We start from the raw sequence: 144179 nt of genomic DNA on the forward strand, positions 1-144179 counted from the left end.
GGTAGTTTGATAGGAATAGCTTGAATCTGTGAATTGCTTTGGTCAGTATGGCCATTTTAACAATATTGATTCTTGGTATCCATGAGCATAGAATATTTTTCCATTTGCTTGTGTCATCTGTAGTTTCTTTGAGCAGTGTTTTGTCATTTTCATTGTAGAGCTCTTTTACCTCCCTGGTTAGCTGTATTCCTAGGTATTTTATTGTTTTTGTGGCTATTGTGAATGGGATTGCATTCTTTATTTGGCTCTCAGCTTGGATGTTGTTGATGTACAGGAATACTACTGATTTTTCTACACTGATTTTGCATCCTGAAACATTGCTGAATTTGTTTATCTGATCTAGGAGCTTTTGGGCAGAGACTATGGGGTTTTCTAGCTATAGAATCATATCATCTACAAACAGAGATAGTTAGACTTCCTCTATTCCTAGTTGGCTGCATTTTATTTCTTTCTCTTGCCTCATCACTCTGGCTAGGATTTCCAGCACTATGCTGAATAGGAATGGTGAGAGTGGGCATCCTTGTCTTATTTCAGTTCTCAAGGGGAATGTTTCCAGCTTTTGCCCACTTAGTAAGGTGTTGGCTATGGGTTTGTCATAGATGGCTCTTATTATTTTGAGGTATGTTTTTTTCAATGCCTAGTTCTCCCTTTTTTACATGAAGGGATGTTGAATTTTATTGAAATTTTTTCTGCATCTATTGAGATGATCATATGGTTTTTGTTTTTTGGTTCTGTTAATGGGATGAATCACATGTATTGATTTGTATATGTTGAACCAACCTTGTATCCCAGGAGTAAAGCCTACTTAATCATGGTTGATTAGCTTTTTGATGTGCTGCTAGATTTGATTTGCTAGTATTTTGCTGGAGATTTTTGCATCTATGCTTATCAAGGATATTGGCCTGAAGTTTTCTTTTCTTTTTTTTGTTGTGTCCCTACCAGGTTTTGGTATCAGAATGATGATGGCTTCATAGAATAAGTTACGGGGGAGTCTGTCCTCCTCAATTTTTTGAAATAGTTTCTATGGAAATTGTACAAGCTCTTCTTTATATACCTGGAAGAATTTTGTTGTAAATCCATCTGGTCCTGGGCTTTTCATGGTTAGTAGGCTTTTTATTACTGATTCAATTTCAGAACTTGTTATTGGTCTGTTTAGAGTTTTAATTTCTTCCTGGTTCAATCTGAGAAGATTGTATATTTCTAGGAATTTATCCATTTCCTTTAGTTTTTCTAGTTTGTGTGCATAGAGGTGTTCATAATAGTCTCTGAAGGTTTTTGTGTTGCTGTGTTTCATTTGTAATTTATGATTGTGTTTATTTGAATCTTTTCCTTTTTTTTCATTAGCTAGCAGTCTATCAATCTTATTTACTTTTCCAAAGAGCCAATTCCTGCATTTGTTGATATGGTTTTTCATGTCTCAACTTCATTCAGTTCAGCTCTGATTTTGGTTATTTCTTGTCTTTTGCTAGCTTTGGGGTTTTTCATTTTCTAGTTCCTGGAGGTATAATGTTAGGTTGTTAATTTGAGATCTTTCTAAATTTTTGATGTGGGCTTTAGCACTATAAACTTTTCTCTTAACACTGCTTTAGCTATGTCCCAGAGATTCTGGTATGTTGTATCTTTGTTCTTACTAGTTTCAAATAATTTCTTGCTTTCTGCCTTAATTTCATCATTTACTCAAAAGCCATTTAGGAGGAGGTTGTTTAATTGCCATGTGCTGTGGTCCAAGAATGTGGTTGGTATGATTTTGGTTTTTTTGAATTTGCTGAGAATTGTCTTATGGCCAACTGTGTGGTCAGTTTTAGAGTATGTGATGTGCCATGTGCAGGTAAAAAGAATGTATATTCTGTTGTTTTGAGGTGGAGAGTTCTGCAGATGTCTGTTAGGTCAATTTGCTCAAGCGTTCAGTTCAGGTCCTGACTACCTTTGTTAGTATTCTGCCTCAGTTATCTGTCTAATAGTGCCAGAGGGGTGCTGAATCCTCCCACTATTATTGTGGGGCTATCTAAGTCTCTCTGTAGGTCTCTAAGAATAATTTTATCAATCTGAGTGCTCCTGTGTTGGGTGTGTATATATTTAAAAAATAATTAGGTTTTCTTGTTGAACTGAACGCTTTACTATTATATAATGCCCTTCCTTGTCTTTTAAAAATCATTGTTGGCTTAAGGTCTGTTTTTTTTTTTTTTTCCTGAAATTAGAATAGTAACCCTTGCTATTTTCTGTTTTTTTATTTGTTTAGTAGATTTTTTTCCATCTATTTACTTTGAGCCTATGGGTGTCAATGCATGTGAGATGGGTCTCTTGAAGACAGCACACAATTGTGTCTTGCTTCTTTACCCAACTTGCCACTCTGTGCCTTTTAATTGGGGCATTTAGCCCATTAGCATTCAAGGTTAATATTGACATGTGCAGACTTGACCCTGCCATTGTGATGTTAGCTGGTTATTATGCAGACTTGATAGTGCTGCTTTATAGTTTCAATGGTCATTGTACATAAGTGCGTTTTTGTGGTGGCTAGTAATGGTCTTTTCTTTCCATATTTAGCATGCCCTTAAGGACCTTTTGTAAGGCAAGTCTGGTGGCAACAAATTCCCTTAGCATTGACTTTTCTGAAAAGGATCTGATGTCTCCTTTGTTTATGAAGATTAGTTTAGCTGGATATGAAATTCTTGGTTGGAATTTCTTTTCTTTAAGAATGTTGAATATAGGCCCTCAATCTTTTCTGGCTTGCAGGGTTTTTTTCCAAAAGTTCACTGTTAGCCTGATGGTGTTCCCTTTGTAGGTGAACTACTCCTTCTCCCTAGCTGCCTTTAACATTTTTTTTCCCTTCCATCTTGACCTTGGAGAATCTGATAAATATGTGTCTTGGGGATGGTCATCTTGTGTAGTATCTCACAGGGATTCTCTGCATTTCTTGCTTGAATGTGAATGTTGGCCTTTCTAAAATTTGGAGAAATTTTCATGGATGATATCCTTAAACATGTTTTCCAAGTTGCTTGATTTCTCTCCCTCTCTTTCAAAGACACCAATGTATCATAAATTTGGTCTCTTTACATAAATCCATATTTATCAGAGGTTTTGTTCATTCTTTTTTGTTCTTTTTTCTTTACTTTTGTCTGACTGAGTTATTTTGGAGAACTGGTCTTTGAGCTCTGAGATTCTTTGCTCAGCTTGGTCTGTTCTGCTGTAAATACTTGTGATAGTATTACAAAATTCTTAAAGTGAGTTTTTGAACTCTATCAGATCAGTTTGGTTCTTTCTTAAAATGGCCATTTCATCTTTTAACTCTTGAATCATTTTATGGTATTCTGTAGATTCCCTGTACTGGGTTTTGATTTTCTCTTGAATCTTGATGATCTTTGTTCCTATCCATATTCTGAATTCTGTGTCTGTTATTTCAGCCATTTCCCACTTCTGCATGGTTAAGAACCATTGCTGAGGAACTAGTGAAATCATTTGAAGGTAAGAAGACAGTCTGGCTTTGTGAGTTGCCAGCATTCTTGCACTGATTCTTTCTCATCTGTGTGGGTTGATATCCTTCAATCTTTGAGGTTACTGTTTTTTTGTTTTTGTTTTGTTTTGTTTCTTTTATTTTCTATGATTCTCTTGGGGATTTGACTGTGGATTCAGTGGACTGGCTTCATTTCTGAAAGATTTCAGGAGGCCAAGGCTCAGTTCAGCACTCGTGGGCTGTATGATCTAACTCTTGGGGGCTAGTGCTGGGACCCTGGCTTTGTTCTCTGGCCCCTTGACATAAAGAGCCTGCTGCACTGGAGGACAGAGGAGTTCTCAGTCCACTGGCCATAACCCTCCAATAGAGGGTGTCTGCCAAAGCACTTCCTTGGGGTGGTAGCAGCAGGATCCATGCTTACTTGCACATTCCAGCAGCTCCAGCAGTGAGGTGGGGTGCATGCCTGTTGGCTGGGGAGGGGCACAGGCTGGAGCAGGGCGGCAGTGTTCCTTCATGTGCTTGCGTGGAGGCAGCGGTCTATTTTCTTTTTGTAGTAATTACTTTTTTAAAAAGTTAAAGTTTGAAATTACACCTTTAACTCACACCCTATATAAAAATCAACTCAAAATTAAAGGCTTAAATGTAAGACTTGAAAATATAAAACCACTAGAAGAAAACTTAAGGGAAAAACTTTACAACACTGGTCTGAGCAATGATTTTTTTTGGATATAAACCCCCCAAAATAGACAAATGAGACTACATAAAACTAAAAAGCTTTTTCCCAGCTAAAGAAACAACCAACAGAGTGAAGAAACAACCTATGCAATGAAATAAATTTTCAAACTGTACATCTGGTAAGGGGTCGATATCCAAAATATGTAAGAAATTCATGCAGCTCAATAGTAAGAAAACACATAATCTTATGGAAAAAGAAGCAAAGGATCAGAATAAACATTTCTCGAAAGAAGGCATACTAATGACCACTAGAAACATATGAAAAAATGCTCAATATTGATGGTCTTTAGAGAAATGCAAATTAAAACCACAGTGAGGTATCATTTTGCACCTGTTAGAATGGCTATTATCAAAAAGATGAAAGATAGCCAGAATTGGTGAGGATGTGGAGAAAAGGAAATCCTTTCACTCTGTTCCTGGGAATTAATATAGCCATTATGGAAAACAGTATGGAGACACCTCAAAAACTTAAAAATGAGCTGGGCGCAGTGGCTTACACCTGTATTCCCAGCACTCTGGAAGGCTGAGGCAGGTAGATCACCTGAGGTCAGGAGTTTGAGACCAGCCTGGCCAACACGGTGAAACCCTGTTTCCACTAAAAATACAAAAATTATCTGGTGCAGTGGTGGGCACCTGTAATCCTAGCTACTCGGGAGGCTAAGGCAAGAGAATCGCTTGAACCCAGGAGGCGGAGGTTGCAGTAAGCCAAGATCGTGCCATTGCACTCCAGCCTGGGCGACAAGAGTGAAACTCTGCCTCAAAAAAAAAAAAAAACCTTAAAAATGGGAGTACCATATGATCCAGCAATCTCACTACTTGGTATATATCCAAGGAAATGAATCAGTATGTCAAAGAGATGTCTGCACGCCTATGTTCATTGCAGCATTATCCATGATAGCCAAGATATGGAATCAACCTCAGTGTCCATTAATGAATGACTGGATAAAGGAAATGTGATATATATACACAATGGAATACTATTAAACCCTAAAAAGAAGGAAATTCTGCTATTTGCAACAACATGGATGAACCTGGAAATGTTATGCTAAATGTAATAAGCCAGGCACAGAAAGACAAATGCTGCGCTTATATGTGGAATTTAAAAAAGTCAAACTCACAGAAGTAGAGAGTAGAATGGTGGTTACCAGAAACTGGAGGTGGGAGGCTTGGGGAGATGATGGTCAAAAGATACAAAATTTTGGACTGGGCACAGTGGCTCACACCTGTAATTCCAACACTTTGGGAGGCCAAGGTGGGTGGATCACGAGGTCAAGAGATCAAGACCATCCTGGCTAACACGGTGAAATCCTGTCTCTACTAAAAATACAAAAAATTAGTGGGACGTGGTGGCGGACGCCTGTAGTCCCAGCTACTTGGGAGGCTGAGGCAGGAGAATGGAGTGAGCCTGGGAGGCGGAGCTTGCAGTGAGCCAAGATTGTGCCATTGCACTCCAACCTGGGCAACACAGCGAGACTCCGTCTCAAAAAAAAACTGAAAACCAAAAATTAGCCGACCATGGTGGTGGGCACCTGTAGTCCCAGCTACTTGGGAGGCTGAGGCAGGAGAATTACCTGAACCTGGGAGGCGGAGGTTGCAGTGAGCCGAGATTGCCCCACTGCACTCCAGCCTGGTGACAGAGCAAGACTTCGTCTCAAAAAAAAAAAAAGATACAAAATTTCATTTAGGTAGGAGAAATAAGTTCAAGATATGTACTGTATAATATGATGACTATAGTTAATGTAGTCTTGAAAATTGCAAGGAGAGTATATTTTAAGTGTTTTCACCATAAAAATGATAAGTATGTGAGATAGTTCTTATTTTGAGCTGTATTTAGCCATTCCACAATTTATACATATTTCAAAACATGTTGCACATAATAAATATATAATTTTAAATTGTCAATTAAAAATAATGAATGAATAATTTAAAAATTGTGACTGTATCACAAATTTCTAACAGAAGTTGACTTTCAAATAAATTGGTGAGCAACTCTTAATAAAAGATTTTCCAAGACAATTCCACACACATTTGTCTGATTTATTTATTTATTTGTTTTGTTTTTAAGGTTACTGGTCAGCATCTCTTGAATATCTTTTCTATTTTAGGGAAAATCCCACATTATGAGTCCCAGCTCTCCAAAGACAAAGTCAGGACTTAACATCCTGGCCTCCTTTGCAGCTGGTGAGCAGGCCTGGGGCCCATGACAGGCAGAGGCAGGAGTGCCAGGAAAGAGGAGAGTGCCTTTCTGGGTAGCTGCTGGCACCAGGACCAAGCTCCAGCAGCCCAGGCTGTGGCATTGGAGCCGATTGAGGGGTGAGAGCTTCCAGAGGAAAGCGGGGAGGTTCCGCTGGAGCAGCCCTTCCAGGTGGTCAGGCCCACTCCTGGCTGCAGACTGCCTGTAAACCCCTTACGTCTGTTGATACATCCCTTTGTTTTCATTAAGACTCGGTGAATATTGCAGCTACAAATTCTGACATATGGTGGCAGATGATCTTCGAATGGTGATAATAGCTGTTGCCTTCCTTTCCCTTTTATTCCAATTGAAAAGATTATAATATGTGCTTAAAAAACACTTGTTGAATGAAAGAATAGATGAATGAATGAACGAATGAGTTTGTGTTCACCTCAGCAGCATATATACTGACAGTGGAATGGGTAGGCCTCTGAGACAGGGCCCAAGACAACAGTGGGTTTGACAATTATGTATGAGGAAGATACATCCTCACAGAACTTATCCCTGAGTTGCAGATTGAAAAATTTCTACCACTAGGCTCAGGGTTGTTGGATGACTTGGCCAGGACCTAGAAGCCGGTCAGGAGTGCAATTGGAAGTAGGTCCCCAGCCTCCAGCTTCTTAAACCCAGTCTCTTTCCACCCATTTACTCTGTGTAGTGTCATCAAATAATTCTTCCAGGCTTTAGCCCCAGGGCCAGGAGCCAGATGAAGAGGAGTGAGAAGTAAGGGGTGTCAGTGAATTGCAAAACTGAGTATTTTTGTGCTTATTTCCCAGCTTATTAAACAGTAGAATTTTCTCTAAAATTTTTTTCTGAGAGGTTGATTAATGGTTACAAATATACACTTTGATGGAAGAACTAAGACACTGTTTGATAGATCAGTAGGGTGATTACAGTTTATAATAATCTATTGTATTTATATTTATATATTGCATTTTTATGTATATGTTGTATATGTATATTTTATTTATATTTAGAACTATAAATAGAAGAGAATAATTTGAGTGTGGTACAAAGCAAAGACAAATATTTAAGGTGATAGATATCCTAATTATACTGATTTGATCTTTACAAATTATGTGAATGTGTTAAATTATCACAAGTAGTCTGAAAATATGTACATCTATGATGTATCAATAAATTAAAAAATAAAGACATGCTTCAGTGCAAAAAAACCAATTTTTTTTTCTGTACAAAAGGCAGTGACAACATCATCATTTTTGACCCAATAACACCAAGTACAACGCCTAAAACAATTTCTCTGAAAATCAGTGTTAGGAAACCTGAGAAGAACATTTCCCCCAAGCTCTGTAAGTCTGACAACTTCCATAGAAGGAGGAAGTGTTGACATCTAGAACCTATGTTTCCTCTTTAGCATCCTGCTTGTATTCTTCTGACCTGGAATTCACCGTAGATGTTCTACGAAACAGAGAAGCCACTTAGTGTCTTGGACATCCACTCCAGGAGAGGCAGAATCGTAACAAGAACAGCAGTGGGGACTGCGTCTCCCAAGGCAGCACAGACTTTTTCAGAGACAGGAAGAAATGAGCTGAATCTAGCCCAAGCCAGGGAAAGAAGACCTTGCCCCCTGCCTTCTCCAGGCTTTGCGGCACAGGCTGTGGTTACTGAGAGTAACATGGCTCACTCAGGAAAATTTATCTAGCATGGCAGGTTTTTTTAAGATCCTGGTTTAACAGTATGATGATAGTATTGTTTAAATTCCAAAGTACCTGGAATACTCCAGAAAAATATTCTAGAACAACCTAGAAAAGAGTATTTTAAATAATCTAGAGATGTGAAGTACCTGGAACATCTTGGGTGAAAGGTCTAACAAAAGTTACCGTTTTGACAGGCTTACTTCATGCTTTAGTTCTGTAAGTTTTAAAATTTCATCTTGGCCCATTGGGAAGTTCAGTAGAATGCCTTTGCACCAGTTTTTTGGAGGTCAACGCTTTGTGGATTTCTTAAAACATTCCTCTTCAAATCCCTTCATGGTCTCAGGAAAAGTATGTGTGTGGGGCCTCCCCCTCCTCTTTCCTGGGAAAGACCCTGGCCCCCAGGGTCTTTCAATCGATGGAGGCCTATCGATTGAATCGAAAGCTACTGAATAATAAAAACTCACGAAAAATAAATGTGCTCAGAGAAATAAGCTTTTCCATAGCAGCCAGTTCCATCATATTTTCCTGATGGCCTATCTAATTTATGATGGCAACTCCATAGCAATTCCTCTTAATTTCCTATTATGAATAACTGATTTTTTTGCCTTCTGAACGTGCAGTGTGAAAGTTTTTATTGCACACATGCGGGTAAGAAGACAGCCTCAGACACTGAGTCGATGCCAACACAGCATCTTGAATTGCCCCTTGGATCCAAGTTTTTGTAAAAGTTAATCCGTTGGAAGGTTGACAGTATGGCAGGAACAGTTTTGATTAGAGCCCCTGTTTAAACCTCAAGTGCAAAGAAAGGTTTTAGCTGTCATAAGGTGAAACATACTGGGATAAAACAGGGCATCCTCCACCATAGGTTTGGAAAGTGGGTTCACACTATTTTCAGCCAGACCCAAATGAATCAGCCAGCCTCCCCACCTATTCCCATTCCACCGCTGAGCGTGCGACACTTGCCATTTGTAATCTAAACATCATTTGGTAGATGAGAACAAAACACCAATCAGAACTGAGAGACAGACCAGAAATATGGTCACTGGCTCAGTGGGACACGCAAGATGGAGGCCGGACTGCTAGTGGGACACACAAGATGGAGGCCAGACTGCTTGACTCATGGAAATTTCCTCTGAAGAGAAGAGAATTTCAGAAGAGGCTAAAATGGCAGAGGGGCTTCCTCTTCAGGACAGATCCCAAGGCTGAAGGTGAGTGAAATGACGCTTCAGGGACTGTGCAGTTTCCACCGTGGACAAAGACCTTGGCTCACGGGAGGTGACAAATCCAGTTTTGCCCACTCGTTGTGGTCAATAAGTGTGGATTCTGTAAACTATCCTGTTAAGAAATGCTGAAACTTTTTTTTCCCCCCAAACAGAATGAGAAGCAATGGTTTAAATTCATGAATCATAAAGCGTAGTAGAAAGCCCAGGGATCTTAGAGCTGGCAGACCTGAATTTGAATCCTGACCGTATGATCTTTTGTTCAGTACTGAACTTCAGTTTTTCCATTTGCCAAAGAGATGCTGGTTGGAATTGTATCTTTCCCACTAAGAACGGGGAAATGGGGGCTTGCCTTCCGTATCTTTCCATGAAGCACCATTTTTCATCTGTCTCATCTTTGACTACATTTATTGTCATTATTACGTATTGTTGCGTGTGTATTTGTCTCTTGAGGTAGTCTATATGATCTTTTAGAGAAAGGCCCACATGTTAGGACTCCCTATTCTGTACTGTGCTGGATACATACATAGTAGGTGAGGAGACATTTGGTGATTAGGGAAAAGACCCTTATTTTCCTCAAATGCAACACTCAGTATTGACCTAAAATGTCTGGTAACTACTAATATGGACCCTGGCAAGGCAGACTCTTGGTTGTCCACAGGCATTGCTGAGAAAGCATGAACTTGGGCCCCCTGCACAAAAGTTAACTGCGTGGCAAGACTCCTCAGCTCACCAGATTGTCTTTTTAATTAGTTGAAGTTATAGGCTTTAAGTCATTACAAGACGATGCAAGTAAGTTATAGCACGGTAATTTAAATGTCGGCACAACTGTGATGTTTGAATTACAAAAGGTACGATTGCTTTATAGCAGGCGCTGCAGTTTCCCAGCGGATGGGAGTGGCCTAGCTTGAGGCTGCCTGGCTGCCGTTGATAAGAGCCAGCCATACCCAGATAGCAGGGAGAGGAGGCCTCTCTCCAGACAAGATATAGACCGCGCCACTGTGCTGACAGAAGCTGGATCCGCTATTGGAGATGCTGACCCTCTCCTGACAAGATGGGGAGACCCTGCCAAGTGCCAGATCCCCACCAACCCCTGGTGCGGGCTGCCACCTGCAGAGGCTGTGCCCTACCTGGAGTGGCCCAATCTGTAACCTTTCATCACCTCTGGCTAGAAATCGACTCTTTCCTCCCCACTGTGTCTAAGATGGCAGCAAAGGACACTAAATTTGCTTTTATTTACTGGTGGGTCCATGGTCTGTCTACAAGGGCTCTCTCAACGAGAGGAAAATAACTCACTCTTAGTTTCACTTTCAGAACACAGAAATTTTTGTCTTTGTCCTGACTGAGATGCTCATTATGTCTTCAGTACAAAGGGGAAGAGGAGCAGATATGATAGAGAAACAGAGCCACCATAAAGCTGGGCATTTATTGAATGGCAACATGGTGCCAAGCACTGCAGTCAACATGTGAATTCAGAAAGGAATGAGACAGTTCCCTGAAGATTCTTATCATCCCATGGTTTAGGTCAGTTGAGAGATTAGGTGGATGTTTGTTCATGTCACACACACACACAGATACACACACACACACACACACACCCCCAATCAATCATCACAGTAGAAGATATATAATAGTAGCACTGACCCTCGAGGTTGGAATGGGGAGATGCCAAGAGTTTCAGGAACAGTAGGATCCACAGAGACTGCTCTTACCTCACCAATTCTGCCATGGGCCGACAAACAGCAAAGATCTACCTTGAAGAGGGACAGTGACCTTGTGACCGGGAGGCAGCATTCTGGATTTTGCCAAAGCGAATCATCAGTGACCCTTTGGCTTCTATTAATTGCATGATCTAGACTAGCTTTGTGGAGACCTGCACCCCACCTGCTAGGCTGGAGTTCTAAGGCCAGAATCTCAGGGTTAGGGGGTCATTAGGTTCATCTACTTCTGACACTGGCATCCTCATTGTCACTTCTTGGCTAAATTGTTGACCAGTTCTGGTCACTCAGGGCACAATGACAAGGCTTTGATTGTCAGCCACTGTAGCTGGCTCCAGCTTTGCTTGGCTTTGACAGATGAAAAGCCATTTTCCACATTGTATGTCTGCTTCCTGTGGTTTCATCCAGTCCAGTGAGTATTCAGCCCTATGATTGACACAACCTCAGAATGTATATGTACCCCCAGAAGACTGTTATCTGAAAGGAGGGGAATGTGAAATAGCAACAGTTATAGAAACCAACAGGATGTAGACAGGCGTCTAAATAATTCTAATTTCTCATTTTTTGGAAGATGAGGTATTTCCCAGTGAGCAAACATCAGTAGGGAAAGGCGAACTCTCAGGGGCCTGAGAGGTAAGTTTCCCTCATACCACCACTTGAGAGGACCTTGGAGGAAGTGTCCATATTTAGATTCAAGCAAAGAAAGTGATATTAAAGGTGGTCTTAGGAGCCAAAAAGTCATTACTAGTTAGTGAGTGATAGGAAAATAGAGTCATGGGGCTGGGAAAAAATTTAGCAGCTGTGCAACCCCGGGATCCTGACATTTCTGAACATCAGGGCTGCTACACATTATGTAGAAGTGTTGCTGACTGCTCAGGATGGTAGGAATGGCCCTTGTCATGCTCCTGCTGATGCAAATTCTGGGTAGATAAGACCCCAGTCTGATTTGCTCTCCACTGTATTTCCAGAGCCAGGCCCGGTGCCTATCTCAGTGCCTGGCTGTCTTAGATGAGGCTGCTATAACAAAATACCATGGGTGGAGTGGCTTATCAACAACAGAAATTTATTCTTCACAATTCTGGAGGCTGGAAGTTCAAGGTCAAGGTGCCGGCAGAGTCACGTTCTTGGGAGAGTCCTCTTCCAGGAGCAGACTGGCAACTTCTCATTCTATCCTTGAACAGCAGAAACAGAGCCAGTTATAAGGGCACTCATCCGATTCATGATAGCTCCACCCTCATGACCTAACCACCTCCCGAAGCCCCCACCTCCTAATACTATCACGTTGGGGATTAGATTTTACATGTGAATTTGGGAGGAACATAGATATTCAATCCATAACACTGGCATAGAATGAGTCCCCAGCAAATATCTGTTGAATTAGTGAATGAATATTGGTTGAGGAAATAATATGATGCCAAGTGATCATAAATTCACTTAAAATTTTTAAAGGACTTGCATTGTAGTATATTACAATAGCATACATATTTATATGAAATATTATTACATATATGTGCTAAATAGATTACAGAGACTACTCTATTTACAAAAGGTTGGGTTCAGAAAAGCTATTTGCAGGACTCTTGTCCAAAAGGAGATTGTATAAACAAGGTTAATGCCATCTAATAGTGGCAGTGGGGATGATGTGTCTTCTGCTGTCCTTAAAGTGTATAAAGTCTTTAAAGCAACAACCTGCTGAGTAAGATACTAATATAACTTTCATTTTATAGATGAGGAAACTGAAGGTCAGAGAAGTTAAGTGATGGGCCCTAGGTTACCTCAGTGCTGGTAAGTTGCAGGGTCAGAATTTGAATGGAGGCACGTTTACGTCAGTGTTTGGAGACACAACCACTACGTTATGCTTTGATCGGAGGTATAAAGTTTCTAAATTGAAGTTGTAAGTAGAGTTTCTGTATTTATTTGGCTTATTAACCGTGTTGGTACTCATGTGATTAGCTGATCCTAGTTGAGAGCCCTGCCTGTAGGTATAGGTTAATTCTAGCTTAACCCCCAAATAAAGTTGAATTTCCCGGCCTCAGCTCCCTGAGGCTCTCTCAGCTTTCAATATTGGGCTCTGCCAAGTCTCTTGGTCACTGCTGACCAAGCAGCACCTGCATCAGAGGGCTCAGACGCATCAGCAAATGTGGTCTGGAGTTAATTTTGCTGTTCAGTGAACATGGAGTGACTCATTGGACTGTAATCCCCCAGCCTGGGTGAATGTCATGTCTGCGGGACAGGTTTTTGGGTCGAATTTCTTCCCCTGCTGGGATAGAACTCAGAACTGAAGTTACCATGACTGAGACCCAACATACCCTATCTTGTGCTTCTTAGTTTTTTCCCTTTAGGTCTATGATAGTTAGGGTAGACTAGATTTTTTAATAAATAGACTCCAAATGTGTAATTGTTCAAGCACATTAGAAGTTTACTTCTCCTTCATGTAAGTATAGACCAGTGGCTGTCTCTGGTTGATAGGGAATTCTGCTCCATGCAGTGATTCAGGGATTCTGGCTCCTTTTAGCTTGTGGTTCCACTGTCACCTAGGCCTTCATTGGTTTCTTTATCCAGCTGGAAGAAGGAGACAAGGAGAAAGGAGGAGTCATTGTCACACCCGAAAAGCCACTCACATTCCATGGCTAGAATTTTGTCACCCACGGCCATCTCAACTGCAAGAGAGGTAGGAAATGTAGGCTGGCTATGTGTTCAGATAAACAGGAAAAGCTTGGATTCTAGCGAACAGCTAGAATTCCAGGCAACTGGGACTGTATAAGCTAGGATTAGGCCAGGCTTCTTGTGGAAGAAGAACCCAGCTAATAGTAACTTGAGTAAGCTGGAGCTTCACTTTTCTTTCATATAAAAGAGGTCTGGATTTCAGCAGTCCAGGTCTGGTAAAGTGACTCCACAGCCTCCAGGGACCCAGACCCGTACTGTATGTGTCCTCTACTGTCTTTTCATCAATCTAGCATCTGTCCTCATGAGCCAAAGTGGCTGCTTGAACATCAGATGCCACCCTCCTATTCCAGTAGCTGGAAGAAGAAAAAGAGGAATCTGAAGGGCACATCTCCTGTACCTTTTCTGGAGATTTTCTTGAAGCCCCTCACAGCACTTCTGTTCACATGTCATTGGCAAAGCTTAGTCAGAGAGCCATACTCCTTTATTCGGGGACCAGTATGCTACACCAGCATTGGGATTTTACTATGAAAATGGCATGGGAGATTGGGTATAGGAGGGCACCTGGTGCCTTTGGCGAACTGACTGCCTGCGGACCCTCCTTCCCCTCTGCTGTGTGCATGGGTTTCCTGGAGGAGCACTGTCCAATGGATGCATCCAGCACCTCACTCTGAGGCTCGAATTGCTGCTCACTCGGGATATTGCCCACAAAAAAAGATGAGTGTATGCCTTTGTCAAACCAGTAATAGTGATTTGACTGTTTCCCTGGTGGTTTCCTGTTTCCTAACAGGAGAAACAAACATCAAACGTGTAGTCAGCAGCGGGGAGAGTGGGAAACACACAGTGGTCTCAGCAGCTATCTTGCACTTGAGGTTCGTTGGCATTGTGCGGCCCTGCTGGATAGGATCCAGGGTCTCCTTTGTCGGCCTCTCCCACAGCCCACCTTCTGTTCTTAGGCACTGAATTTTGCCTTTTTGGGAGGTCTTCCTAGTCCTCTCTCTTCTGTGGCCCAAGGCTCTGCTTTGGGGTTTTAAACTGCACAGGCTGTTTCCAGTCAGGTTGGAATTTTTTTTTAGAATGACATTTCTCTGAAAAGTCTCGTAACCTTTTAGTTTATCTTCTTCCAGTCAGTTTCACATGCGAGAAAGCAACCAAAGATCTTGTCTATGTAGTTTTCAGCCTTGCCTTTTACTTTTTGCTCTGCCCTCCAACTTAATGTCTCTGTTTTGAGGCTGTCTGAAACAGAAGGCTTTGGCATGATGGTTAATGTTCTTGCCAACAGGCTTATTACCTTTAAGTGGAATACACCACCACATCTCCTCGAAAGGGCAGTTTTCCAGCTACCACCTATCATGCTTCCGTTGGGGGCACAGAAGCAGGGCTGCAGACGGACACCCCTTCCTCAACATTGCTGTCTTCTTCCTCTCTCTGCTCCAGGCAGGATGGCTGTGGGCTGAGCTCAATCTCTCTCTCTCTCTCTCTCTCTTCCTCATAGGATTTTGTTAAAAGGTTAAAAGGGAAAGAAGAACACTGTATCAGAGTTTAATCAGAGACACAGAAGCACTGGGCAGGACGAGCTACGTAATATGCTGGACCCAGTGCAAAGCGAAAATGCAGAGCTCTCTGTTCCTATGCAACTGCATGGGTGGCATGCCTGGCAGAAGGAGGATCCAGTGGCAAGTGGAGCCATTTCCAACCCAGCTGCTGCTTCACTCTGAGGAGATGAGTCAGCTGATCCGTGACGGTGATGAAGATGATGATGATGATGATGATGGTGGTGTGTGTGTGTGTGAGCCACAAGCCAACTGCTGCTCTTGCTGCCTTGCAAATCTCCCGAGAATCTCTCTTGTGGCCCACTCCAATGGAAGCCTATTAGAAAGGACATTCTGGGGATAGAGCTCAGGGTGGGCCAGTTGGTATATTATGAAGCCACCACAGTCACCACCTGCCAACATTCTGACTTCTTACCACCAATCCTTCTATGCCCAGATCTCAGCTTATGGTCTGTCTTCGAAGGAACAACAGGCAACAGTGTTGTCAATCTGTAATGGAGTTTGCTGCTGCATTACGAGGCCCTTATCCCCTTATCACCTGCCATCTGATCTCCTCCAATAATAGGTTCCGTGTCTTGCAGCATGACACTTCTGGGTACAAATTATTTATTTACTGGGTTGGATCAATAAACTTGTGACCTTCAACCACAGAATAACAGTGGTTTAAACAAGACTCAAGTTTTCTCTCACACTGAGAATCTAGAAATATGCAGTCTGGAGCTGAGAGGGGGGCTCAAAGGTCTTCAGGGGACCCCTGGTTCCTGCTATGTTGCTGTCTCCTGCTATCTTGGGTCTTCATGGTTAAGAATGACCGATGAGCATTAGACCTTGTCCCCTTTATGAAAGAAGTTTCCCAGAGTCCCAGACAGCACTTCTGCTCACATCTCTTTATCTAGAATTTGGTCACTTGGCTACACTTGGCTGCAAGGGGGCTGTGATAGATATTCCATCCTGTGCTGAGCTACATATGGAATTCTATTACTGAAGAACAGACTAGATATTGAGAGGCAACTAGTGCTTAGTCTAGGGAGTAAGACCAGCCCCATATTCGATTCAACCCCTCTTCCCACAAGCACAGGTGGGGCCTCACCCTCAGCAGAAGGACCACCTAGGGCACAGGCTACTATGGACCTGGACCTGCATCTTGCCTGGGTCTGGAAACCCCTTCCACGGATCTCCACTTCCTGGATGAAATCCCCCCGGAAATCAACTTTGACTGAAGTCATATGAGGCTGAAACAGTTGCTCTTAGAATAACGAATTGTTTGCTATAGACAAATAGATGCTGCTGATGTGGACTGCAGCAAAGAGGTAGGCCAATGGTTTTCAAGCATTTTTAGCAGTGGGAGCATTTCCTTAATTGCATTCTGAACATGAAACCCAGTACAATGAAGGGTTGACATTGAACTGCCTCTGTGAAACATGGGGGTCAGGTGGGCCTGGAGCTCAGCCCTGCTCCCTCTCGTCTTCTGTGCAGGCTTCCACCTACCTCTGCAGAACTCCTTGGACTCTCTGGTGTCTCTTTTGAATGAGCGATTCTAGCCCAATTCCCTTGTTTTGCTGATAAGAATACGGAGGCCCAGGGAGGCATCATCTGGCCAGAGGCTGGAGGTGGGCCTGTTTCATCCTTGGCGGTGTGTACGGTGTTGAAGTTAATGGGGCTCACAGGGGCAGAGATCTGAGACAAGCGAGGCTCTAATGATCTGCTGACACAGCCTGTCAGTACATGGCCACACGCGATGGAGACCTTTCTGTGTATCACAGAAGGCCATCATTCTTTATTGACGGGGGCTGGGAGAGCTGAGATCATGCTGAATTGGCCCTGACTATTTATTTAATTTTTTTTTAAATGAGAGGAGCAGATTTCTACTCCCTTCGAGAGTCTTGGGGATACAGGGAAGGCTGTGCTTTAATTTGTAATAGGGTAGGAAAGAGGCATGTTAGCAGCAGGCCTCAGAATCTGTCTTAGGGAGAGAACCATGTTTAGGAAAAGGTGATGATAAGCCACTAGGGTGGAAGGTGAGCCAGAAGCTGGGGGTTAGCAACTGGGCTGCTCCCGGCTTCTCCAGAGCTTACCTGTGTCCCCTCTTCTTGGGGATCCAGGCACCCTCTTGGTACCTCTGCCTCTCTCTGCCATCTGCTCCACTCTCCCCTCTCTGCATGCCTGCTTCCTCTGCTCAGTCTGAGTTTTATTCTTCTGTAACTCTGGCTCACTCGTGGCCCACTGTGACTGCCCACCCAGGCCTCTTTTGTGATTGTGACCTTCTGGTTTCTGTTCCCTCTGCCCTTTACTTCTCATCCTAAGCATTTCTTAATTCAGATTTGATGGAATCAGTTTATCCTTTTTTTTTTTTTTTCTTATAGAATCTTGCTCTGTTACCCAGGCTGGAGTAGAGTGGTGTCATCATGGCCCATTGCAGCCTTGAACTCCTGGGCTCAAGTGATTCTCCCACCTCAGCCCTCTGAGTAGCTGGGACTATAGGCACACACCACCATGCCTGGCTCGCTTTGAAAAAACAAAACAAAACAGAACAAAACCCTTTTCTTTTGTAGAAATGAAGTCTCCCTATGTTGCCCAGGCTGGTCTTGAACTCTTGGCCTCAAACAATCTTCCTGCCTCAGCCACCTGAAGTGCTGGGATTACAAGCATGAGCCTTCGTGCATGGCCCCAGCTTATTTTAAAAATCAGATCATGAGTAGATGGTTGGCCTAAAGAACTGCTGTCATTGGGGGGGTGCCCACTTGGTCTTTTCAGCAATGGTCCACAGAGTGAGAGGAAGCCGTGTAGGAAAACATAGTGACAGGCAGGACAAACCTCCTGAAAGAGGATGAACGGTCCCCATGACTACTGTTTTTTATATACGACCAAGCTGAAACTAGTCTCCTATTGCCTTGGATTCAATTGTTTAAGAAATTGCTAGTTTGGCTGGGTGCAGTGGCTCATGCCTATAAATCCCAGTACTTTGGGAGGCCGAGGTGGGAGGATCACTTGAGCTCAGGACTTCAAGACCAGCCTGGGCAACATGGCAAAACTCTGTCTCTGCAAAAAAATACAAAAATTAGCCAGGCGTGGTAGCGTATGCCTGTGGTCCCAGCTACTCGGGAGGCTCAGGAGGATCACCTGGGCCCGGGGAGGTGGAGTCTGCAGTGAGCAGTGATCACGCCACTGCATTTCAGCCTGGGCGATGGGATGAGTCTCTGTCAAAAAAAAAAAAAAAAAAAATTTGAGAAAAAGAAGGAAATTGCTAGTTTTCTTGTGTATAGCCGTATAGCAAGATCCTCCACGGCATTTTTTTCTGATATTGACTTCATCAGAAAATGCTTTCCAAGCAACTGCAAGTGGTGCTGGATAGTTGTTTTACACAAAGAATTGAGGTCTTTCACGGTGTTTGAGTCCAGGCTGTTCTAAAAAATGCTGATTGGAGGAGACTCCCTTCTCTTTGCCAGGCCCTAATTTCTTAGTCATTTTAAAAACAGGGAGCCCAAAATTTAGAAATATATGAGAAGCATTAGGCAAACAAATTTTCCCAAGGTTCCTTTTATTTTCTGCTCAAGACAAGTTTGAGTAATAATCATATATTAGCTATACTAGTTCCTTAGCTCTTTGCATGTAAGCGTTCTTTCTTTTTGACTGAAATGGCCAAATGGTGGAGACTCTCTTGTATGAAGGTGAGCACTCAGTGACGTGGTCCAGGTTTCAGTTCTGTGTGCCTGCCATGACGGCTGCGTCGAGACCCGCTTCCTCCTTTACAACTGGGGTGGTTGTGCACCGTGACACATGGTGAACTGTATTTCTGATGCCAACATTTCTGTGCCCCTTCCTGCAAGAGGTGCCTACATCCCTGTTTAGCAAACGAATTGTGAGCAGAGGCAACATGTGCCACTTTTGGGCACCACAGGGTTTGCCAAATTCTCATTGTCTTGCCTTAGTGACCAGAAAGCACGTGTTGACACAGAACCTCTATCAGCCTCTGTTGCTGGGTTACTTCCAACAACATGACCTATTCTGCTGTTTAAGCCACTGACATTTTTGTGTGGTTTGTTACTGCAGCATAACCCGGCCTACCTTGACTAACACAATATCCAATTGCAATTTATCCTTTCTTACTGGGACGTTGAGAAGCGTCAAAACTATTTTCCCCTAGGTGCCGCATTTTGCATTCCCACTAGGAAAGCATGAGTGATCCCAGCTTCTCCACATCCTCATCAGCATTTGATGTTATCACCATTTTAAAAAGCCATTCTAACAGGTATGGAGTGATAGTACACTGTGATTTAATTTGTATTTGCCATAGATGCTTATTTGCCATCTATCTGTCCTCTTTGGCGAAATATTTCTAGCTTTTATTTTTTGCCCATTTTCTTATTGATTTGTTTTTTCACTATTGAGTTTGAGAGTTTTAAAAAATATGGTCTAGACTCTAGTTATTCATCAGATGTGTGGTTGGCAAATTTTTCTTCCCCAGCCTATGGCTTGTCTTTTCATCCTCTTGACAGGGTCTTTCATAGAGCAAAAGTTTTTTATTTTGATCAAGCCCAATTTTTCCTTTTATGGATCATGCTTTTGGTGTCAAACTTAAGAACACTTTGCCTAGCCCTAGATCCTAAAGGTTTTCTCCTATTTTTCTAAAAGTTTTATGTTCTGTGATTTATTTTGAGTTAACGTTGTATAAGATATGAGATTGAGATGGAGGTTCATGTTTTTAATTATGGATATCCATATGCTCCAGCACCATTTGCTGAAAAGGCTATCTTTCCTCGCTGAATTGCGTTTGCACCTTTGTCAAAATCATTGGACATATTTGTACAGGTCTATTTCTGGGTTCTGTGCTCTGCTCTGTTGATCTATAAGTCTACGCTTCTGCCAATACCACACAGTCTTGGTTACTGTAACTATAAGTGTGGAAATTGGGTAGGCTGATTCCTTCGCCTTTATTCTTCTTTTGCAAAATTGGGTTAGCTCTCCAAGTTTGTTTGCCTTTCTTATAAAGTTTAGAATACTGTTATCCATATTTACAAAAAGTCTTGCAGAAATTTTAAAAGGAATTTTGACAAATCTGTATATTTGAGGAGAACCGATGTCTTTACTACATTGATTCCTCCAATCTATGAACACAACCAATCTCTCCATTTTCTTAGATTTTAAAAATTTCTTTCCTCAGTCTTCTGTAGTTTTTAGCATATAAGTCCTATAATATTTTGTTAGATATGACCTGTTTCATTTAAAAATTTTTTTGGAAATTGTGATAAAATATACAAAACATAAAACATATTGTTTTAACCATTTTAAGTATACAATTCATTGGCATAAAGTGCATTCACAATGTCGTGTAACTATTATCTTTACAAATTGCAAGAAATTTTTCATCTTCCCAAACTGAAAATCTGTGCCAATTAAACAAGAGTGCCCCATTTCCTCCTCTCTCCAGCCCTGGCAACCACCATTGCACTTTCTGTCTTTCTGTCTTTATGAATTCTGTCTCTAGGTACCTCATATAAATGCAATCATATAATACTTGTACTTTTGTGACTGGCTCATTTAACTTAGCATAATGCCCTCTAAGTTTATCCATGTTGTGGTATGTGTCAACATTTCTTTCCTTCCTGGCCTGAATAATATTCCATTGTGTGTATATGTCACATTCGTTTACCTGTTTATACATTGGTGAACACCTGGATTGCTTCCACCCTTTGGCTCTTTTGTATAATGCTATTATGAACATAGGTGTGCAAATAACTGTCTGAGTCCCTGCTTTTACTTCTTTTGGGTATACACCCAGAGTGGAATTGCTGGATCAAACGGTAATTCTATGTTTAACTTTTTGAGAATCACCAAATTGTTGTCCATGGTGGCTGGACCATTTTACATTCCTATCAACAATGCACAAAGGTTCCAGTTTCTCCAGATCCTTGTCAACGCTTGTTATTTTATGATTTTTTTTCTTAAATATTAGTAATTCTAATGGAAATGAAGTAGTATCTAATTGTGGTTTTGATTTTCATTTCCTTAATGATTAGCAGCATTGGGCATCTTCATGTGCCCAGTGCTGCTTCATATGCAATTATTTGCATATATTCTTTGAGGAAATGTCTATTCAAGACCTTTGCCCTTTTAAAAATCAGGTTGGTTGTTCTTTCGTTGTTGAGTTACAAGAATTCTTTATATATTCTGGATATTTACTCCTTATGAAATATATAATTTGAAAATATTTTGTCTCATTTATTGGATTGCCTTTTCACTCTTTTGTGTCTTTTGAAGCACAAAAAAATTTTAATTTTGATGTAGTGCAATTTGTCTCCTTTTTCTTTTGTTGACTTTTGGTATCATAACCAAGAAAAACCATTGCCAAAGCCAATGTCATAAAGCTTTTCCTCTATGTTTTCTTCTAAGAGTTTTATAGTTTTAGCCCTTGAGTTCAGACCTTTGGTTCATTTCATGTTAATTTTTGTATATAGTGTAAGTATGAGTATGACTTCATTCATTTGGACATGAATATTCAGTTTTCCCGATACCACTTGTTGGAAAGGCTGCCCTTTCCCCATTCAGTGGTCACAGATTATTTGACTATGGATGCAAGAATTTATTTCTGAGATCTCTGTTTCATTCCATTGTTCTATAAGTCAGTCTTTATGACATTACCACATTATTTTGATTACTGTAGCTTTGCTATAAGTCTTGAAATTAGGAAATGTGAAACTTCCAACTCTGCTCTTCTTTTTCAACATTACTTTGGCTATTTGGGGTCCCTTAAGATTCCATATGAGTTTTAGGATGGATTTTTCTGTTTCTGCCAAAAAAGCTATTGGAATTTTGATAGGGATTGCATTTCATCTGTAGATTGCTTTGAGTAATATTGTCTTTCAATCCATGAACATTGAATATTTCCATTTATTTGTATTTTCTTCAATTTATTGTAGCAATTTTTTGTAGTTTCTAGTGTACAAGTCTTTTGCCTCCTTGGTTGAATTTCTATCTAAGTATTTTATTCTTTTTGACGCTATTGTAAATGGAATTGGTTTTTTGCTACCCTGCTCAAATTGTTCATTATTAATGTATAGAAACAACGAATTTTGAGTGCTGATTTTGCATCTTGCTACTTTGTTTATTAGTTCTAACAGTTTTTTTTTTCTTTTGGAATCTTTAGAAACAGAAATAATTTTACTTCTTCATTGCAAATTTAGATGCTTTTTATTTTTCTTGTCTAATTGCTCTGGAAGAAAATGATTTCCAGCGTATATAATATGTGGAGTGTCTTTCATGCACTGTGGAAGTCCGTGGCTCCAAGATGCAACCTCCTGGGTTTTCACTGCCTCCCTCTTTCGTGCCCAAGTACGGGCTACATGCGCTCCTGCCGAATAGTGCTGTTGCTTTCAGAGTGATTCTCCTGAGACTTCCATCTCAGCCAGACATTAGGACCACAGTATGGGACTGACCCACTGGACAGTACACAGCAAACTTTGCCTATCAAAGGCATTCGTGTTGTAAAGAGGCATTCTGGTTGTATAATAGAAGTTCCTTTAACAGCTTTCCCTCATGCGTGAGGACAGTGTGTTACATTGCAGGCAGCATGGAAGCTTCCTGGTTCTCTGCCAGGCTGTTTGGTTTTAGTGTTCTCAGAAAATTATTTTTCCTCAGCTTCTTGTCTCTTTAATCAGTTGGTTCCCAGGAATATTTCCTCAGGTGTATCTCCTGCAGATCCCCAAGGCTGAAACTCACTTTACTCTTGCTTTGTTCTTTAATCTGGTCTTGGGATTGGGTGGAGAAATTCTCCCAGGGACCATCTTTCTCCATATTTGTTTCCTATCCCAAGGTCCCGTCAGGGGAAAGCCTTCCTCATCTCTGGCCCCAGGTTCATCATGCGTGAGTCTCACTGAGGCTGGAGATTGGGGAGAGGGGTCCCCTTGAATGAAAACTTGGGACTCCAGTAGGAGGATGGACCTTACTAGGCAGCTTCAACTGACCCCTTCCCCACCTTTAACTAAACTCCATGCATATGTTTGACCTCTAGAATTTCTTGCTTAATTAACTCGGCTATTTGTTTACAATTTCAAAAAACTGAAGAAACCATTCATTATTATTAACTAATATAAATATTAATATTGACCATTTATTAAATAGCTATTTGGACCAGACCCTGTGCTAAACACCTGATTTCTTTTTCATATTCACATGTGTACTTCAGTTATTATTTCTACTATACTAATGAGAAAACAGGCTTATTCAAAGTTAAGTTTCTTACCTAAGGTGACAGTGCTGAGTGTAGATAAGATCCTCGTTTGGCTGACTCCAAATTCCCAAGGATTCCCTTCAGTGCCTCTCCTCTATCTATTGCTCTGGTTTAACTTGGGGAGCAGGAAGCAAGAGATACAACCAAGAGAATCCTGACTTGAGTAAGTCACTCTTCCTCAGAACTCTAACGAAGTTCCCAATATTCCATTTTGGGGTGTGATGCAAAGCATGCCTTTTTCATCCAGTCTGGTTGGCTGATTATAAGTTACCCAAATATATTTTAAAACTTTTCCTCCTTATTGAAAGAAACACTTTTATGTCTTACTTCACAGCATCGTTGTAATGATGAATTAAATTATGCTTGCTAAGAGCTTTGGATTTTTCAGTAGGAAAATCACTTTACAAATGCAAATTATTACGATTGCCATTCCCTCCTCTGCTTCTGACTATGACCTTGGCCAAGTCATGTCATATCTATTTGCTTCCAGTTCTTTATCTGTAAAGTGGAGATAATAGAGACTGTTCATCCAGGTCAGGACTTCAAAATGAGAAGTAATAAATGGCTGTATGCACCTCAGAAGACCTAAATGTTGTGATTTGACTACATCAGGATTAAAGGATTAGTATCAGTTATACACAATTGTAAGTTCCCTGGACACAAACCATGAACTTTATATCTTGGACAACTCTGGTTGTGTTATTAGTACTTAGAAATACTGATAAGGCTAAAAAAAATACAGTTAAACCTTGTATACAGAGATCAAGAACAATATATTTATTTATTTATTCATTTTATTTTATTCTTTTTTAAAAATTTTACTTTAAGTTTGGGGATATATGTGCAGAACGTGCGGGTTTGTTACGTAGGTATACACGTGCCATGGAGGTTTGCTGCACCTATCAACCTGTCATCTAGTTTTTAAGCCCTACATGCATTAGGTATTTGTCCTAATGCTCTCCCTCCCTTTGCCCCTCACCATCCCCACCCCGACAGGCCCCAGTGTGGGATAGAACAATATATTTACAGGGTTAAGTTTAATTGTTTGAACTTTAGTGAAGGCAAATACTAACAACAGATAGTATCTCTTATAATTACAGTCCACAGGGAAACACTTTAACCGTGCCCATTTTGTAGAATAAAACTCAGCCCCAGGGGACAGCAGCTACAGGAATCTTCCCAAGGCCATGAAACCTCTTTGGAAACATCTGCTGTTAATACTGCACGAGTGCTAGGAATATTATGTAAGGCAGAAAAAAAAGAGGATGTGATTTCTGTCTTCAAGGAGTTCACAGTCTAGTAGGAAGAGGGACATTCATTAAAAATGTAGAACTACAACCAAGAATGGTTAACAATGGCAATTCAAGAAACTGGGAGAGCATACAATGGGATAGTTGACCTTGAGCAAGAGATGAACAGTTGCCTTCCCCGAGGCAGTGGGGATTGACCTGAGCTCAGAGAAGAGTCACCTAGGCCAAAGGAAGGCAGTTGGGGAGAGCCCTGCTCTAGGCAAGTGGGAAGGGCTGGGCCTGGTTAGAGACCAAAAGAAGCCCAGTTTGCTTGGAGTGCAGAGTGAGGGAGCATTGTGTGAAATGAGGACAGGTGGCAGGGCTGGGAGGTGGGGTGCTGTTCCCCCTGAGGTCTGCGATCCCCAGGCCCAGTTAGGAATTTTCCTCTTTATCCTAGGAGTATTAGGAAGCTATTGTTATTAGAATAAAGAAGGCTCTTAAGGGTGTGTGTGTGGAATATGATCAGACTTATGTTTTTAAAAGATTACTCTGGCTATGCGATCCACTGCAGAGAAGAGGGAAGCCCTGCTGGGTGCAGAAAGGCAAGTGAAGGACTCATTTACAACAGTCCAGGCAAGAAACCATTGCCACTTGGACCAGGGTACTGACTGTGTGAGTGGAGAGAAGATGATTAAGTCAAGAGCTATTTATGTAACAAGCTCAACAGGACTTGGTTATGGATTGAGCATGCTTTGCATGGAAAGAAAGGAAGGAGTCCAGGCCAAGTGTGGTGGCTCACACCTGTAATCTCAGCACTTTGGGAAGCCGAGGTGGGTGGATCACTTGAGGTCAGGAGTTCGAGACCAGCCTGGCCAACATGGTGAAACCCTATCTCTATCAAAAATACAAAAATTAGCCAGGCGTGGTGGTGGGTGCCTGTAATCCCAGCTGCTTGGGATGCTGAGGCAGGAGAATCACTTGAACCTGGGAGGCGGAGGTTGCAGTGAGCCAAGACTGAGCCAATGTACTCCAGCCTGGGTGACAGAGTGAGAAAAAAGAAAAGGAAGGAAGGAAGCAAGGAAGCAAGGAGGAAAGAAGGAAAGAAAGAAGGAAAGGAAGGAAGGAAGGAAGAAAGAAAGGAAGGAAGGAAGGAAAGAAAGAAAGAAAAAGAAAGAAAGAAAGGAAGGAAGGAAGGAAGGAAGGAAAGGAAGGAAGGAAGGAAAGAAAGAAAGAAAGAAAGACAGACAGACAGACAGAAAGAAAGAAAGAAAAAATGCGGAGTCCAAAAGTACTTTGAGGTTCCTGGTCTGTACAGCAGGATGAATTGGGAATGGACACTGAGAAGGAGGATTGGGTTTTGGGTGAAAGAACAGAATCATAACTCAAAGTACATTCACGTAGAGATCATGGCGGTGCCAGGCAGCAGCTGGAGAGACAGCTGTGAACTTAGAGGAGGGACCCGAGAGATAAACTCATAGAACTCCTGGTCAGTGGTGATAACTGAAACCCGTAGCTGTGATATGACTTTCAGCTAATTCTAGTCCTAGCTCCTGACTTTTGTGCATCCTTTATGTTTATTTTTATTTTTAAAATAAAAAAATTATTTACTTATTTAAAAATTTTTGTTCAGGGGTACATGTGCAGGTTTGTTACATGGATGTATTGCATAATCCTGGGGTTTGGGCTTCTATTGAACCTATCACCAAAGCAATGAATACGGTACCCAATAGGTAGTTTCTCAACCCTTGCCTCCCTCCCTCCATCTCCCCTTTGGAGACCCCAGTGCCTATTGTTGCACATAACCATGTGTACCCATTATTTAGCTCTCACTTATAAGTGAGAACTTGCAGTATTTGATTTTCTGTTTCTGTGTTAATTGGCTTAGGATGATGGCCTCCAGCTGCACCCATGCTGCTGCAAAGGATGCGATTTCACTCTTTTTATGGATGCATAGTATTTCATGGTGCATATGGATTCTGTGGATTTTTTTTTTTTTTTTTTTTTTTTTTGAAGCAGGGTCTCACTCTGTCACCCAGGCTGGAGTGCAGTGGTACAATCACGGCTCAATGAAGACTTGAACTCCTGGGCTTAAGTGATGCTCCTACCTCAGCCTCCTGAGTAGCTGGGACTAGAGGTGCATGCCACCATGCCCAGCTAATTTTTGTATTTTTTTGTAGAGACGGGTTTCGCCATGTTGCCTAGGCTGCTGTTGAACTCTTGAGCTTAAGTGACCTGCCTGCCTTGGTTGCCCTAAGTGCTCAGATTATAGGCGTGAGCCACTGGCCCCAGCTGGATGATGATTTTTTTTTTAAGAGATAGGGTCTCCCTCTGTCACCCAGGCTGAAGTGCAGTGGAGCGATCACAGCTCACTGCAGCCTCAAACTCCTAGGCTCAAACAATCCTTCCACCTCAGCCTCCCTAGTAGTTAGAACTACAGGTGTGAGCCACCATGCCCGCTGTTCTGTGAGTACTTTTATTTAAAAAGTCCATTTTTGTCTTATCACTTCTGCTCTCTGTGTGTGTCTGTGCGTGTGTGAGCATGTGCAGGACAGTCTCCAAAACTTCCATTCAGACTTGCAGATGGTTTGCAGTGAATTAATTACTCTTGCCATTGCTTAGACTTTGGAGGGGAAAAGGCAGGATGGGTTAAAGAGAGGGAGGGGAAGGAACAGGTAGGAGAAAATGACTGAGGGAGGACCAAAGAAAGGGAATCTGATTCTCTTAAGGAAGGGACTGCATCACGCTTGTTCTTGAACTCCAGTCACGCATAAAATTGCCTCTGCATCTTCTAACTTCCTTCCAAACGAAATGCTCAATACTCCTTAGTGTGTTTTCTGACAGTCCTAAGAAAGGTCTGCTCTCTGATCAGGTCCATAGGTGTTTTGAGTGCCTGGGATGGCTTGGCCCATGTTGGGGTCAGGATATGCCTGGTGGGGCAGGTCTAAGTCCCAGGCTGAGTCGGACAGGCAGGTATCTGGAGGGACAAGGTGGCCCAAGGACTAACCTGGGGTTTAGTGTGGAAGGCAGGAGAAGCCTGGAGGGCAGGGGAGCTTCACTGGAGCTGGACAAATGAAGTAAAATACAGAGAAGGAGAAGAAATAGCCTGCAGAGTGGAGCAGGAAGAGCATATCATCAGAGGGAGGCAGGCCCCACTGGGGGCAAGGCTGTGGGCAGGGACCAGGACCCACTGGAAAAGGACTGGTTTCGAGTGATGCTTGCCATTGAGCCCAGCTGTTTAACAGGCACTCCCTGATCTTAGATGGGCAGGGTTGTTCTTGGGACTTGGGGAGGGGTGTCCCTAGTTCCATGGGACAGTGATGGCTTCTCCTTTGGTTCATGGTTAAAGGGAAATACATCAAAATGCTAACCTTGTTATCTCTGAAACTGTGTAGTTTTTTAAAAGTCTCTCATTCAACAAATCTATGAGGGAGTATTAAAATCAGAAGCCCAGATAGTCTGAAAGATTAGGAGGCTGTTGGTCACGTTATTGCATTTTAATGTTTCAGCACAAGTTCATCCATTATCAACCTCCTTTTCTAGCTGTATTCCTCACATAGGCGATTTTAAAGAATTGGCTGCTTGCTATGTTTTTCTATTCTAAAATATTTATGTTTAAAACCAGAAAAAGCATTGAGATGATTATAGTCTTTAGCAGCAGAATGCAGTTGCGGAGAGTAGTTCGAAATGATCTAAAACAGTCCTCCTGGTAGATCATCATGTTTTAAATTTCATTTTAAGTTTTTCACATCAATCCGGCCGAGGAGCAGCCACAGGTGGTTAAGATGACAAAAGCTCTCTGACCCCACTTAGAGCCCGGAGCGGGGATGCTAAGTTTGCATGTGTGTGTGATCTCCAGGGCTACTCATGAGGCTGTGAGAGACATGTCATTACCCTCATTTTACAGATGAGAAAACCAAAGCTCTGAGAAGCTCAGTGATCCAAGGCATGGAAAGATCTAGTTATCAGGATTTGAACTTGAACACAGATTGTTTGACTTGGTATCCTGTGCCCTTTTCTTTCTATTTATTTTCTCTCTCTCTCTTTTTTTTTTTTGGAAAGATGGGGTCTCGATCTGTTGTCCAGGCTGGTCTCAAACTCCTGAGCTCAAACAATCCTCCTACCTTGGCCTCCCAAAGTGCTGGGATTACAGGTGTGAGCCACCGTGCCCTGCCTGTGCCCTTTTCATTCTATCGCCTTTTTTTTTCTTGCTTATTAATATTTATCCCTGACCTTTTTCTTTTAAAAGGATTTTAAAAGGCTCAAAGGTAAATATGGCTATCATGAATTCAGTGAGATAGAGCTTCTTATTATTTTCTTCCCCTCAAATCAGGAAAAGGAAGAATGGGGTTCCTGTGAGCAGTGCCCCCCAGCAGCATGACCCTTCTCTCCTCTGTCTGCCTACGCATTCTCCATGCGCTTGTACCTCCTGATGGCTTCCTGCTTCTCCCCACCCCAGATTCAGATGCATGATGCATTTGTTAGTAACCCACTGCCAGGCACTTGTGAGTGCCTTTACAATATCCTTCATCCAATCTGATGAAACTGGATTTTGTGGGGGGAAATGTTTACTGAGATAATAGGAGTAGCATCCAGCATTAACTTCAGCCTCTCTCTCTCTTTTCAAAGGCATTACAACTCATGTGCATTTAACTTGAATTGTAGGGCAGGAGCAAATGAGCAATACAGTGGATATCTAGCTGTCCACCATACAGCGTGGTACACACACACTATACAGTGTGGAAGCAGTGCATCCACATTGGCCAAAGCCTTTGACCAGGATTCTTCCAGCTCTCCCTTCCATCCTCTGCTTGGTCACTTCTTTTTAAATTTCAATCCTTTTAGTTTCCTTTTTTCTTTCCCTTTACTCTCATCACACATTTAATTTCCATAGTTACATAATTTACATAACTTAAGATCAAATCTTTACAGGTTTTAACATTCTACATTTCAATGGAAGCCCAAGCCAGAATGCAGAATTAAGTGGAGTAAGACCCGTCCCTACCAAGGTGCTACATGACCTTTTGATTAATTACCAGCATTTTCTTCTTAAAATACAGGTAATTTTCACATGTTCTTATAAGGTAAGTATTGCTGTCCTCACTTTGCAGATGGGGGAAAATAAGAGATAGCTAATCCATCCAAGGAAAAAGTGAGCAGAATATAATTTCTTACATTGTAGAGAAGGCTAGGCTTTGTGGAAGCGCACATAATGTGTACACTATGGTTTAATGTCCACTAACATCCAGCCGGTTGCTGTTCTAGCTCCCAAAGTGTTGTTCTCCTAAAATGACCGGGTGAAACCCATTCCTTCTGTGGTTAACAGGTGAGCAAACGCAAAAAAGAGTTCTGAGACTTTTTCCAAAGAAGACATTCAAGTGGCCAAGAAACATGAAAAAATACTCAACATCACTAATCCTCAGAGAAATGCAAATTAAAACCACAGTGAAATACCATCTTACATTAGTTAGAATGGCTATTATTAAAAAGTCTAAAAAATAACAGATGTTGGTGAGGATGTGGAGAAAAGGGAAGGCTTATAACACTGTTGGTGGGAATGCAAATTAATACGACCTTCATGCAAAACAGTATGGAGATTTCTCAAACGACTGAAAACCATAACTATCATTAGATCCAGAAATTTCACTACTGGGTATCTCCCCAGAGGGAAAAAAATCATGACATCAAAAGGACACCTGCACTCATATGTTTATCATAGCACTATTCACAATAGCAAGGATGCGGAATCAATCTAAGTGTCCATCAATGGAGAACTGAATAATAAAATGTGGTACCTACACACTGTGGAATACTACGCAGCCAATAAAATAGGAAATCATGTATTTTTTTCAGTGACATGGATGGAACTGAAGGCCATTATCTTAAGTGAAATAACTCAGAAAGTCAAATATTGCATGTGCTCACTTACGAGTAGGACTAAACGATGAGCATGTGTGGGCACAGAGAGTGGAATAGTAGACATGAGACCATGAAAGTTGGGAGGGTGGAAGGGGGTGAGGGTTGAAAAATTACCTATTGGGTACAACATACACTATTTGGGTGATGTGTGCACTAAAAGGCCAGACTTCACCGCTACACAATATGTGCGTGTAAGAAATCTGCACTTGTATCTTTTAAATTTATAAAAAAATTTTAAAAGTGGGCCAGGTGCGATGGCTCACGCCTGTAATCCCAGCACTTTGGGAGGCCGAGGAAGGCAGATCACAAGGTCAGGAGATCGAGACCATCCTGGCTAACACAGTGAAACCCTGTCTCTACTAAAAATACAAAAAATTAGCGGGTTGTGGTGGTGGGCGCCTATAGTGCCAGCTACTCGGGAGGCTGAGGCAGGAGAATACAGTGGATCTGGGAGGAGGAGCTTGCAGTAAGCCAAGATTGTGCCACCACACTCCAGCCAGGGCAACAGAGTGAGACTCTGTCTCAAAACAAAAGAAACAAAAACAAACAAACAAACAAAAAAATTAAAAAGTGAACAAAAGGAAAAAAGAGTTCTGCATTCACATGCTTTTAGGAAATTCTGGACTTCATGGAGCTAAATGTCATCTCCTTGCTACAGGACTTCTCAGAGCCTTAACATGCACAAATGCATTGCAAATCTGCATGGGGAGTTCTACCGATGCTATATCTCTCCGTGAGCTACCTCTCACCCCACCACCCTACTGCCCTTTTCTGCCATCTGCAGAGTGTTCTGTGTAAGGTGTTTCAACATGCTTGGGGCATGTGCATCTATCAACACTTCTCCAAATCAAAAGTTTCTTATCGGCCGGGCGCGGTGGCTCAACCCTGTAATCCCAGCACTTTGGGAGGCCGAGGCGGGCGGATCACGAGGTCAGGAGATCGAGACCACCCTGGCTAACATGGTGAAACCCCGTCTCTACTAAAAATACAAAAAACTAGCCGGGCGTGGTGGCGGGCGCCTGTAGTCCCAGCTACTCGGAGGCTGAGGCAGGAGAATGGCGTAAACCCGGGAGGCGGAGCTTGCAGTGAGCCGAGATCGCGCCACTGCACTCCAGCCTGGGTGACACAGCGAGACTCCGTCTCAAAAAAAAAAAAAAAAAAAAAAAAAAAAAGTTTCTTATCATCATTAGTGCACCAAAGGAGGATTCTAAAAATTCTTAGCCTTGAAGAGAGATGGTTCCTGATCCTAGGGATATGGTTTGGTGTAGCCATGCCCTATGACTCTGCCTGATGTGCCATCAGGTAAGGGAGGAACACAGTGGGGAGGGGCACTCCTCTGTTCTGAGATGGCTCTGAGCCCTTGCTTGCCAGCACTCTTCTTCCTAGATACGTGGAGAAAAACGAAGGAACTAAGGACAGTGAGCCAAGGAGGAGCTGCTGCTTCAGGCTTATCTGACGCTGGTCAAGGACACCAAGCAAGTCTCTTTCTCAGGTATTGCCTGTGGAGCTTGGGAAGGAACTTGTGACTCTGGGCTCTCCTACATCATCCTGTGAACAGGGCCACCAGTGTTTGCAATATTCAATCATGAAGTCCCCAGCCTACAGAGCAATCGCCAAAATGGTGAGTGGTTATAAGGCAGAAATCTGAGTTCTATGATGCAGGAGACAGCTGCAGTGTATCTGGCACGTCCATAGACACCAACTGGTCTATTTTTGAAAAGGAAGCCCTAGTCTAGCCCTCAGCAGGACCAGCCAATGGTCCTCTCCCATCTCGCACTGACCTCCCAAGTGACCTCAAGGCAAGTTCTTCTGCATGGAGACTGGAAAATCCTGTGGTGCCCTAGCATTGCTTTAAGAATGTAAGAGTTTCTCAGATTGAAGTGCATGTGCTCTGAGGAGGGTGTGCATGCAGTTACATGACAAATGTTGCAATTTTAACTTGCAGATTAAAATATACACATTTTTATATGAAACCAAACATACTATGACCTAGAATGGAAAATGAATGAGTTTTCAAGATTAAATATGAGACTTTAGTGAAATTTTGTGGGGCTCTGTTGGTTTTATCCTAGAATAAGGAAAGGAGTTGGCTTATTGTCTACTATTAAGACTCTTGGATGAAAAATTTTAGAATTTTTATGTATAATCCACACTTATTTTATAACTGAAGACACTGAGGCTCAAACAGATGAATTATCTTGTCCTAATCCCCCAGATTGGTACATAATGTTAGCGTCCCACCCAATAGCCATTCCCATTCTGCCCCACCCCCTTTATGAAACTACAGAACCCTAGTTATGTTCAGGGCACCAACGTGTCTAGCTGAAAATACTGGTTTCCTCAGAATCCCTTGTGGTTAGGAAGAACCATGCAGTACAGTTCCATCCAATAGCACACAAGTTGAGGTTTCTGGGAACATTTTGCTTCCCTGACTCAGATGTCCTCTCCTTTTTTTTTCTCTTCTTCTTTCATCTTTCTGTCGGAAACACGGAAGTGAGATCTGGAGGTGTAGCAGCCATTTTGTACTAGAAGGCAACAAATGTTCAGGCTGAGGGCCATTGTGCTGGAAATGGTGAGGCAGGAATGACTTTTGGTTCCCAACAGCATTGTTGAGCAGCTCTCCAACTCTGGACTGTCTAGACACAGACTCCACGATATGTGAGAACAATCAACACCTGTTTTGAAGCCCCTTTAATTGTTTCTGTTATAAGAAAATGATTTCCTGACTGATATGCCCAGTCATCTCATTTAGGCAGACAGGATTTTGTTGTCTTATAAAAAATGTATAGGTATAGAAATATACCTACAGAGAAATTGTTTATGGACCTGTCTAATTTATAAAAGTATTCAAATGATTAATAATATTGATGACAAGATTTCTAATTAATAAACCCTTTTATTTCTATGTGTTGTAATTGCAATTCAATATCATTTCAAAGAAAACTATTAATAATTGTATAGAGTACAATATTTCCAAAATGCTTTGTGATGTATACACGGTTTCCTTCACCACACTCATTCCACCATCTAGACTGAACTACAAGGAATTCTCTAAGGAATGAGGGGGTTGGTACCACTTGCACCACTGAGGTCCCTAAGGTGGAGAAGAAGGAAGCCATGATGGAGAGTAAATCCCCAGTCCCACCAGAGAGTAAGGGGAAGGGGAAGTCCTTTTGGTTTGGAAAGAAGGGATAGTAATCAGTCAAGTGTGAGGATCCTGACTGTTTTTATTGAGGTAAGCAGCCAAGGGAGCCTGCGGTATGGTATAGTTTGGATATTTGTCTCCTCCAAATCTCATGTCAAAATGTGATCCTCAATGTTGGGGATGGAGCCTAGAGGGAGGTGTTTGGGTCGTGGGGCAGATCCCTGGATAAATGGCTTGGTGCTGTCCCTGCAGTAATGAGTGAGTTCTTGCTCTATCAGTTCACACAAGTCCTGGTTGTTAAAAAGAGCCTGGCATGTCCTCCTCTTTTTTCTTCTCTCTCGCCATGTGATGCCGACTCCCCTTCCTCTTCTGTCATGATTGGAAGCTCCTTGAAGCTCTCCCCAGAAGCAGATGCCAGAACCATGCTTCTTGTACAGCCTACAGAATCAGAAACCACATAAACCTCTTTTCTTTATAAATGACTCAGTCTCAGGTATTCCTTTATAGCAGTGCAAAATAAACTAATGCAAGGTTTAAGGGAGCTATCCTAGACAGGCCCAAAGGGGAAGCAACAGGAAGAGGGCCTTTTCCTCTGTCCTTTCTATGGGATGCTGGGAAGACTCCATTTCAGAGAATGTGCCCTACGGCAACATGGGGCAGTCTTGGCAGCAAAGAAATTGTTCGTGTGTTAAGGCATTGAGAGCTGAGGGGCCTGCCCAAGAGCTGCCATGGCAAGGCATGGGGGAGCCCATAGCAGAGATCGTGCGGTGACGGCCTAAGCCAGGGCTAGCTAGACTATACAGCTGGTATTTAGAGGTGGCAGAAATGGGGCTAGCTCAGTGAGAAGCGCTCACCAGGTGCAGACTCTGAGAGGGGTTGACTACCACCTCCCCACGGGAGACCTGAGTAGCAGGTACCAATGGAGTGTCTGGTGGTAGAGCCCAAGGAAGGCTCCTGAGGGGGCCTGGAGGGCCCAGGACACACACGGCCGGCCTGTGGGCCCAGAGGTCCTCAGCACCCTGCAGATGCATTCACTGACCCCAACAGACTCCCAGATGTCACTGGGCCAGTGAGAGGAGGAAACTCTAAAGGTGGAGTATTTACCTCAAAGAAATGGGGTTACCCTAAGAAAGATGGCTTAAAACAACACCAAGCTGAGCTTCCTTTATTTGGTGGATTTATGTCCTCTTCTCTCTATCTTTGCCCCTCAGCAATCCCAATCCTGAACAGGAATGTGGGTGTCAGAGCAAATTCAAAGCAGTTAGAGAAAATTAAGAGTGCCAGTTCTTTTCCTGCATATCTGAGTTTGATGTGATACGTTCTCACTGCTGTCACATAATCTTCTGTAATTTGGGGCTCCAGCACAAAATAAAAATGGAAAGATAACAAGGAAGAAAGAGAGCTGGGCGTGGTGTGCGCCTGTTAATCCCAGCTACTTGGGAGGCCAAGGCTGGAGGATTGCTTGAACCCAGGAGTTCAAGGATGGCCTGGGCAACATAATGAGACCTTGTCTCAAAATTTAAAAAAATAATAATAATAAAGGAGTTAAAAAAAAAAGGAAGGAAGAAGGTAATTCCTCTTCTCAATGCTAGAGCAGAGGAGGGAAACATGATTCCAAATGGTGGGCTCAGAAGAAGCTGAGTCCCAGAGGCAGGCATGCGGGAGAGCATGATTTTTCTTCCCAGACAAATGAAAGCCAGGGCTGTACTTGCTGAAATGGCTGGGAAGGCCAGGTCAGGGCTGTTCTGTGCTCTGCCGTGGCTTTGAGAGTTGCATCCTATCTTTGGAAGTCGGAGGGGCCGGAGTGGCCGGCGAGCCGGGGATGAGGAGAGAGAGTTGGTGCTCACTCTGCTCCAGCAGAGCTCCGGATTGGGCATCTCCTCCCTTTGTGTTTTGTTTTCATCACTGGCTCTCAGCAGCCCCTCTGCTGCCCCAGCCCCAAGCCCTGCATTGCCATAGTAACACTCTCCCACCTCTTGGTGTTCGAAGTGTGTTTTCCTTCCAGGGTCTCTGCTCTTCCCTGATCCATTTCATCTATTGTTTACCACCCCTCTGACTGTTGGGCCCCAGTGTCTGCAGCTTTTATATCTGGCTCCAATTCCCAAGCCATTTTTTTGTTGCCTCCACTGCTGGGGCTGACAGAGCTGCCCTCACGCCTCCTGGTAAAAACAAAACAAAACAGAACAAAAAAAAACCCAGAAGCTAGACACCCATTTAGCTCAGTGTCTTCTCAACTGTGAATGAGGAGGAGAGGATGGAGTTGAGCTGTCTGGAGCAGGCTCTGCTCCAGATACACTGATGGACACCCCAGGGGCGGAGCTGTATGCCAGGTGGGAGGTGTTAGAGCCCCACTGCCATTTGGTCAGTGACAGCGGCAGATTGACTCACATTCACATCTCCAAAACGGTGATTATTGCATGGGCTTGCATATCAGTTAGGACCCAATTTGGCCATAGTTAAGTGAAAACTAAATGAACAGTGTATTTACACAAACAGGGCAGTTTTTTTTTCAGGGGGTAGACAGAGCCAGGCTAGCGTGGCAGGTCTTACCTGGACATCAGGTGCCTTCCACCTTTGGCCCTACCAACTCAGTGTGGAGCATCCCTTTTTAAGGTAACATGATGGCCCAGGTTGCCTGCTGGACTTCTAGCCATTTCATCTGCATTCCAAGGAGAAGGCAAGGTGATGGGGCAAAAGAGCTTTTCTTATCAGTCTGTCCCCCCTTCTAAGGAGCCTCCTCCAGAAGTCCTTCCCAACAAACTTCCATGTCTAATCTCCTAAAACTTAGTCCCATGCCACACCTGGTATGAAGGAGTCCTGGTGAAGACATGCTTTATAGCAGGTACCTTGCCAGCTCTGATGATGCAAGGATTTTGTAGGGGAGAATGGACGTTGACTAAGAGCTGTCACACACTTCCCCATCAGCAGATGGGAAAGATGTGTGTGGGTGCTGTGGTCTGAATGTTTGCAACTGCCCCAAACTCATACGTTGAAATCCTTATCCCCACAGTGATGGTATTAGGAGGTGGGGCCTCTGGGAGGTGATTACGTCACCAAGGTAGAGCCTAATGAGTGGCATTAGTGCCTTCATAAAGAGACCTAGGAAGGTGCTATCAATACACCGGGAAGAAAGCCCTCACCAGATGCCGAATCTGCAGGTGCCTTGATCTTGGACTTCCCAGCCTCCAGAACTGTGAGAAATAAATTTCTATTGTTTACAAGCCACCCAGCCCACAGTATTTGGTTATAGCAGCCCAAGGGAACCAAGATAGTAGTGGACTTCAGACTTCTCCCAACAGGCTGGAGCTCCCAGGAGTATTTGCACGCATTGCTTAAGCTTTTCCTGCTGGAGAGGGGCCACTCAATGTTTCCATCCAAAAACTGGGGAGTGCTGGAAGCCTCCAGGCTGCAAGTGCAGAGCACAGGGTGGCAGACAGGCATTGCAGATGATCCCTCTGCAAAGAACTTAATGCCATTCAGATAAACCTCTTACAGTAGCGTCCAGCAGTGAATGTGCTGTCTGTGGACAGCAGCAGCAGGGGCTGGGTCAGATAGCAGTGACCTGGATGAAGGATTAACAGAATCTGCTGGAAGCAGTGGTGCATGCCTGCAGTCCAAGCTACTCTGGAGGCTGAGGTCAGAGGATCTCTTGAGTCTAGGAATTGGAGGCTGTAGTGTGCCATGCTTGCACCTGTGAAAAGCCACTGGACTCCAGGCTGGGCAACACAGTTGGACCTCAGCTCTAAAAATAATTAAAATAAGTCAATGAATTTAAAAACTAGAATCCACCCACTAGACCAGTATCCAAAGCCTTTTGTTTCACTTTTGTTTATTATGAAGATTTGTAAGTTTACAGCACATTAAAGGATGCAGAACCACCTGTCTGTAAGAGAATTCTACATGCCCCTTCTCCCTGCTTGCCTAGAGATGGTATACATGTCCCATGAAGGAAGTGACGGTCCCACTGTAGAGGTTTGTCATCAACAGAGGAGGTAGGAATGGAAAACAGTCCCTTGAGATTGGCAGACTCTGCCTGAACCTTCCTTGAGCCCGTGATGCAGGATGTTCAACCTGAAAGGAAACTGGAGATTACATGACTTGCTCCTTTCATCTTCAGATGAGAAGCCAAGGCCTTGCTAGGCTACATAAATAGCCCACAGATGCTGGATTCTGGGCACTGGGAATCGGACTGCCAGGCCTTCCTGTCCTCCCCTGCTCGTCGATGGTCACCATGTTTGTGTATCTTTGGAGGCTGAACTCTGGAGTCCTGTTCTGCCCCTAACTTGAGGTGAATTCCACCTTGCCAGTTCTCATCAGCGCTGGCTTTATTATCAGCAACACGGCAATAATCTCTCTGGGAAGCAATCCCTGGCAGAAATAGAAAATGCATGTACTAATGACTTGGCCAGCACGACAGTGGTACCTAAATGCTAAGTATGAATTATTAATTTGATGTCTTTGGTGGCAGGCCATGCACTCTGTGAGGTGCCAGAATCATTGCTTCAAGAGGAGCTCTTAAACTGAGCTTGCAGCTGCGTGGAATCCGGCAGGCTCCATCTGGCAACCCCCGGGGCCACAGCCTTGCTGCCAGGCGGGATCTGTGTGTGCTGTGCGTTGCCTTGGCTCCCCTTCCTCCAGCAGGCACACTGACATGTGGTTTGCATGGCTGGACAAGCCACCAGGTGGCTCCCAATGTCCCTCCTGGGCGGTCACAGCAACAGGTGGCTGCACACAGAGGAAGTTGAATTACTCCACCGGGACCTCGACTTGGCTGCCCGTGAGAATGTTTAGCTGCCTGTTGTCCAGGCTTTCTTTGTCTTGCCACATGGGTTTTTACTCATTCATGAAAAAAGAAATCCTAGTTTGCCCCCTATATTTAATGACTCAGTGCTAAAGAAAAGACATCAGAAACTTCTGGACCCTTTATTTGTTCTTATGACTAAATCCCTCTATGCACATGAACCTGTCTCGCTCTGAATTTCTTTTACAAAATGGAGACTTGGCAGCTGACCTAGTTGGTAGGTGTTCTGGGAAGGCACATTTTGGAGCGACTCTTGCTGTGAGGACTCCCTGAATGTCTTAGATATTTATTGGGTGCCTGACTCTAGGTCAAGAATCTGCCCTGAGAGACTCCTGCTCTAAAGACGTGTGCTGAGTCAGGAGCCAGTAACTCCACACAGGCAAGGCGTGAGCACTGCTCAGAGACGGGAAGGGGGCTGATCCCACTCCAGACTGCGAGCAATGAGGAGGTGCCCCACAGAGAGATGACTGGGCTGTCCTTTACGACATGGATCAGAGTTTGACAAACAGGAGTGGTGGGAAGAGGGCATCTGAGAAAGAAGGAACCTGGAGAGTAAATCAGTTGGGATTCCCTAGAGAAACTAACAATAGGTAGTTTGCAAGCCAAGGTGGGTGGGTGAGATTTGTTTTAAGGAATTGGATCATGGAGGCTGGCAAATTCCAAATTTCCAGAGCAGGCCAGAGGCTAGAGACCAAAAGAAGAGTTTCTGCTTGAGTCTGAAGGTCATCAGCTGGCAGAATTCCCTTGCCTTGGGAGAGGTCTGTGGTTTTCTTAAGGCCTTCAACTGACTGGATAAGGCCCACCCACATTATGCAGGACAATCTGCTTTACTCAAAATCCACTGATTTAAATCTTATCTCATCTAAAAGACACTTTCACAGCAAGATCTAGAATAACGTTTGTCTAAACGACTAGGCACCACAGCCTAGTCAAGTTGACATATGAAATTAGCCATCACAGCTGGGTGCAGTGGCTCATCCCAGAGACTCAAGAGGCTAAGGCAGGAGGATTGCTTGAGGCCAGGAGTTCAAGAGCAGTCTGGCAGCATAGGGAGACCCTATGATATTCAGCTTGGTCCTGGCTGAAAGATGTGCTGGGAGCTTGCCTTTGGAAGAAGGCAGCAAGGATCCTTCGGCACCAACCATGGAATGAAGGCTGGGAAAACTGACTAGGTCAATGTGGGCAGGTCCTCCTCCTCAGAGAGGGCAGGTAATCCAAACCAAGTCAAAGCTGGCATAGAAAATTCAAGTCTGATCCAGTGTTCAAGACCAACTTGAGCAACATAGAGAGACCCCTCAAAAAAGGTGAAAACAAATTAGCCAGGTGCAGTTATGTGTGCCTGTTGTCTTAGCTACTTGAGAGGCTGAGGTGAGAGGATTGCTTGAGCATAGGAGTTTGAAGCTGCAGTGAGCTATGATCGCACCACTGCAATCATAGCTGTCGCAGCAGGTTGGGTGACAGAGTTGAGACCCTGTCTCTTAAAAAATAAGATAAAATGAAATTAGCCATCGCAGAGAGTATGTGATGTTTTGAGGGAAGAGACACGTGATAGATCCATGCAGCGGGGTGGAGATGGGACAGGTGGGGATGCTGGGCCCTCTAGAGGGATGAGGGTGGAGGGCATGCCTCTCGGGGCGAGTTTTCTGAAGACAGAGGATGAGTGTTGTGCTGTGAGTCAGGGACTGCTCTGGTGCTGGTGTGGGACAGACTGAGGGAGGCCATGGGGTAGTCTAGGGAAGAAAGTCAGGAGCAGCAGTCATGGAAAGTGGTGGTGAAGGCGTGTGGCTACTTCAAGAACAAATCTACAGGTGAACTTTTACCAAGCACCCCTCTGTCTTAGGTCACTCACCTACTCTGAGGGCATTGTGAGAAGCAGCCACATGATACTTTGGATTTTCCCCATGTCATCACAAGCTCTGTCTGAAACTTCACATGCATATATTCATTTCAATTTTGGCAACGGGAATAACTGTGCTTCTCTTTGAGCAGCCGTTCGTATCTTTGAGACATTGTGACCAGTGCCACTGAGCATGCCTCCCTCCTTGTGTTGGCTGCTCAGCATCTCAAAACCAAGCTTGGAGCTCCTCCTTAACAAGGGGCATCATGACGTAGATTTGTTTGTATCATATCGCTGGCTCTATCTTATTTTTCTTGTCCTTGTTTTCTCTCCCCTTTTCCTCACCTAAGTGTTTTAAGTCTTGTTATAATGTATGCATCTTTGCAAGTTACTTCAAGTCCTCTTTGAAAGCAAGTGGAGTAGACAGATTAGCAACCAACTGGACTTGGCAACTGATGGCATGGCAGGTATGACTTTGGAGACAAAGCTGATTCCAAGTCTTCACTGGAGAAAGGAAAACCTGGAAGCAGGCTGATCTAGGGATGAGTCTGAAAATGAGTTCCATTTTAGGAGGGGAAGTTCTGCCAGACCTCGCCAATCCCAGCAGCCCAAACAATGTCTGCTCTCTGAAGCTTAATTCTTCCCTGGCTTTGGAGAAATGAGAGTCAGATCTGGTGTCTTAGTCTGTTTTCTGTTGCTTATAGCGGAATCCATGAAGCTAGGTAATTTATAAAGAAAAGGAATCTATTTCTTATATTTATGGAGGTTGAGAAGTAGAAAGTTGAGGAACTACATCTGGTAGGGGCTTTCTTGCTGGTGAGGACTCTCTACCAAAGCAGTATAGAGTGTCACATGCTGAGGAGGCTGAGCATACTAGCTCATATCTTTCTTCTTCTTCTGATAAAGCCACTAGTCACACTACTGTGATAACTCATAAATCCATTAACCTATTAATCTATTAATCCATGGATAGATGCATCCATTTATTTGGGGAGGACCTCATGACCCACTAATTTCTTAAAGGTCCCACCTCTCAGTACTGTCATATTGAGGATTAAATTTCAACATGAGTTTTGGAGAGAGGGAACCTTCAAATGATAGCACCTGGACTGGTGTCCATTTGAAGCCCACTCCTTTCTAGTAGCATCCAGGATTGAGCTGCTGTCCTTCCAGGGTCTGTGTGCCAGGCCCTTGGGCAAATGCAGACCTTCAGCCTCTTTAAATGCACCTGCTGCATACCTAAGAGCCTGGCTCTTTTGCCCTGGGTCTTCTTTGTGCCCTCTTGAAGAGCTCCTCTCAGTCCCTTTGCCTTCTGACCTGGACTTTGCTCTTGGCACCCTTCGCCTCATCTCAAATGATTCTGTCTGGTTTGTGAACTGGATGAACCAATATTGATCTGCTATATCAGAGCTTCCTGGACTGCGAATCCCAGTCTGGATCAGACTTGAATTTTCTATGCCAGCTTTGACTTGGTTGGGATTACCTGCCCTTCCCTGAGGAGGAGGACCTGTCCATGCTGGCCTGGTCAGTTTTCCCAGCCTTCATTCCATGGTTGCTACAGAACGGTCTTTGCTGCCTTCTTCCAAAGACAAGCTCCAAGCACATCTTTCAGCTAGGATTAAGCTGAATGTCATAAGTTTGAGGTTCCAAAAACAATCTAGGTTGAGACATGTGCCAGGCAGTTAAGAAACAGGAAGCTACCGAGAATGAGGACATTGAATGATATTGATCTGGGAGATGGCCTCATGGAAGGAAGTAACTGTAGGCAGGGGCCCACATTAAATCACCCAAAGACTTATATTGGGACACTAAGGAAAGGAGGACAAGAAGATAACCTTGGGGCAACAACTCTATTATGGGGACAGGAGAAGAAAGGAGGTCAGTGAAGTATCAGAGATGGTGGGCTCTAGAAGATCAAGGAGAGCTCTTGAGGACAGGAGCCGCAGGGAGCTAGGAGAGGAGAGAGCTTCAGGAAGGAGAAGGCTGTGAGCAGTAGTCAATGCTGATAGAGGTCAGGGAGGAGGCTGTGGCACACCCCACTGGACTTGGTAAGCACAGGTCACAGTGAGTTTCATAGGAGAGGCAATTGAGTCCTGGGCAAAAGGCTGATCAAATATAATTAATACACAGGGATGTGGTGAGAAAATGGAGGATTTGTGAAAATCCTACTGTTTAAGAAATGCTTTGGAAGATAAAAGAGAACTTGATCTAGGGAGAAAGTCGCTCAAGAAAAGCAGTGCCACAAAGCCTTTTGTTATTGGTTTGTTTTATAGCAAGCTGAGCTTGCTCTGATCATGAAGCCTAAACTTTCATATTTCTCTTTTTGGGGAAAAACAAGCAAAGCAGTATTTCTCTTCCGAGTAAACCTACATGGATAGTTTTCACAAGAGTGCATGCCTTTCCAAAATCTCCCGATCAAAGGCATGACTGTCAATACCCTTGAATATCCCACAAGGACATCTGGGATAGAGTTTTGACTCACCAAATAAAATAAAGCCTTGAGTTCTCAGCAATGTCAGTTGATTGGGCCAGAGATGTAGTTCCTGTTTTTCAAGAATTTGTACCCCAGGACCTGGATAGAATATCATCTAAGTATTTTCTATAACCCCGTGTTGAGCATATTTATGTGAACAATGGGGCAGGATGTTGAGGAAACCTGTGAAATATAATCATTAAAGTAGAGACCACATCCTGGAATTAGAAATGAGCAGTGTTTGAATGATTACACAAGAAGAGAATTTGACAATTTAAATTCTTATCCAAAAACATATGTAGTTTTATCCACTTGAGAGTAAATTACTTTTAGAGTGACAGGAGATTAGCTGTGGAAGTCTCATCTGAATACAAAACCTTATCTAGCTCTATTTAATACCCGGAGGTGCAAGTCATGGGGAAACTGGATTTTGATGCCCAGAAATGGTCTCTTTCACATTCAGTGACTGAATTGCAAAGCTAACTTAATTCTGGAAGTACTAGCAATGCATTCACATTTAGGGGTTTTGTCTTAAAATTACAGGTCTGGGATGAATTATTTAAAGCTGAGAATTCAAAAACATATTTCTCTCTGCTGGTTTCCTATAGTTGTGTGCTTTGAATCCAAACTCTTGGCATTCAGTCTCCTTCTCATCTGGCCTTGCCTTCAACTTTATATTCCCCATGCTCTGTGACCATCCACCTTACCTCAGTTGGGCCATTCTGTCCACTGTCAGGCCCAGCTTGGCTTCCATGTCTTTGTTCCTGTTGGGAACACTCCAGCTATCTACCTTCAAGTCCAAGACAAGCAGACTACACCCTATGATTAATCACAGTAAACAACTGTCCCTTTTAGGCTTATTTGAAGAGTATTGCCACAATTTTATTCTTGTTTCCCTCTGGTTTTCTCTGGTCCCACTTTGGCTTATTTACAGTTTCTGTCCTATAAGAGTTACAGAAAGAAGAAAGAAACACAAAAAGCAGCTCAACAGTCAAAGACAGGTTTATTCTGGAGAATAAACCTGAGAGGGGCTTCTGGCCGATTTCGGTCAGAAACATTCTCCCTTATAGACTAAGGGTATTTAAGGGCTTAGGGAGAGAGAGCGAGCTTATCACAGGCTTGGGATGGTTCTGTGTGGAGGAGAGTTTTATTGTACGGTTGGACTGTCTCTGGTTGGAGGGTTGGTTATCTTGGGGCTGGCAAGTTTCTAGTCAGAGGGGAGATTATCTCAGAGTTGTAATGTTTCTGGTCAGAGGTGTCACTTGTGTTTATGGTCATGCTGACATTAGCCTTAAGGCTGATGCTTTTAGGCTGGATTTAGGCAGTTTTTAATCAATGGGAACTTAAAATGGCAGTGCTTGTCCAAGATGGCAATGCCCCTCTTCTCTCATGTTCCCCTTCCTGTTTTCACACGTTGGCCTTATTAACTGACCCTGGCCTTCAACTGTATACTTTGGCATTCCTAGGTGGCTTAACTCTCTGGAGATTAACTCTGGCTTCTTTTCTCTGATTCTTTACAACAGAACATAACATCCTAACTAAGTCCCACTGAGCTCCAAATCATGTACTGGCTTGCTAGGCTAGTTACCTGCATTTCTGAGTGCAGGTGTGGTGTGTGTATGTAAGTGTTGATGTGTGCATGTGTGTGTGACATGTGTGGGGTATATATATATGTGTCTGGTGTGCATATGTGTGTGTGTGTGCATGCATGTGTATGCGTGTGTAGTTGCAGTGCTCAGTTTTCCCCATTAGGAATGATTACCTTTTTCTCTCTGATCCCACCATAATTTGTTATGGGAAAGTTGATTAACCTCTAGGAGCCTCAACATTTATTTCTCCATTCACTTCAGAATGCTGTTGTGAGGCCAGGTGTTGTGGCTCATGCCTGTAGTTTCAGCTACTCAGGAGGCTGAGGTGGGAGGGTCACTTGAGCCCAAGAGTTAGAGGCTGCAGTGAACTACGATCGAGCCACTGCACTCCAGCCTGGGCAACAGAGCGAGGCCTCATCTCTAAAAAAAAACTGTGGTGGTATGGAATGGAGTAGAGAGCTCAGAAATAAGACCACATGCCTACAACCATCTGATCTTTGACAAACCTGACAAAACAAGCAATGGGGAAAAGATTATTTATTTAATAAATGGTGCTGGGAGAACTGGCTGGCCATATGCAGAAAATTGAAACTGGACCCCTTCCTTATACCTTATATAAAAATTGACTCAAGATGGATTAAAGACTTAAATGTAAAACCCAAAACTATAAAAAGCTTAGAAGAAAATCTAGGCAATACCATTCAGGACATAGGCATAGGCAAAGATTTCATGATGAAAACACCAAAAACAATAGTAACAAAAGCAAAAATTGACAAATGGGATCCAATTAAACTAAAGAGCTTCTGCACAGCAGAGGAAACTATCATCAGAGTAAACAGATAATCTACAGAATGGGAGAAAATTGTTGCAATCTATTCATCTGACAAAGGTCTAATATCCAGAGTCTACAAGGAACTTAAACAAATTTACAAGGAAAAAACAAACAATCCCATTAAAAAGTGGGCAAACGACATGAACAGACACTTCTTGAAAGAAGATATTCAGGTGGCCAACAAACATATGAAAAAAAGCTCAACATCACTGATCATTGGAGAAATGCAAATCAAAAGCGTGAGATACCATCTCACACCAGTCAGAATGGCGATTATTAAAAAGTGAAGAGACAACAGATGCTGGCAAGGTTGTGGAGAAAAAGGAACACTTTTGCACTGTTGGTGGGAGTATAAATTAGTTCAACCATTGTAGAAGACAGTGTGGTGATTCCTCAAATACCTAGAGGCAGAAATATCATCTGACCCAGCAATCCTGTTACTGGATATTTACTCAAAGGAATGTAAACCATTCTATTTTAAAGATATATGCATGTGTATGTTCACTGCAGCACTGTTCACAATAGCAAAGACATGGAATCAACTCAAATGCCCATCAATGATAGACTGGATAAAGAAAATGTGGTACATACACACCATGGAATATTATGCAGCCATAAAAAGGAATGAGATCATGTCCTTTGCGGGAATATGGATGGAGCTGGAAGCCGTTATTCTCAGCAAACTAACGTAGGAACAGAAAACAAACACTGCATGTTCTCACTTAAAAGTGAGAGCTGAATGATGAGAACACATGGACACATGGAGGAAAATAACACACACTGGGGCCTGTTTGTGGGGCAGGAGAGGGAGAGCAGCAGGAAGATTAGCTAATGGATTTGGGGTTTAATACCTGGGTGATGGGTTGATCTGTGCAGCAAACCACCATGGCACATGTTTACCTGTCTAACAAACCTGCACATCCTGTACTTGTACTCCGGAAATAAAAACAAAGTTGAAGAAAAAAATGCTGTTGTATGAATTTAAATAAATAACAATGATCTGGCACCTGGCAGAGTCCCCCTTCCATGGCACATGCAAAGTGCTCAAGAAGCAGGTGCTCATCTCCAGTCCTCACACTGTCATGTGATCAGATTTCTCTAGCTGGATTTCTGGTGCTGTTTGCCTTTACTGATATTCTGTAGCACTTAAATTTGAACCCCAAAATTGATCATTCACTCTCCTATTAACTTGTCTTATCCTCTTAATTTTGGTATCTTACATGACACTGAGCAAGCAGTAGGCCCTCAATAAATATCTCATGACAATGGGGATGTAGAGAAGTATAGAAAATAAGAAAATCCAAGAGAAGCCTAGGAGAATGCATTCTTTAATGATGTCTGCGTCTGAGCATACCACATAGATTTCCAAGTTGGAGCCCACTGAAGCCCACTCTCCCACCCTAAAGCACATAAAAGGAGCAGCAAATTCCCTCTGAAGACCTGATGTTCATCCTTCCACTCTAAACATATCAATTCCTCACATCTCTCCCCTTCTTCCCACCATAGGCACCAGATCTTAAGGTGCCATAAAACAGAATGCAGTATTACCTAACAAATAAGTGGGCGACCCACACTCCAAAATGTTGTTAGTGCCTCGTAGATTGCTGTTGTTGTCATAGGGCTGAGGAAATGCAGCCACTCCTCTAGTCTTTCTATTAAGTGGATTCCAGCAAGCCTGTTCTTTTTCTTTACAAGAACACCCCTTCCCTTTTACTTGAACTAGTCAACGAGTTTCTGCTCAATGATGGGGACTCCTAAGAAGGCGAGTTGAGAAACCCGAAGCGCTCTCTTGGGTGTTGAGAAGCTGTATAAAAGCCTTGGGACGGTGCTGAGCTCCCCAAAACACAAGTCCTTCAGAGAAGAAATTCATGCCCTTTCCTTCCGCCCATATGGCATCATACATAGTATTTTGCAAGTAGTTACCCAAGGAAATGACAGCAGGAAGCCATTTGCAGAAAGCTTCGGTTAGTGGACTCCCCTGCGTGGGGGCTCATTTTATCACAGAAGGAACTTCACATTAATGGCGTTCTGTGGCATTTGAAAGGCATGAGAATGGGCTCTTGATTGGCTTTGAAAGAAAGCCAAGTGAACTCTAACTGCTGACCGGTCCTAATTCTACTCATGTGCCTAAGTTTCTTTCTTTTGGTCAATCTGACAATCAACATTAGCAGATTAGTTAGGATAGCTTTTCCGAATACTTCTAGGGTGGCTGCCATGTTTTTGAAGGAAAGCCGGAGGAATTGGGCTGAAGTCATTATTCCTGTAAGAGAAAAGCAGCATTTGCTCTCCCATCTCTTCTCTGCAGGAGTAGTGATTAGTTGCACCATTGAATTCTAAGCCTCCTCTTTCAGCAATTACAGAACCTTCTATTATGAGCTCATTGAGAGCTGGTTAGAGTAAAATTTTGCCTATTTTCTTGCTCCATAGGAAAATCAAATTCTGTTCCTTTGCCCTAAGCAACTGTGCCTCTAAACCTGTTCAGGGCATCTGGCTATTGAGATCAATGGCAACACAGACACAACTGAACCATGTTTCTCTTACGAGCCAATCACTCCTTTTCACAAATCTCAGCAGTGTCAGATTAAGCGAGCCACAACTGCGCAGAGCCATCCATCAAAACAAATCAGCCAACCCATAAATAAACTGCTGGGATGCCTCAAGGGATTTAGAAGAATTTATCCTTGTCTCATTCTTTTGTTCAACACGCAACTCCTGTAGCATGTAGAGCCACATGTGCTGCCCTAGCCGACCCCATTGGAACTGCAAGCGGTGACTGCCAGAGGAGCACGCTGCTGGGAACAGGTTCTGAGGACAGCACAGGTGAGTGGACTCGGGGAAGAAATGATACTTTGCAGAGAAGAAATCTCTCAGGGGATTCTGTGTATGACAGCTATGGGAACCATATTTCCTGTTCCAGTGATAAGGAAACATTGTTGTACAAAATTCAAGAGCACTGATGGGGACCCTGTGTGAAATCAGGCCTGCGCCTGGATGCAGGGTTGCTACAGACGGTGTATAAACTAGCCTAGCATCTGGCCCAGTTCCCAGCTACAATCTAGGTCTTGTCTCTGATGTCTTGCCCTGTGAGGTCTGTGAGCTTGTGGAAATTCTTTTGTGACGATGTTACATTTTCCTGGTAATTTTATTCACCTGTCAACAGTTTCGGAAAAGGAAACAATCATCTCCATATTTCTGCACTGTATTTATTCACTGATGTTTGTCTTCCTCACCTAGAGCATGTCTTATCCACGTTTGCGTGCTCAGGGCCTGACATTATGCCTTCCAGGAAGTTGTCCAAGGGAAGAAAAAAAAATACACACACACATATATATATATATGTTTTTTCAATATGGAGTTTCACTCTTGCCCTCCAGGCTGGCGTGCAATGATGCAATCTCGGCTCACTGCAATCTCCACCTCCCAGGTTCAAGCGATTCTCCTGCCTCAGCCTCCCCAGTAGCTGGGATTATAGGCACGTGCCACCACGCCCAGCTAATTTTTATATTTTTAGTAGAGACGGGGTTTCACCATATTGGCCAGGCTGGTCTCAAACTCCTGACCTCAGGTGATCCATCCGCCTTGGCCTCTCAAAGTGCTGGGATTACTGGCATGAGTCACTGCCCCCAGCCCAAGGAACATAATTGAGGCAACTCAAATAGAGGTCAAAGGCTTCATTCAGCTGATGCAATTAAGGACCCTTTGAAGACCAGGTAATTTCCCAATCAAAGCAAGGCTGTAGTTGTATAGGGTGAGGAGGAGGCAGGCAGATGTGCCCTAGTGATTTGGGCCAGGAAAAGCCTTTGTCTTTAACTGCTGTGAAACTTGCAGTGGAGGTTGTCCCGGTTTTCACGCTTCTTGATCAGGATTGTGGTTCTGTCTCATCCTGATAACAGAACAGTACTTTCACGAATGGCTTTTGCAAGCCTTGCAGTTTGTTGGTTAGTCAAGGTTCACAGGGTGGGGAAGGCAAGGGGGAAAAGGGAAAGGAGGTAAGAGTTGAAGGCAATGGAGAAACAGAGGAGCCTCTATCATGCCTGCTTGAGTGTTTTTTACAGAGTAAATGTTTATGAAACGTGTAAACATAAGACTGAAAGGTCTAGGGTCTGTGTCGGAAATGCCTAGCATTATCCTCATTTAAATGTTACACTTATTAAAAGTGTAAAGTGAAATGGTCAGAGTGCCAGAACTCAGAAATTTCCCGCAGATCTGGGCTGAATATGTGGAACGAACAGGAGCTCATAAAAATGGGAAATCTCAACTGGGCACGGTGGCTCATGCCTGTAATCCCAGCACTTTGGGAGGTTGAGATGGGTAGATTCCTTAAACTTGGGAGTTGGAGACTAGCCTGGACAACAGGATGACACCCTGTCTCTGCAAAAATATAAAAATCAGCCAGGTGTGGTGGCTCATGTCTGTGATCCCAGCTACTCGGGAGGTGAGATGGGAGGACAGCTTGAGCCTGGGAGGCGGAGATTGCAGTGACCTGTGATTGTGCCACTGCACTCCAGCCTGGGCGACAGAGTGAGACTCTGCCTCGAAAGGAGGGAAGGAAGAAAGGAAGGAAGGAAGGGAACATCTCTCCAGCTGGATGAAATGGGCATTTAATACAGGGCATTTCATGAGATCTCAGAAGAGAGAAAGCAGAGTCTAGTTTCCCCCGTGGCAACCTCTCCCCCTCCCCAACTCCCATACTCTCAGACTTCAGAAAAGTGGGTAGAAAGCAATACCCACAACGGTGATTCTCAGGGGTGAAGTGGGGGTAGGGAGAAGGAACCAACTGGTTCAAGGTAAGGTGAGATGTATATCAAGGAAAACTCACGCTTAATGTATCAAAAGATTAGAAGTTTTGGACAGAACTGTCCATGTTAAGGATGAACAAGATGTAAAGAAACAACCTGGCAACTCTGCAAACCTTCCCCACCACCTCAACACGCATGTGAGTAAAAGAAAGGAACATTACACTGCATTCAAAATAAAGAAGAAGAATCCAGTCTGGAAGAAAATATGATCCTCAGACCAGAATCATATTCCTCATGAGTATTTCGCATTATAGGCAAACTTGGGAATATAAACTCATTTTTAAAAAGAGCAGAAAGAGGAAGTGGAGCAATACCCATTCAATTCAAAAAGAAAGAGTTACTCAAGAATAGTATCCCCAGCTCTCAGGGAAGTATAGAGACAACAAGTGGCCATTCATAAACATAAAAAAGTCTAAGTACATGAGCCTCATAAGCTTCTTGATTAAAAACTTCTCAGTGATAAAATTCAACTACTTGAGAGGTTAATAAACATTAAGAATTTAGGAATGGGGCCAGGCGAGGTGGCTCACTCCTGTAATCCCAGCACTCTGGGAGGCCAAGGCAGGTGGATCACCTGAGGTCAGGAGTTCAGGACCAGTCTGGCCAACATGGTAAAACCCTGTCTCTACTAAAAATGCACGAATTAGCCAGCCAGGCGTGGTGGCATGCCCCTGTAATCCCAGCTATTCGGGAGGCTGAGGTGGGAGAATTGCTTGAACCCAGGAGGCAGAGGCTGCAGTGAGCTGAGATCACGCCACTGCACTGCACTCCAGCCTGGACAACAGAGTGAGACCCTGTCTAAAAAAAACAAAACAAAACAAAACAAAAAAACAATCTCATCAAAAAGTCGGCAAAGGATATGAACAGACACTTCTCAAAAGAAGACATTCATACAGCCAACAGACACATGAAAAAATGCTCATCATCACTCGCCATCAGAGAAATGCAAATCAAAACCACAATGAGATACCATCTCACACCAGTTAGAATGGCAATCATTAAAAAATCAGGAAACAACAGGTGCTGGAGAGGATGTGGAGAAATAGGAACACTTTTACACTGTTGGTGGGACTGTAAACTAGTTCAACCATTGTGGAAAACAGTGTGGCAATTCCTCAAGGATCTAGAACTAGAAATACCATTTGACCCAGCCATCCCATTACTGGGTATATACCCAAAGGGTTATAAGTCATGCTGCTATAAAGACACATGCACACGTATGTTTATTGTGGCACTATTCACAATAGCAAAGACTTGGAGTCAACCCAAATGTCTATCAGTGACAGACTGGATTAAGAAAATGTGGCACATATACACCATGGAATACTATGTAGCCATAAAAAAGGATGAGTTCGTGTCCTTTGTAGGGACACAGATGCAGCTGAAAACCATCATTCTCAGCAAACTATCGCAAGAACAGAAAACCAAATACCGCATGTTCTCACTCATAGGTGGGAATTGAACAATGAGATCACTTGGACACAGGAAGGGGATCATCACACACTGGGTCCTGTTGTGGGGGGTGGGGGGAGGGATAGCATTAGGAGATATACTGAATGTAAATGACGAGTTAATGGGTGCAGCACACCAACATGGCACATGTATACATATGTAACAAACCTGCACATTGTGCACATATACCCTAGAACTTAAAGTATAATAATAATTAAAAAACCCCTCAAATTATTTCATTAATATAGTCTTATAGCTTATCTTATTTTTGAGCCATCAACATGATAAAATATGATGACAGATACTCTTATTTCTTAATTGTTTCATCATAGTTTAGTATTTCGTAATGTGAGCATTTAAAGCTTTGGGTTTTACATTGAGTGGTTTAGCTTGATAGCCTTCACAGGTTCTAATGTGTAGTTGTTTTCTCATTATTGTTTTTTATGTCATTTTTATTTTACTTTATACCTCAGCATTATTTAAAAGGAAAGTATGATTTGTAGTGGATTTTAGCTTACTTGTCTTATTACTAATATAATTATATTCAATCAAATAATATATTTTATTTATAATTTTAATGATCTTTCATCCCATTGCTTTTCTTCCATGAGCAGTCTAGACTTTACTTTTCTTCTCATTTTTGTAATAAAGAAGAATAACATTCCAATAAAAAAAAAAAAAGAATTTAGGAATGGAAAAGTTGAGCTGTGGTTACGAAACCAGCCCTGATACTGAATGTTGACTTTATTTAACTGCAGAACTAAGATTAAGCAACTGGGGAGTCAGAATCACACAATAGGACATGAATATCTTGAACCCTTTGAATGTAATAATAATACACAGAACAAAACACTGGGAAGTCAGGACAAGGGGGTATTGAAGGAAGGCTCAGGAATACTAGATATCTCATCTTTCAGAGCGGTAATCGATATTGTCAGAATAATGAAACATGTAGTTAAAAAAAGACTTCAACTGTTTAGTGACTTTTGTAGTTCCTTCCTTCCTTCCCTTCCTTCCCTTCTTTCCCCCTTCCTTCCTTTCTTCCTTCCTTCCTTCCTTCCTTCTTTCCCCTTCCTTCCTTCCTTCCTTCCTTCCTCCCTCCCTCCCTCCCTCCCTCCCTCCCTCCCTCCCTCCCTCCCTCCCTCTCTCTCTCTCTCTCTCTCTCTCTTTCTTTCTTTCTTTCTTTCTTTCTTTCTTTCTTTCTTTCTTTCTNTCTCTCTCTTTCTTTCTTTCTTTCTTTCTTTCTTTCTTTCTTTCTTTCTTTCTTTCTTTCTTTCTTTCTTTCTCTCTCTCTCTCTCTCTCTCTCTCTCTCTTTCTTTCTTTCTTTCTTTCTTTCTTTCTTTCTTTCCTTCTTTCTTTCTTTCTCTGAGACAGAGTCTCACTCTCACCCAGGCTGGAGTGCAGTGGTGCAATCTCGGCTCACTGCAATTTTGGCTCACTGCAATCTCTGCATTTCTGCCTCTCAGGTTCAAGTGATTCTCCTGCCTCGGCCTCCCGAGTAGTTGGGATTACAGGTGCCCATCACCATGCCCAGCTAATTTTTTGTAGTTTTAGTAGAGACAGGGTTTCACCATGTTAGCCAGGCTGGTCTCGAACTCCTGACCTCAGGTGATCTGCCCGCCTCAGCCTCCCAAAATGCTGGGATTACAGGCATGACCCACCACACCTGGCCTTGTGGTCTTTATTTCTTAAATATGATGGGATATTTCAAGAACTAGCATCCTGGAAGCAGCATTTTCTAACAATTTTTAAATCCATCCATTTAAATGTTTTATATACGTAGGCAAAGAAAGATGTTTGGAGTGATGTCACCAAGTGTTAACACTGATAGGATTTTGAATAATTTGTTATTTTCTTCTCTTCCTTATTGTTGGATTTTTAGTAGTGATTCAATGTTTATTTTATAAAAACAATAAAGACACTATTTTGACCAAAAATGCCTGCCACTTCCACTTCATCAATCCATTGTTTTTTTCTGTTGGTCAAATTTTGGCCTCCGATAGCAATTTGTCTAAGTACATCTTCAATTTCCTGAGACACTAAGTCACAAGCAAGACTAGCCAAGGGATTTCAAATATCCTTCTTTTAAGCTGATGCAGTTTAATGATATTACCATTTAGGATAGGAAGTAGGGAAGAGTAGAGAAAGAGAGATGGATGGAAACAAAGAGATAAGCTGGAACCTTGTTTTTCCCAGAGTCTGACATGAGTGTGAGAATGCAGAAATGCTAAAAAGGCTCAGTTCTGCTTATGAGGAGCAGGAAGAGTAAGACATAAGGCGTACCTTGGAGTCATAGTCCCAGAGCTAGACTTTAAACATGTGACTTTGTAGAGTTAGGCGTGACTCCATGCACGCAGGAGTCCATGCATGCCTGCAGTCCCAGCTACTCAGGATACTGAGGTGGGAGGATTGCTTGAGCCGGGAGTTCAAGGCTGCAGTGAGCTATGATCATGCCACTGCACTCCAGCCTGGGCAACAGAGCAAGACCCTGTCTCTAAAACAACAACAACAGCAACAAAACACAACCACATGGGAATAAGGAAGGGTGCAGAAAATGAGATGCAGAGAATGAGATGTAGGATGGTGTATTCCCAAAGGTGGAAATGAAGGCGGGGGAGATGTGTTAGGAGGATTAGGGGTTAGAGGATTTGATGCAGACACCTGTCCTGCTCTGCCTGTGGCCACAGAAAGATGAAATGTGTGTGGGGGTGCTTGGCAAGACATCAAGATGGCTAACAAAATAGAAATCCCTCCACATCAAATGCATGCATACAACCGTCTCTAAATACAGAATTACAATATATACACAGCTAAAACCTGAGGCAACTCTGGGAAAATGAAACCCCTACATTTAATCAAAATAAGATCACCGGAAACCTGATTGAAACCTTTCAGGCCCCTCATATTATGAGGGGCAACTTGAGTGGGTGAGAAATGTATTTTATTCACCTTAGTTCAAATAATGTATGTAAAATCCAATTCTGGTCTATTCACCTGGGGAGGGGAATAGCTGTTCTAACAGCACCAGCAACCACAGCAACAAAAGCAAACCGGTGTCTAATCTTAGACTCACAGCTGTAAAGGGGACCCAGAAGAGGAAAAAGCCGGAGAGAGACCTTAATCAATTGGAGTTTAACCTTTGGTTCGATACGTTTTGTCTTGTGGTCAGAACTGAAAAGGCTGAGGCGGCTTTATTTTAAAAGTTGTGTTGATGACTGATCAAAAGCAGTTATATCTGGGAGATCATTCAGGTGCAAGAACACTCCAAAGTAATTTCTGTTCTACTTAGCATTTATATAGCACCAGAGAGCTCCGCGGGGTTATTAATACACACCTCGCACTTTCAGAGCAATTTACAGCCATTCTGGATGGTGCCCTTATCCGCGGGGCTGGGGGGTGGGCGGGGGCCAAGAAGTCAGACGGCTTGAGCTGCTGCTTTGAAACCATCTATTTGCCTTTCCTGTTGAGGGCGGGTTCCTGGGCTCAGAAATCAGCTTCCTCAGCAGCCCTGTCCTGATCCGTGAAGGACAACCTTCCCCTCATTCCATGGAGCCTCTGTGGATGGGCCACTTTCTATAGGTGAGACACACAGAAAAGATGAGGGACATGGAGAGATACCCACAGTGTGACCCTAGACAAAAAATGTGGCTTTGGCTGGGCGTGGTGGGCCACATCTGTAATCCTAGCACTTTGGGAAGCCTAGGCGGGCAGATCACCTGAGGTCGGGAGCTCGAGACCAGCCTGGCCAACCCCGTCTGTACTAAAAATACAAAAATTAGCCAGGCGTGGTAGCAGGCACCTGTAATCCCAGCTACTCAGGAGGCTGAGGCAGGAGACTCACTTGAACCCTGGAGGTGGAGGCTGCAGTGAGCCAAGATTGCGCCACTGTACTCCAGCCTGGACAACAGAGTGAGACTCCATCTCAAAACAAACAAACAAACAAACAAACAAACACAACAGTATGCTCCACTCCCCTCTGGCACCAACCTTCTTGTGGAGACAGCTGCCCGCACTTGCCCTGGGCAGGAACTCAGGGACTTCCTGCTCCCTGTTTTCTTCCCACAGTCCCTCCCTGGCCTTTCCTGCCAGAGGCAGCACTCCATCTCCCCAAGACTGCGGGCTGGGCCGTGTCCTCTTGTCCTGGAACTAGGGGCCAAATCTCTAGAGTGTCTCATACTCCCAAGAGAGCTGCCAGTGACTGCCAACAACCTGGGTGGACACCTCTCTTGGGGCTTAATGGGACAGTAGCACTGGCTCTCCCTCATACCAACTTCTCCCCAGGTCTTTCTACAAGAAGAGACCAGTGTGGGGCATCGACTTAGATACCCATCAGAGGTGGGCTGGATAAAGGAAATGTGCTGCATATACACCATGGAATACTATACAGCCATGAAAAAGAATGAGCTTGTGTCCTTTGCAGCACATGGATGCAGCTAGAGGCTGTTTTTCCAAGTAAATTAATGCAGGAACAGAAAACCAAAAACTGCATGTTCTCATTCATAAGGGAGCTGGACACTGGGTAGTGATAAACAAAGACGGGAACATAGACACCAGGGACTACTAGAAAGGGGAGAGTGGGAGGGAGGCAAGGGCTACAAAACTACCTATTGGAAACTATGCTAACTACCGGGGTGACTGGATCAGTTGTACCCCCAAAATTAGCATCACGCAATATACCCATGTAACCTCCAATCTAAAATAAAAGTTGAAATAATTTTTTTAAAAAATGGAGTATGGACCCCCCACCTCAAAGAAAAAGACCAAGAGGAGAGCAGATAGCAGAGGATCTCTGGGGCTGTGCCCCTGTGGAAAGTGCAGTGCTCAGTTTAAAAGGCGATTCTCTTCTTCCCATGAAACCAAATAAGGGGGCTTTAACAGTTACTTCTCAAGGCTGGAGATTCCTGCCAGAAGAGAAGAGGATAGCGTGGTCCCTAAAGAGCATGCAAGCCCAGGGCAGCTCAGTCTGAGGAGATCCTAGTAAAAGAAATGAGCATGTCCCAAAGGGCAGTGCTTTGCACCATCTCCTGTCCTTAAGTGCAGGGCTAAAGGCCACCTCCCAGGAGGCCTTGGAGTGGCCAGCTGGACATTTGTGTAGGCAGTGAGTTTGTTGGTCAGCTTGAGTGGAGAAGAAGAAGAGAGTTGGAAAAGAAAGACAGCAGAAGGAGAGAGGGCATGGCTGTGGGGCAGCCACCTTGCTCAGAGTCTGGTGTGGCCAGGATCTGTCACCCCCAGCTTGAGTGGAAACTGTAAAACATGGCAGAGCCCAGGCTCTTTTGCTATACTCTCAGCCAGAGGGCTGTTGGCTGGGTCAGGGGTACTCACCCGAAGATACCAGAGGGTAGATGGCCAGGAGCAGGCTCTTGGAAGGGTTGGGAAGCTCAGGCCAGTGCGGCTCTCCTTCCTGTGGGAGGAGGCCCAATGTTGCTTCAAGGAGCCCACATGGCTGGACATTGGAGCCCATGCAGAGGCTCCCAGGGCTGGTGTGAGCTCCAGCTGAAGGGGCCACCCCAGATGGTCTATCACAGCACCTGCCCAGACACTTACCTCCCCTTTATTTACTCTTCTCCATTATGCAACCAGTGAAATATCAGAAAGTGGATGAAAAACAATGCAAATCATGTCAACTTTTAACTTCTTTCACCTCCTCCTTCTAGATCTAAAGTTGAGTCATAGGAATATTGAGTTTGGACAGATTGTTTAGATTCTAATGTGACACCAAGTTTCTCATGTAAGTAAATTTTAGTATGTGTAAAATGCATACATTAAGATAATCTTATCTGGGGATTTAAAAAGTAAGTTTGCTTTACAACTCAGTGCAAAATAATACCAATCTTCTGTAGGAAATGTAGAAAGCACAGATAAGTTTTTGAAAAGCTAAATCTGAATGGAAATCCCACACTGAGAAATAATGGTGATTAGACTTTGGAGTAGTTGCTTTCCCATGATTGTATGTATGTGTGTGCTGTCATGCACGCACGTGTGTGCATATCTGCACAGAGATGGGATCATATTGCGTGTGCTTCATTGTAACCCACTTTTAAATCACAGCGTTATATTATAAGCACTTTCCATGGAATTCTTATGCAGCATCACGTATTGGACCCGGGGTATTTTTCTGTTGGACATCTCAGATGGGGAAGCCCACTTGGAAAGTCCTCGTTGTTTCTCTAATAGAGTGGCTGTTGGAGCTTAGCTTGTGGAAGGAGGCTTACTTTGGAGGCCTCAAATCATGACATCTTTCTAAACCGAAATCACAGTTTCTCCCAGCCCTTCAATGAGCTCTGGACTGGTGGAGTTGGAGGGGCAGCAGTAACAGGGTGAAAGTGATTAGTGGGGCTGTGAAATCAAGGCAAGCCTGATGATGTGGTTTGGATGTGTCCCCTCCAAATCACATGTTGAAATGCAGTCCCCGCTGCTGGAGGTGGGACCTGCTGGGAGGCACTTGGGCTGTGGCAGTGGATCCCTCTTGGCTTGGTGCTGTCCTTGCCATAGTGAGTGAGTTCTTGTGAGATCTGGTTGTTTAAAATGGTGTGGCACCTCCCCACCCTCTCTCTCTTGCTCCTGTTCTCACAATGTGATGTGCTTGCTCCCACTTTGCCTTCTGCCATGAGTAAAACTCCCTGAAGTCTCCTCAAAAGCTCGGCAGATGCCAGCGCCATGCTTTTACAGCCTGCAGAACCATGAGCCAATTACACCTGTTTTCTTTATAAATGATCCAGTCTCAGTTATTCCTTTACAACAGCACAAGAATGGCCTAACACCTACCTTCTATCTGGGATAGAAGGTAGATGGCAGGTCTGGGGCTGTGGGCTGGGCATGGAGCTGTGAAAGGATTGCTTGGAATTCTCTAAGACCATATAGGAGGCCAGGTGACATGAAAAGTTATGGGTCAAACGAGGCAGGGGGTCCACAATCAGGAAGGCATGCAGCCTATGTGCAAACATTCACTCCAGAAACTCCGCGAACACAGACCGTGTGTCGGATGCTAGAGAGTTGATACTCTGATGGTCCAGGGGGAGCCAAACTCCACACCAGCCTAAGAAACAACAGTCTAGTAGTGAGGACGTCGTAAGCAAAAGGTTTCATTAAAATGTGATAAATGCCATCAAAGAAGCTGGAACAGGTGCCGCGGGACAAGAGGGGAAACCCTGCAGAGTGTGGGAAACCTCACAAAGAGGCTGATGCCTGAGTTGAGTTGGGGGGCGGGGCACAGTAGGTGGAGGGACAGTGGGCATGGGGTGGGGGGTGAGGTCAAGTGCAGGATGGCAGGCAAGGTGAGAGCAGCTCGGGGGGGCGGGAGTGGATCTTGGTGTTTGGGGAAGAGAAGGGGGAAGTTCTAAAAGTCAGGTTAGATAAAACCTTTTCAGGATTTGCTCTAAGTAGCTGTAATAGAATGACATTTTAGTTTGTATGCAAAATACCATAGACCAGGTAGCTTATAAACAGCAAACATTTACAACCTCTAGCACTTGGCTTGGTGCTGTCCTTGCCATAGTGAGTGAATTCTTGTGAGATCTGGTTGTTTAAAACGATGTAGCGCCTCCCCACCCCTCTCTCTCTTGCTGCTGTTCTCACTATGTGATGTACCTGCTCCCATTTTGCCTTCTGCCATGAGTAAAAGCTCCCTGAAGTCTCCTCAGAAGCTGGGCAGATGCCAGCACCATGCTTGTACAGCCTGCAGAACCATGAGCCAATTACACCTGTTTACAGTTCTAGAAGTTGGAAGTCCAAAATTAAGTTATAGGAAGATTTGGTGTCTGGTGAGGTCCTGCTTCCTAGTTCATACATGGCACCTTCTGGCTGAGTCTCCAATGCTGGAAGAGGGAGGAGCGCTCTGAGGCTTCTTTCATGAGGGCACCAGTCCCATTCATGAAGGCTCTACCCTCATGACCTCATCACCCCCAACGGCCCCAGCTCTTAACACCATCACATTAGGGGTTAGGATTCAGCATGGGAATTTGGGTAGACAAAAACATTCACTCCATGGCAAATGGGCACACATGGGGTTGTCGTCGGGCTAATGAAACTGTACACTGCTCTGGTGATGGGTGCACCAAAATCTCACAGATCACCACTAAAGAACTTACTCAGCTAACCAAACACCATTTGTTTCCCCCAATAACCTACAGAAATATTTTTTTTTTTAAAAAAAGAGAGAAAGCTGAACTGTTCAGCTGTGTTATGTGCAAGCTCTGTGACATTAATTTTCTTCTCTGAGCTTTCCTTGCCCATCTGTAAAAACAGGAGCAAGACTCCATCTCGAAAAAACAAAAACAAAAGCAAAAAACAAACAGCAACAACAAAAAACAAACAAACAAAACAAAACAACACAACAGGGGTCTTCTCTAACTCTGGGCTGTGCTTGGGGTCAAATGAGAAAACTGGAGGAAAAACACCTACCATGCTGGAGGCCCAGGAAGCCTGGACTTCATCCTACCTCCTTGAAAACCCAACTGTCATGGAAGACACTGTCTGCTACGTGTCGAGCTGGAAGTGCCCATGCTCCATGTCCTGAGGGCAAGGTTACTTCTCTGCCACCAACTGAGCCTGTGAAGGCTGAATCGGGCTGAGTGTGGACGGTCTGGAACATGAAACCTCACTGTTGTTTAAATCCAGGGCCAGGCTTGTTCTGCAAAGCTGCCCAACACAGTCTCATGAGGTCGGGACACAAGGTACAGCTTCGCATGCCTCCTAACCTGGCAGGAAAGAATTAGCAGAGGAGCTCCAGTCCTTGAATCCACCAGATTGGTGGCCGCCATAATTGTGCACTTGGCAGCCATTATCAGAGTTCACTTGTCCCCCGTCAAGAGTGTTTTGGGCTGCAGTGCATCCCCCTTGCTCCCTTCCCTAAATTCACATGTTGAAGTCCTAACCCCCAGGACCTCAGAATGTGGCTGTATTTGAAGACAGGCCTTCAGAGAGGTGACTGAGTTAAAATGAGGTTGTAAGGGTGAGGCCTAATCCAAAGGACTGCTCTCCTTATAAGAAGAGGAGATGAGGGCACAGACACACACAGAAGGAAGACCATGTGGGGACACAGGGAGAAGACAGCCACCTGCAAGCCAAGGAGAGAGGCCTCAGGAGAAACCAACCCTGCCAACATTTTGATCTCAGATGTCCAGCCTCCAGAACCATGAGGAAATAAATTTCCGTTTAAGCCTCTTGGTCTGCAATGCTTTGTGGCAGCAGCCTGAGCAGACTCAGACACAGAGGCTGACAACCTTCCCCTTTCCTGTCTATTATTCTTGCCACCAAACATCAAACCAAGCATATTCTGCCAGTGCCCTTGCAGCTGTGGTGCATCTGCGGCATTGTTTCTCCTTCTCACTCAAATCCTCGTGAGTGGAACTTTCCATGGCCACTCCAGCCCCCGCTCTCCCTTCCCTGAGCCCTATCATTTGTGGACCTCGGTGTTCTCTCATCACTTCATGAAAATGTACCTGTGGCCTCAATTATAGTAGAAGCCCTTAGGCTGCCAACTTCTTGGCTGTGTCACCTGGAGCAAGTTCTGGAACCTTCAGTTTCCTCATGTGTAAGAACAGCTGTAAGCCGACCACACTGGATGAACAACCAGCTCTGCCTGACCCTGGAATCCCAGATGTCTCTTTTGGCCCATGGTGGGATACCCTGCTCTTCCACCTCTCAGTGCCACCATCGCTACCATGCACAGCCTGCCTGACCCTATGGCCTTGCCTCTGCTGGCCACAGCAGGTGCACAACCTACTGTAGACTGTGGTTCAGCTCTGATATTCCTATGCTGTGCCTTCATGCAGTGCAGTTATCTGGCTTATGTTCAGCTACCACGTCCCATGAGAGGACAAGGATGGATAAGGCCTTCATTTTGTCTGCCTGGACTCCAAGATACTATCCTTGTGCTGCAATAGGTAATAGCTCCCTGCAGCTGATGACTCAGACTTCCTCCTTTCACAAACCCTTTTTTTTTTTTTTTTTTTTGGCAGAGCCACTTTGCCTCTGTGACATTCAAGAAGCGCTTACCACTGAGACCTGCCTGCAAGCTGCAAAAACCGTAAGGGGAAAAACTTTGTTTGGAGAGTGCTCTTGAACACTAAACCATATTGCTTTGCCAAATAGGAATATGGGGGTGAAAGAGGGGTCATTGTCAGAGGTAGGTGCAATTTTACAATTGAAGCCAACAGGTTTGAAATATAGTGAAAGCACTTTTGGTTAAAAAATAAACTCTCCAAGTTTGCAAAAGGGTCAGTTGTCATTACTTTTATTTGGGCTCAAAAATCTTTCCCAACCACAGGTTAATCTTTTCTTAAACAATCTGTGACAACCTCCAGCTACAGGAAGCTAAAAGAGCCACTGTGTCATGCCTGATTAATGAATATTATCAAGATGTCTGTATATCTAGGGAGAATAGCTCCCCCAGAGTCAGTCACCTGAATTGACTTTACCTGCGCGCACCCATCAGCTAGGAGGCTGGACTTTTGGTGACACAACTTTTTTCTCTCTCTCAACCTTTTTCTCTGTCATAACTTGTTATTGAACTCAGAAGCAGGAACAATGCCCCAGTCCCTCTGGGAGATATGATGTTGTGGCAGTTTGGGCTCTTTTTAAATGCATGTGTCATTTGTCCTTACATCTGGTTCTGAATCACAAGGAAAATCTATAAAAAGCCAGAACCTAAATAAATGTTAGCAGCATTGTTTGGTGAAAGCCCTGTAACCATCCAATGGGTTCATCTTGCCAGCTGCCCAGATAAAGTTGATTTATCAAGACAGGGGAGTTTCAATAGAGAAATAGTTTATATACAAAGAGCTGGCTAAATGGGAGACCAGAGTTTTATTATTACTCAGATCATCCTCCCAGAATGTTTGCAGGCAAGGGTTTTCAAAGATAGTTTGGCCTGCAGGGGGCTGGGGAATGGGTGCTGCTGATTGGTTGGGGAGGCAATCATAGGGGTGTGGAAACTGCTTCTTATGTGCTGAGTCCCCTTCTGGGTAGGGACCACAGGACTGGTTGAGTCAAGAGTCGTGGGTCCAGGTGGAGCCATCGGTCATCAGAAATGCAAAAACCTGAAAAGACACCTCAAAAGGCCAGTCTTAGGTTCCGTAATAGTGGTGTTATTTACAGAAGTAGGAAGGTTGCAAATCTTGTGACCTCCAAAATTATGGCTTGTTATCACTTAATTACATCTACATCTTAGCAGAATTCAGGTTCCTCTCATTCTCCTAACCTGGTGGTCTTTCATTAGTTTTACTAATGTGGTTTAGTTTTGGGAAACGGCTATTATCATTTAAATTATGAACTAAGTTTCTCCCTAAGTTAGTTTGGTCCACTCAGGAGTGATCAGGGCAGTTTGGAGGTTACAGGCAAGATGGAGGTGGTTAGATCAGATCTCCTCCACTGTCATAATTTTCTCATTGCTATAATTTTTGCAAAGGTGTTTTTAGCCCTTTATTAAAGTACAAAGATTGCCACGTGGATGAGCAGGGTTTTAACACCTTGCGTCTTTGAGAGGACTTCCCCATGCCCTGCCAGCTCCTGTGGGCCTCATGGTCCCTCACTATTGGGTAAAGAATATGACTCCAGTTCCTCTATGAAGTGCCATCTGCCACCTCGGCTTGTCTGGTTTTCTGCACATTCACTCCCTTACTTAGCAAGCTTGGGAATCGTTTTGAATATCTCCAATTAAGTGCTTGGAGGGAGAAGGGGAGAAGTTGCATTTGCTCTGTCTCAGGCCTCTGGTACCATAAGTCTCTGGTTTTTGGAGCATGAAGCAGATACAATTATGGGACCACCCTTAAGAAAAAGAACAAAAGTGATTTTACTTTGGCAAAATTTAGCAAAGCATATGACACATTGCAGGAGCCTATCCCGAAGCCTTGTGTCAACTCAAAAAATTGTGAGATTTGGCTGGGCATGGTGGCTCATGCCTGTAATCCCAGCACTTTGGGAGGTCCAAAGGGTGGATCACTTGAGGTCAGGAGTTTGAGACCAGCCTGGCTAACATGGCAAAGGCTCATCACTACTGAAAATACAAAAATTAGTGGGGCGTGCTGCTGCATGCCTGTAATCCCAGCAACTCAGGAGGTTGAGGCAGGAGAATCGCTTGAACCCAGGAGGTGGAGGTTGCAGTGAGTAAAGATCACTGCACTCCAGCCTGGGTTACAGAACGAGACTCCATGTCAAAAAAAAAAAAAAAAAAAAAGTGAGATTCATACATTTAGAGAGGAGAACTTTATTTCTTATAAAGAACTGTGGCCTGCAGGCTGGCCACCCTGCACACTAAGAAGTGGAACCTCTGGCAGACACAGAAAGCAGGCACTTTAAGGGAGGGAAGAATGGAACAGAAATTTATGCCAAATGGGTTGCCTAAACATATGTATTTAATAGCTTTTAGGAGGATCTATGCATATTCATGAGGGGAAGTTGCACACATGCATGGTAAGCAAACATGTATATTACATACATCCCATGATCACTTTGGGGTGGAGACTTAACATTTAAATGCATTAAAGTTAGGCTCTATATGTCAAAGGGACAGCAAAGCACACAGAAGCATCTCGTGTGCAGCCTCTGTAAACCAGTCAGAGCCAGCCCACGGTCGCTGGCTATTTATGAGGGGAATGTGTTATGAAACTGATAAGCTGCCATGTCGAGACTGCAAGAAGGGAGGGGAGTCTGGCTGGAGCATCTGGTGATTGCCTAAAGTCAGCGATGGAGCAAACCTTCTGTTCTTTGTTTTTCCAGGGCTAGCTTCTGTTTAACTCTTAAGAAATAATCCAGTAAAAGTTAGCAAGGAAGGAAGTGTACTGAGGTGTCACTGACCTCCCATCTTGTCATGGAATTTAATTTTCCAAGTTTTTTCTGGGGCGTCCGTGGCCAAGCAGGGTTCATTCACTTTGTTGGTGGGGCTCAAGATTTTATTTTTATTTCACATTCAGAAGGGGCCTGAGACTTAGGATTCACCACCTCCTCAGGAAATCTGCCTGTGCTCTGTGGGATGTGGTGGCATTTCTATGGGGATGCTTCAGCCATTTGTGGCCCTTAGTTCTTGGGTCTTGAGTCCCCTCAACCATCCCCACCTGCCCAAGTCTCTCACAATTTCATTCTTCCTCTTCTTATCAGGTAGCAAGATAAGTTCTGCTATTTACTCTTCGCCTCAGTGTCCTCTTCTGTAAAGGGGGGATTTAGGATGTTGTCTTTTAGAAAATATCTGAAACATACTTGGCTCTCAAAGAATGCTATCCTGTGCCTATTTCTCAAACCATATGCCCAGATTCCTGACCAATCAGTTGCTCATATTTCTATATCTGGTTCCAGAACAAAATTTTATCCCAGCTAAGAATTATAAAATGTGTACCCTTCAGCCTATAGTGTAAAAATCACTGCCAGAAGAGGACATGGGCCATGCAGAACAGATTAGAATGCTTTATTGAAGACTTGTTTATTGCAGTAAATGACCCAAACCAACTTAAATCTTAAATGTCCAGCCAGAAGAGATGAGTAAACCTAACGTAACGTTATACAATGGAATACACGACAACTACCAAACTCATTTTAAATATTAATAGATTTCATAATATATTACCAACTGAATAATACAGATGACAGAACTGTATTTATAGTCTTACTTCATTTTTGTAAAATAAATACTTTATACACGCACACACACCCCGCACAGTGTTGCAGGGAGCATATGCACCAGATGTTACCTGTGGTTATCAGAAGGATGAGGCAAGGAGCCATTTTCTGGTCTTGCTGACCTGCATTTCCTATAAGGTTACAGTGAAGGAGGCCCCTCAGGGCACCACACCCGGTCCCTCTCCTTTCCTCTGCCCAACTCCACTTCAAGCTTATAATCAAATTCTAATCAGCAAGTAGGTACCCAATTGCCTAATGTTTTTGGGCTCATGCTTGTCAATTTAAAAACAGCAGACATTTCTAGCCAATTATCGCAGTGACTCTAGAAGAATGATTACTTTCTCCATCTTGTGGCTCTGATGATTCTTCAGGAAATTGAGCTGAGAGTTTAATGTCAAGTGGCTTTGTGAACAGCATTTTTATTGGAAGTTGAGCCTTTGATTTCTGAGTTGTGAAGCAACTCTGTTCTATTTGATAGAATGTTTTCTTGGACCATGGAAAATATCAAATTTGGTTCAAACAAGAGGACCTTGTGTGGGGACTACATACACAGATGATCCTAAAGTATCAGCTTGACCCTAATCACAGTGTTTACATGTTTAGGTAGCTCCAAAATGTTTGAAGCAGCTTCCTAATGAGCAGCTGGTTTTGTTGTGAAATTGTGTCTCTAAACAGCAACCTCCCAGAGCAGCTGAGAAATAATTATAAAATAGTAATTATTAATAATTGTATGTTAATAATGATTGATCATTAATTATTGATAGATAATTATTAAGAATAACTGAAATGATTCCTAATGTTTTTATTCTGTTTTACTACTAATAAATAAAGATTTGACTTTTGTGTTTTTTATTTTACAGTTTGCAAACTACTTTTTGAAAACAGCTTTATTGAGATATAATTTTCATACCATACAATTCACTTCCTTTTTTTTTGGGATGGGGTTTTGCTCTGTCACCCAGGCTTATGGTAGCATGATCATGGCTCACTGCAGCTTCAACCTCCTGAGCCCAAACGATCCTCCCATCTCAGCCTTCCCAGAAGATGGGACTACAGGTGTGTGCCACCATGCCTGGATAATTTTAAAATTTTTGTAGAGATGGAATCTCCCTATGTTGCCCAGGCTGGCCTCAAACTGCTGGGCTCAAGTGATCCTCCTTCGTCAGCCTACCAAAGTACTGAGAGTACAGGTATGAGCCACTGCACCCAGCTAATTTGCCCATTTAAAGTGTACAATTTAATGGTTTTGAGTATATTTGCAGAGTTGTGCAACCATCACCACAATCTAACTTTAGAACAATTTTTTCACCTCAAGAAGAAATTCTGCCTATTTGCAGTCACTTCCTATTCTCCATCCCAACCCTCATTCCTAGTCCTATGAAATTTAGGGGATAAGAGAAAACTTCACCTTCACCCTTTGAAGGTTCTCTAACAAAAGGCAGAATAATAGGAGGAAAGGTACACACAATTATTAACGTGTATGGTGGGGCTGGGATGTGGGCGGGGGAGTAGTGGATCACAGGAGGATTGCTCACCAATCCGGTGTGGCACAGATACTTTACGGGGAAGGGAGGAGATGGAGAATGTAGGCAATGCTTTCATTAGGGAGAACTGAATGGACCCACCATGTGGGAGGTGGACATTACAGGAAGAAGAGATGTGGAGCTGCACAGGAACAAAGGTTGTCTTATTATGCAAAAGAAGTCTCCCAGGTAATCTTCTAGGGGATTAGAATAGATGAAAAGTTTGTCTGGGCATGGGTTAACTCCCAGTCTCTTCTCTTCTCCAATAGTTGACAGTTTCCGGTTATTTGGTGAGATCCCTAGGGAGGGGGTTTAAGACAATTATGTTTCTTTTGGAAAGAAGCTTTCTTGGTCAGAGAAGGAAATTCCAAAAAGAGTCCCTCCCTGCTCTTGGTGGGTAGGGGTAGAACAAAACAGGGTTAGAGGCAGCTTGATTATGAGGCAGCCTCTAAGGTCTCTCAGCATGTCAAAGCATTGGCTTTTGGGGTGTCATTTTCTAAGCCCCAAAGGCAACCACTAATCTACTTCCTGTCTCTATAGATTTATAGATTTGTCTCTTCTGGACGTTTCATATAAATGGAATCATACAATATGTGGCCTTTTGAACTGACTTCTTTCACTTATGTACATAATGTTTTTGAGGTTCATGTATGTTGTAGCATGTATCAGTACTTCATTCTCTTTTATTGTCAAGTAAAATTCCACTGAATGAATATAACATATTTTATATATTCATTCATTAGTGGAATATTTGAATTGTTTCCACCTTTTTTTGGCTTGTTAAAGTATGATCCTGGCTGACAGATAAAATGGACTCCCTGTGACTAACTGAGGTTCTCAAAGTTAACACAGAACCAGGTGTCCATGACTGGTGAAGGAGTGGCCACATATTCTGTGTTCTCAGAAAGATGTAAAAATGTCACAGGACCCACCCTTCTACAAGTCAAACTAGTTCCCATTGTCAGTGCCCAGACAGACTGCAGCTGGAAACTCCTCAACTTGTAAGTGCTCAACGAGTTCTTCCTGCTCACTGCCCAAATAGTGCCAATTTATCAAGACAGAGGAATTGCAAGAGAGAAAGAGTTCGATGCACATAGAACCTGTTAAACAGGAGACCAGAGTTTCATTATTACTCGAATCAGCCTCCCTGAAAATTCAGAGGTTAGGCTTTTTAAAACATATTTTGTGGGCAGGGGGTTGAGGGGAAGGAATGCTGATTGGTGGGGTTAGGGATGAAATCATAAGGACCTGAAGCTGTCCTCTTGCACTGAGTCAGTTCAATGTCTGATGAAGAAAAATTACAGCAACAGAGCACAGAAAAGCTGGTGGAGAGAAATGATCAAAGTCATGATATGAAAGAAATGTTGAGTTGAAGATCACAAGCCTTCAAATTGAAAGGGGCACAGCGTGGCCACAATAGTGAATTTTTAAAAAAGTGTCACATTATTATTATTTTATCTCACCAGTGGTAAAGACTCTCTCTCTCTCTTTTTTTCTTACTTGAGATAGGGTCTCACTATGTTGGCCAGGCTGGTCTCAAACTCTTAGGCTCAAGCAATCTCCAGCCTCAGCCTCCTGAATAGCTGAGATTACAGGCACATGTGATTGTGCCCAGCTAGTGAAAATTTCGATAAGTTTCTGGGTGTGGCAGGTGTGTGTGTGTGTGTGAGAGAGAGAGAGAGCGAGAGAGAGAGAGAAAGGATTGGAATTCAGGATAGCATTGAATTTTTTAATAGCAAAACTGAAAGAAAATAATGATACAATGCCTTCAATATTCTGAGGGACAATGACTTTCAACCAGAGTTCTACCCTTAGGCAAACTATTAATCAAGAGTAAGGATAAGAGAAAGACATTTTCAGAAAACCGAAGACTCTTTTTTTTCACCTCTTATGCACTTTCCTTAGGCAGATATGCCTCAGCAAAAAAAGAAAATTAATCAAGGAAGGGGAAGATGAAATGGCACCCAGGTAACAGATGATTCAACACAAGAAATGGCTGCGGGACATCTCAGGCATTAGTATTCAGCCTCCAGACTGGGGTTAGAGGTCTTTAGGAGGCAATTTGCTGGCAGAAATAAAAAATGGAACTGTTGTATTTGATTACATAAAAAATGTGATTGATTTTGAATTATTTGGAGTGGGGGTAAGTAAGCATTGTAACATAGAAAATCCAATAAATAAAAAACAAAGCAAGTATTAACTCTAGGAAGAAAAGAAAGTGTTGTAGAAGACAGACGTCATCATAATGGACATTTTGGCTCATGAGTGAATCATATTTCATAGTCATAGTGATGTAAACGCTGCTTATTGAGAACAAAAATTATTATATAAATATGTAGGGAAAGCTGTAAGGAATGCGGGTAGAAGAATGGAGCAGGACTGCTAAATCCTCAGCTCTCATGGTAGGTGTCATTAGACAACGTCTAAAACTGACAAATTAGAATTTAGCAATGTAAGCCTATTATTTAGAAACAAAGAGGTTAAAGACAAGGGAAAAAGTTATATGATCTCAAGAATGGCTTGCAGGAGTGATGCAGGGAAGGGAGAGATGGAGGTTTTTATTATTAGCTTTTTGATATTATTTGACTTTTAAAACCATGGCACAATGACTCACACTTGTAATCCCAACGCTTTGGGAAGCTAAGGCGGGAGGATCATTTAAAGCCAGGAGTTTGAGACCAGCCTGGGAACATAGAAAGAACTTGTCTCTACAAAAACAAAAAATTAGCAAGATATGGTGGTGCTTGCCTCTAGTACCAGCTACTTGGGAGGCTGAGGTGGGAGGATTGCTTGAGCCCAGGAGTTCAAGGCTGCAGTGAGCATGATCATGTCACTGCTCTCCAACCTGGGTGACTGAGTGAGACTGTCTGAAAAAGAAAGAAGAAAGAAAGAAAAGAAAGGAAAGAAAAGAAAGAAGAGAAAGAGGAAGGGGAAGAGGAAGGGGAAGGGGGGGAGGGAAGGGGGAAGGAGAGAGAGAGAAAGAAAAAGAAAGAAAAAAAGAAAGAAAGAAAGAAAGAAAAAGAAAAAGAGGGAAGGAAGGAAGAGAAAGAAAGAAAAAGAGGGAAAGAAGGAAGAGAAAGAAAGTAAAAGAGGGAAGGAAGGAAGGAAGGGAGGGAGGGAGGGAGGGAGGAAGGAAGGAAGGAAAGGGAAAGGAAGGAAGGAAGAGAGAGAGAGAAAAGAAGGAATTGATTCTTGGTCCCACCTCTTTCCGTAAATTATAAGACTGAACTGGAGCACCCTCTGATGAGCAACTTTGTAAATTCTCTGTATCAAGTTTTCCAGAGAACTGTTACTTCCCCTCCACCAGCCACCCCTTCTGCAAGCCACAGAAAACTCTAGAAATCTCTACTCTCCTTCCCTCAAATCCCCAGATGCTGCAGGGAGCCCAGTTCTAGTTCAGGATTTCATAGTCCTCAGGAGCAAACCCAACGGTAGCATCGAGCGGGCTTACCTTGGTGCTTTCTTAGAAGGAGTTTAGTTTCCAGTTGGGCACAGGGTACACACCTATAGTCCCAGCTAATAAAGGATCTTTTGAGGTCAAGAGTTTGAGACCAACCTGGGCAACATAGTGATAACCTGTCTCAAATAAATACATACATACATACATACATACTTTTTTATTTAAAAATAAGGAGTTTAGCTTTCTAATAATGAGGATGTCTAGCATCCACTTTGGCTGTATTTGGAGGGCAGAGCTGTGGACTGAAAGTCTGAAATCAATGTTCTACCCTCTGTCCCTCCCTATCCTTTGTTTTTCTGTTTTCACAGCCATGGAGAGAAGAGAGTTTTGTGGAAAGTTGCTCTGTTGAGACAGACATACTCACTGCCCTGGTCTGATCATTTTATAATGTAGACATGAGTTGGAACATCACGCTGTACCTCATAAGCATGTACAATTATCATGTGTCAATGATAAACAAAACAAAAAATTAAATTAAAAAATAAAAATAAAATGTCGTTCTGCTGAGCTGAAGAGCTGCACACCTGGGCTCAGGGTCCGGTGAGCTGGCCACACCTTGGAGTCTGCTCTGATCTCCATGTAGTGGCACAGGCTGTGTGGAGGAACCGTGGCTGGCCTTAGTGGCTCATGAAGTGTCTAGTTTACTGACCTGTGGGAAAGCTGGACTGGACTCAAGGATCAGTCTGGTGGGTTGGGTTGGCCCAGCTTGCTCTCCTCTATAACCAGAGGACTGGGCTGACCCGCAGTGGCCACAGAATCCACCGACTCCCACAGAGCTGCTCTGTATTGGGTCAAGCCATCCCTCCCTACCCTGGTTAGTGCTGCATTTGATGGCTGCCACCTGGGTCTTGTGGAAAAGCAAGTTGCTTTTGGTTGCTTTCTCCAAGTTGCTTCCTGAAGATGTGACTGACTTCTTTGGATGGTCACCTGTGGGGTCTCAGCTTCCCTCTCTGTTGTATGGGAATAACCTAGCACCTTCCTCCCAGAGAGTCTGAATAAGAGATAGTTTCCCCACGTGTTAGATGGGGTTTCACCATGTTGGCCAGGCTGGTCTCGAACTCCTGACCTCAGGTGATCCATCCGCCTTGGCCTCCCAAAGTGCCGGGATTACAGACATGAGCCACCACACCCGGCCAGGAAACATCTTTACTTTTGTATGTATTCAATGTCTTTTTAAATGTATTCAATGGTAGAAGTTCTTCTCCTGGATAAAAACTTGGAGTGTCCCATAAATTTTCTGCTAATTATTGGATTAAAAAAAGTCATGTTGTCTCATTTTTAGCTACAGACACAGTCTCAATTCAGAAATTGTAATAATGAAAGGTTCCAAATTCAGTCAAAGTTGTAGCTCCTCCCTCTCTCCTCCACCTGGGTCCTGCAACAGCCTGGCAGCTTAGAGTGAGAAAGGGGCTGTGAGGGCTCTTTTGCGTGGCAGGGTGGGGAGGGGGCCAAGAGGTCTCACCTGTCTAAGCGACAGTGACTGTCGTAGGAGATCCTCACACTCAGGCAGGCACGTGTTTCAATGGACATTTTCTCCCTTGGTGTTTTCTTGGCTTCTTCAGAGGCCCTGACGGGGAATGTTTGACTTTTTCCTATGAAGGAAGTAAGAGATTTTTTTTTGTTTGTTTGTTTGTTTTTCCTGTCTGGCACTTCCCTTGTCAAACTCTGTTTTTCTCTGGCCTTCTCCACTGTGGGAGACCTCTTTTGTGGGGGCCAACCAGTCCTCTTGGGCCTGCAGTGACTGCTTCCTCTGTCCTGGCCCATGTCTGCAGCGCTTGACACCCCTCAGACTTGCATGGTGCCAGCTGTTCCCAGCTGAGGAGCAAATGCCCTTTATTTTTCTGCAACTGGCCAGCCTGGTTCCACCCTCAGCACCTCCCAGGTGGAGGTGGACGCCAGGCCCCGCTGTCCCGCTAAGTGTAAATGCAACATTTCAGTCCCCCTGTTGTTCCTTTGAATTTCCTACCATGCTTTAGAACTTGAGAAAAACCAACCAAATCCATTGTCCTTAGGAGAGAGAGGATGTCTAAAAACACCATTTTCTACCTTTTTATAATGACAAAATGTGGTTATGAGTGCGGACCACTGTCCTTTAACAGATTTTCACTACCTTACTTTTCAAATTTGCAATTTCTACTGGGACTCAGAATTCACTTTATCATCTGATACCTATTGTATCTAGGTTCCTCAGGTGAAACTTGTCACTTAACAAGGGTCCAATCAGCCTTTTATTTCTATGGTTTCTAAAAATTAGCCATTCCTGTGCTATTTCCTCATCTAAAGAGGGGGAAGACAGTTGGGCTAGATTCTCTGATCATCCTAGGGTCTAGGCTATTCAACACAAAGCGGGTAAATAAAGAAGTAGAAGGTACCTGCCTGCGAGGGGGACACTTCCAGCAAGCTCGCCCTCCCCCAGAGCAGGGCTAGTTCCTCTCCCATGTGATCCTTCCCCCATGGTTGTCCTTAAAGGCTCTTGTTTTCTTTCTAAAGGCCTGAATACAGTATCCAGCTGTGCAGGTCATTAAGAATAATCTGCTAAGTCATGGAATCAGTGTGTGGAAAGAGATTGCAGGACTGGATTGCGTATCCCATGAGCATGGACTTGTCAAACCCAAAATAATTGAAAGGATCAGAATTTAGTTCTAAAGAGTATTCAAATGCAAGCCATTGGGTAAACATAGACTAGCCACCGGGTAACAGATTCCAAAGGAATGGGTCAATGCTCTGAAGCTGAAAAGCTACGGTCTCACTTATGTAGGCAGAAAACAAATAAATTTAACAGACTTGAAACATTTTCCATAGAAGGTTGGTTTTTGAGTTACAGTAATTAGTTACAACTTGCTTTACTTTCCTTTCCCAATTATATCATATAATTGATCTATGATGAAAATCAACAGTGAAGAGGAAAGGGGTCTTCTCTGGAACCTTTTTGGTCTATTATAATATTTTACAAAACAATGTAGACAAAGGACTAATCTATGACAGAGGAACAAAAGCTACAGCTGCCTGGGTTATAGCTACCTGTGATGTGACTCAGGTCCCATCACCGCATCCTTTAAGACTCAAAATAATTTAAAGTTCCAACAGCTTTGATTTTGAATTGCTTATTTTCACAGGTTTGAATTCTGTATCTGCTCTCACCAGAGCATAACTTTCAAGGAACTCCTGCCTGTTCTCTCTCAGCCCGGTTTTCACTTGTGTATAATAAGGTCATTAATAGCACCAGTTTCAGGATTCTAGTGAGGATGGCACAAGGCCTGATACATAGTGAGAGCCCAGTAAGTGGTGGTCGCCTTCGTAACTTACATATGACTCTCACGTTCCGCCCTCCCCCACCACCTTGTGATTCTCAAAGAAATAGTGCTTTTAAAGTGGCCATGTCCCAGTTAGAGTAATGGCTTGTGTGCATGATGACATGATAAATCCAGCTCTCTTGGAATTTGCCGCCTTGTCCCATGGGTTGGTTCCAGGGTCCTGGGGTCTTCTGAAAGGCTCAGCTGACAAAGGCTCGGCTGGGCTCTGCCTCATTAAGTTAGCTGCCTGAAGACATTAGCAAAGTGTTTCCAGAATGTTCATTACAGCCCCCTCTCCCTCCATACGCTTGACACCCCTCTATTTTCTTAGCATCTTGCAGCAGCAATGATAGCACCTGCTGGTGACCTTGCTGGGGGCCTCTGAGCCATTTCTGGATCCTTCTCTTTCTAAATGCTCCAGGCTTTGCACATGTGCACGTTATGTTTCTGCCTCTGTAGGGCCACTCTCTGAGCATGCTGTCCCATTCCTTAACATACCATTTCTTCAGAACATTCCAATAGTGTCTCAGAAGAGATAACAAACACCATTGCAGAGAAGGATCCTAGTTAGGTGTACTGTCAGCGTGGTGGGTTCTTAGGGGTGGGGCAGGAATTGGAAGGAGCAAAATGGAAAGACTATCAGTGGACAAAGAAGATGCAGGTGGTGAGGAAGATCCCTCTCCACTCCCTCCATCCCCGCTTCCACCCAAGACTCCTCCTAAAAGAGGGAGCTTAGCTTCCTAATAATGAGCCGTCGCACAGGCAGAGGTGGTGGCTGGAAGCGGTTCCTTCTCTCCTCTTCCCACTCTGGTAAAACACACACTTTCCGAACACTGTCACCCAGAGCAGTTTTGATACCAGATGTGTGGGTTTTTTCTGCACCCTGACCCAATTCTCCAACATCAGCTGGGTGTCCTGACACATGCATATTAAACAACCAGGTATGTAACATACAACCCATGTTCACTAAAAATAAAATTCTAAGACCCCCTAACCATCTAAATGGACTTCCTCCTCAGCCAGGGCACTCTTAAATGTTAACCTGAAAGACTGGTTCAGGCCATGATGGGAAGTGGGGATTGGACTTGCCTCATTATACCTCTCCAGCGTTAATATCAACACAGACCTTAAGTCTGATAAGAAATATTTTACAACCTATTTTCTCTAAAGCCTACTACCTGACAGCTTCCTCTGCAAATAAGGACCACCTTCATGAATATTCATGGTTTCTCCTGTAACCTGCTGAACACGTATGTTTGACCAACCTGTTTCGCTTAAATTCCTGTCTTACCTCTCCCTCCTTTGAAGTGCCTGTCTCTGGTCTTTGCTGGAGGCTACACTTCCCAGCCTATCAAACGGCCACGTTGCAGGGTGTACCCTTTATAGGAAATAAAGTCTCCTTTCCAAAATTACAATTCTGTGATTTTTCAGTTAACACACTTTCCTTACATTTACAGATTTATTGTAAAAGATATTGATGGGGCTCAGAAATCGATATCCCCCAAAACTGTCACTTTGACATGCTGAGCAGTTTTAAAAGCTGCCCTAGAATCAAAGTGCCTCTAACCATGTCTTGTTTCCCATCTCCACCTCCAGGTGTAAGCAGGGGACTCTGTTTCGAATTTCCTTATCTGACCAAGAGAGCTTCTTTCTAAAAGAAACAGTGTCTTAAACTCCCTTCCTAGAAATCTCTTTTTTAACTTAACTTTTATTTTTAAGTTCAGGGATACCTGTGCAAGTTTGTTATAGAGGTAAACTTGTGTCATGGGGGTTTGTTGTACAGATTATTTTGTCAACCTGGTATTCCATTGAATAACTAGGAACTATCAACCACTGGAGAAGAGAAGACTGGGAGTCATCACCATGCCCAGACAAATTTTTATCTATTCTTCTGAGGGCAACTTGAAGAAATTACCTGGGAACTTTATCTGCAAAATCAGACAACCTTTGTCTCTGTGCAGCTCCACCCCCACCTTCCTCTGCAGTTTGCCTCCTGCCAGCCCTAATGATTTACTGCCCTGCAAAGGAATTGTCTACCTATCCTATCTCCTCCTCCCTATGAAAAAGGGTATACAAGCTTCTGTACCACGCCAGGTTCTTGGGCAATCATTGTCCTATGCTATGCACATTAAAATAAAATCGTGTATGCCTTTTCTCTTGTTCATCTGCTTTTTCCCAGTTGATTTTTCAGTGAACCTTCAGAAGGCAAAGGAGAAGTTTTCCTCTGGCTTCTACAACATTACGTCTATAAGAGAGGTTCAGAAGGGTCCCAAACACAGGAGCTTCTGTTGTGGAATTGGGGTGCACCACCCTCCTGACATGGATGCTTCACCAGTCAGGAAGTTCATCAAACCTCGGTGTTCAAGAGATTTTGTAGAGCTCAACCTCCCCTCAAGTCCCCACTCTACCACCAGCCTTCCCAGAGGTCAGAAGGTAGGGTTGAAAGTTCCAACTCTCTAATCACCTGGTCTTTCTGGTGACTAGCCCCATCCTGAGGCTTTCTAGGGACCCCTTCCTAAGTCCCCTCACTAGCATAAACTCAGATGTGATGTGAAAGGGGCTCCTACCCTCAGGAAATTCCAAGGGTTTTAGGAGTTCTGTGCCAGGAGCCAGGGACAAAACCCAAATATGCTTCTTATTGCACCACACCTCTATCAGCCAGGCTTGCCTTTTCTGGTGACAAAAGCAACTTCTAGCTGACCTCATTGCTCACTGTATGCTAATTATAATACATTTACATGAAGTACTCCCACCAGCACCATGACAGTTAACAATTCGGTCACAATGGTCTGAACGTTACCTTACATGGTTTCGAGAGCTCCCCGCCCATTTTCCAGAAAGTTTGTGAATAACACACCCCTTATTTAGCATACAAATAAGAGTGGGTATAAATACAGCTAGCCAGTAATCCATTAGTGCCATTCTGGGCCACTGTGCCTGTGGGATAGCCCTGTTCTTTCTATGAAGCTGTCATTTTGCTGTATATTATTTCTCTAATAAATTCATTTTCTTCACTGTCAGCTCACTCTTGAATTCTTTACTGAGTGAAGCCAAGAACCCTCCTGGGCTAAGCCCCAATTTGGGAGTTTGTTTGCATCAATTCCCACCCTTGAAATTTTCCTCCCTAGCTCAGCTACAATGCTACTGACTTTATGAACAGAGTGGATGTTACTATTATTGCTTATGAGTCATCATGAATGTAGTAATAATGACTTCCCCTCTCCAGGCGGCCAAAAGAGAAATCCAGGAAATAGACTGAACGAGATAATAGATGTAAAAGTGTTTTGTTAGCTGTAAATCAGTATATATATTTATTGTGTATATATATATAAACTATATCTATATATAATCTATATCTTTATATATCTCAAGCATTATTGTAGTGTGAAAGTAGTCAGAATCAAAATGGGGTCACTAATATTTTAAAAAATACTGACAAATAGAGCCAGGGAAGGCTATAAAGAGAGGATTCTCACACTTGTATAACTAACAACAAAAACTGTCACAAAAATTTTGCCAAAACCATAACTTTGTACAAAGGTCATCACAGCCTTACACAAAAGAATACTTCTGCAAGGACATCTGCCAAGCAACTGCTTGTCCAACCTCAAATGGTATCACCCTTGTTATTAATCTTTGTAGCCAAGGATAATTATTTCAGAATAATTCTGTAATCTCACTTTTTTCCTTTAAAAACCGTTGTCTCCCTTTACCTCCCTGACTACATACATAGTTTACTATGGCACACTTGTTCCCATTGCAATGCCCTGTTCCTGAATAAACATCCTTTTCTTTGAGAGAGCCTCTCTCTGTTTGTTATTTAGGCTGACAGTAGCAAAGGATATTCTTTATCTTTCCTTGTTTACCTCTTCTCTCTGGGCTTCTCTCTGAATAGAAATGAGTTTCTATTCAGTAGTGCTGTGGACAGTCTAAAAGCTTTACAGATGCAACTCACCTCATTGAGTAGTTGGCAGGGTAGGAAATGAAGGTGTGATATAGACCATCCATGGTGCATAATAGATACTCAATGAAATATTTGTTGAATGAATAAGTAGAGAAGAACAGAAACGTGTTTCATGAGAGGCACAGATATGGGCTTGAAAGCTTTAACATTCCAGTGCTTGCCAGGCAGATGCCTCCAAGACAAGCCTCGCTGAGCAGAAGATGCTGCAGACAAAGCTCTCCACTCAGCGGCACTGGTTTCAGAGCAGTACTTCAATTTGTGGTGTGGACATTCGGCCCAAGCTGATTGGGCAAAAAGCACTCTAACTATAAGCAAGTTACTCCATACAAAAATTTGATTGAAATTCCAGCTTAAATTTAAAAATACAACAAAAAAGAGAATTCCATTAGTGTTGTGTGTATGTGTATGTTTTTAACAAATACCCATATTTGGTACTTACTATATTCGCTAGCTCTGATGCATGCTCCCCCTCTTCCCCTGGGTTTATGGGTAAGGACTAAGTTTCCTAGGTAAATGATCTCAATGTAGATCTTCAAAATTTCATCGAGATAGCTGGCTTTAGAAACAACTAACCCTTAAAAGAAAATCTGAAAAACTTAAAGAAAATTGTAGCATTATTATTACAGGCTAACATGTACTGAGCTCTTGCAATGAGCATGCACTTGGATTAAGTGCATCACATCGATTGTATCATTAATCTTCCCAACACCTTCAAAGATGTGAGTATTATTTATACTTTTATCACTATGTATAACTATTTTAAAGATAAGCAAACTGAGGCTTGGAAAGATGAAGTGTCTTACCCAAGGTCCCACAGCTACTGACAGACAGAGCCCAGGATGAACTTGGGCCTGACTCTACTGCCCAAGCCATTGGCCTTATGCACAATTCTTGTTACATTGTCCCTGGGACAATATCAGCTCTGGGTGTCTAATTTTAAGAAAATTTTAATTAAGTAGAGTGAATTCATAGGCTATGGCAAGGGAGAACCAAACAATGTCATCTATGCAACTGTAAAACATCTTGGGATGTTTTACCTAGAACAGGGTGTCTCGAAACTGGCATGTTGACATTTGAGGCTGTGTTGTTTTTTGTCAATGAAAGCCCTGTCCTGTGCATTTTAGGATGTTTAGCAACACTCCTGGGCTCTAACCACTCGATGCCAGCAGCGTGCTCTCCCATAGTTGTGACAACCCAAAGTATCTCCTACATTACTGAATGTCCTTTGCGTGGGCAAAGTACCCACCCAACCTTCATTTGAGAACCACTAACTTAGAGCAGTGAAGGCTCAGGAGAACATACTGTCATCAAATATTTAAAAGACTGTCTCAAGATGCATGATCTTGATGAGGACCGTGAAAAGACACTTTGATTCAGAAGCATTGGGTCTTCCTCTGAAATTTGGTGCATGGGTAAGAGTTAGCTAGAAGAGGGAAGCCTGGAAAGAGAAATGCCCCAAACAGAAGTGGGCCTGGCCAGAGAGCCAGAGTGGAGTCATCACACCACAGCAGCAGGAGCCATGGGATCCCATTCTTTGAACATTTTGTGTAAGGTTTAGGTTATCAGATAATGAGGAGGTGCAAAGTTTAGTCTTTTTCCCCCTCTGGATAGTTGGATGGGTTTGGGTAAATGTATTTTCTTATTTCTTGTATTTATTCAATGCATATTTATTTGCTGCTTACTATGTATATCATTATATTGAATGGAATTATCTCTTTCCACCCCCAGGGCCTGGCACATGATAGATGTTCGATAAGTGCTTGTCAAACATGCTCTTGAATTGATTAAGAAGGAAAATTGCCTGTGAAAATAAGGCCTTCTTGGAAATGTTTTTTTTTTTGTTGCTTTTCATCCTACTAAGATGTTACTTATCAGTGGGTGGGCTGTCTTCTGATGACACTTGATGGTCTAGTCATATAAGTACTCTGAATCTATGATGAAAATGCAATGAATTTCTGTTGACCAACCTATTTAACTCCCTAAATGTCTAATATCCTCCTGTGTTCCTTGGTGTGGCAGAATTTCGTGGAAATAGAATCTGAGGAAGTTTTGCCAATTGGTAGTATGGATGGGGTTGGGGATGGGGATGGGAATGAATATAGTACAATGTCATGCTCCCTCTGAGGTCGGAGGCAGTTCTGTAGGTGGAGCATGACTCAGAAATGGGCATTCACTTGAGACAGCGAAGATAGGGGCTCAGGAAAGAAGCCAGAAGCTTATACACTAGAGACAAAATCATGTCAGCAGGCCTATGCAAGGAACAAATAAGACACATTTCTATTTGTAATGGCTTTTCATAAGAAAATAATGTTACATTTTGTTCTGGCTATAAAAAGTGTTGAATGATTATTGTAGGAAAAAAGTAGAGCACAAAGTAGAAAACAAGAATCAACTCTTACTCCATTGCCCCAGAGATAACAGCTGTTAACATCCTAATGCATTTCTTTGCAACTTTTTTTGTACACATATGACCTCTTAGTGTATTATGAACACTTTCCCATGTCATGAAAAATGAAATCAAGTGGCTGGAAAATATTTTATTTGGTATTTCACTATTGCTTCTTTAACCTTGTGCTTGTTTTCCAATTTTCTGTTATAAATGTTACAATATGGAAAATTTTTGTCTTCAGAAAGTCAACATGGGGTTAGGGAGATGCTGGCTTTAAATAGCATACACTCATAGGATTTGAGGGGAAGGGGGATATGAAGGGCATCATCCAGCTGCAGAAAATTACCCTATTCTAAGAGTGTTGTTGCTGAGGCTAAGGTGTCTCCCATTTGGAGGGTCTCCATGTGCCACAGGGAGCAATATTTGTGTTTATAGCATGCTATAGGCTCTTTGGAGATGTACAACATTAGCCTTGCTTCCAAGCTTCCACTGTGGAGATTTACTAAATCTCATCAACATTAGAATGTGCAATATGGTAACCGAGTAAGAGAAGAGTCAAAGAGCAATAAATGTGAATGCTCCTTCAGTGCGGTGTTAGCAGAGGATGACCTTAGCAGATCTCTTCCTATAGTGTTGCAGGTATGTAGTATAATAAAAAATATGTTTGGTCTTTGTCCATAGTTCTTCACACAAAGCTCTTAAAACCCTTAGAATTTCCCTAATGATAGGAGTATCTTTTGTTATTCATAATGAGTCCCTTTGACCACGCATGAGTTTATGCTAATAAGGTGACTCTTGGTGGGCTCCTTGACAGCTTCAGGGTGAGGGCAGGTGGCCAGGGGAACTCATCATGTGATTTGAGGGTGGGAACTTTCAGCTCCACTCCCTGACCTCTTGGGAGGAGGTGATTGGTTACGTTCATTCCTGTGGCCTGTGATTTAATTGATGTAATAAAACTTTGATAGAAACAGTGAAACAATGAGGCTAAGAGAGCTCTGTGTTGGTGAACACATAGATGTGCTAGGAGGTGGTATATGCCCAGGTTCCACAAGGAGAGGGTATGGAAACTCTGCACCCTTACCATCATCCACCTTGTACCTTGTGCATCTCTTCCATTTGGCTCTTTCTGAGATGTATTCTTTTAAACAGAATCCTGAGTTCAGCGTTTCATTCTAACAAATTATCAAATGTGAAGTGGGGTTGTAGGAACTTTCAATTTTATAATCCATTGGGCAGAAGTGTGGGTGGTTCACGGGATTTTCTATAGGCATAAAAAGTGAAAGCTTGGTGGGACTGAGACCTTCACCTGTGGGGTCTGCACTAACTTCAGGGAGTTAGTGCCAGAACTGAACTGAATTGTAGGGCAGCCAGTTGGTGTTGGAGAACTGGTTGTTGTCGGAGCTACACAGGGTGCATCAGGCCACTTAGCTTCTCACTTGCCATCAGCCTGCTTCCTCTGCTTTCCTCTGATTCTATTCTTTCCAACCTATGAACTCTGAAAGAGTCAGTCCTTCAAAAAGTATCATGACTATCTAACTGGGCCTAAATTCAAAATGAGGCCAAGGTGCCATTTACTGTTTAGCGGTCAGACACATACTCTGTGTTCTGGAAAAAACACATGCTCACATGACTTTGAGACTCTCATATCTGTCTGTTACTGTTTATGCTGCCTGAATCAATGACTGCCAGCACTTGGACCTAACCAATAGACTGTGACCTATGGCCAATCTTTTTTATTTATTTAAACAAATTGAGACAGGGTTTCACTATGTTATGCAGGCTGGATTTGAACTCCTGGACTCAAGCAATTCTCTTGCCTCAGTCGCCAAAGCAGCTGGAACTACAGGCATATGCCAGTGTGCCTGGCTGTCTAGCGATGATTTTAACATCAACCAACGAGAATTAGGCAAGCTTGCATCCTTCATTTGCATGGAAGACTGGAAGACCGGAGTGGGAACTTGGGAAGAAGCTTTTTTTTTTTTTTTTTTTTTTTTTTTTAAAGTAAAGGACAACCTCTGTCTTTGTTCTGACAGAGTGCACCTTTGTTTTGTATAGAAGGTTGCATCTCCCCAATTTGCAAGCTGCTCATGGAAATAAAGTCTTTTTTAACCTAATATTTCTTTCTCAGTAGTTTTGTTAACATTTCTTGGTGTCAGAAGAGGGATCTGAATCAATCCTTGATCCTCCTATCAATGCCATTCTGAACCCATGCACTGGTACCCGTAAGAGCCCCTTGAACTCAGTTGTCTTCCTGGTGGCCCCAGGAGGTCTCAGATAAGTCCTCTTGAATCCAGACCTCCCATGCCTTCTGGTTGAGGTCTTGGGGACTTTATCTCACTTTAGGGAGGGAACCCTTTTATTTGGTTTATAAACCCAACCCATAATGTTTTGTGAGGACACTCACACTTAAGTTGCACCAGAAGAGATGCCTTCAATAGGTATGTCCCATGAGTAACTCATGTTCTGTCTTCCTCTGATGATCAACCACCTCTGGCACTCCAGCTGGTTTCATAAGCAAAAATTATGGTCCAGAAAGTTGGACCAAATTGGCTGAGCCTCTGGACAAAAGTCACTCAAGATGGTCTTAAAGTTTGCTGACCAAAGTGGGGCTCCTTCAAAATTTTAAAATGTATCTATCTGCACACACAATTGGAACAAAAACACATAACCCCCCAGAGACAATGGGAGGCCTTCTTTAATTGGTACTATTAAATCGAGAGGCTACTATTGCCTTTCTTAGATAAGACAATTCCAAATTAAGATCCATTTAATAAATTAGAAAAGTTAGAATAAATTTAATAAATTAGAAAAAGATTTTTTTTTTAATTTTTTTTGAGACGGAGTCTCGCTCTGTCGCCCGGGCTGGAGTGCAGTGGCCAGATCTCAGCTCACTGCAAGCTCCGCCTCCCGGGTTTACGCCATTCTCCTGCCTCAGCCTCCCGAGTAGCTGGGACTATAGGCACCCGCCACCTCACCTGGCTAGTTTTTTGTATTTTTTTTTTTTTTAGTAGAGACGGGGTTTCACCATGTTAGCCAGGATGGTCTCGAACTCCTGACCTCGTGATTCGCCCATCTCGGCCTCCCAAAGTGCTGGGATTACAGGCTTGAGCCACCGCGCCTGGCCAGAAAAAGATTATAAACAAAAATTAAATAAAAATTAATAAATAAAATTAACAAATTAGAAAAAGAGACTAGTGTACTCAAAACTGAAACTAAACTTGCTAAAACACACTGTAAGGTTCCTTTTCCTCTCACCTTTGTGTCTATGAGATCAAAACCAAAGCCATTAAAACACCTCTGGAAGACCCTTCTTCCACTAGCGTCCTCTTGCCTGCCACCCTGCCTGCCTTCCACACTCTCCACCACCTCCACTTTGTTCTTCACTCCTCCTTTCTTCTTGTACTCTTTCTGAACTCCCCTTTTTCTCTTCCCTTGATATTCCCACTTCCTCCAATACGGCTGACTTTTCCAGCCCTTCTTTGATAGCCTCCTTTAAGGTCCCAAAAATGGGAAATGGAAACCAACAAAATGCATGCATACACCAATTGGGCTAAGTCAGAATTTTTGGCCCTGCTAAGAGACTCCCTAATGGTAAAACCAACTCTTTTGAATTCAAACATTTCAGTCTAATCATCAGAACTTATTAACCTGGATTTTCCAACTCATCTGTTGGAAACCTGGATTTTATCAACTCATCCATGTACTTGTTGGAAATGTTTTGACTGGAGAATGGGTGCTAGCTGCTGAATGGGATAACCCCCTAGAGGACTTTAAACTGGCTTGTGTTCAAGGATTTTAAAAGGCACAGAAATGGCCTGCCAAATTACTAAAAGCCATTCTCCTAATGTTTTCCCACTAAGTATACTGGAAAGCCATATAGCACCTTACACTGTACATAGAAAAAGGACAAACCTGTCTTTGATTATTTGTTAAATTTGAACAAACTTTCCAACAAAATGTAGAGATCACAGACTTAAATAATGAAATGCTCAATTTATTTAATTCCATTTTTTTGGTGGCCAATCTTTCTGAAGTATGTTTTACCATACCCTGGTAAAACAGCATGACTTTAATTGAGGTGCAAAACAATCCCGTGAAATAGCCTGTTTGGCCAATCAAGTATCCAAAACTTTAGAAAAGGACAAAGACTCTACAGCCACTTGAGCCTTAGATTGTCAAGAAAAGACTACCAAGTTAATGGCCCTTCAGCTATAACAATTAGGGATTCCCCCAAAATGTCCATTCCTCAAAATCAAAATATAAAACCCTTCTTTTTCTACAACGCACTAAACGTTTTAAGAAGGATTGCACCAAATGTAAATAATGGCTATAGGTAAATGCTGATAAAGCTACTTGGGCCTGCTTTGGGAACATTCAGGGGATATTTCCCATACTTAAAAGTAACCAACAAGAAGGAGTAGATATTAAAATTGAGGATAAAGTAGTCAGGGTTCTGGCTGACACTGGGGCTACTCTGTTCTACTCTGTTTGTCCTTAACCCTGACATGCTTTCAATGGCCCCTCCCCAGAGTTCTGAATTCATCAAATGGTCAAGGTAGCCAACCAACCTATGGCAGCTCCTAAATCTCTACCAATTTTCCATTTCAATTAGCACCCCTCACTATCAGTCATTGCTTTTTCTTGTCCCATCAGCTGTCATACACCTCCTGGGAAGGGATTTCTTAGAAGCCTGCCAGACCCGTGTTTTATTCTCCCAAAAGGAGGCAATAATGCTTAAACTATCTTCACCAGGAGATTTTGCCACAGAAGCAGCTCTTACCCAAATACTCATCTGTTCACTTAACCTCACCATTACCCACCTTGCCTTCCAAGAGCTACCTGAGAGCCTTTGGCACAATCCAACACTGATGTTGGTCATATCCATTCAGCACCTCCAATTAAAATCCAGGTTAACCATAATAAACCCCTCCCCAGTGTCAAACAATATCCCCTAGATCCTGAGGCCCTGGCTGGCAGACAACCCATAATGGATGACTTTATACAAAAAAAATTCCAGTAAAGCCTCTTGAGTAGCTGGGATTACAGTTAACTCAACTGGGCAAAATCTGTCCATGGTACAATCCTGGAAAATGATTACATGCCCCTGTGGACCACTTTTCACTACCAAATATCCCTTTAAGGTATGGCAACAAGATTCAGTTCAACTCCCTACCTCACGAGGGTACCAGGATGTGTTGGCTATGGTTTGAATGTTTTCACATTGGCCTGAAGCTTTCCCCTGTCATCAGACCACAGCCACTGCAGTAGCTAAGGCCCTAGTAGAAAAAAATATATAATAACCTGAGGAGTCCCACGAGAACTTCATAATGACTGAGGAGATTGTTTTACAGGGCAAATTATTAACAGTGTTTCTAAAATTTCGTCTATCAACATTTCCGTGCTTACCATCCCCAGCCCTCCCGAGCGGTAGAATGAGCCAATGGAATAATAAAAATCCAATAGGGAAAAATCTGTGCAGTCTTTAACCTGCCATGTCCCAACGCTCTTCCTTTAGTCATCCTCAACTTTTATTCCACTTCTACAGATAAACATAAATTATCTCCTTTGGAAATTATTAGCAACCACCCTATGTGCCTAGATAAAATACTTCACCAGCCAGTACTCATCAAAGGAGGCCTCCCACATGAGTGCAAGGAGCTCATTAATGTCTACAACATAGTATTAACTTTGTCAAATATTCCTTTAACGGTGTGCTCCCAGGAGATGAAGAACATCCTTGTAACTTCAGACCTGGAGACTTTGTGTATTGGAAAAGACATCAGCTTAAGAATTCCCACCAGCCTTTCTGGAAGGGACCAGGTACTCTTTTTTTTTGAGGGTCTTGCTCTGTCACCCAGGCTGGAGTGCAGTGGCACCATCTCACCTCATTACAACCTCCATCTCCCAGGTTCAAGCGACTCTCTTGCCTCAGCCTCCCGAGTAGCTAGGATTATAGGTGCCTGCCATCATGCCTAGCTAATTGTATTTTTAGTAAAGATGAGGTTTTAGTATGTTGGCCAGCCTGGTCTGGAACTCCTGACCTCAAGTGATCTGCCCACCTCAGCCTCCCAGCGTGCTGGGATTACTGATGTGAGCCACCGTGCCTGGCCTCTATCAGATACTCTTAACCGACTCGTGTGCCACTAAATTACAAAGCATTGAGTCATGGATTATTATTTATCATTTTAAAAAGTCTTCTGATCCTCCTCCTAAGTGAACCTCCCAACCTGTCACTGATAGCTAACTTAAGTTGATCAAAGTAGAGCCAGCAGGACAAGAAGACAACATCTGATGGAATCTACTTTCTCCCGAGTTACCAGACCTAGCCCTTTAGCTTCTGCAAACTGTGGGACTTCTTGCCTGATGAACTTCTCATAAACCTTTTACATAATGTTGTACTTTCTCCTTCTCCTTTCTTTACTACCCGTGCCATTTCTTCCTACTCATGGAAAGATAATTCCTTAATACAACTATCCCAATCCTTTGCCTCTGCTGGCAACCTAACTGAATGTTGGTTATGCCACCTTTCCCCAGCCAGACCATTTGGAGGAACCAATGACCCTCTAATCATCTCAGTTACCAACCTCACTCACGGGCCCAACTGCTCAGCACCCCTGTTTGACCCACAGACTGTAACCTATTGGATGCTCATCTGTGCTCCTGAAGTTCTCCCTGCTTTTCCCTCACTGAGGTATCCCATACAAGTCTTTGCTTCTCTGCCTGGCATTTCCTCCACTTGCAATGAATACGCACTGCCCCCCCGTTCTGCATACCTCACAGAATCCCGTAAAAATGAAATGTTTAGTGGAACTCCCCTTCTGAAGATTATATGAAAGAAACCATGGAGTTTCCCCCATGACTTCCCAGGTCTTCCAGTTAAATCGTACCTCTCTGTCTTTACCTAAGACCAGCTCTTGGTTTGGTCAAACACCTCTTTTTTGTCTGTAAACGGCTCCTTGATTTTTAGAACCTCTTGGGACAATTTTGTTTCCCTCCAGGCTGTGTTTTTGGCTGCAGGTATCTTGGCTGAGATTTTGCCTACCATTGTCTCAGGTCCTGGGAAAATGCAGGCATTTGCTTTCTGGGCTGAGTTTTTCTCCTATCACCATTATCTCCCTACCTCTGAGACTATAAAGTCTGTATTCCAGGGTCAGAGTCAAAAGAGTCCTATAAATAATCGATAAGCACCCTGGTGACAACCCCTCAGACTATGAAGATGACAGTTGTGAACACTGCCAAGGATGCAGTTTACCCAGAGATGTGAACCCAAGTAGAGGGGCTAGATTAGGAAGGATTCTGGGGTAATGGTTTTGACTGAGCCATGCTTAGGACAAATATATGTTGAGACACCTTTCCCACACTGTTAAGAGAATGGCCCACCCCACCACTCAAGCCATCATGGCACAACACATGTCTCTACTTTCCCTTGCTTATGTGGTCCTGGACAACTGCATTGCATCACACTATCTCCTGGGTGGAGATAGTCTGCGTGGTCAGTTTGTGTGGGCACTCACACTTCTCATTGCACCTGGGTAAATACTGCCAGTCAGGTTGAATTAGAAACACCCAAGATCCTAACACTAGCCGAATCTCTGAAAGGGACACCTTCAGAAAGCCCTTGACTGGATCTACTACAGCTTCTCTCTGGTATAGAATCCCTTTTGTGTTCCCCCCTACAATGCTTACTTAATAACCCTCCTCATACTTGAACTAAGCATTTGGCTCCTCTTTAAAGTCATTCTTGCCTATTTTAACAGAAGTCTGCAAGAGACTCCCACCAGAATCACGCTGACCCAATACCTTAAGACTTTAAGCTCACTCCATCCGGAAACACCAGAAATGAACCAACTTAACCCAAGATACTTTAATTCAATTTTAACAGGTACCTGAGTGCCTCTTGTAGGTAAACGACTCTAGTTGCTCAATTAACCACTGCCCTGCCATGAGGATCCCAGTGTGGGACTAGATGGGCCCAGAGAAGGAAGCCGACCACTCTGGCACCATGATGGACATAACCCATCACCAATCACCAGAGCTGTCTGCTGACAAGTTTTGATCAAAAGGGGGAACTGTGTACTCTGAAAAAGCCAATTCTTCAAGATTGATCGTGAATGATTAACTGAGCCTAAATTCAAATGGAGCCAAGCAGCCATTTACTGACTGAAGGTTAAACATGTAACCTGTACTCTTGGAAAAACTACACACTCCATAACTTTGGAACTCTCGTATCTGTCTGTTCCTGTTTATGCTGCCCGAATCAGTGGCTGCCAACACCTGGACCCAACTAATAATCTATAACCTCTGGTCAATCTTAACATCAACCAGTAAGAACTAAGCAAGTTTGCATCCCTCATTTGCATAGCATACTGGAGTGGGAGCCTGGGAAAAAACTTTTTCTATAAAGGACAACTCCTTTCTTTGTTCCAGTGGACTGTACCTCTGTTGTATTGAAGGCTGCACCTCCCTGGTTTGCAAACTGCTCACAGAAATAAAGTCTCTGTTAATCTAACACTTCTTTCTCAATAGTTTTGTTAACAAATCAAACTTCATGGTAATTTGGTTTCAGACTTTTCTGTGGTAGAAAGACTGAGTTGACTATCAATACACTTTGGGAATTATATTTCTCAGCACAGAGTAAATAGAATGAGGGAATGGGTTCCTAGTCTCTCTTGCGAGGGTATAGTATTACCACCACATGGGATTCTCAGTCGGTGGTTTGCTGAAGAAGACTTTTCTAATTTTAAACCCAAAAATCCTATGCCTTGAGAAGTGCCTCATTCCTGGGAAGACTGAGACTGCTGGTTACCCTACCACCAGGACAAGACGCTCCTGAGAATCAAAGTTGAGCAACAGAGTCTTGATCTTTGGGCACAATTGTCCAGTCCCACTGACACATGTTTATTCTGTCCCCATGAGAAGCCACAGACGTCGCCAGGCATTGGGTGAGGCTCACCATCTTAACTGAAGCACATTTAACCTGTAAATATCTAGAAAGCAGATCCAAGGCCCCAAGGCTGTCATTGTAACTCCCTGTAAAGAAAGCCATTACTAAAAGCAGAGAAGTCCAGTAATGGAACAGGTCCAGGGCCAAGGAGTAGGTTTCCTGACAGTGTTCCTAGACAGGCCAATTGCTGTTGCTCTCACAGGTCATCCCTAGACCAGCATGGCAAAATTTAGTGAGTGAGTTGTTAAAAATTGCAGATTCCTGAGTGATGGTCCCCCATATTCTGCTTTAGTATATCCAGGGGTAAAGCCAAGGATTCTGCATTTTTAAGTTTCACCATTCATGCTGGTGATCTATAGACCACACTTTGAGAACTGCAGCCTTAAATAAATGGGAACACTAAATGTTTTCATACTCTTAGTATATGTATTAATCATATATATTATCTTCCAGAATCTAATCAATTTTATTTCATCTAATTTAAATATAGTTGTAGCCATTAAACTTTTAAGTGTGCAGCCAGGCATGGTGGCTCACCTCTGTAATCCCAGGACTTTGGGAGGCTGAGGCGGGCGGATCACTTGAACCCAGAAGTTCGAGATCAGCCTGGGAAACATGGTGAAGCCCCCATCTCTACGAAAATACAAAAAATTAGTTGGGCATAGTGGCATGTGCCTGTAGTCCTACCTACTCAGGAGGCTGAGGTGGGAGAATCATTTGAGCCCAGGAGGCTGAGGCTGTAGTGAGCTGTGATCATGCCACTGCATTCCAGTCTGAGTGACAGAGCAAGACTTTGTCTCAAAAAACAGAAACAAAACACAAAAACCAAAATCACTTAAGTGTGCTTTACTTTCTGTTCCTTGGCATTTTTTTCACATAAACAAATTCATTTATTTTTATTTATTTATTTATTTATTTTGAGACGGAGTTTCACTGTTGTCGCCCAGGCTGGAGTGCAGTGGTGCGATCTCGGCTCACTGCACTCTGTCTCCCAGGTTGAAGAGATTCTCCTGCCTCAGCCTCTTCAGTAGCTGGGACTACAGGTGCATGCCACCATGCCCAGCTAATTTTAATTTTTTGTATTTTTAGTAGAGACAGGGTTCCACCATGTTGTCCAGGCTGATCTCGAACTCCTGACCTCAGGTGATCCAGCCGCCTTGGTCTCCCAAAGTGTTGAGATTACAGGGGTGAGCCACCGCCCAGCTCATATAAACAAATTTATAAGTTGGGTAACATTCTTTACCAGACTGTTCGTTCTTTTTATTTTAATTGGAGGAAAAAACAAGTGAACTCATAGACAATAGGAGGAGTTCAGGGGCTGTGTCTATGTTGCAAACAGAGTTTTCTGCCAGCTGCCCCAGATCTCAGGAACTAAAAAAATTGCTTTATTGGAACCACCTTGCTGGGCCTCTCCCTCCCTGTTCAGGGCAGCTAATGAGGGGTCTGGAGAGTAGCTCTATTAAACAAAATGCAAAGAGTGCGTTGGGTGTCGGTATCTCACGTTAACGGTACAAAGCCTTCTATCTATTTGTTTTGCATACAGAATTCATTTACATGGCATCAGCTGTCTCTGATTTCTTTTTTCCCCAAGAGGGAGACCATTAGAAGCAGGTGAAGACAGAATTATAACGAGCCCAAATCAGATTGCTTTTGGGATTTTATGCAGAGGAGCTTTTGTTTTCCTCTTCAAGTCTCCTTGAATTTCTCCCAGCTACTTCAGGCTTCTGCCTCTGCTCCACTGGCTCCCTGAAGCAGGCACCAAATGCTGCGGTTGCCTGTTATCAGAGCAAAACAAACACCTTCTGTCTCCAGCCCCATTGTTCCAGTGAATATGGAAAGTTTGTGAGGCTGACTGGGTTTCGGGGAGATGCATTTGGCTGCCTCTCCTCACCTATTTCTTTTGTGTTCTATTAATCAAATGACTTGTTTTTATTTTTTTCCCCAAGGGCCCTTAAGATTCCGGGCGTGGTGGCGGGCGCCTGTAGTCCAGCTACTTGGGAGGCTGAGGCAGGAGAATGGCGTGAACTCGGGAGGCGCAGCTTGCAGAGATCGCGCCGCTGCACTCCGGCCTGGGCGACAGAGCGAGACAACGTCTCAATAAATAAATAAATAAATAAATAAATAAAATAAATAAAATAAAAAGATTGCTAATTGGTTACCTTAGGTCAGTTAGGGGCAATTTTCTCCATTTTATAGAAAATGACAGAGCAGCATCCCTCCTCTAAAGAAATAAGAATAACCCAGGCTTCTATCACTGGTTAAGGCCAAATGAGGAGTCTTCTCTGCGGAACAAATACTGGAGGAATAGCCACTCCATGCAAGAGACTAGGTGCTCCAGTGATTACAAAATGAATTTGCAGCACACAGAGAGTTCCTGGTCCTCAAGAATCCCATCCATCTCCTTACCTCCTCCTTTCCCCTAGAGAGGAACTCAGGCTTTGATTTTCCTCTCTTTCTCCCTTTGCTGTGTTACCATTTCCATGAGCTCTCCTGGAGTTCTCTCTCCTTGAGGGTCCTCTGGGTGCCATCTCTATACTCACCTCCAGATAGAGTGATGAATGGCGTCTTCTCAATGTGTTCTTTTACAAGTAGAATCGCAGCGATGATACCTGGAAAAAAATCTATCAACACTGCATGGTGGCTTGGTTTGGGGATTGGACAATGATTTATGCCTTTAATTTAGGGAGCTGGTTTCCCTTATTTTATCTTTCAGGGGACAAGCCCAGCTCATTTAGGCTGTCAGTGAGCGGCAGTACCATCGACAGTCTAAACATTCTCCAGAACTTAATATTATTCTCAAGTTAAATTCAGTTTAGCCTCAAGCTGCCTCCTTACTTATTTAAAGTTCAGCCTAAAGGTTTCTCCATACATAGGTAACCCAACTGGATGTGTAAAGAGACCATAATCTACTCTTGGAACCAGTAACCGAGTCTCAGCCAATCACAAAAGCTGCACTTCAACCAATCACAGGCAGCCAACTGATCAAACTGTATTCAAATAAGGCAAACGCTGAGCTGCAGCCAGTCGGGCTGCTTCTGTGCCTCACTTCTGCTTTCTGCACGTCGCTTTCTCCTTTCTGTCCATAAATCCTCTCCCACCACGTGGCAGAGCCGGAGTCTCTGAATCTGCTCTGGTTCAGGGGCTGCCTGATTTGTGAAACCTTCTTTGCTCAATTAAACTCTGTTAAATTTAATTTATCCAAAGCTTTTCTTTTAATACTCAGGTGGCCCAAACAGAGCCAAGAAGAAGACAAGAAACTTAGGGAAATGGGAATTGGGCGTGAAGAGACTAGGGGATCCCAAATAAGAGAGAAGATGGCAAGGATACGGAGGAAAAAATAGAAACTAACTCCAGGAAACAGAGACCCTGAGTGAGAACCTGAACAAAGAATTCCAAATTAAGTTCTATTTCTTATACCGTAAGTATAGAAAACACATTGTGCAGACAGTCCTTGTTTTGCATGCAAGAATTTCAGTTTTTACAGTTGAGTTAAAACTGTACTAGTGATCCAAGTATATACCGGCAGTCTTCCTGTGTACACCAGTCCCTCAGAAACATGGTTCAGCTTTCAGTTACCATAATATATTAATTGTGGGTAATTGTAGCTCTTTCCAACTAATTCCTAAGTAAATAACAGATGCATATTATGATCAGTGGCCAACCATGCCACTTCTTTCAAAGTCTGTTGCATCTATTATCCAGGACTCCAGTTTTTACATAGATGGCAAAGTGTGTGATCATGTCACCTCCTTGTCTTCCAGTGACAACTCATGTGTTATTTTACAAAAATGGATAATCAGCCAGGCAAGGTGGCTCACGCCTGTAATCCCAGCACTTTGGGAGGTCGAGGCAGGTGGATCACCTGAGGTCAGGAGTTCGAGACCAGCCTTGCCAACATGGTGAAACCCCATCTTTACTAAAAATACAAAAATTAGCTGGGCGTGGTGGCAGGCACCTGTAATCCCAGCTACTCAGGAGGCTGAGGTGGGAGAATCACTTGAACCTGGGAGGCAGAGGTTGCAGTGAGCCGAGATCATGCCATTGCACTCCAGCCTGGGCGACAAGAGTGAAACTTCATCTTAAAAAAAAAAAAAAAAGAAAGATAATCAAAAGAAGGAATTGGACATCAAAGATGAAAGTACAGCAAACAAAGTGAATTTCATCTGCTGGAAGTGAAATTGAACATGATTAGATGATTTGAAAACGACAACAAGAAAGCGAAGTTAGGAGAGACCAAGGTCTCATGAAACGACCATATATAAACTGTATATTAAAAGTCCAGAGAATAGAAAAACCAAGAAAGTGGCATCAACAAAAAATTTGATGTTAATGGAACTCTCTGAGATACTCCATGACATTGAAAGCACTGGGGATAAAATATCGGAAACAGATCCAGACTTATAAAGGAGTAGGATGCTTTGCCAAGGCATAGAAAAGAGAATCATTCGGTATTGTAAGTTTTATGATAAGAAGAAGGCAACCACTGTTCAAACACCTCTTAGTATTTTTTTTTTTACAAAGAAATAAAGCACTTTAATTTTGAATGTTTCTAATGTTTAAATTACAGGGTACTAAATAACTATTCGTTTTACTAGCTTTTAATTTCCCTGTCTATTTATAACTGACAGCAGGGGAGTTTTTAAAAGTCATCAGGCAGTAATAATTTTTCCCATTGATTATTGAGATGATGGCTTTGCATGGTTTCAGCAACTTGCATGGTTATTTTTCTAGTTCAGCACTACCAGGCAAAGTATATACTTGGATCACAGGGTATTTGTGCATAGGTGAAGCAAGACTAATCACAATTTATAAATGATATCATTTATAAGTAATATAGTCCCTTTTTTTTTTTAAAGAGGGTTTCTGGCCCTGCATGCATGTGCGTATCTCTGCATGCATGTGCGTATCTCTGCATGCATGTGCATATGCGTGTACAAGCATGTGCATGTGTGTGTAATTTGAAGTTGGCAACTGGCCTTTCTCTCTGCTGAACACTGAATGGAATTCCCATGAGGCCCTAATCTCTTTTTGAGATCTCCTCTCATTTCTAGGGTGCAGGCTGGTGCAGAGTCTTACATCTTTCTAATCTCCTTTGCTTCTGCGGTTCCATCTTCCTCAAGGGCTGCCTCAACCACTGCTTATGATATGGACTCAGCCCCTTCTTTTATTTCCACAACATGGAAGTCACTTACACCAGGCTTTCTTGAGCTCAACAAACTTTACTGAGGATTGCAGGAGTGTGTGTAGGGGCAGGGCACGAAGAAGTCACATAATGAAGTGCATAGCTTTGTGCCATTCCGCTCCTCCCCCTCTCTGTTTTCCCTTCCCTCTCCCTCGCCCCTCTTGAAACAATGAATTCCTTTCCCTGAGATATTTACAGGAGCTTCCCCCATTGGCTCTCAGATGTGGGGGTAATTTGGGACTCTCTCAACTTTTATCTACTGCAAATATTTATCTAAGCATCTTTCCAACCAAAGTCAGGTATCTTCTGAAGAGCAATTCTGGTGCCAGCTATTATGTTAATAAAGTTTTATATATAGACATATACATATACATATACATATAGAGTACACACATAAGAAAGAAGAGAATTACATACATGAAAATGTTAATGCTCAGTGGGTATCTCTGGGTGGTCAGGATTACAGATGATTGTTATTTTCTTCCTTTTACTTTTCTACAATAAACATATTTTATAAAATGTGCACAATGCACATATATTAAATTTTAATAAGAAAAAATATTAAAATAGTCTGTGAGAAAGCCTTGACAAAGACAAGGCCACGAGGGGCACAGAGGAGAAGGTCTGAGTCGGCCTGGGAGAGGGAGGGAACACCAGAATAGGGGACTTGTGAAGGAAACAAAGAAATGGGAAAGGAACCAGATCATCACTTTAAGGTAACATAATTTGGCTCCATTGTGTTCCTGCTTTAGAAGGTTGACTAACAATTACCATGATAATTATAACAATTTCAGGTTCCTCTTCTGTGCACTGTAGTTTCATTATCCTCCAAGGCATTGTGCTTGTTCCTAACATCCTGCTACTACAAAAGAAGAAGTCTAATACATGCATCCTTAATTTTAGCCAAAGCCTATGCTTGGCTCCGATACAATACCATTTTCAAGTTGCCTGCATATGTTAAAATGAGAATTTTATTGTTCCATCCCACCGCAACGCATTCCATCCCGCAGTAGTTTTTAGAAAGATCAATCATTTGGGACCAGAAAGAGCAATGCGTGTTCCCAAGGATACGATGTGCCCACCTTCCTTCTGTCCGGTACCCCACCACACCTCATCTTACTCTCGGGCTTTTGTTTTCCTTGTAACTGAGAACTATAGTTCTCTCAATTTTTACTCAACTTGGGGGTTGCTGTCACTGGGGTTGGCATGACTCCAGCATTGGAATTTAGAAAGGGCAGGGAGCTGTTGAAGGGCAGGGGACTGGAAATGGGATTTGGGGATGGTAGATGACAGGAACAGGCTCAGCAGCATCTCTCCAGCCCCACAACCCCACAAGAATTAAAGGGCAGTGATCAAGGTGGCATGCAGTCATAACGGAGGGCAGGTGTTGGAGGGGATCACTGAAGCCTCTAGTGGCTGTGTTCATAGTCATTTTATTTTTGACTCTCTCAAGTCTTCCCATTTAACACAAACAGAGGCAATTACGACAACGTCAAAAAATAACAGACGCTGGTGAGGAAACAGAAAAGAGAATGCTTGTGCACTACTGGTGGGAAGGTAAATCAGTACAACCTCTATGGAAAATAGTATGGAGATTTTTCAAAGAACTAAAAATAGAACTACCATTTAATCCAGGAATCCTACTACTGGGGATCTGCCCAAAGGAAAAGAAATCATTATATCAAAGAGATACCTGCACTTATATGTTTATTGCAGCATTATTCACAATAGCAAAAATATGGAATCAACCCAAGTGTCCATCAATGGATGATTGGATAAAGAAAATGGGATGAGTGTGTGTGTGTGTGTGTGTGTGTGTGTGTGTGTGTGTGTGTGTGATGGGATAGCATTCAGCCATAAAAAAGAATGACATCATGTCTTTTGCAGCAAAGTAAATTGAACTGGGGGCCATCATCTTAAGTGAAATAACTCAGAAACAGAGTCAAATACTGTATATTCTCACTTGTAAGTGGGAGCTAAATGTGTATTGATATGTGTACACGTGCATATAGAGTATGGAATACTATACATGGGATACTTGGCAGGGTGGGAGGGTGGCAGGGGTGAGGGATGAGAAAGGACCTAATGAGTACAGTGTACACTGTTGGATGAGGGTTACAGTGAAAGCCCAGACTTCTCCACTACACAATATATCTATGTAACAAAGCTGCACTTGTACCCCCAAATCTATTTTCTAAAACTTAATTTAAAACACAATAAATCCTTCCTTCTTTAGTATTCTGACTCTTCCATATCCCTCTTTCCGTATTACATTTCTTATATAATTCCTGGCTGGGTGTGGTGGCTTATGCTTGTAATACTGGCATTTTGGGAGGCCAAGGTGGGCAGACCGCTTGAGCCCAGGAGTTTGAGACCAGCCTGGGTAACGCAGTGAAACCCCATCTCTACTTTAAAAAAAAAAAAAAAATCAATCTATCTATATATGTGTGTGTGTGTGTGTGTGTGTATACACACACACACATAAATTAGCCGGGCATGGTGGCGCATGCCTGTAACCCCAGCTACTCAGGAGGCTGAGGCAGGAGAATCACTTGAGCCTGGGAGGCGGAGGTTTCAGTGAGCCGAGATTGTGCCACTGCACTCCAGTCTGGGCCACAGAGTGAGACTCTGTCTCAAAAAAAGAAAAGAAAAGAAAAGGAAGAAATTCATATACAATTCCTTATTAAATTATTTCCTTGTTAACTTTCTTAAAAGGGAGATCCATACTTACTGACTCATTCCTTGCCTCCGGTTCACTCCTCAAACAAGTCCCAGCTGGATTTGGCACCCACGGCTTTATGTACTGATGAAATTAGTTTCACTGAAGGCAGGGCTAATGTCCTGTTTTCTAGCCCTCACCCTGTTTCAGCTCCTTATAGAAGCTGATATCACTTTTACTTCTCCCCTCACACGTTCTTCTTTCCTAGATTTCCCCAATTCTTGATTAGTGGTTCTGCTGCCAATCTCCAGTTGTCTGAGCTATAATCCTTGGCAATATCCTCAACTTCTTCTTTGCCAATATTAGTGATAGCTATAGAATCCATCCTCTTTTTTTTTTTTTTTTTTCTATTCCTAGTGCTACTTTCTTAGTTTAACTTGGCACATTCTTCATCTGAATTGCCCACCCTCTGGTCAAGCCACCATTTTTAGCTATGTATTATTATTATTGATTTCTAAGGTAATTGCACTGTGGTCAGAAACCATGGTTTGGATGATAATTCTTTGAAATTTGTTCTTTGTGTTTTATTGTTCTAGTATGTGATCTATTTTTATGAATGTTCCATATACACATGGAAAAGCATTTGTATTCTTGAGTTGTTGGGTGCTATGTTTCACATGTCTCCAACAGATCAAGCTTGTTCAAATGTTCTATACCCTTATTGATTTTCTGTCTACTGAGAGAGGTATGTTAAAGAATCTCACTGTGATAGTGTATTTGTCAACCTTTCTTTGTAGTTTTGTCCATTTTTTACTCTATGCACTGTTCTCTCCCTTAGATCCAGGGACAGACGGGATACTCTATGTATTTTGAAGTTATGTTATAAAGGGCATAGAAGTTTGGAATTATTGTTATTATTATTATTTTCGAGACAGAGTCTCACTCTGTCACCCAGGCTGGAGTGCAATGGTGAGATCTCGGCTCACTGCAGCTTCCGCCTCCCAGGTTCAAATGATTCTCCTGCCTCAGCTTCCCCAGTAGCTGGGATTACAGGCACCCGCCACATTGCCTGGCTAATTTCTGAAGTTTTAGTAGAGATGGGGTTTCACCATTTCAGCCAGGCTGGTCTCGAACTCCTGATGTCAAGTGATCTGCCCACCTTGGCCTCCCAAAGTACTGGGATTACGGGTTTGAGCCACCGCACCAGGCCCAGATGTTTGGAATCATTAAATCTTCTTGTGATCTGTATTTTTAATCTCTTCATTGCTGATAATGCTATTCTCCTTGAAGTCTGATATAAATGTCATGATGCCAGCTTTCTTTTGCTTAATATTACCTGGTATATCTTTCAGTTATTTCATTTTCATCCTTTCTGGGGTTAAGAGGTGGTGTGATACAAAGGCTAAATGTATGGGCTCTAGGAGGGGTTCAAACCACACTCTCATTAGTTATTTAATCTCAGGCAAATTATTTCACTTCCTTATGATTAGTTTTTTTTTTTTTTTTTTTGAGACAGGGTCTCACTCTGTTGCCCAGGCTGCAGTGTAGCTGCATGGTCACGGCTCTCTGCAGCCTCAACTTCCCAAGCTCAGGCAATTCTGCCAACTCAGCCTCCCAAGTAGCTGGGACTATAGGCACATGCCACCGCGCCTGGCTAATTTTTGTATATTTTTGTAGAGATGGGGTTTTGCCATGTTGTTTAGGCTGGTCTTGAACCTCTGGGCTCAAGCAATCTGCCTGCTGTGGCCTCCCAAAGTGTCCTTATGATTAACTTTTCTTATCTGATTTTATGAAATTGTCATTCCTTTTGTTGATAATCTGCTTTTCTTTCCATCGACTTTTAGTGTCTTTGGTGTGGACGGAAGGCATTGCCGGAGGTAAGTCTCCAAATGTTTCCTGCCAGCTCTCTCCCCTCTTGCCTGCAACTCTCAGAGAGAAGGTACTGAGAATGCAACAGCCTGAGATAAGGAGGAACCGTCTGAAACAGGCTGGGATTTATCCATCCAGGACATATTCCTAGAATAGGATGGCCTGCAAAGCTTGGGCTCAGCAAATCATGTTGCCCCTGGGGTATAAAAACCAAAGTCCGGTGTTTTCAGGGTCTCTCAGCTGGGATGTGAAGTGAGGCATGTGTAGACAAGACTCCATCTGCCCTAGGCAGCTTTTCTGCACCCGAGGGACTGGTTTGCCATGGATCCTTGGCTTCTGTTTATCTTTGCTTCTCACCTGTGAGTTATCAATCTGCTTTGCTTGACTTGTGTGGCAGTTCCATCTTACCAGACTCACTCTGACAGCCAGGCTAGTGCAAAACCTCCTGCCAGACCTGGAAGCCTGCCATATCTAGGAATCTCAGCAGAAAATGCAAAGACTTTTGAGTGTTCCCCTAGGATTAGCAACAGGTACACATTGTTCCCCTTACACAGGGATTGATACCAATGCATGTTACTCTGCTTCACAGGCATGGTTTAGAGTTTTGAAGACTGAGTGTTCATTCCTTATTGTTTATTGTTCTTGAATTTCCTTGGTGTTGCTGAATCTAAGGATTGGTGTCTTTCATCAGTTCTAGAAATTTTTTGGTCATTATTTTTACAAAGTGTGGCTTTTCTCTGCTGTTTCTACTATGTTCCTCTGATATTCTAGAAACCTATATTTTGGGTCTTCCTTCTTGGTCATTTGTTTCCATTGATACCTCTTTTTCATGTTCTCTGTCTGTCTGTCTCATTTTGTGTGCTATTTCTTAATATTTACTTTCCAGTTCACCAATTTTCTCTTTGAGTCTGACATGTTATTTAAGTCATTCATTGAGTTCCTAATATCAATTTCATTTTTCCTTTTTAGAAGTTTTGTTTGGTACTTTTAGGATCTACCTAGTGATTTTATAGTCTTTTGTTCTTCAGTTAGATATTTTTCTGAAATTCCCTGTTATTTATTTAAATGCAGTAATAGATTTATCTTTTTCTGTATTGCCATACTTGTTGATTGCCATACTTGTTGTTTTTGCAGTACTTATTTTGTAGTTTGTAGCTTCTGCTGAATATCTCATGGTGACTTACTTCCTTATGTATTTAGTGACTTTTGACTGTGAGCTCAAGTCCCTTGGACTTCTTAGAGGTGTGTTTTGCAGACAGAATTGACACTTCCCTTTGCCAAGATCTGGGGAAGCACCAACTTGGGATTACTTTATGTAGATATTTGTTTTAGAAGTTTTGAGGCCATTCATAGAGCGGGAATTCAGACTCCACATCTGCATGAGTGTGGGTGAGTGGCTAGGAAGCGTCAGAAGGTATGTGATTGATTGATTGATTGATTGCTATTTCAGAACCAAGGCAAAAACAGGCAGTTAACCCCTCTGCCTCCCTCTGCAGGGGCTGTGCCCCAGTTCACCCACAGGGATGTGTTACCTTGCAGGAATGATGACTTTCTCGAAAGATCTCTGATGTGATCTCCCACCCTGACCAGAAACCTGGCTACTTCTAAACCCTCATCACCCCATCATCTACTGAACCTGATCTCAGCCCCCAGGGATCAGCATGGAGTCTCAGAAAAAACCCTCATTTCTATGCTCTCAGGATTGTGCTTATTGCTGTCATCTCGGTCAGGTGTTCAAAAGAATGTTTACGATGTCTCCCCCATCAGGTTTAGGTGTTTGTACTGAAAGACACTATCAGAAATGAAAGTTTTCAAATACAGCCTATGTGGTAGGCTCTGTTCCAGGCTTTGGAAATCCAGTAAACAAAAGAGACCACAATCTCTGCTGTCATGGAGACTTAATGGGGGAAGACAAGACATTAAAAATATAAACGACTAAATATATAGTAATAGACAGTGATTAGTGTTTGAGAGAAAAATAAGGCAGGTGAGTGGGTAGAAGAATGCCAGGGGCCAGGAATGAGGGTTGATTTTAAAGAATTGATGACCGGAGGCCTTGCTGAGCAAACACCTGAGAAGGTGGGGGCCCGGTGTGTTTATGGCAGTGAAGGCTGCCCCAGGCAGAGGGAACACAACAATCCCCTTGTCTCCAAGAGACAGTTAAAACTGCATAGTATGTGCCTCCACTTGAAGACAGAGGAAGGCTTTTCTAAGGAAAGAGGTTCTAGATGCTACAGAAATACCAGGCGACCACATTCTAAGCACTGTGGCTACCTCTGCTTCGGGAGCTTTCCCCAGGGCTCCAGGCTCCCTGCACAGTGCATTCTCTCTGTGCCAGTCGCCAAATGCCAGTGAATGCTTAACGGCCCGGTGTCACCCCTCCTTTTTCTGCCCTGTTATTTTTCTCCTGCTCACAGGGATATTTTCTTTCCTCATACAGTTTTTTTCCACTGTGTTATTCAGAGCCTTGTGGTGTTTGTTTAAATAAACAAACTCATCTTGAATATGACATAAAGGAAGCTTTGGACCCTCATGCTGGCTGATGACAAATGTGCAGAGTTTCCCAAGGTGCTTAATATTTTTTTTTTCCTCTTTTTGAGATAGAGTCTTGCTGTGTCGCCCAGGCTGGAGTGCAATGGCACAATCTCGGTTCACTGCAACCTCTGCCTCACAGGTTCAAGTGATTCTCCTGCTTCAGCCTGCTGAGTAGCTGAGATTACAGGTGTCCACCGCTATGCCCAGCTAATTTTTGTATTTCTAGTAGAGATGGGTTTTCATCATGTTGGTCAAGCTGGTCTCGAACTCCTGACCTCAGACGATCTGCCCTCCTGGGCCTCCGAAAGTGCTGGGATTACAGACATGAGCCACCGTGTCCGGTCCCAAGGTACTTAATTTAAAACATACAACCTTACTGCCTTGCATTGAACATGCTAGTTTCCCTTAAAAGTTTTTTCAGAGTAAGCTAAATTATTTGGTCCTCCCCTTATTTACCCTCAGGAATTCTATGTGGGGATGGAGAAATGGGTTTCTGTTACAGGTCCCAGGGTTCAGGAGCAGCAGAATGACCAAGGCAAATCTGTTGGGGAACATCCTTGGCCTCCTACAGGGATGGGACGAGGACATGCAGGCTTGGGTAGAGTCACTGCTCTGGTTCTTTCTGGCAGCCTCATGGCAGGGGTATCCTTCGAGAGCATCCCTTTGCCCTGTTGAGTGCTGCTTTGACAGTGCAAAGCAGCGTCAAATCTGTTGCAGGAATGCTTTAGAAAAGGGATAGGAGAGACTTCCTTTGCCCACCTTTCTAGTCTTCTTGAACAAAAAGGAAGGTTCAATGAGGCATGACCTTCCATTTCTTAGAGCGGCAGTGGTGGTGTTCCGATGTTGAATGGTAAAGTGCAGTGCTTCTCCAAATTCTCCATCGAAGTTGTCCTAACCAAACATCTCTGCCCCAGCCTGGCACCTGGGGGTTCAGCATACAGTGACCTACCATGTGGCCAAAATGCATTTGTAGAAATTTGTGTCACTTGAAAATGTATGGAGTTTTTCATTCTACTCAATGAGAGATTGCTGTGTGTTTTGCACAGAGTGACCCTAAAACACATCAAGTAGAATTGTTGATCCAGAAGTTACGGCACGTGGGGCCCATGGCTCTGCGTGGGCTGGGTTCACCACCAGGTGCCTCCTGGGAATGGGTGTCCCATCTGAGAAGTGCGGGTGGTGGAAAGAATCCAGGCTTGGGAGTCAGGAGGTCTGCATTCTAGCCCTGGCTCTGTCACACTTGCCAGAGGACTTTAGACAGTGATTTCAAGTCTCTGGGCTTTAGTTTGCTCATCTGTAAAATGGGAGCATTGGGCAAGGTGATCTCCTTGATTCTTTCCAGCTTGATCATCCTGGAATGCACCACTCTAGGTACAGCCCGTGGTTGCATTTTATTAATTTGGAAAGGGTTTTTCATCAGAGTCAAACACTTTCCGCTTGTTTTTAGCCCAGTAGTGGCACTTTTAGTGAAGTCACTGGAAAACAGCTTTAGTTACTTCTAAAAGGTAACAGGGAAAAGTAACATTCTTTTCCTATTTTAAAAGTCTCAGGTTCTGAAACCCCACCATAAGTCTGAGTAATACAACTCCAGGCCTACTAGCATGATTGAGATCCAAGGTAATGAGGCCACAAGCTAGGTCCTAATTCCCTTCCTCCAAGGAGTATCTAGTAAATTCCTCATGCTTCACTAGCCTCTTGCCCCATGGGAAATGGGGAGGGAGATTCAACTATTTGTTTTTGGAGGCGCAAAGTGGAAAAGGCTTGCCAAGGTTTGAATCAAGCTTGTCTTAGAGTCAAAGGTAGAAGCAAGAGGGTCTCTTTGTTTGAAACTCTTTGACTTGGCACAGGAATGAAAGTCGTATCATTGAAGTACTCTTGGTATAATGAGGTCATGTGTGTGGAAGCTCTTGTACATGGTTAGGTACTCTATAAACATTAAGTACAAATGTCAGGAGACTTTCATGTGTGCAATGAGGAGTCTGCATTGCTGTCTTGATAAACAATAAAATACTTCCCTCTTTCTCCCAGAATCTATTCATGTTCGTTCTATTTGCATTGGTGTGCTAATTAGTCTCTTCCCCTTCAAACAAGTCAGTTTAGCTAGAAGCATTAAACATAATTAAGGAGACAGTCATAAGCATCTTGCTGGCAGAAAAAACAAAAAAAAACAAGGCAATTTGTTGGGAATACTGCCCCTAGAGGACACAGAGCCACTTATGGCTGCAGTGGAATGGTGGTATGGGACAGCTTCAAGGGACCTCAGGGATTGTTTAGCTCTTGAGCACCGGTGAAATGTGGCTTCCTTGGCCTGAGGTGTTGGTCTAAGATATTTCATTAAAAAAACATTTTGCGTCTTCGATAGACGATGTGAACAAATGGGATGAATTGGCCTTCCCACTTAGCCCCCGCCAGCTTACTGCAAATGACTGTCGCCAGGTGTCACCTTAGCAGGACTGAATCATCAATCATGGCAAATGGAGCCGTAGGTAATTAAGTACATAATTTTAAGCCATTCAAGTGAAATTCCATAGAAAGTACATCACGAAACTGGGAATTATGTAGAATTACTGGCGAAAGGAAACCAAGCGTGAATACAGTCTTTCACTAACACATGATTCACGTCCAACATTGCCATACAGAGTAAGTTTCTTGCTTTTTTATTTTTTGAGACAGGTCTTGCTCTGTCACCCAGGCTGAAGTGCAGTGGCGCAATCATAGTGACCACAGCATTAAGCTCTTGGGCTCAAGTGATCCTCCCAGCTCAGCCTCTGCGGTAGGTGGGACTACACGTGCATGCCAGCATGCCTGGCTACATTTTTAAACCTTTTTTGTAGAGATGGAGTCTTGCTTTACTGCCCAGGCTGGTCTCAAACTCTTGCCTTCAAGTGACCTTCCCAAAGTGCTGGGATGACAGGTACCCACCACCACGACCAGCTAATTTTTAAAAATATTTTTTGTAGAGATGGGGTCTCACTATGTTGCCCAGGCTGGTCTCAAATTTGTGGCCTCGAGTGATACTCCTGCTTTGGCCTCCCAAAGTGCTGGGATCACAGCAGCGAGCCACTGCACCTGGCTGGAGAGTGTTAAGTTTCTATGTGACCCAGGATTCGTGATCTTCACTGGTATGGTTGTCTGATGGGGTATGCTTTTAGTTAGAACTGGAGTCTGGGATCCTCCAGAAGGAAGAACAGTAGGACTCAGCAGAGGAGCAGGAGGGCAGGAAGCAGTGACCAAAGGGCTAGAGGGACACGGGGACTACAAAGGATGCCCTTGTCCTCTGTCCTAGGGCAGTGGGACAGAGCAGGGCCAGGCATCAGGGTGAGGCAGACCCATCAACAATGGTCCAGGTAAGCCTGGTGCCAGGCCACCCTACAGAGGGTGAAGCGGGTGGCAATGAGAGATCCCTGTCCTCCCTCCCCTTCAGGCCCCATGAGGCTGTAGAGGTTCTGGGGCTCAGTGCCCAGTGGCGCAGCTGGAGGACGGGCCCACAGGCAAGTGTCAGCAGAGGGGAGTGATCTGGCTGGAGCAAGAGAACAGGAGTGAGAGAACAGAGGGGCTTTAACAAATGTTAAGGACCGGAAGAGACTCCTGTGGCCGAGAGAGAGGCCACCTGATTGAAGCTTCTCCAAGGTGCCTGGAGCCTTGGGCCTGGGCGGAGGGGAAGACCTTAGGGACACTGAGCCTCTTTGGACACCTTCGCAGGGAGGCCAGAGCCTCAGAGGAGTCCAGAGCCCTGTGGATTCCCAGAAAGACTCACACTGGTGCCCAGGGGACTGGGATGCAGGAGCTGATCTTCAGGAGGGTTGCAGAGCTGGGCATGACACCCAGCTCCCGCCCCAGATCCAACTGGGGGTTCAGGATCGGAGCGGGGCTTCCAGACAGAGCAACTGGAAAGCTAGGAGGGCCGCGTCCAGCAAGTGGAGCTCAGGGAGTACCGCTGGACAGTCTTCCTCCCAGCACCCAGGTCTCTCCTATGCCTGGCTATGGGACCCCAGGGCCCTAAACTGAAGTACATTTTATGTCCCCAGTAGCCTGCAGTCTCCCGATCTTTGCCTTAGGTCATCAGGGTGATTCATGCCACCTCTGGCTCTGGCCTGGATTGTGGTAAAGCTCCTCCGTCTCCCACGTTCACCATTGGCTCCGAGGTCCATTCTTCAGATCAAGGCCAGGGGGCCTCGGTAAACAGCTCACCTAATCACACCACTCATCTGCTTGAAACTCTTCTGTCGCTGGGATAATTCCAGACACCTGATCGAGCGGAACCATCCAGCCCCTGTCTCCCTCCCAGGATCCCCTCCTGGCCTCGGAGCCTTCACCAGGGTGCCTCTCCGCACCAGGGGCTTTTCTGGCATCTTTCTCTAGGAAACACCTCTTTTCTACCTTGGCACAAATGTTCCTCCCTCAAGGCTACCCCTCCCCCGGCCCTCAGGCGCCCATTCCCTCTGGGCCTACATTTCTCCGGTAGCACTTACTGTGGCTGTCATGGAACAAGGAGCCACGTGCAGAGCTGCTTCACGTCTGACTTCCCCAGAGGGTGTCAGGCAGCCGGACAAAGCAGGGCTGCTGTGCCAGTCATCTGCCCGGTGCTGACCTCATCCCTTACGTGAAGAGAACTCACCAGGCAGGATTGGTGGGCCAAAGAGAGGTCGTCGGTACAGGCAACGCTACTCTTTTGAAGAAAGGGGAACCGACTTCTGACACACAGCGACAGGGGTGAATCTCAAAATGATCAGCCTGAGTGAAAGCCAGACACAGGAATACCTCTGATGTGGTTCCCTTTGTAGAACATTCTAGAAATTTCAAATGAAATTGGTGTGACAGGAAGCCGGTTAGTGGTTGCCTGAGCTAGGAGAGGAGAGGGAGGTAAAGTGTGTGGATCAGGAGGGAACTTTTTGGGGTGATTCTGCACAGTCTGTGTCTTTGCCAAGACAGTGATATCAAAGCTCATCAAACTGTATACTTTATTATTATTTTTTTCAATTTCGTTTACTTTTTTTTTTTTTTGAAATAAGGTCTTGCAATTTGTCCAGGCTGGTCTTGAACTCATGGCCTCAAGAATCCTCCTACACGGTGCCTCAGAGTGCTGGGATTATAGGCCTGAGCCACTGTGCCCAGCCCAAATTGTGTGCTTAAAATGAATGCAGCTTACTGTACATAAATTATATGTAAATAAAGTTGACTATTTTTTTAAATTTAAAAATGTCACCAAATGGCATAATGCATGCTGATGACACACTCACTGCCTCTGTCATGACTAGACCCAGAGCTGTACTAAGGCTGGTCCAGTGATAATCCCGCGTCCCCACCCCATTGAGTGCCATGCACCCTGCCTGGTGCTTTATATTATTTCAATCAATGCATTTGACAGTCCTCTGAAGTGCTGTTCCAGATGCTCTCAGCACTGCCCCGCCAGCCCCTCATCCACTCTTCCTGTGTGTAGGTCATGCTTAGCTTGTGGCCAGAGCCCATTGGACCGGGGTACGCCCAAGTGGGGCCAACCAGACCCTTTTCTTTGGTCATTTGCCCCAAGAGACTCAGAGCTCAGGTCCTATCATGTGTGCCTCAGAGCATCGTGGCAGGGTAAACGGAGACCTCTGGAAGCTGGAACACAGAGAAGGGCTTGGGGAGGTGTCGAGAGTTATAGGCACTGGGTCTGGGGGCCGTCTCTCTCCCCCACGGCCCCCACTAGCTCTGCTTTGGGCCCCAGGAACTTCCCATGTAACCCACATTCGTCTCCAAGTGAGTGTCTGTTTCTGAGAACCAAATGAGTCCTCATAAAGTAGATATTCATATCTGCATTTCACAGGGGGAGGAAATGGAGGTTTAGGGAGGTTAAAAGACTTGTTCAAGGTCATGTAGCTAATTCATATTTGACGTTTGTCAAGCTCCAGAGCTATTTTCTTTACAGGTGGGCTCTGGTGCCACCATAGTCCAAAGGAATAAAGTCAAGGTGGACCATGTGGTTCCCAAGCACCCTTCTCTGAGGTGGTAGCTGCCTCAGCAGAGTAGGCCTAGGAGGTTGCAAAAACTGGCAAAGTGCTGACCTCATGAGTTCTCACTTCCTAGGTTGCTCTTCTGGTCCAGTATAGATGAAATAATGTATGAAAAGGGCCCGGCATCCCATAAATACCCATTAAATACATATGTAGGGAAAATACAAAAAGACGGATAGCATGAACCATGCAGCTGAGATTTAGATGCAGAGCACAAGAGGAAAATGATGCTCTGCAGGGCCAGGGCTAGCAGGAATTGATGTAATTTAGTAGTAAAAGTAGCTCTGCCTTAATGTGAAAGCAAAAACGGTTCTAATTGTTTGTCGAAAGGATACTCCATTTATTTAAAGAAAGGAACACTCTCCTGTCATTAACTCTAAAAGGGATGTGTTGTTAAGGCCCCTTTATAGTGACTCTGAACAACATAATGGGCAGTGTATTCAAAAGCGGTGTCAAAAAGATTCAGAAGCTGTCATATGTCCATTTCTTATAGCAAATCTGGATAAAAGTTTAAGATCCATGGGGAGCTATTCTTTTCTTAGAAGGATATAAGTACAAATTAATAATAACCATTCAGAAATAGTCTATGTAGAGCAGGTGTACTGCCCACCGCCTCCCCCCGCAACACTGAGGGTCTCCTCAGGGGCCGCCAGCAGGATGCCCATAGCTCTGGCCTTAGGATCTCAATGCCAGTTGCTACCACCTGGGAAACTGACTTCTAGCAAAGGCCATTGAATAGTCTGCTACTCACTCCCCTGGAGAGGAGTGGTCTGGCTTTCCCCACTCACCCAAGGGGGCCTGGTGAGAGGCGTTTTAGCTGATGGGTTAGTTCTGAGCACCAGGGAGTAGCACCCAGCTGTGAAGTCTAAATGGCTCCCTGCAAGGTGGCTCTTCCTATTCAGAGGCAGACCTGGGGCTGCGCCCCTCACGCTGACTTCTCACACTCCCCCTGCAGTTGTCAGGGAGGATTACCCCGAGGAGCTGGGAAACAACTGTGATCCAGGGCCCAGTTCCTAGGGGTTCTGATGGGATTGGTCTGAGGAGGAAATCTGGGATCAGGAAATTTCAATGTGTAGCCTTGAGAGAGAACCACTGCCAATGATGAAGTTCTCACCTTCACCCCCATCCCTGAGGAGCTGACTGTCCCTAACAAAAACGCAGCAGCACTACTAGGGATTTTTGTAAATAAGTAGATTTTAGCTGATCTGATCAGAAAAAAAAGGAACTATGTGAGATGACAGATGTGATCATGTTTCACCATAGTAACCATTGTCTAGTCTGCTTGTTTCTATATGTTTCTGTGTGTCTATATCATCCTGTGATATCATGTTATAAACCTCAGATATACACAATAAAATTCATTTTAAAAATAAAAATTGAGCATGCGTCACTTTTAAAATAAAAGAAAAAATGCAGGTGTGGGACAGTGGGGAAGAAATTTTGCAAAGTTAGACTTGATTTTTCATCTCCCATGAGAAAAGTGAATAATTGTGCCAGTGGTCACAAGTTTTTTTCCATCAAAAAGAAAAAAGGATAATATATTTTCAGCATCCACCCACCCATCCATCCATCTGCTCACTTTTCCCTCCCTCCCTCCTTCCCTCCCTCCCTTCCTTTTTCCTGTCCTTCTGTCAATTCTTTACATCCATCCATCCATCCATCCTTCCATCTATCAATCCTTCTACCCATTTATTTATCCATCCATCCTTCCTGCCATCCTTTGTTTCACTCTTCCTTTCTTTTTTCTTTCTTCCTTCCATCCTTCCATTTGTCTTTCCATTCTTTCGTCCTTCTATCTCACCCATATATACTGTGTTCGCAGCTGTGCTGGGGGTAGAGAAAGAAGGCTGGGCAGAACATGGGGCAGGAGTTTGAAGGGCTTGTTTTTCTCCTGGTTCTACACCTCTTAGTCAGTTGGCTTTGGGCAGGTCCCTTAATAAAGCTGGGTCACAAGCTATCTGAGAAATGGGGGCATTGGACTAAAAATCTCAAAGAATCTGTATTTCTAGATGTCTACGGATTCAGAAGACACGGACTCTGCCATCAAAAAGTTTGCAACATAGAGATACAAGACACATAAACGTATCAAAAATATTTTGAGAGCATAAGTATCTCACTTAAGACAGATTCAGGGAAGAATCCCCACTGGCATGGCAACTGCTTTCCTCCAAGTTCTAGGGATATTTTATGTGCAAAGATGCCTGTCCCTGTGGAGCAGCCACAGCCAAGTGTGTAGGACTTGAGAGGCTTTTGCAGGGGTGTTATAAGCTTGTGCTGTTGACCAAAAGAATCCAAAATCTGGAACTAAAGCCAAGGGGATGAAAGAATGTGTTTCCAGAGTCATACAGGAGCTTCGCTTCACAGGCGTGCCCAGGATGGTCTACTTTCTGGGAGGATGGGCCATTGTTTGACTGACATTTCCTGTTGAGGACTCAGACTCTATGGCGTTCCATCTTACATTGTAGATGTTTGTTCAGTAGAGATGCAAATGATTCCCATCCAGTGAAAACATAATCCACCGATTTATTGCCCTGTAGGACATGAACCGGATTTGTCACAAACATTGAAAAATCGATTTCAGTGTGCCTTTCCCAATGGGCTACATAAATCCCAAAGCATCAAATGCCATTTGAACTAGCATTACCGACTCTCTGGCTCGCTTCTTAATTGATGAGCTGAATAAAATCTAGGGCTTGCGTTTGAAGGAAATGAAAATATTGCTCTCTAAAATACTGGGAATTTTAGTTAAAACACAGGAATATTCTCTGCCCTCCTGTCTTTATCAACTCAGAAACAGAGCTCAGAGACAGCAGTGCCAGAGGACCCAGGAATAGACTTCGCTCTTCCCCTTAGTTTTTCTTCCCACATTTTCCCACCTTTTGGAAGCCTGAAGATACTCCCTTTCTTGTCTTGTCACTACATAGGATTTTTGGTTCTTTAGTATTATTTAAGCAAGACCCCTAAGCCACGGCCTTGACAGGGAAATCCTTTTCAACTAAGGCCTCTCCCGTGTGTTGGGTACAGCAAGGTTAGTAAACTTCTGCTTTTTTCTTTTGTTAATCTGACTTTCGTTTTCAGGACAGTGTCTCCACTAAGAATCTAAACTGGCAAAGAAATTATGTTTTTCCCCTATATGTTCATTCTATTTTGCTTGCAAGCCATGGTTTTAATTTCCTTCAAAATTTCTCTTGGACATCGCTGGGCCACTGGTCCTGCCAATCCCCTCTGGACATGAGCGTGTGGGAGAAGGCACAGCTGCAGGGAGGAGGGGCCTTGCAAGGCCCACAGCCGCTCAGCAGCCCAGGCTCTCCCAGTAGAGCCACCAGCCCCTCCCCATAGCCCAGATTCAGTGCTCAAAAGGGCCCTGCTGGTGCAAGAAACCGGGAGGGAAGGTGCCTCCGACTCAGAAGCTCGGTTTAGCACTGAAAATCAAGCAGAGACCTGGGACCTGGAAGAGCCAGCTGTATCAGACTGTCTGGCATGAGTTAGGCGTTTTCCTTACTCCCCAACCTGAGCAGCCCCATGGTGGTTTTGTGATAGAATAAGAAATATAGGCCGGGTGCGGTGCTCACGCCTGTAATCCCGGCACTTGGGGAGGCTGAGGTGGGTAGATCTCCTGAAGTCAGGAGTTTGAGACCAGCCTGACTAACACAGTGAAACCCTGTCTCTACTAAAAATACAAAAATTAGCCAGGCGTGGTGGTGGCGCCTGTAATCTGTTACTCAGGAGGCTGAGGCAGTAGAATTGCTTGAACCCGGGAGGTGGAGGTTGCAGTGAGCCAAGATCGTGCCACTGCACTCCAGCATGGGCGACAGAGTAAGACTCCGTCTCAGAAAAAGAAAAAGAAAAAAGAAAAAAATATATATACAGGCTGAGTATCCGTCATCCAAAATGCTTGGGACCAGCACTGTTTCAGATTTCAGATTTCAGATTTTTTCTCTTCAGATTTTGGAATGTCTGTATTATACTTATCAGTTAAAGATTTCTAATCTCAAAATCCAAAATCTGAAATGTTCCAATAAGCATTCCCTTTGAGTGTCGTGTTGACACTCAGAAAGTTTAGAATTTTGGAACATTTGGATTTCAGACTTTTGGACTGGGGATACTCAGCCTGTATTTCCTCTGCTGGCCACCATGAAAGCCTCCATTAAAAACCCCAATGGACATTGTGCTGACAGCTTCTGGGTTGGTGAGCCCAGTGGGGTGCAGGGAGGGTGGTGCCCCCTGGGGAGACATGGGGGCTCTGAGCCTCTTCTTCCAGACCTTGCCCTGGGCATCCCTTCCATTTGGCTGTTCCTGAGTTGTATCCTTTGTAATAAACAGGTAATCTAGAAAATAAACTGTTTTCCTGAGTTCTGTGAGCCCCTCTAGGAAAGGATCAAACCCGAGACAGAGGTTGAGGGAACCTCCAGCTGTAGTCAAGTTAGACGAATGTCGTGGGCAACCTGGAGACCTTCTCCTTGTGGTCGGAGTCTGAAGTTAGGGACAGTCTTATGGGACTGAGTCCTTAACATGTGGGCTCTGTGCTGACTTCAGGTGGTGTCAGCATTAAATTGAGTTGTAAGACACCCTGTTGGAGAACTGGTCAGTGGGAAAAAAACAAAACCCACATATCTGAGTCACTGAAGTTTTCAGTGTTGACTGTGGTGTCGGAATTGAAGTGCTCTGGAAGTGTGGAGAGTGGAGAAAACGGTTTGTGCTTTCCTATTACACACCCACTCTGGAGGTTCTTAGGGTTTGCAGACCAGGAAGCAGGGAAAACCCTTCACAGGGAAACCATTCCTGTCCATCCCTGGCTCCTGAGTGGTGGGAAGAGCCATCGCTAATGGGACCAGGGTGGGTATTTTGAGTTCATTTAGCTTAGCCCTTAATGGAATCTTACCCAGACAGTCCTAAGCCCAGGGGCAAGGCAATAAAAGTTGTCCCCATCCCTATCGAATAACTCATAGCATATTAATTTTGCCACAAGGTAACATAAGTGATAGCAGAGATGGTGGGCATAAAATTGATGAAGTCCCCCAGGGACAGCAATCTGATAATTTGAGGCAGGAGGTTCTACCATATTTATGTACCTGTCCCAGCAATTCTACTTCGAGGAAGCTATTCTAAGGGAACTACCAGAGATGAAGGTAAATCATTTAGTAGTCATTGGAGTGTTAGTTATTATCAACACTGGAAAAAGCCAAAATGATCCACAATAGGGGATTAATTTAAAAATGGATGCTGAGGCATAGAGCAGAATGACATACAGCAATTCAAACTTAAAAACAAGAATTTTTAGTAAAAACAGAAATATTCGCTCTTAAAAAGCCCATTGGATGGGCGCGGCAGCTCACACCTATAATTCCAGCACTGTGGGAGGCTGAGGTAGGAGGATCGCTTGTGCCCAAGAATTTGAGATGAGCTGGGGCAACATAGTGAGACCCTGTCTCTAAAAAAAAAAAATTAGAAAAATTAGCCGATGCTTACCTGTAGTCCCATCTACTTGGGAGGCTGAGGTGGGAGGATTGCTTGAGCCCACGAATTCAAGATTACAGGGAGCTATGATCACATCACTGCTCTCGGGCCTGGGCAACAGGGCAAAAACTGTCTTTTAAAAAAGCCCATCATAAGGTGCAGTAAACCACCATGGCACATTCTGCACATGTATCTCAGAACTTAAAGTACAATAATAAATTTAAAAAGCCCTTCATAAAAATCTGTTTATATAAGACGATCCCAATCTCCTCAAAAAGAGTTTCAATGTGCATGAAAGCGATGAATGGGAAGGAGCTATGAAGAAGTCGTATCTGGAAGGTGAGACAGCAGGGGACTTTCTGTCCTCAGATACTTTTCTCATCTCTAACGTGAGCACACATTCGATTTATAGCAAAAATAAACACTGTAGAAAGGTCTTTGTTTTAAAGTCTGAAATATCAAAAGTATCCTTGTTTTTGAAATGTCACCCGCAGCAGGTCCTTCCTCTGCATCTGGTGCCTCTTTCATCTGCGTGTGGCTGTCAGAAGCAGGCCTTGTTCGAGGAATTCTTACAGAGCCAGCCTGGGGGTGTCCAACCACCCAGGCCCTTTGCTGCATTGGCCACTGATGGTGAATTAAATCCTCAGACTTGTGTTACTGGTGACAAACGATGATGCCACATGTACAAGGACACAATTTTAAGACAGATCAGGCCTAGCACTCCCTTTTACCTTCCTCCAGCCCTTAGTGCCTCATGGGTGTCCTCAGCGGCAGTGGTACTGTCCCCAAGCTCCAGGCCATCTCTTGCTGCCTTTTCTGTTTGCTGTGCTTCTAGCTCTTTCTTCTGGCACCTTCTGGTCCACATATCTCCCCTGTGCTGTCCTCCCCTGACCACACAGGCTCAAGACAGAACTATACAGAGAAAGAGCTCTGAAGTCTCCAAGCCCAACCATTTGTATTACAAAGATAAAAGCAAAACAACTTACTTGGTTTCTGAGTCTAAAATATCTATATTTAGATCAATGGTTACTTTACAGCTTTCTCCAGGAACAATGGTGTTGGAGCCTTACTTGTTCAGGTTATTTTCTAGAATAAAGGAAGCATCAACATCTAATACTCACTTAAGTCTCTGTAACACTGACAAGCCAAGGTCAAAGAGAATGTCGTAACAGTAACCACTTCTGAAGCAGTTCCTCGGTATCAGGCTAGATATTTCATAAAATTATCTCATTTTATCTTGTAATAAAGGAACATCACCTCCGTTTTCCAGATGAGCCAAGGTTCTGGTGGTTAAGAAATTTGCCCCAGGTTATCAACTAGCCAATGGTAGAGGTGGGATTTTAACCCAGGGCCATTTGCCCTCAACCTCGATCTTCTGCGGATGCCTCCTTACAATACTTAGCAGGATATTAGGGGATGATTGAAGAGCTTCTAGGCATGGCAACCACCAGAGACTTCTCTTCCCTGCCCTGCCTCTGAGAGCCTCCAAGGATTAAGGAGAGGCCTCCCTTCATCACCTAGAAGGTCCCAGCACATTGGAGCCCTTCCAAGTCTAGTAGCAGCCATGGAGCTCCAAAAGTGGGGGAATGTTTCCCCTCGCCCCACTCATCCCACGTCTCAGCCTGGCACCTGGAAAGCAGAGCCTGGGACTAAATCTCATCAGAGTACAAGCTGTGATCCCAGGGAACAGAGCCAGAGAGGGCGCCTGACTGGGAAGAAGAGAAGGAGAGAAAGCCATACAGGGACACACTCTCCAGCTGCCACAGCTATGGGCGGCTGAGGCTGCGTTCCCACAGGAGGCTGACACTGACCAGGGGTTGGAACGCCCTGTGCTTCTGTGTGTGTGTGTGTGTGTGTGTGCGCGCGCGTGCATAGAGGAGGTTCCCTGGGTCACTCCACTTCTCACCTCAAAGCAGCCCTGGGCAAGATAAGCCATGTGGGCTACCTATTTACACCTGCTGGAAGCCAGATGAAGCTTGCACAGTAGTGGCTGGGGGAAGAGTGGGTCGGGAAGATTTCGAATGGTGCGCAGAGCTGCTGGCCATAGCCTCCCAGGTCCTGCCATATAATCGTCTTTCTCCAGCACTGATTCAGCCTGGGTATCAGGTTAGATACTTCATAAAAGTATCTAATTTTATCATGTAAGAAAGATATGTCATCTCCATTTTCCAGATGAGCCAACTGAGGTTCCAGGGGTTAAGAAATTTGCCCAGGGTTATAAACTAGCCAATGGTAGAGGCAGGAGTTTAGCCTAGGGGCCTCTGCCTTCAACCCCGATCTTATGCTGATGTCTCCTTACAGTATTTACCAGGAGATTAAGGGAGGTGCTCTTGCATTGGAGAAAGCATTGACTCTCTCCAGCGGGCTGGTCACTTCTTCATCAGCCAAAGCCTCGGCTGTTTTGTCTTAGATAACTCCATATATAGACCATCAGGGCAGTCTGGGATGAATCAGCTCAGCTGGGGTCACTCCAGGCCCCCAGCTTTGGTTTCTGATTTGTTGGAGCAGCTGTTTGTGAAGAAACATTTTAATCTCCACCCAAACGTGCAGTTGAAACTCTTTTTTACCAAATCAGCAAGGGCCGCAGAATGACAACCCCAGTTCCTCACCCCTCCACACCTGCTTCCCCACACTCTCGGCTTCTGACTTCTGGTTAATGGTCGCTTGTTCATGTAGGGTGGGTTTCTTAGAACAAAGGCACTAGCAGCTCCTAAAGAGTGATTTGAGCCTCTACCTCTCAACCGCTTGCAGCATTAAGCAGCTTCTGCCAGCTTTGTCTCAGTTTAAATGATCTTTGGTGTTTTCCCCCGGCTTCCTACGTGGTTATAGTGTAGAACACTTTCTTCTGGATTTAGTGATGGAACACAGCAACGAGGCCATGATTTGCCAAATCTCAATGTTTACGTTTATGTGATTAGATCTGAGGCTGTCATTATGCTGGTGCCATGAATATGGCCCAGCTTTGTGCCATGAACAGTCATTTTTGAGTTCAGTTCCTCCTCCCCTGTGGCAGGCAAGGAGGAGTGGGAGGTGGAAGGGGAGCAGGTTGTCACAAGCCTGTGAAGTCGCCAGGACTAATAGGACAGGGAGAAGAGATAATTCTTCCTCTGTCTTTCCCTCCCAGGTAAGGCAGGCTCCAGAGGCTCCCCTTGGGAAAGGGGTATGTGGGGTGCAGTGGACCCTCCTGTGCATATAAAGGTCCCACCAGTTACACAGAGAGTGCCCCAGCAGACTCTCTGGGCTGACTTTGGAAGGGCAAATCAAATCTTGCCAGCAGCTGCGTGAAGCTGTTTGCACAGTCCACTTTATTTTTCATGTAAGCTTCCTTCTTTCTTTTTACATGTAAAATACCAATAGCTAAGACTTATTGAGTTGCTTATGCATGCCATAGGCTGTGAGACGTCTTGCGTGTTAGCTCATTCAAACCTCACCACCTCTGAGATGTCATTATCAGCACCCCCAGTGTAACGGGGAGAAAGCTGAGGCCTGCTGAGGAAGGGCAGGGCAGGGACTCCAGCTCAGGCAAGCCCGCCCTGAGCTCATTTCCCTCCCACCGCCAAAAACTGCCTGGACACAGCCTGCTTATTCCCTGAGTCTTCTTATCTAAAACAAGACAGTCGATGTTGAAGGGGTCAGCTTCTCATGGCTAAGCTGGCCCTGCCTGAGAGAAGCAGGCAAACGCAGAGTGGGAAGGGAACCATTTTAAAGCCTCTTTTTTTTTTTTTTTTTAAGCATTTTACCAATTTACCATTTTAACCAGTTTTAATAGTCCAGTGACACTAAGTACTTTCTCGTTACACAGCCTTCCCCACATCCATCTTCCAGAACTCTGTCATTGTCCCAAACTGAAACTCTGTACTCCTTAAACACGAACTTAACATTCTCCCTCCCACAACCCTGGCAGCCACAATTCCACCTTCTGTCTCTATGAATTTGACTCTCTGGGTACCTCATATAAGTGAAATCATACTGTTACTTGTTCTTATGTGACTTATTTCATTGAGCATGATGTCCTGAGGTTTCATCCATGTTGCAGGATGTGTCAGAATCTCCTTTTTCTTTTTCTTTTTTCTTTTTTTTTTTTTTGAGACAGAGTCTCACTCTGTCACCCAGGCTGGAGTGGCAATGGCACGATCTCGGCTCACTGTAGCCTCTGCCTCCCAGGTTGAAGTGATTCTCCTGCCTCAGCCTCCCAAGTAGCTGGGACTACAAGTGTGCACCACCACGCCCAGCTAATTTTTGTATTTTTAGTAGAGACAGGATTTCGCCATGTTGGCCAGGCTGATCTGGAACTCCTGACCTCAGGAGATCTGCCATCCACGGCCTCCCAAAGTGCTGGGATTACAGGCCATGAGACACTGCGCCCAGCCAGAATCTCCTTCTTTTTAAGGCTGAATAATTGTTCCATTTTATGTGGAGAACATATTGTTTGTTTTTTCTCTCATCAGTGGACACGTAGGTTACTCCTTCCTTTCAGCTATTGTGAATAGTGCTGCTGTGAATATGGGTGCGCAAGTATCTCTTTGACATCCTGCTCTCAATTCTTTCAGGTGTATCCTCTGAAGTGGGGTATACTCACACGGCAATTCTATTCTTAATTTTTTGAGAAACCACCGTGCGATTTTCCACAATGGCTGCACCATTTTGCATTCCCGCCAACAGAGTACAAAGGTTCCAGTTTCTCCATATACTGGCCAACACTTGTTGTTGTCTATTTTGTTTTGTTTATTATAATAGCCATCCTAATGGGCGTAAGGGTGGATCCCATCACTTTTGAGTCCCATGTGGCCCACTAGTGCAGTATGGGGCTTGCATCTGTAAAAATTTCTGTTTTTCAAATTAAAAATTAATAATCTACCATTTTCACTGATTTATACGTAAAGTCATGGGAGGATGTGATTGTCACATCACAGATGAGGAAACTGAGGCTCAGAGAAATGAGGCAATTTCACCGCCTCTTAGACGTCCGAGATGAAAGAACGTCTAAGAGGCAGTGGCGGGTCCAGCACGGGGACACTCGGGCCACCCTGGCAGGGCATGTCACTACCTACGTGCCAGGCAGGGGTCAGCCGTTTACTGAGCTGTCCTATCAATTCCGCACAGCAGCCTGGGAGACTAGGCATTCATGCCCTCACTTTACAGGCTAGAAACAGAAAGGGAGGTTAGGAGGAGGTCAGCATCTCCCACAGGGAGGGCAGGGCCGGCTGGCTCCTCCAGCCCTGGTCCTGGGAGCACTTCCAAGGTTTCCTTCCCAGCTGAGATCTAGCTGCACACTGAAAGTCAAGCGGGATAAAGAAAATCAAGTGTTACTCACTGAACAGCAGTGAGAAGCGTAAGGGACAAAGGAAGGCCACTGAGTCAGGAATATCCACTGCTGTCAGCCAGGTCTCAGTGGTCTGTCCCAGAGGGAAGAAATGTAACCTCTGAGTCTCATTTTCTTGGTGTTCAAGCCAAGGATGCCAATTGCCCACCTTACAGGTGGTCCAGAGGATTTAATGTAAGTCGCCTAGTATTGGGCCCGGCCCAGGCAAACATTACTTTCCTTCTCCTTCCCCTTAACAGGGGCTGAGGGGATCTTGGCCACGCCTACCCAACCCCAGAGAGAAGCAGCATCCCAGCCTGGGAAGGGAGGAGAAGGGCCACAGAGTGTGGACTCATGAGAGGATGATTTAGGGCCAGCAGCAGTGTTCTCGGTGTCACTTGGCATGCCACCATTAGTCAGCTTCCACCAAGTGCCAGGCCCCTATAAATAGCTGCAAGGGTGACATTGGCTAAGGCTTCTGCCTTAGAAACTCTCTGCAAAGGACGCTGGATCACCCAGGAAAGTGTATTTGTATTCTAGGCAGGAATAGAAGTTATGCCACTGAAAATAAAGATTTTATGTATTTGTACATATCTATCCTATAAATAAAATTTATATCCACCTTCCGGGGGTCCAGTCCCACCAGCTCAATCCTCATTTAATCTGTATGGTGGTTATTAACAGTGTCTGGGAACCAACTGTGGGCCTTTCTGAAATATCATCCCTGTCAGTCCCAGGCCTTTCGAGCAGAGCGAGATCTCCTGACTGCGGAATTACAGCGTTCATATTAGCACGCCTGCTAAGAAATTCTTATGCTGGCGATACGCACTGCCCTGAAGTGTTTCATGGAAATTAGATTTCGGGAGAACAAAATCACAGAGGGCTCCAAGGCTGCAGGAGGCGGGGATCCCTCTTTGTTACTGGTTTGCCCAGTAATTAATTTCTTCCCCAGCTCAATTTGAAGGAAAAGATTGTGCTCATTAATTTATCGTCCACCTGTTCCTGAGGATTATTTTGATTGCATTTTAACAGGAGACTTTGTATTCAGTCGGGAGATTTAATATCATCCCAAGAGCTGGCATCTGAGTGCAGCGAGCCATGTTATTCTGAGTGATTTCCACCCAAACAGAAACAAGTGCACTCGGTGACTTTCACAGCAAGGCCCTGAGTCATTCGAACCCTCTGTGCAGAATCTCAGGGGCATCTCCCTTGGTGCACTCTGCCCTGCCTCGCAGATACTTTGGGGTATCTCGTTGATCCCAGATCCCCTGTTTCCCCCACCCCTCTTTTGTACCAAAGATACATAAATCATAAACATCTAGAATATTTTGTAAAAGAACCAGACCAGGCTGGGCATGGTGGCTCATGCCTGTAATCTCAGCATTTTAGGGGGCTGAGGTGGGCAGATCACTTGAGGCTAGGAGTTCGAGGCCAGCCTGGGCAATATAGTGAGACTCGTCCCTCCAAAAAAAAAAAAAAAAAAAAAATGGCCAGTTGTGGTGGTACATTCCTGTAGTCCCAGCTACTTGGGAGGCTGAGGCAGAAGGATCACTTGCCCACAGGTTCAAGGCTGCAGTGAGCTTTAATTGTGCCTGTCTCAAAAAAAGAAAGACCCTATCTCAAAAAAAGAAAAAAAAAAGTGGGACAATATTAAACACAAGTAAAGCATACAAATACTTTCTGTGACAAATCTGATTATCCGTAGCAAATTCAGAGGGCTTCAAACCACCAAATGAAATCTCACTCATCACCTCATTTTAAACTGTTGGTTATTTTTATTTAGACACAGGAATTATAGTTTGATAACATTCAGAAAATTATATTTAACCCTCATTTAGATTCAATCTGAATCGATTTAATGAAATGTGAATACTTTTCTAGATTTACAGAGAGAATAAAAAGAAATTTAGACCAGAAGGAAAAACATTTGACGTCTTTTCTATACCCAGGAGATACAATACCAGGCTCTTTTGCTAGGGCTATTGTCCTCAATGGTAATGGAGGAGAAAAGCCTAGAATCCCAGGGAAACATAGATCGGGATTCAGGAGAGGCATGGATCCTGCCATCCAGTTATTTCCCCCACAGACATCAATGGCCCTGGTGCTGTGCCAGCCCTGGAAGAACCAGCAGCAAGCAGACCTTATTCCTTCCTCCTGCAGCTTCTAGTCTAGTGAGAGGCTGATGTTAGCTGAGTTACCACAACAGATATGAAACTACAATGTACTATAGGCTGTAAGAGGGAATTTTGCCCTAACCTAAGAAAGTAGGGAAAGCTTCAGCAGCAGAAACCAGAAAGACAAATGGTGTGGACTAGAAGAAAGTGGGTGGGGATGACTGCCTCAAGCAGAGAACAGCATGTGCAAAGGCACTGTGGCCAGTCAGAGAGGATGTGGCACAAAGGTCAACGTGGCTAAGATGGAAGGAGGTTTGGGCTCAGTCTGTCAAATACCTGGAGAGGTGAGTGGGGCTGGACTGTGCGGGATTTTGATTAGGCCTACTGGTTAATTTGATTTCAACCTTGAACATCTTGTCATCTTGGAGCCAGGCTTCCTGGGCATGAACCCTGGATCTGCCAGGCCCTTTCAACCCTTCTGGGCCTCAGGGCCCTCAAATGTGAAGTAGGGGCAATAATACCCCCTCTTCTGATGGTTGGTGTGAGGATTAAATAAGGAAAGAATAGGACAGTCCATGGAACATACTATACATTATTATTTTCTTTTGTTATTAACTTTAACACAAGCAGCTCTCACCAAGTCACCTCTAAGTGCTTTTTGGCTCTGATGCTTTAGATTTCTAAGAACCTTTTCTGATATATTCATAGTACAGTTGACCTTTGAGCAACATGGGTTTGAACTGCCCAGGTCCACTTACATAGGGATTATTTTTCCACCTCTGCTACCCCTGAGACAGCAAGACCAGCCCCTCCTCTCCTTCCTCCTCCTCAGCCTACTCAACATGAACACAGTGAGGATGAAGACCTTTACAATGCTCCACTGCCACTTAACACAAAATGTGTTTTGTCTTCCTTATGATTTTCTTAATATTATTTTCTTTTCTCTAGATTACTTTAAGAATACAGTATATGATGCACAAAACATACAAAATACATGTTAATGTACTGTTTGTGTTATCAGTAAGGCTTCTGGTCAACTGTACCCCATTAGTAGTTAAGCTTTTGGGGAGTTAAAATTTACACATGGATTTTTTTTACTGCGCACAGGGTCGGCATTGTACGAGGGTCAACAGTAACTCTCATCCTGGAGAAATGCAAAGGAGATGATGTCACTCATTGTGTAAAGTGCAGAGCGAAGCCATGGGCTGGGATGAAGGGACCTAGGGGAAGTGCATAGAGTAGGAGGAGAGGGAGGTGGAGGGAGCCCCTCAGAATGACCCAAGCTGAGGGAGCAGAAAGGACAGAAACCAGTAGCAGAGATGGGGAAGAATCAACCCAACGTTATTGGATACTTATAACTCTTAAACTCAGGAGGATGTAGTGTTGAGAGGGGAGAGGGGTAGACGCTGGTGACAACTCCCATGGGATGAGGACAGAGGGTGGGGCCATGGCTCTGGGAATCTGGAGTTCACTCTGCCTGGGGCCTTCCAGTAACTTCATACAAACTAGAAAGAGACACCCTCCTCAGAAGTCTCATGTTCCACTTGTGGAGAATCATTATAATTCAGTGATGTAATTGGAACTGGACCCCCTACAGCCATCTGCCTGACCACTGGTGTGGTAAATATATACACCTGCGCAGCTCTGCTGGGACCGTCATCCCTTAGCCTTGGTGCTCCCAGCTGGGGGCGACCACCCCACAGGCAAACTCGGAGAAAACAGCTTTGGAACCAATCCGACTCAGGGAGATCACAATGGGAGGTGAGGACGCAGAGGAGAGGTGAATTCAGATCACGCTGTCAAAAACTCAGGCAGAGAAGAAAGAAAGCAGCTAAGTGCTGGTTTGAGGCTGAAGCTGGACTGAGGCTGTAGAAATTGTAGGCATATTTGTAGACTGAACAACAGGAGCCTGTGGAAAGGTGGAGAAAGAGAGAATTGAGAGCCAGAGAAGAATGTTCAATGGTAAGGACTGCAGCCCACAGAGAGGTTCCCAGCTGTGGGACCTCTGCCACCCAGAGAGCTGCAAGACAGCTGTGCAGAGGGGGGGGCCTCCGCAGAACACATTCTCATTATTTGCTTTCAGTGCGTCTGCTTCGAAATGAAACTCCAAGGATCTAACTGAGAAATGGATAAAGGGCTCTGGGCAAGCAAGTTGAAAAGGAAATCAGAGAGGGTGTAGTCGTCATAAATCTGTCCATCAGCAAACACTTACTCAGTACTTGGGATGCTGTTTTCAAAGTGAGATCCTGAACCATTTGCATGAAAGTCTCTTGGACTACCAGGGCAGATTCACATTTCTGGGCCCCACCAGGAGCTTTGTGAAGGCAACATTTCCCCCATCTCCCTGGATGATTCGCAATCAACCTGCAATTTGGGATTCATTGATTAGGTAAGGCCGGACACTGCATGGCAGAGGCACAAAAGACCTGGCTCCTGACAGAGAAAATAGTGGTTGATACGAAAAGGGAACTTGTGACTCTGTATACTAGAAAATTCAGGAGGAATTCTCAGAGATGGCACTGTTTTCACTAGGTGCCAAGACTAGTCGACAGAGGGCATCTGGAGGTTAGGGAGACAGCAGTCAGGCAGGAGACCCAGAGAGCCCAGGGAATGGGGAGCACACAAGCTTGACTTTGAGACCTGGAAGGAATTCAGGGAACAGAACGGGAGGGTGAACAAAGGGGCAGAGGTGGAAATTAGAGAGTGCTTTTCAAGGAATACTAAAGAGCTCCACTTGGCATGACAGTTTGTAACGAAAGTGGGAGACAAGGTGGAAAAGGGAGTTCATGCTAAATCACGATAGGCTTTGAAGACCAATTGAAGGAGTGGCTTGATGTATCTTGGCAGGCCATTTTGAGTGCCCTCTCTGGGCTGGCACTGGGCTGGCTGTTGTCCAGTAGTGGAGATAGATGTATACACAGGTAATTGTTATTCTAAGCATGAGCAAAGGAATATACAGGCCGAGGTGGAGGAAGGAGTCATGGACCATCTGTGGGCTTGGGGCAGCTTCCCAGACAGGGCACAATTTCTATCCCTGAGTTTCCAAATGGAAACAAATACCACACATGTAACACTACCCGCATGCACAAAACACACATATACACATACACACAGCATATACAACATACACATAAACACAAGTGTCACACACAACACATACAACACACACCACCTACATGCAACACAACATACATATACATACATACAATACACACGTGCACAACACACATAACACACAACACACACACATAACACAACACACATATATACACAACACAGAACACAGAACACATACACACAACATATGTATACACACAATATGCATAACAATATACATAAACAAAACACAGAACACATACACATAACACAACACCTGTATACATACAATACATGTGACATGCAACACACACCACACACACCACACACAACACAATACACATGCCCACAACACACACCTGCACACATAACACACGTGAAACATATGCAAACATAAACACACTCAACACACACAACACAAACACACAACACAAACACAAACACACACAACACACATACACAAACACACACAACACACAACACAAACACACACAACACACATAACACACACAACACACACACATACGCAAACGCATACAACACAAACGCACACAACATACATAACACAAGCACACACAACACACATGAACACATACCACACAGACACACAACACACATAACACAGACACACAACACACATGAACACATACCATGCATACACACGACACAAATAACACAAACACACACAACACACATATACACAAACACACACAAAACACATAACACAAACACACACAACACACATGAACACATACCACACATGCACACACATATATAACACATAACATACACAGTCCTCCCAAACACACACACACACATCCCACATGCACAGTTTCCCTGTAGGGCTACGTGTGGAGTTTGTAGACAGGAAGGATGCCAACCGAGTGAGTGACGGTGGGTTTCTCATAGCAGCTCTTCCACTATCTTGCGCCCTTCTTGGGCACTCTGGACAGCCCTGGGCCTCTCCTCCTGGGAGAAGATGTTAGAGCTCGCCCCAGTGGTGTAGATGGCACAGCCCTTGCCAGTTCTAGACTTCTGAGTCAGTGTGTCTATACGAAGAGAGAAACACGATCCACTGTCAGCCATCTGACGAGGCTTTGCCTAAAAGTTTGCTTAAACCTGGCTTACTGGTTTCACGCCTCTGGAGCACCTACTTCCAGTGCTCTGATGGACAAGGGCTGGCCTGTCCCTGCACAGATACGGGAGGCACATGACTTCTTTAAAGGGCAGGTTCTCCCCAGGGCACAACACCTCAGTTGGACCGAAGATTCAGCTGAAAGTCACAGGTAACTTCTTGGCAGCAAGAGATAGTGGCAGAGTGGGAATTCTTCCTGGGTTGGAGCAGGGCCATTCCTCAATGGGCACCATGAAACAGGAAGAGGGAGCACTCTTGTGTCGGCGTCACACAGGAAACATCCCCGGGTAGTTGGAGGGGAGCTCTGGCTTGACAGTCAGCATCCTCTCCAATGCTATCTGGAGGTTCCAGCTCTCCATATTAATTCAGCCAACAGGTGTGCTATGCTAGCTGCTCCCTTCTGTAAATATTGACCAGCAACCCCTGGGAGGTGTCCCCATCCATGTATTTCCCACCCATTACTGTGGCAACTGTTCTCTGTGTGGGCATCATAGAATGCTGTGGTAGGATGTCTTCTTGTAGGATGGATATATGATGCTAAATGGTTTCAGTGAAGAGGACTTTATGAGAAAACACGGGAGGCAGAGTGTTGTCTGAGCAAATTCGTTTGTCACTTTACCTGGAGGAGGAATGCTTTGCTCAAAAGAGCCTATGAGACAGCTCTGCAGTCCTTCATCTTTGTCCCTCACCACCTTAGCAGATATGTCACAAATGCTCTTGCTGCTTTGAAAGAACCAATTTCATTTACTCCTTTCTCTCATGCTTTAAGAAAAGCGTGCAAGACGTAGGGCATGCATCAGCCTGGTCTCTGCTCATGGAGCTCAGCCTAGGGAGGGAAGTGGGTCGGTGTCATCAGGGAATGAGCAAGTTGCTTTAGGAGTAAATATGTAGAGGTGGTCTTCCCTGGAGAAGGTGGGCTTGGATCCAGGCATAGAAGCAGGGAGACATTCTGCCTGGGACTCTCCAAGGAAGGTGGAACGCAGCCTCCCTGTGGGACAGGTCAAGGTGAGCTGATGCTGAAGTTCTGGTGGTAGGAGAGATACCATGTCTCACCTTCAGAGGATGGGGACTATGCAGAAGCTCTTCCTCCTGGGAGAGTAGAGCAGGCTGAGCCCAAGCAAGAAGTGACCTGTGCAGAGTTATTGCCAGGGCCCCACCACCTGCCTTCTACCCATGGCATGGTCTCATCTGCCTCAAGCATCCTGAGAACCTGCGCCATCTGTCTCAGCTCTTCTTGCCATCCAAATCCATGACCACGACGGAGCTGAGAAATGTGTGCTCACTAAGGTGTGGGTGAGCAATCGCCCCTTCACTGATCACCTCCAGAGAGTTTGCTCTTCTGTGGTTGCAGAGAGCCCATGAGAATACCTAGGCAGCAGGGCAGGGGCTGTAGGGCACTCCTAGTGCCCAGGGTGGCTATCTGTGAACTGTCCTGATCCAAATCACAGTGACAACTCAGCCACAGAAAGCTCCAGGTCTCTTCCCAAGTGACCAAGGGAAAGGATAGGAGAAACTAACATTTTTTTGAGGATTTGCTGTGAATTTGGCTCCTTAATAAACATTTCCTCATCATCATTCATTCTTCAATTTATTCTTTTACTTATTCATTTATTTATTCACTCATTCATTTAGCACATTTTTTTTTACTGAGCAGTTACTTTGTGTGCTGGGCACTGATCCAGGCAGTCACCTTCCCTTGAGGTTCCCCAGTGGAAGGTTGATATTGTTTGGATCTGTGTCCCTGCCTACATCTCAAGTTGAATTGTAATTCCCAATGCTGAAGGTGGGGTCTGGTGGCAGGTGTTTGGGTCCTGGGGTCAGATTCCGGGCTTGGTCCTGTGTTTGTGATACTGGATTCTCATGAGATCTGGTCATTTAGAAGTGTGTGGCACCTCCACCACCCCCATTCTCTCAATTGGTCCCGCTTTCACCATGTGACCTGCAAGATCCCGCTTCGCCTTCCACCATCAGTAAAAGCTTCCTGAGGCCTCCCCAGAAGCCAGGTTTCCCGTACAGCCTGCAGAACCATAAACCAATTCAGCTTCTTTTCTTTATAATTAGTCTCAGGTATTTCTTTATAGCAATGCAAGAACGGACCAATACAAAGGTCATTCCCATTCTGTGCCTACAACATCTGCTCAGCATCCAAAGGCCTCCTGGCTTCAGGTGGTCACCACTTACACAGAGTGTTGAATAACCAGACAAAACTTTCTGCCCTCACCAAACTTATGCTCCACAGGAGAGAGAGAGAGAGAGAGAGAGAGAGAGAGAGAGAGAGACAGTAAATCCTTAAGGAAGAAACACTTACAGAATGTCAGTAGTGGTAAGTGTTAGCAGGAAAATAAGCAAGGAACGATACTGTGAGATGTGGGTGTGATGGGGAATTTTAGATCGGGTGGCCAAAAGGTGAATTTTGGGAAAAGATGGAAAGTGATGAGGGAGATAGCCATGGGGCCAGCTGGTGGGAGAGCAACTGGGGCGGAGCTAACAGCAGGTGCACAGACCTGAGGCAGAGAGCACCTGGCAGGTGCCTGGAGGAAGCCAGGGTGCCTGGAGTGGAATGAAGGTGCTGGGGATGGGAATGAGTTCAAAGAAGCAATCGGGGCGAGGGGCGCAGAGTCAAAGGGGATCGATTTCATAAGGAATTTGACGCCATTATAAGTGCAGGCATTTTCTCTCTAAGTGAGATGGAGACCCAGTGCAGTGATTACACCCCAGCAGAATTCCTCTCCTGCGGGGTCGTGATAGGCTGGGTGTTGTGGGGGCGGCCTGATGGGAAGGGCAGAAGTGGGGAGACCACTTAGGGAGTTCTTGCAATGATCCAAGAGACTTGCTTCCGGATGGTGGTAGTGGTCAAATTCTGCATATATTCTAAAGGTGGAGTTCTCAGGCCATACAGATGGACCGGATGTGAGGAATGACTCAAAGAGAAGTATCAGGAATGGCTCCGCAGGTTTTGCTAAGTCACTGCAAGAGCTGAGTTAACAGAGAACAGAAAGGCTGCCCAAGTGCTCATTTGAGAAGGGAATAGCAGGATCTTAGTTTGGACCATGTGAAGTTTGAGGTGACCGATCGCCATCCAAGGGGAGCAGGGAAGCGCAGGCAGTTTGGGCAATGGGTGGGAGGTCAGGGAAAGGTCTGTGCAGGAGATAACACATTTGGAAGCCATGAGCATAGAGATCATTTTGGAAATCATGATTCGGCAAGAGATTATTTAGTGAGTGAGGCTGGACCAAAAGGAGGAAAGGCCCAAGGTCTGAGTTGAGGGCTCGGCAACACCCGGGGTTTGGGGAGACAAGACTGAAACAGCACGACAATCTGAGAAGGAATGGCCAGAGAAATGGGAGGGGAGCCCAGCCAGGTGACATCCCTGAGGCCCAGCAAGGGGCCCCACAGGCTGCTGAGCACCCAGGGGAAGGTGTTCTGAGGAGCGGCAGAGGGTGTGAGTCACCAGTGACCTTGGGGTGGTTAGGACAAAGTCCCGATTGAGTGAGTTCTCGAGAAAGCAGGAGGAGATAAGCAGAGGCAGCCGGCATTGCCTCCTCTTTTCAGTAGTTCTGCTGTAAAGGGAGAGGAAAAATGGGGGCAGGAGCTCGAGAGGAAGTGGGGTCAGGAATAGGTCCTTAAGACCGAGAGAAATCACATCAGGTTGGCGTCACAGCCACATGGCAGAGATGCAACGGTGACAAGGAAGGGTTCAGAGGATGTACATCTGGATCAGGGTCTCATGTCTACAAGTGGGGAGCTGAGGCCTGAACCAGCACTGCACTGCATTTTTAAAGAATCTTGCTACAACCAGGAAGCCATGGAGTTTTGTTGAAAAAGAGCCTGACCTTCCACCCTAAGTGACCTCCTCTTCTAATTCTGTTGAAAGTTCTCCTCCTCTAGGAAGTCCCTCCTGACCAATGTGGCTTGGTGCCAGGCGCTCACATATGGAAGCCCTGCAGAGCCGCCACGGGTACCAGCCCAGTGGTGTGTATGTGACTTGCACTGAAGTCATCTTCTCTGCAGCTGAGTGTTGATGCAGAGTACCTAGAAGGCAGGGAATATGCTGGCTACTTTCCTGTTTTCTTTATATCTCCTGGAGCTATCTACCCCTGGTCTCTTTCCCTTCCCCCTACATACACACACACGCACACACACGCACACACACACACGCTCACACGAGATGTTTAAAGAGTTATTGGACTTTAAAACAGAAATCAGCATTCAGAACCTCTGCTTTCATGAGGAAAGGCCTTGAGGGCAGTGGAGGAGGAGGTTGGACTTTAGATCCTTACTTGGGATGGGCAGAGTAGGTTCCTGGTTATATTGGCTCTTCTTTTCGTCATCCAGTTCCTGCAACACAAAGCCTGGAGAGGCACGAGGAAGCCCTTTGCTAGCATAAGCTTTATGTGTTTTCTAGTTCAAGAAGAGATTGGTCATTGATCTTGCCTTTTGTTTTATTCATTTTACTTTTCTTCTTTAAGTAATTACTTATGAGTTGTTTGCCCTGAAAGCAATTTCTTTTTTTTTTTTTTTTTTTTTTTTTTGAGATGGAGTCTCGCTCTGTAGCCCGGGCTGGAGTGCAGTGGCCGGATCTCAGCTCACTGCAAGCTCCACCTCCCGGGTTTACGCCATTCTCCTGCCTCAGCCTCCCGAGTAGCTGGGACTACAGGCGCCCGCCACCTCGCCCGGCTAGTTTTTTGTATTTTTAGTAGAGACGGGGTTTCAGCGTGTTAGCCAGGATGGTCTTGATCTCCTGACCTCGTGATCCGCCCGTCTCGGCCTCCCAAAGTGCTGGGATTACAGGCTTGAGCCACCGTGCCCGGCCCTGAAAGCAATTTCTTATGTGTTCATTTATCAAAATAACAATAACAATTTATCCAAGGTCAGAACAGCATAAACCACAAACTGCAAACGAGGGCATATTCCCATTTCACAGATGGCAAAACTGGGGACTGTGAAAGGTGACATGCTCTTGTTGAGTGATGGGCCCCAGTGTCAAACAATAAACTAGATCTGAAATGGAAAGCCAGGATAACAGGGTTCTTAGACTTCTGCTGGATGTGTTCAAAAGCTTCAGGCCAGCCTATATTAAGTGAGGAAAGTTGAGATCCAGAGATAGATTCCTGCTTTTTTTCCCCAAGTTCCAATTTCTTCTCCAGGGCTTCTAGTTCCCTTTTGTAATTATTTCTATATACCTGTGATTGACTTTTTTTTTCTCAATTGAATATATCAGCTGAAATAAGGAGGAACACTGTTTGGCTTGATTTTAAAAGGCTCCATGTAGGTGTGCCCCTGTCTGGAAAGTACTTATAATGTGGAATTAAGGACAAGACTCCAGCTTTAAGGCAACTGTTAAAGGAACAAGTAATGGAAAGTTGCCTTTCACATCTCACTCATTTTAGACACATTCTAGTTAACTCTGCCGGAAAAATAATTGGCTTAGATTGGGTCGATCCAATTGAGGATCTAAATAACCTTGCTTGAGTGGTATTTATATTTCAGCTTCTGGTTTTGGGTGAAGTTATTATGTGGCTTGAATGCTAATTGCACACTAAGTGACGACAAAAATAATACCAAGGCCCATCAAATGATATCACTTGCTCTTAACCTCCTTGTAAATAAGTGCATGGGGAGTTTTTCAAAAGTTCATTTTGCACAGGTGGTTTCTCAAAAGTTCATTTTAAGTTGTTTGTTGGGAACTTGCCTTATTTCCCTAAAGAAATAGTGTTCTGCTTAGTGGTAAACTCCACTGGTCAGAGTCATAATAAAAGTCCAATTCACCTAAGCTCTAATGTAGCTGGGCGAAAGTATTTACAGACCCAGCCAGAGTCCTGGGTCCTGGGTGGCAGATGCTATTTAGGTTAAGAAAAAGACAGATGAGGAGGAAGAGGATGCCCTACTCCCACCCCTTTCCTGGGACACAGACCCCTCCATGTCAGTGCCCAGAGAGAGGTCAGGCTGAGAGTGGTGCCCAGGACAGGGCCTTAACTGGACAGACTGGTTGGGGCAGAAGCAGAATGGCCCTTAACACCACAAAGATGGCTAGCAGGTGCAGTTGACTCCCAGAGTTGCTGGGAGTTGAGAGGAGTAAACAGAATGACCGAGCGGAAGTCCCGGTATGAAGGCGCAGGGGTTCACACCTGTAATCCCAGAACTTTGGGAGGCTGAAGCGGGCTGATCAGCTGAGGTCAAGAGTTCAACACCTTGGTCAACTAGCTTGACCAATATGATGAAACTACTTCTCTCCTAAAAAAAAAATATACAAAAATTAGCTGGGCTGTGGTGCCGTGTGCTTGTAATCCCAGCTACTCAGGAGGCTGAGACGGGAGAATCGCTTGAACCTGGGAGGCAGCGGTTGTAGTGAGCTGAGATTGTGCCACTGCACTCCAGCCTGGGCAACAGAGGGAGACCCTGTCTCAAAAAAAAAAAAAAAAAAAAAAGAAAAAGAAAAAAAAAAGACTGGTAGTAGAATTAGCATCTGAGAGTCGGCGTAGAAACTGGGGCAAATTCTGAAACTGAGTCTAGTAACTAAAAGAGAGTGAAAAACACATGGAGGGCAGGAGGCAGCCACATAGAAAGTGGGTTTCAAACTAGGAAGGTCAGAGTGGGAGAGGATAGGGCTGAGGGAAGCGTTTGGGGTGCACAAGGGAGAGGGAACCCAGGCTGGAGTCTGTGGGTCAAGACAGTTTAGTTACAACCATTTTTTCCGTGTGAAGTCTTTTCCTTTCCTATTCCTTAAGGCAACCACATTTTCAGCAGCATTTTCACATCAGTGAGTTTGTCTCTGGCCTCTGCACCCTCTCCCACTTCCTGGTGCCTATCCTCCCCTCCTCCGTGACCCTCATCTGAGCCACCCTTAGGCTCTTGCTGCAACTTCTCCCCCATGTCTGTCTGTGCTCCTGCTGGGACTCCTTCCTCTGCTCTCTCTGCCCTGCTTGTCAAGCTCCAGGCAGTCCTGCAGATGAGCTGAACATTCTCAAGAAGGAAAGGACTTCTATTATGTAGAAATGATCAATCACCCTGGTTCTTCTTCCAGAAGGGTTTGCATTCTGAGAGGACACTTGTCAGCCAAGAGAAATCTATAACTGATGAATCTGAAGTCATACTACATGAAAGCAGTGAAGTGGAGCGGGAGGTAGGGAGGAGAGAAGAGGGAGATTTTTAGGCAGCGAGGTGAACATTGGGTAGATTGATCCTGCCCAAGAATCTTCCCTGAGATGCAGCTCTCAGAATTGGGGCTCCTTGCCCAAGCTACAGGTTTCCTAAAAGCTCTAGATTTTCACTGCATTTCCCACCGCTGTAGTAGGAACTAGCATACTGGGGACTGGGGCACAGGAAAAATGCTGGTAAGATCAGCTAAAATCTACTGAGTACTCCCTGGGTGCCAAGATTGCTCTAAGTATTTTAATGCACACCATCTTTTAAGCTTCACAGCAATCCTATGAAGAAGATGCTGTCAGTCGTCTTTCCCTGTATTACAGATGAGGAAACTGAGGCACAGAGAGGCTGGGTAACTTGAACCAAGCCATGTTGCTAAATGTGGCAGAGCCAGGATTTGAAGCATGCCCAGCTGACCCAATACTTCTGCCTTTGACCTTGACCTTCTTCTGCCTATGAAGGTAGAGAAAGAAAGGGCGGCTTACAGGCACATCGCTTTGTAGCCTGGTAGTTACAGGAATCTGTAGCCAGTTACAGGAATCTGAGTTGAGCTAAGGAAGTGAGCATGAGGAAGAAGAAGAACTCAGCGAAGACAAAAGCCAGAAGAAATGCAGCTGGCAGACGGGAGCAGGCTCAGGTGTTAAGCTGACCAGTGGGGCAAAAAGGGCTGGTCAGGGAGTGGCTGAGAAGACATTTCTACAGGACAAAGACCAAGGATTCTACATGGACAGAGCCTGGAAGAAGATGAAGTGGGGAAAGTCTTTGCACGTGGACGGGATTGAGGTGATGACTTTACCTAAGAATGGGAATGAGGTAGCAGCCAAGACATGGTGATGTGAGGGAAGGAGGGAGAATGGAGAGGTAGATAGGGCTGACTGCCATACGCTTCTCTGGACAGGTGAGTTTTCTGCAAAGAGGAGAATCTGATGGTCATAGAAGCTGAGCAGGCAAAAGACTCTCTGGTTATGATTATCTGAGAAATCATTCTTAAAACATAATCTTGCTGTGGGCCATGCACCGTGAGCCTGGCTCTGTATGAGGTATTTTACGTGCATCATTCTAACTCTGTCAACCCTTCAAGTTAGATAGTGACGCTTCCATTTTACCAAATGAGAAAATTGAGCCCAGAATTGTTAAGTGACCTGCCCCAGATCATACCATTAGTAAATTACAGAGTGGGAATGTAAAACCAAGATGAGCTTGCTGCGTTACTTAAGCACAGGCTAAGCTGCTGTGACATAGACATCCAAAGAACAGTGAGTTATATAAGATGGAAGCTTATTTCTCTTTCATGTAATAGACTGGAGGTTAGAAGCCCATGTAAGTGGAGTGGCTCTGCTCCACAATGTCATGTCATTTCAGACATCTGACTTTCTTCTGTTGTATGGCTTTGTGACATCTTAAGGAGTTGTCCTCATCTGCACAGGTGAAGCTGGGTCCTTAGAATACCGGTGTCCTTGTGGGAAAAACTCCAAGCAAATGACCTTATGTGAATAATATGAGCTTTAATGAGATTGCTGTTGCTCCCGTTGGATTGTCTGAGCTTGGTCATCGTCTCACATCGGGCTGCAAGGGTGACCAGAGAACCTGCAGTCAGGTGGCCGTGTGCCCCAGTGACACCGGGGCTCTCATAGCAAAGGGAGAAGACTGTCAAAGCTTTTGATATTTTGGCCACATAATGTTGTCTCTGGTTGTGCAGATGAGATGCTGTGCATTTGGGCTTGAGCTTGGGCTTGTGCTTATGAGAGGACCAGGGGGAGGCAGAGCAATGATGTTGTTAGGATTAAATGGCAACCAGACTTCTGTTATTTCTGGAAGGTATTTTTCCATGACTCAAAGAGTGGGAGGAGGGGGAAAGTTCCTTGCTGCTGAGATATTTGGCTCTTGGAGAAGGTCCGGAAGAGCTACCTTGGTAGTCAGAGGAAGGTTTGTATTTTCTCAATATTAACATGACTCAGAATCAACATGGAAAAAGTTTAAGTATGCAAACTACAAGGAAGAAAATCAAAATTATCTGCTGTTTCTCCACCCAGAGAGACCCCTGATTAGTGACCTTTCTCCTAAACAGACAGGCGCATATACCTTTTATTTTTTGCAACATTTGAATGATGTGAACATACAATTTTGCGTCTGGCTCTTTTTCCTGTCTGGGACATGAGCAGCTGCCTGTGGCTATGGGGAGAAGAAAAGCTTACTTTCCTCTAGCGCTCTGTGTTGCAGCTGTGCACTGACTACTGGTTGTAGCATGAACAGATGAATACAGCACCAGGGGCTCCATCCAGGGCCCTGGGGTGGCCCCACACAGGGGCCTGAGCAGGCAGAGGTTGGGTGGAGAGTGGTGGGCCGATGGGGGCTCTCCAAGGTCCCCCTCCTCCCCAGGGCCTCCCACACTGTGCAGCTCCAGCTCCTTGGAGCTGTCACTTCCAACATGTTATTTTCCCATCTATCTAGATAGTCAGAACCACTGCCTGTTTAAGCCAGCAAAGGAGATGTCTCCTGCGATGCCAGGGCTGGGAAGGGGCGGAACTGAAGATTGCCTCTTACTCCCCAGCCAGTGGAGGTGCAGCGGGTCTGCCTTGGGATCAGGTGAAGTGTAATTGGAAGATGGTCTCTCCACATTCATGCTCTCCTCACCTGGGACTAGGAATAAGAAAGGCCCACAGCCTGCCCCACCTTGGAGCTGAGGCAGCCTCCATCCCATCGGGTCACCCCTGGTTTCTGCACTCTCCTCCGGCTACCTATGCAATCCAGAGGTACAGAGGCCCCAGGCGAGGCGAGCCTGCCTTCATTCTTAGGTGGACAGGTGGCACATTTCTTTCTCTCCAGAGCCTCAGAACATCTCACAGAGGCATGGCGTCATCTCTGTCTTAAAACTTCCCAGACAAGGGGATCAGCCTCTCTTCTAGGGAGAAGTCAGGTTGTCCTCACAGGTGAAGGGCCTTGGCCTTGGGCTGCTGACGAGAAGAGCCTGGGGCGTGTCAGTCCTCCCCTCCCAGCCCAATGAGCCCACACGGAAGCAAAGGATGGAAGGAAGCTGGTTCCCCAGCTGTGGACTCAGCAATGTGCTCAGCCTCCTCTTTGGTCTTCGTGTACCTTTGGCATAGACTTCGGAACTTCCTGAGAAGGCAGCAGTGAGCTGTGGGGAAAGGAACGACGTCTCTTTCTGGAGTCGTTGCCAGCACTTGGGTCATGCAGGTCCTTCTCTATGTCTCCTCCGACTGGAATACTCAACACGTCCTCTCAGCTGATAACAATGTCTAACATTAATAAGTATAATGCTTCCCATATACGTCTGTGTGTGTGTGTATTACTTTTAAAAATGATTGTTGTATATTTCATTAATGAAGTACAACTTCATAATAATCCTGAAATAAAGGTCAGTGGGATACATCAAATGAACTTATTTAATCTATGTATACAGTTTGACATATATGTAAATTAATAGAGCTAAAGAAAAGAATGGCAGGCATGGATCTCTTCAATAACTGTAGGAATCGTTCAACACCATGCCAAAATATTGAACCCAAAGCCTTCAGTCCTAAAGTTTGTTATATGAGCTAGAACGTTATCATGATGATCATTTTCAGGCTTGCACAAGGAGAACACAGGTGTGCTGTGGTCGTGTTATCAACAGGAAAAAAATCACTTGTGTGTGTGTGTGTGTGTGTTTTTGTGTGTGTGTGTGTGTGTGTGTGTGTGATAGAGTCTTGCTCTGTCGCCTAGGCTGGAGTGCAGTGTTGTGATCTTGGCTCACTGCAACCCTCTGCCTTCCGGCTTCAAATGATTCTCATACCTCAGACTCCCAAGTAGCTGGGATTACAGGCGTGCACCACCATGCTGGCTAATTTTTTTGTATTTTCAGTAGAGACAGGGTTTCGCCATGTTGGTCAGGCTGATCTTGAACTCCTGAGCTCAAGAGATCTGCCTGTCTCCATCTCCCAAAGTGCTGGGATTACAGGCATGAGCCATGGTGTCCGGCCCCAAGTTGTTCAATTATTTTTAGCTCAGGGACAGACAAATATTTACTTTCCTACTCAAAATGCATGGTAAGGTTAATTGAGTTCATAAATATTATTGATGGGGTAATAAAGAGTTTACCAGATGCACAACTCAGACCACAGAGGGGTCTTCCATATGTAGCACAAGTGGCAAGAAAGGCAAATGGGGAAAGTTTACTATATCATAATACATTATATATGTATATGCTTGCTATGTATATTACATATGTAGTAAGTCTATATAGTGCTTGCTACATGGTTACTCTTTTATATATCTGCCTACTATATATATGCTTACTATATATTACATGTCTATGGTAAGCACTACGGTAGTTGTGTAGTAAGCACTATAATAATGTGTATATGTATGATAAACACTATATATATATATATGGCACTATTGTAAGCACTTTGCAACTATTCATCTATTCAGTTATCAATCTTCACAACAGACTATGAGTGGGTTCCATTATGATTCCATTTTAAGATGAGGAAATGGAGGCCCTGTGCCAGCTAGTTACATTTGCTCCCACAGATCCACTTGGCATACTCCCCACCTCTGGCATGCTCTTCATTCCAGGAGCCAGGTCTAGCTAGACCACACAGACAAGCTTCTGTGTTCAGCACTTTTGGTTGGGTTTAGCCAGTGAGGAGCCTCATCAGGAGAATGGAGGGAGAGAGGGGAGAGTGAGGACGTGCACCTGTTACCCTGGCTTCCTCCCTACAAGATGACGGTGACTGTCTGGGTTCCCTTACCTGAGGACATGACTGCTTTTAGAACAAGGCTCTGCAGTCTCTCTCTCCCTGTGTTCCTTCTAGCTCAGTGCTGGGGACAACTCTAACACTGCTGGCCCTGTGTCCCTGCACTGGCGCCTGTTTTCCCCACGCTCCGCCCACATCTTCGAAATGATCATTTTATAAATACTCCCTCCAGTGACCCTAATTTGGTGTTCCATCTGTTTCCTACTGAAACTCTGACTGATATGGCCACTGTGGGATTTAACTCATTTGCACGAGATCATCCAGCCAGGAAGGGACAGAGCTGGGGTCTGAACCCAGGCAGTCTGTCCTGGTGTCTGTGCTTCTAACTGCCACCCGAACCTCTCTGTGGAAAGAGCACTGGTCAGGAACCAGTGTGCTGGTTTGTGCTCTTCTGCCAACTGGCCATGCAGCTTTGGGCAAATAATGAGATCTCGGTTTCTGTTTCTCAGGCATACAATGAGGTGGTTGCAGTTCCTTTTTGTTCTAACACATGGCTTCCCAAATTCCAGCTGTAAGTCAGTCTCTTGCAGCCCTGCATTTCCTAGGGCCTTTCTTTGCTATTAGTTGTCGCTGTGAAAGCACAAGTTACACTTAACTCCCTAAAACAACTGAGGACACAATTTGCAGGGGCAGTGTTGTACTAAATAAAGCTGTGCTCCATTGTGAAGGTGTTCCGCCTCAGGAAACTGCTCCTTTCTCATTCGAGTTCAAATGTGGTCCCAATTTGCTTGTCTTGTTTATTTATGTCCCTTCCCTCTGAACTCCATTTAATTAAATAACCAAAAAAAAAAAAAAAAAAAAAAAAGCTGTATTCACTGTGAGTTGCCATCTTCATTCAGAAAAAATGCTGAGCACACCAAAAGCCAGCAAAGTTCTTGTTTTTGCAACTCAGTGAAGCCTGCTTTCTTTTTCATGAGCACCAAATGACTGCATGCATGCCAACCACGGAAATTAGGATTTGGTTTTGGTTGGCAAAAACGATCATTGACCTGAATCAAATGTCAGTTTTACTCTAGGGGCAAGAATTTTGTGATTGAAGAATACTGTTCAGGGGTAAGTTCTGCCCATCAGTTCCCCAGGGAGCTGGGCACAGTGGGTTGGAGCAAATAGAAAGAGTGAGGGAGGCTTGAATGGGACTAAAGGGGACACAGTGTTGGGGCACACCACATGGGAGATGGGGAACACAGCTTGGAGAGATCTTCTGGATGCAACCACCACAAAGGAGGATAACTCACAAGTAATCCTGCAGCTGCCACCCCTATCCTAACACCAAGGCAGAGGAAGGCTGAGAGACACAGGATTGATAGCATTTATTTAATGTGAAAAATGTTGGAGGGTCTTAGTGGACCACAAGTTCACGAAGTTGGTGATCCTTCAAGACAAAGAGGTCAAGGGTCCAAAAACTTAATGTTTTAATCCAAAGTTATAAAACTTGGGCAAAGCCACGGCTCAAACTCAGACTTTCTTTCTGTAAAGTCCATGCTCATTCCTTTATACTGTAGGTTCCCAGACCTGGAGAATCGAAAATATGTGTAGATTCTCAGACCCCATTCCTGACCTCCTGAATCAGAAAATTCACAAGGGTAGCTTAGGAATCAATATTTTTGCTTTGGAATGCATCAAAAGGATACAATGTTGGGATTAGCACCTAAATAACCAGGGAATGGGCGGAGTACATGGGGCCCCAGTGGAAACTAGAGTGGCCATTAGTTGATAATGGCCAAAACTGAGTGATGAGCATATCAGGTTAATTTCACTATTTTCTCTACTTAATAGGCATCACGGGAGGGACTGAGTAAAGTGTCTCTAAAAGGAACATAAGTGTTATCTTTTTCCCAAACAGTCAGCAGAGCTGTAGCCATCAAGCATTATGCAATGTGGGAAGCAAAGTGCTGGAAGAATCTTGAAAAGCTGAATCTCCCCGCTGCATGCTGGCATCATCACCATAACCACTCTCTTCACGAGGATCATCTGTTTGGGGCAGGATTTGCTCTTCTCCTGGGCTTATACTAAATAACCAGCAGAGGGAAACACACAAGAAAGTTTGGCACATTGGATGTTTTCTCAGGCTCAGCACAACCAGCTCCACCTGCTCAACGTCACACGAAGAGAGCCAACACTGCAGCACCGGACACAGGCAGGGGCCAGCCACCCTGGTGTTGGCAAGCAGCCCACGCAGGAGACAGAACTCCAGGTCAGCCTGGCAGTTCACATCATGTGCGGGCACAGCGGGTAGCAGTGGCAGCAGAGCGCACGAACACGCTGGCTTTGGGGAGATGAAGACCTAGCACCAAGTCTGATTTGGTCATTGCTGTGGGCAGGTTGTCAAATCTCTGGGATCCTCCGTTTTCTTATCTGTAAAATGAAAATAATAATACAGTTGAGCATCTCTACTCTGGAAATCCAAATCCAAAATGCTCCAAAATCCAAAACTTTTTGAGCATCAACATGACACTACCAGTAGAAAATTCCAACCTGGCTTCATGCGACAGGTTACAGTCACAACTTTGTTTCATGCACTGAAGTATTTAACATATTACATAAAATCACTTTTGGGCTGTGTGCTGCATATGAGGTGTATACGAAACATAAATGAATTTCATGTTTAGACTTCAGTCCCATTCCCAAGATACCTCATTATGTATATGCAAATATTCCAAAATCTGAAAAAAATACAAAACCCTCGTGGACCCAAGGATGTCAGACAAGGGATATTCCACCTGTAATACTGCTGGGGTCCTGGCTTGGGAGGATTTCTGGAGGTGGTGCATGGGAAGCATTTAGCAGAGGGTCTCATGCATGAGGAATGGGAGTTATTCTTCTAATGGAATCTGCTCTCTGGCTCTCCAGCTTCCTTGGAGCAGAGGCTGCCCAGTCTCTGCCTGCAGCCCTGTCTTCCACTTCAATGTGCTCCAGCTCCAGTGTGCTCCAGCGGACTCTGGGGCCCAGAGCTGCATCTCTTTGCCTGAAGCCTTTCTCTGTAGCTACAGAAGGTCATTCTACCCCCAGGCAAGGCAGTCCAGGAGGAGAATTCATGACAGAAGCAGTCTTTGAATCCTGCATGGCAACACTGAAGCCTCTCCCACCCACAGGGTGTGTGTTTTCTGCAAGCTCCCAGCTCCCTGTGGCATTAGGCTCCCATTACCCACAGCCATGGCTGCTGTGATAACACACCCTGTAAAGACCGCATCCCCTTTCTTGTCTCATTTCACTACTCCCCTAATGATGTTTTCCTTCGCCTCCCAAAGAAGCAACATGTGCTTGAGCCCTTTCCCAGGGATCGCTTCTGGGGGTAACTCAAACTAAGGCACTGCCCCCTACCCTCCACGTTCTCCTGATTTCTTCAGTATCTCAGGCTCCTCACTCAAGCTGACTTCAGATCTCATGTCTCCCTCCTCCTGTCCTTTTGGTGGTGGCCGCTGTGTGCCATGGCCAGATATCCAGTGGAGGCCCCTCATCACAGCTGTGGTGGATGTGAACTGCGTGCCCCTGCCTTAGGTGCAGCCTGAGTGGGGTCCCACTCCACAGTCTAAAGCCTCTGAGGTGCTCCCCTGCATTCCTGCAGGTAGGCTGTGTTTCTTGAAGAAATGCAGAATATGCTTCTTTCCCTCAGCTCTGTCATCTGGATCCTAAAGCAGCCCACAAAGCAGTCACTTGGACCCATCCCAGACCAGCCCTACAGTCTCCTGTGGTGCCAGTTGGCTCAACAACACATCTTTATTTGCCCCATCCACCTCCCAAATAAATCACTGTGCTCAAATCTTTGCCTTGGGGTCTGCTTTGGGGGCTCCCCAAACTGAGACAGCTGGTGTTTGAAGCAGTCTTGGTAGCAGAGTTTCGTAGGATTCTGCTCTTGGATCTTTTGCTGCTCAGAGGGCAACAAGGCCCCAGTTCTTGGTGGTAAGTGGGTGGTGATGACCCCTTGGCATACATCATAACTGTTAAGAATGTCTTCACTTGGTGAATAAGCTACTGCAGCTCCACCCAGTAAGCAGCCGGCATGCCAGGGTGGATGCAGGTCTTTGGTGTACTGCTCTCTGACACTGTGGCTAGGACTTCCCATCTACCACATTTCTGCCCTGCCAGTGGCTCCCAGTTAGGCTCTGGTGGGGTGGGGTGAGGGGGAATGGGAAGCTGGAGGAAAACTGGAGGCTAGACAAGAAAGAAGGGACATGCTCCTTCTCGCCTCCTCCCTTTGTCTGGTGTCAGGCTCATCCCAGCAATGATACACCACCTTTGCAGTTACAACACTTGGTTCCAGTAGCAACAATTGGTTCCAGTTAATGGCTTTGCCCAGACCAGCTTCATGGCACCCCTCAGGGATACAAGCACCAGTTAGCTGGTGCCCTCTACTTAGACAAAACTCTTTCCTGTGTGCCCCCCCAAGTACTGGGGTGATAGCTGCTTCCTGCCGTTACCACCTCTGTGATACCTCAATGAGGGTGGCCAGCAGTCCTGATCTGCCTGAGACTAAAGTTTTTCCCAGAGCACAGTGCTTTAAGTGCTAAAAATTGAACAGTCCTGGGCAAACTGGGTTGGTTGTTCACCCTATCTCAACGTGCCCATTTAGACCTGTCTGGTTCCTCAATTCTTGGTATTAAATTCTCTCTGTAAAAATAACTGATGTATTTTAAAACTCCTGTCTGGAGCCTGGTTGATACAGGAAGAAGTGCAGGTGCTAGAGGATGCACCAGCTTGTGCAATAATATCACTAGCATTTGAGAGCTATGGTGGTGACAGCACATACAAGTGCGGTGGAGATGACTGAGGATTGTTAGGTGCATCAATGCCCTGAAGGGGGAAAATAGCCCAGCATGAGTCAACTAACAATCAAAGAAAGCACAAAATTAGAAGCCAGAAAACCTCTATGGCAGCATGTAACACCTACAGCCAGTCCTAATGCACTGCCAAGAGAGTGCTTTACAGCTTGCAAACAATGATGACCTTCTGTTAATGCCAGAACTGCCTTGGCAGCAGAAAGGGTAGAATGTCTAGCAAGGTAGGCATACAAAAATAGATTTATTATGTAAGACCAGAGAATCTACCAATTAACCAGGCTCTGTAACTGTATGGCACAGCCTGCCGAAAATTAAGCTTATGATCTGATAAAAGAATAGCAAAGTCTGAATTTATGGCTCCAGCAAATGTTCTATGCCAAAGTCAAGCAGCTGATAAGGAGGAGGGGACCTGAGGACCTGAAATGAGGACTTTCAGGTAGATATGCTTCAGAACCTTCAATCCTCAGATTCCCTGGAACTCTCTGGGCTTGCAGAAGTGGCCCACTTCCCTTGTAGAGAGAAAAGCCTTCCCTTATCCCAAGACCACACAAAGTCCTCACTCAAGGCAGAGGCTTTCTGAGATGATGAGTGCCCTTCTCAAGATTTCCTCCATCAGCCCTCACAGCTTCTAGACCAGGGGTCAGCAGACTTCTTTTGTAAAGAGACAGCAAAAAATTTAGGCTTTGTGGTTTGTACAGTGTTTGCCATAATGATTCAACTCTTCCAGTGTATCACAAAGGCAGCATAGACAATAAGTAAATGAATGGGTCTTTCGATAAAACTTTATTTACAAAAACAGACAATATTTGACACATGGGCCATAGTTTGCCAATCCCTGTTTAGGCCAATAATTGGTACATACCTCAGAATGTTAGATGAGAGAAGTACTGTCATTGTTTCAGAAAGGGATGTAGCATCTAGCTAATATGTACCAACATGACCCTGGAAGACATGTTTGGGGCTGCATTTTGAGTATGCTGGACTGAAGGAGAGTTTATGGATATGTGGGCTATCTCCTGTGGCTCAGGATGCAGTATCCTGGCAAGAACACCTAAAACCAGTTCTGATGCACTGCCAAGATAGCGCCTTACAGCTTGCAAGCAATAATGACCTCTTGTTAATGTCAGAGCTGCCTTGGCAGCAGAAAGGGTAGAATGTCTAGCGAGGTAGGCATACAAAAATAGATTTATTGTGTAAGACCAGAGAATCTGCCAATTAACCAGGCTCTGGGAGAGCCCAGAGGGTTTGCTCTCCATTAGCAATATAAGGAATATGTCAGTTAGGGGGCCATCCACATTGTTGAGAAACTTCTGGTGATTGACCTTTCTAGGCTGCTATGGGTCTGGGCTCCCTCTTAGTGACATTGGGTATGATGGGATTCAAGAACAGCACAGCACAGTTGGCAGCACTTACCCATCAAAGGCAAAGTAGACAAATGATTGTAACAGCAGCAAAGTTAGAAGGACAATCTGGGCTCTTATCTGCAGGAATCAGGGAGTAGCAACTAATAGACTGTGGTGTTCCTAGCAGTGAGACTGGAACATATTGTTTGAACTATGTAACTAAAGATCAAAAGCTGATGAGCAGAAGACTGATGTCAGCTGTTGCAATGAAAAATCTTGATCTTTTGCCCAGTTTCCAGACCTAAGCCACTTGTTAGACCCAGAGGCTGTATTGAAAGGGAGGCTGGGTACCCCTGAGAAATGACCTTGTATTGCCACATTAAGCATACACAGTAGTGATACCCCCTATCTATTACCAAAAAGATCTATGGGCATTTCTCCTGAGGACTCAGATCTTTGAAGAGCTGTGGACACAAGATCTGAGCTGAAGCTGATACCATGGGACTAGTGCCATCACAACACCCTCTGTTGATGTGAGGAAAGTCCTGGCTTCAAATCTGTCTCCTAGTGAGGCCAATGGACCTATGCCCTAGCTGCTATTCATTTTCCTGGTCTCTGAGTTCATAATCAAAATAGACATACTTAATAGTGGGAGAACCTGTTATAAAATAAGAGCCATGATGCTATGAAATGCCTAGTGGATGTTCTAAAAAATTCCTCACCCCAGCCAAGATAGAAAATGAGAAATACTGTCTCTTTCTGGATTAAAATGCCACCCTCCAAGGCTCAAGGAAGGCAGACATTATGATGGTCCCCATCATATCCCTAAATAATTTACTAGTCCCATCACGCAAAAATGAGATGGCGCATTGCAGATGAAGATGGACTACTGACAAATTAACCAAGTGGTAGCCACAATTACAAGTGCTGGAATAGATCAACACAACGTCTATCACTAAGTATAATAATCTGCCAGATGCATTCTCTCTCTCTCTCTCTCTCTGAGATAAGAGTGTCACTCTGTAGCCCAGGCTGAAGTGCACTAGCATGATCTTGGTTCACTGCAACCTCTGCCTCCTGGGTTCAAGCAATTCTCGTGCCTCAGCCACCAGAGTAGCTGGGATTACAGGCACGTGCCACCATGTCTGGCTGATTTTTGTATTTTTAATAGAGACGGGGTTTCATCATGTTGGCCAGATTGGTCTCGAACTCCTGACCTCAGATGATCTACCCACCTTGGCCTCCCAACGTGCTGGGATTACAGGCATGAGCCACCAGGCCCAGCCATAGCAGATGCATTTTCTTAAATTTCTATTAGGAGAGAGGATCAGAAGCAACTTGCCTTTACTAGGAATAGAAAACAACATACATTCACAGCATTGGCCTAGAGCTCTGTGAATTTCCTATTGTTTGTCAAAGTATAATTCAAAGGAGTTTGGTTGTCTAGATATTCTGCAGAACATTCTGTTAGTCCACCATATTGAGGACATCACGGTAAGCAAACCCAGTTAACAGGAAATTTAAGTATTCTGAATACCCTGGTAGGATTTATATGCATCAGAGCATAGGAGATACACTCTAAAATCTTCAGGGACCTGCTACTGTGGCAGTTGTTAGAGGGCCAATGATTTGGGGCATTTCAGGATAGCCCCTCCAAGCTGTAAGACAAAGGCATAACACTTATTAGAACACTTCAGAATTTGAAGATAGCATATACCACACTGAGAAATACTATTCCAACTCATTTACTGGCTTCTAGTTTTGAATGGAACCCAGAGAATCTAAAACCTTTCCTTCCTCAGTGAATCGACACCTTTATCATCATGTAATGTTACTCTTGATCCCTCATATTAATTCTTTGTTCCAGAGTCTACTTTGTCTGATACTAACAAAGGTACTCCAATATTCTTTTGATTGGTGATTTCATAATATATCATTTTCCATGCTTTTACTTTTAAATTTTTTCTTTATATTAAAAGTATATTTCTTGTAAACAGCATAGTTTTTTTTAAAAAATTCAATATGACAATCTCTGCCTTTTCATTTGTGTGTTTAGACCATTTACATGTGATATATGTATCATATGGTTTGTA

The 144179-nt window shown here is 44.2% G+C and overlaps 1 long non-coding RNA gene across 1 annotated transcript in view; it reads right to left on the minus strand.

Moving 5' to 3' along the window:
• Nucleotides 1-138008: 138008 nt before the first annotated feature.
• Nucleotides 138009-144179, minus strand: part of LOC112608504 — a 7508-nt gene continuing 1337 nt past the window's right edge. Inside the window, exons 2-3 of the long non-coding RNA XR_003116002.1 lie at nucleotides 138686-138964; nucleotides 138009-138320 (exon numbers count right to left, since the gene is read on the minus strand). This is a non-coding gene — a long non-coding RNA (uncharacterized LOC112608504). The remainder of the gene's footprint in view (nucleotides 138321-138685; nucleotides 138965-144179) is intronic.

The sequence above is a fragment of the Theropithecus gelada genome, chromosome 1, assembly GCF_003255815.1.
Source record: "Theropithecus gelada isolate Dixy chromosome 1, Tgel_1.0, whole genome shotgun sequence".
In the NCBI taxonomy this organism is placed as follows: Eukaryota; Metazoa; Chordata; class Mammalia; order Primates; family Cercopithecidae; genus Theropithecus; species Theropithecus gelada.